The 108,799-nt window shown below is 44.8% G+C and overlaps 2 protein-coding genes across 2 annotated transcripts; one reads left to right on the top strand and one right to left on the bottom strand.

Annotated features, from left to right (window-relative positions):
* The first annotated feature begins 15,163 nt into the window (after positions 1-15,163).
* LOC310783880 (ras GTPase-activating protein 1-like) lies at positions 15,164-58,326 on the top strand. The gene is made up of 25 exons (XM_083644786.1): positions 15,164-16,326; positions 40,276-40,428; positions 42,308-42,443; positions 43,564-43,634; positions 44,648-44,765; positions 47,444-47,475; positions 48,819-48,871; positions 49,890-50,040; positions 50,183-50,261; positions 50,789-50,912; positions 51,089-51,245; positions 51,844-51,931; positions 52,027-52,107; positions 52,625-52,782; positions 52,982-53,058; positions 53,225-53,397; positions 54,311-54,470; positions 54,824-54,966; positions 55,168-55,283; positions 55,399-55,485; positions 55,695-55,762; positions 55,922-56,010; positions 56,205-56,282; positions 56,419-56,553; positions 57,171-58,326. The coding sequence occupies exons 1-25, from the start codon at positions 15,803-15,805 to the stop codon at positions 57,252-57,254; spliced, it is 3,135 nt and encodes a 1,044-aa protein (XP_083500912.1). The 5' UTR covers positions 15,164-15,802; the 3' UTR covers positions 57,255-58,326.
* An 81-nt stretch (positions 58,327-58,407) lies between these two features.
* Positions 58,408-66,874, bottom strand: ccnh (cyclin H). The gene is made up of 10 exons (XM_083644787.1): positions 66,732-66,874; positions 66,495-66,619; positions 66,158-66,280; positions 65,995-66,068; positions 64,299-64,512; positions 62,026-62,189; positions 61,635-61,705; positions 61,386-61,491; positions 58,774-58,837; positions 58,408-58,645 (listed from the first exon to the last, which is right to left on the bottom strand). The coding sequence occupies exons 2-10, from the start codon at positions 66,609-66,611 to the stop codon at positions 58,619-58,621; spliced, it is 960 nt and encodes a 319-aa protein (XP_083500913.1). The 5' UTR covers positions 66,612-66,619; positions 66,732-66,874; the 3' UTR covers positions 58,408-58,618.
* Positions 66,875-108,799: the final 41,925 nt, after the last annotated feature.

The following is a 108,799-nucleotide window of genomic DNA, read 5'->3' as shown; positions in this document are numbered from 1 at the left end:
AAGCCGCTGAATGATATGAGCTTCACAAGGAAATCACAATATAAAGATGCTTGTTGGCGACCACTGCTGAGCTGATCAAAACAAAGAAATGTTGCTGCCAGTCTCGATTGGAGATTCACTGTCTGAGTTTAGTAAAAGCAACTGTCTGTCACAGTGCATATCTTGGTGTGCAGAGGTTTCTTGATCACACGGCGCCTTCAGTGGTTAGCACTGTTGCCTCACAGCAAGAAGGTCACGGGTTCGAACCCCCGGTCCGTCCCAGCTAGGTCCTTTGTGAAGTTTGCGTCTTCTCCCTGTGTTCGTGTGGGTTTCCTCCAGGTGCTCCGGTTTCCTCCAACCATCAAAGACGTTAGGGTTAATACTCCTGCCAGTGCCTCTGACCAAGGCACTGGCAAAAGAACTGGAGTTGGTCCCCGGGCGCTGCACTGTGGTTGCCCACTGCTCCTAGATTTAGGAAGGTTTAGTAGAGGATGTGTCAAATGCAGAGGATGAATTCGCCCACGGGAACAATAAAAGATTACTTAATGTAACTTAATCATTTGCTCATGCTGCTGCTGCTTGGTGAGCAAGAGGCAAAAATCCCATAGAACAACACAGGGAAAGAGCAATTTTTCAGAAGAAACGGTTGTATTTTTCTTTCACTCCCAGACAATGATTCAGAGAAAAAACTCGATGCCAGCGTGTGACAATCTTCTAAAATGATGTTGCATCGCTATTGGAACCACCGATGCTCAACTAATTCAAAACCTCAAAGCATCCTGTTTTGGTAAATGCCTTTAGAATTGGTTTAACTGACTGTGATTTGTATGACAGACACAACTGTTCAACATGGTGCCAAATTAGCAGGAAATAATATGAAATGTCATGATAAACACTTAAATATGTCAACCTCTCTAAGCAACACATCCATAAAGAAGCAGTGTATTGTGAGAAGAAAAGGGAAGACGTCGTGCGCACGCACGCACGCACGCACACACACACACACACACACACACACACACACACAGACAGACACACACACACACACACACGCATGCACTCACTCACGTGTACATACCCAATGGGCTGGATCAGTACAGCCGCAGGGAGGCAGATCAAGTAGAATGAAACAACACAGTGTGAGTCAGTGTGGGACAGTGGGGGGTTGTGCAGGTGATTGTAAAACACAGACAGTCTAAGTGGCGGATTTGCTCAGCACAGTGCAAATCAATAGGCACATGGTGTGTTGCCAGGTTGTTACCCCCAAGAGATTTCCTATGTTGGTCTGATCAAACTGCAGCCAGTGACGTTTGCATCTCTCTCTCTCTCTCTCTCTCTCTCTCTCTCTCTCTTGCTCGCTCTCTCTCTCTCCCACACACAAGCACAAACATACACATAGGCTAAGGAAACAAACACACACACACACACACACACACACACACACATGCACACACACAAATAATGTTATGACACAGAATTTGGTTGTGCGCTCATTTGGGCTCTATGGGGAGGCCTTAAGCCAGCTGCCATTACATTCATTACCTCATATAGTGTCATTGCTGCGGCCTACAGAGAGCATGAGGGAGATGGTAAAAATAACAGCCTCATAGGGCACATATGCTGCGACCAAACCCCATTCCACGCCTGACTTCTCTTCTATCTGAACATTGAGCAGCATTGAGGCCCGATTTACATGACCGCCTTGTTTTCTCCAATTTATAGTGAGCCATAAACATGCCTGATGCCCCGCAAATTGATAACGGAGGGAATTCTGCAGAGTGAGGGATGATGAGAGCTTTACTGTCCTCCTAACCAGGACGCGACCCTGCCCTGATCCATGCCTCCTTATTGTTGTCAAATAGAGTCAATATCCGCGGGGCATGTTAGCAAGACAAAAAGGATGTGTGTTGGCTGTGTTTGAGGCGTTACATCCACAGCGTTTTTACAAGCAGATCGTCTGAAGGACTTGGCTCTAAAGGCTGCGGCCCCGTGAGAGTTAAGTGAGGGTCTTGCTTCCCTACAGCGCTGTCCTGATTTCTCATTCACAGCTATATTGATCTGTGCATCCTATTATGGGCCTTAAGGCCGGATAGCAAATGAGATATTTGGTGGGATGTTGCCTCGGACCACCTCTGCTGTGGATCCTGCCAATAAAACGACCAGAGGTGATCAATGATCCAGATTCCAGGCAGCGATGGGAGAATTACACGTGTTTAATAAATGAGCCTCAGCTTGTTTATGGCAAGTTGAGTGTTCCTAAAATAAAATGAACAAATGTATACTGTACGTTATTTATTGCATTTTTGTCATACTCGAGCAAAACCTCTGAGAAACAAAATGTGGCACATATGTATGTGTATATGTGTATGTGTATGTTCATGTGGGTAACTATGTTTTGTATTCACCATATGCATAAGAATAGCATTACGAGCATGGCATAATGTGTTGCAGAGGCAAAAAGAAACACAGACTCTTGCCCTGTCCTCTCCACAGGAGCGCATGGTGCACCGCTGTGACAGTCACAGGCTCTTGCCCTGTCCTCTCCACAGGAGCGCATGGTGCACCGCTGTGACAGTCAGCATTGAACATGTCTTTGGGGATACTCCATTATTTACACTGTGCCTTCCTGTGGCCCCGATGAGACATGACAGGAGCCGCAGGACGCTCATGAATAAAACAGAGGTTCCTAAAAGCACAAGGGGGAGGCTTCAGGGTGATGGGGAGGCCCGGGGGCCACATGCTGCCGCGGGGCCGGAGGGAGGCGAGGCAGCAGGAGGACAGGAAGAGAGAGAGAGAGTTGAGAGAGCAGCGAAAGAGGGATTCTGTTGGAGGAGATGGAGAGAGAGACAAAGCGACACACACACTCTAACAACGACATCATCAAAACACACACACACACACACACACACACACACGGCAACTTTAGCACACACCACACGATAACAACTTCAATACACACTTCCAGTCTTTCACACACACACACACACACACACACACACACACACACACACACACACACACACACACACGCGTGTGCACGCACACACGCGCACGCACACACACACACGTTCATTGATTTCATGAATTGTACCTTTTTCTTCTTTTTACAGTAATCTCATTATTACTTGATGCTTTGGCAATATTGTCTTTGTTACATTCATGGCAATAAAGCGAATTGAATTGAACTGAATTGAATTGAAGAAGAGAGAAATAGGACAAAAACAGCAACAGGAGTCTGAAATTATCAAATTTTTAACCCCTGTTTGATTGTTTTTTCTTTTCTTTTGTTTTGAAACCCAGGGCATCTCATCATAATATTGAACCTGGGGGGGGGGGTTAAGAAAATAAATTGGAAAAAGTACATGTCTATTGTCTTGCTGGTCTCTAATTAAAAAAAAAAAAAAAAAAAAAAAAAAGTAAATGTTTACAGAAAAATGTTTACAGAAAAATTATACTTTTTCAGAGTGAATCTCTTGATGCATGTAAACATAGTGTAGCAGTGAACATGACATCATGTGTTAAGCGGGCTGTTGGGGGAAGTGTGATGCCTCAGCTGTTGCTCAGAGAGGATGGGCAGTGGGGTAGCTCCGCCCCTCCGGATGGATGGGATAACCTCATTTAGGCGCTGACTCACCACCTGATGCAGCAACCAACACACAGCAGCTACTCATGATGGACTCCGTTACATGTTTTGACATTGTGCTATAGGACGAATCAGCGTGACGTCACAACCACCCAGAAATGCGGAACCCCGCAGCAGTTAACTAGTATGAGTTGTGCCAAACAAACATTAATATCTCAAAAGCTATACATCACATCGCTTATATTTTGACATTCTGAGTGAGAGCAGAATTAGCTCAAGAGTTTGATGTATAATATGCATGTTGTGTTAAAGTTGTGTGAACTGTCACAGTTTTTAAAATGTAAACAGGGTCAGCTGGCTAGAGTCAGACACTCATGCTCCATAAGGTCCCATTGCCGTTTCCACCCAGTGACGCGGTTTGTTTATCAAAATGCTGCTCGGCTGATCCCTCGTATATGCCAGTGGTTCTCAGTAAAGTGGGGTCCCATTGAGGGGGGTTCGAGGGCGTCCCCAACAAAAAGGGTAATAATTTATTTTCAATTGAATTCCAACCATAAGTAACACAATGACAGAAGAATGATTATTTTGGTCATGGGTTTCATACACTTTCTGTAATAAAACATCTAAAAGCATGATGACCCTCCCACTCTCCTGGCCCTAGCTGTCTTGCAGGAAGGAACCTGGGTCTAGGGGTTGTTAGGCTGATTGGGTGCACCTGTGCCCGGTGCACCAAATCAGAAGGCCTTCAGAACATCTCTCTTTCTGCCTGTATGTTCTTCTTCTACCAGTGTGGGACGCTTTAAATAGGGTGCTATTTGTTGTATAAGATAGTACAAAACTTGTAGGCATTGTTTTGCACCATGCTCTCTCTCTCTCTCTCTCTCCCTCTCACACACACACACACACACACACACACACACACACACACACACACACACACACACACACACACACACACTCACACTTAAACGTGTTTTATGAGGCTGATATTCGTAAGTAACATTTTACAGTTTTACAGGAAGTGCCTCTAATGACAACCTCTCTCATTGGCCCCTGGGGAGCCACTGTCCATCTCTCATGGCAACCCCAGACGGGAAAAGGAAGCGCCCAGACTGGTGGTGCCAAGGTGATATCATCTCATCAACCTCAAGCACGGGCGCCCAGCCACGCACTGCATTTTCATATAGCCTTCTCATCCCTCACTTTCCCCATTTTGGGGCTTTGTCTTCTGCGAATATCGATCTTGCAGAACAAGTGAAATTGCCTTGTCATATAAAAGGGGAAGTTGTGAGCATTATACCTCTCTGAATGGATGCCAAGTGAATTAGGCTTATTAGCTTGAATCTTTTTTTTTCTTTTCTTTTCTTTTCTTTTTTTTTTTACCTCAAGCTGAATGTAGCTTCTTCTCTTATTGATGCAGTCCATTAGTTGTAATAGTAGTCTGTCTGTGGAGTATCAGTTGTCATTCTACTTGTGCTTGAGTGCTCTTAATTCCCACCAGAGCCCATCTGGGACAAGCATCTTCTCAAACATGATGACAAAGCACTACAATGCAAAAATGTCCATGCACACATCATGTGAGCTGTTACACGTACATGATCATTTCAATTACCGCTTCATGGAAATCTACACCCCTAATTATAAGGGGTGCAGTGCAGTGAATGCTACACATTCACTGCATTTTGTGTAGCAGTGACATGCCAATGCATTCACATAAACAACTCAAATGACATACAGTATGATTGTTAGTTTATTGAGGGAGAAATATTAATTTTTTCTTGTTATATTCTTTGTGTGAATAAACAACCAAACTAAATAAATAAATAAATAAATAAATAAATAAATAAATAAATAAATAAATAAACAAACAAATAAATAAATAAATGCCTACACGATTTGGATACACGATATCCAAATTCTGCCAAATATGGCCTTGATATTTCCCAATTCAACTTCTCTCTCTCTCTCTCTCTCTCTCTCTCTCTTTCCAACTCTCATAAACATAATGAAAATAAATATGTGCACGAGGCGGCTGGCAGTGCATGGTACAAATTATTATATTGTTTTCCCTTCCAGCTCTGTAAAAATGATTCACATGGCATATTGGACGACAAATACAGTATATGCGGGGAAATCTGTCCCATGTGGTTTTGGGTGTAGAAGAAAGCCACAGAGACAGACCGAGAAAGAGACAAGCATAAGATTAACTTTGCTCTGTTCTTCTTCTGTGAAAGGACCAGGGTGTTAACTGCACACACACACAAAAAGCCTGCAAGAATACCGCCACTACATATTTCATTAGGCAAGCAATATTTTAACAACAAAGTTCTGACATGTTGTGGTATCTTTATTGATTGATTGTATAATCAGGTACCACTACACAACTAAACAAATATACAAACAGGGGACAGGAACTAATGTACAAACATTGTTTGTACCCCCACCCTTTTTGTGCTGCTGCATTGTCAATGAATATAAGAAAAAGGAAGTGAACACTGTAACAGTACCAAGGCTGATTCTCCAGTACTAAAGGTACACTTAAGTCGTGTTAATCACATCACAAATGTCAGCTTAGAGTGGATTTACCTTTTAAAGGTCATACAAAACACACAGGCTTGTTTCTCCCCTCTCATTCACAGTTGTCCTCATCTAACACACACACACACACACACACACACACACACACACACACACACACACACACACACACACACACACACACACACACTACACACACACACACACACACGCACGCACACACACACACACACACACACACACACACGGCAGCAGCAGCAGCAGCCATGTGTGTGGAGAGCTGCCCATTTTGTTCCACCATCCCTCTCTAAAGTGTGACTGAGGGGGCCATGTGCTCCCCCCAGCCCCATCATCTGACCCCCACTCTGCCCAAATGTGCCTTGGAGTGGCAGCTGCAAACTCCCCCGCTCCGCTGTGAAGAACAGCCCTCCACGCTGTGAAAGTGAGGTCACGTCATTGGGAGAGTGGATCTAGTCGGAGCGTGTCTGGCTCTCGTTGTCAATGTCAGCTAGAAAATGGGAAGGCAAAAAGCCTTTTGGTGTCCATTATCGTATAATGAAAAGATCATTTGTATGGGGCTCGCTTGGTCCTCTGCAGTCTTCAGGATCTGCAAAGATGAAAGATCACTTTTGTTTTTAATTCACACGATGTGTGAGTAGTTATTATGAAAAGGCATTATGCACATGCGCGCACACAACCTGACTACTCGCTTTTGGTAGTACCTGTTGGTTTTCCACCGCAAATAGTACCCCCTCAATGTGCCCCCCCACCAAACACACAGACACAACTGGTCGCCATAGCGACACCACCATGCTACGTAAATAGTCACAGCGATAGCCTCAGAGACTAGTCTCACTCACACCACGGGGGCCAAATGCACTGAGAGCTCCCTTTATAGCAACTCTACTTCTCCATACATGAAACAATTAAACGTCTACAGTATTTCAGCCACAGTTGTCGTCACACCACTTGGATGTGTTCTTCCTGTAAGTATCATTTCTCTCAAAAACAACTCAAAACGCTTGTCTGTTGAGGTTAGCAAGAAGACAGAGTCAGCAAGACAAAAGTCTGCTGACTCTGAGTTTTGGGAAATCAAGAGCAAAAGCTATAAGCTTGTAGCTATACCGCAATGATGACGATTCTCTCTGACCAATCAGTCCGCAGTGTTTTCACGTCACCTTTTGATATCACCTCAGCTGACTTGGAACCTCGATGGAGGTGGTACTAAAAAAGGTACTTGCCCAATGGAAAACCAAAAAAGGCGAGCAGAGTTGAGTCAAGTTGAGCCGGTACCATGTGGTGGAAAAGCTCCATTAATGTATCAATGCAGGGAGTGTGTGTGTGTGTGTGTGTGTGTGTGTGTGTGCGCGTGCGCGCGTGCCCGCGTGCCTGCGTGCGTGCATGTGTGCACCCAGCAGTCTACCCATCTGCTTGGCCCCACTGCCTGAGGGGATTGAAGGAGGTGTGGAGCAGCAGTCTGTGCCTCACACTCACACACACATTAGGAAGCAACTGAACCACGTCCTCATCAATGAGGCTCATCCAGCACCAATTATAAAATAAGAGAAGACAAGTGACAAATGTTCACAAAATACTTATCTCTGTTTCACTGTTCCTCGACTTCCTGTGGCTTTCCTGTTTCACACACACCCCAAAAGGTCACCCCCCCCCCCCCCCCAACACACACACACACACACACACACACACACACACACACATACACACACACACACACACACACACACACACACACACACACACACACACACACACACACCAGATCTGTTCAGTGGGGTGTGAGCGACAGAAGGACCTGCTGCTTCTCTAGACTAGCATGAGAGAACCATCTTGTGCGGGGGATGAACTGTATGCCAGTGGTTATAGTATGAAATAGTTTGGTGGAAATGTCAAAAGAGTCTTGAGATCTTAAATCTTTATGATGAAAAATAAACTCCCTTGGAGCAAACAATGAAAAACTCAAAGCCAACAACATCATAATGCATTGGTAACATGAAGCATGCTATGGATAAATTATATAAAGCATATTCCAACATGAGTGATAAGCAGTGCAGTGTCTTGTGTGGGGTTGTCTGAATAATTCTGTGCAGCTTTAATGCACCAAACAGATTGAAGAGCGGGCTAATGAACATGCTATATCCATGCTGGCACGAGACATATTCCCAGAAACTTGCTCGTTTGAATTATTTATGGATTATTGAATTGAACGAATTATGAATTATTAGTATTATTATTTATTATCCTTAAAATTTCATGGCCCATCTTGAATTTCACATTGGAAATTCACACATAACATTCATCTTTAAGCATATGTTTAACATTGGACATGGCATGGGAAGGTTTTATAAATCCCAGGGAAGTAATGTTGGAAAACCAAGCCCACTCCCAAGGCCCTTTCCTCATGCTATCCATCATCCATGTGTCACTCACCCCCTCTTTGAAACTTTTATGTTAATCCAGTGAATTATTCACTGCAAGTCCTGATGTGACTACAAGTATCCCCCATTCACTGCAAGTCCTGATGTGACTACAAGTATCCCCCATTCACTGCAAGTCCTGATGTGACTACAAGTATCCCCTATTCACTGCAAGTCCTGATGTGACTACAAGTATCCCCTATTCACTGCAAGTCCTGATGTGACTACAAGTATCCCATATTCACTGCAAGTCCTGATGTGACTACAAGTATCCCCCCCATTCACTACATCTCCTGATGTGACTACAAGTATCCCCCCCATTCACTACATCTCCTGATGTGACTACAAGTATCCCCCCCATTCACTACATCTCCTGATGTGACTACAAGTATCCCCCCCATTCACTACATCTCCTGATGTGACTACAAGTATCCCCCGATTCACTGCATGTCCTGATGTGACTACAAGTATCCCCCGATTTAATTTGAAGAAGAGAAGGGAACTGGTCCAGGGACTTTGATCATTATGTGTAAATGTATGTACTTCACCTCAGATGGTCGCCACTTTAGCACTTAAATCAGACATCAGCTTGACTGATGAGTCAAGGGGTTAGTGGGTTCAGACACATTACAGAGATGGTGTGTGTGCTTGCCACTGTGTGTGTGTGTGTGTGTGTGTGTGTGTGTGTGTGTGTGTGTGTGTGTGTGTGTGTGTGTGTGTGTGTGTGTGTGTGTGTGTCTTTCTGCCTGTGTGGAGGTTGACAGAAGGAGAATGAGAGAACAGAAGAGTCTATGCAGGGCCGATCCTGGCCATTTGGGTGCCCTAAGCGTAATTGTTCTGTGGTGCCCCCCCCCCCCGTAAAACTTTCAATAACTGTCAAACGAAAGACTGCAAAATCATTAATTATGAACGATACTAGTGTATCTCACATTTCATTACATGTGGGAAACAAACAATTGTTAGAATTACTGTACATGTCAGCAAACAAGTGATTGTTAAACTGTACATGCAAGCAGGGGCGGACTGGGATCATAATTCAGGCCGGGCATTAGATACCAAGCAGGCTAGGCCGATAGAGGCCGACGTGCGTGCCGGCGTCCGAAGGGCGGCGGCGAAAAATTTGGGCTGTTTGAAGCCCAATTTGGGCCGTTTGAAGCCAGATTTGGGCTGTTTGAAGCCAGATTTGGACCGTCTGAAGCCCGATTTGGGCCAGTTGAAGCCAGATTTGGGGCGGTTGAAGCCAGATTTGGGCCGCTTGAAGCCCAATTTGGGCCGTTTGAAGCCCAATTTGGGCCGAGTCCAATTTTACAATGAGATGCACCCTGAATAAAGTAATAAAACCACTAGTAAACCAGTAGGCGGCGCCTGGCCTGCTGTTCAGTGAGTGGCCTGACTGAGGGCACCAAAAAAAAAAAAAAAAAAAAATTTGTGCCCTCAGTCACGTGATGCCCTACGCAGTCTGCGTACTGTGCGTAATGGGTTGGAGCGGGCCTGAGTCTATGCACAAGTAAATCTGTCAGACTCTGTACCATGGTAGTTAACGTTATGTTTTATTTATACTATATCCAAACCACACAGGATAAAAGGAGATTAACACACTCTCAAGCCAATGCTTGTTGAAGCAATCAGCCCACGTTACAATGTCACAAACTCAAACTGCATTTCATAACACCAAACTGACATCTGAAACAATCAAGGACCAATGAATACAGCAATGATGTATTTATATTTTAGGGACATTGTTTCCCCTCACATTTCTTCTCAAAAGTAATGTTAACAAGAGGACGTGCTTTTCATTGAACAAGATGGATACTGCCTTTGAATCACAGGCAATTAAAATGTACATCATCAAGTCATCGTCTTCAAAGGCTTCAAACATCTTCCCCGTCTTTGTGGACATGAAGTGTTATTATGATAATATGACAATGAATATGGATGAGAGCCCTCAGTCTGCATCCGGTCAGGCTCCTGTGGCACTCATATCAGTGCCCATCCTCATGACAGCCAGTTATGGTGAAACAGAGCAGAACATCCAGGCTGCCCTCCTGCTCTCCTTCACATACTCTTCATCGCCTTGGCAGTCTGTCAGAGCACCCCCCCCCCCCCACCCCCCGCACATACACACACACATACACACACACACACACACACACACACACACACACACACACACACACACACACACACACACACACACACACACACACACACACACACACACACACACACACACACACACACACATACAGTACATACAGAGATAAAGATGTGCACAAAGACACAGGCACGCACACACATAGGCACGCAAAATCACAGAAAAACACACACATACAAGGGCAAATGCACAAACGCACACAGGCTGGAGTGCCTCAGGTTTGACTTTGGAGTGGATTACTCTCCTGCGGCAGGTATGAACTCTGCTGGTCCTCTCTCGAGCCCTACACACACAGACACACACACACACACACACACACACACACACACACACACACACACACACACACACACACACACACACACACACACACACACACACACACACACACACACACACACACACACACACATAAACACACAAACGCACACGCATGCCCGCTCCAGGGTGGATGGCTGAGGTTGGGCTTGGCAGTGAGCGGTTACTCGACCTCTCAGCAGGTAGGAGGTCTGCTGGTCCTCTACTCAGCCTGTGTTCCAGGGAAAGGCGATTAGCCACATCCTGCCTGCAATGTGATTACCCTGAGACTGCAGGACACAGCCACACAGGCCCCGGGACACGGGATGATCCATGCACTCCCCCAGATTACACCGCCGAAAAAGACCAAACCACCTGGAGATGGCCGGCCGGGGACTATCGCGGCAACGCAGCCTCAGATGAGACCTTCGCCACGTAAACGCAGAGAGAATGGCAGCTCAATGAAAAAAGACCAGGCAGCATTTCCTCTTCAAGAAGCCATTTACACTGCAGTGCACATGCTTAATGAGCATGCCTCCGTGTGTGACTATGGCTATCTGTGTGTGTGTGTGTGTGTGTGTGTGTGTGTGTGTGTGTGTGTGTGTGTGTGTGTGTGTGTGTGTGTGTGTGTGTGTGTGTGTGTGTGTGTGTGTGTGTGTGTGTGTGTGTGTGTGTCTGTGTGTCTGTGTGTCTGTGTGTGTGTGTGTGTGTGTGTGTGTGTGTGTGTGTGTGTGTGTGTGTGTGTGTGTGTGTGTGTGTGTGTGTGTGTGTGTGTGTTCAAGTGGAGTGGCTCTTACATGGTTATGTGTCAAGTCAATGTCAGCCATCACATTTTACAGTTCACTGGCCTTCTGTGTCACAGGACTTACAGTAAGGGAAGCTAGCGCTTTACCCAAGAACACAGGGATCCACATGGGACCGCGACGCGAGGTGCACCTCCTCCTGAGTGGTGCGCGGATTTTCACACCAGAGCCCAACCACCTCTGTCATTGCCCGTGTCAGGAGCCCATTTGCCGTGTAAGGACGACTCACGAGAGAGGGAGAGGGAGAGAGAGGGGGGGGAGTGAAAGGAAGAGAGTGATGCTGCTGCAGATAGGTTGGAAGTCACATTAGATCAGAGAACTAGTGCAAATCTACAGAGGTTTTGGATACTCAGCTCGAGAGCAGCAGCAAGCCAGCTCAGGTTTAGATCTTCTTCGTCATCCTCTCTCCTCCTCACGTCCTGAGATGTGAAACCATTTCCTGAGGAGCAATCCGAATTAAAAGCTGAACAGTGTTATTATGATTACATAAAAAAACAGGTCTGACATTTCCTCAAGCCTTGCCACATCTTATAGAGGAAAGTGAAAAGCAAATGAAAAGTACTGTGAAATTAGAGTACAAAAAGAGACAGAGGGAGAAGGGTGAGAGGAGACAGAAGGACAAGCCTTCATAAAATGAGAAAATGAGCGAGAAAGAAAGAAGCAGACCTCCAGCAAGTAGACAGAGAGAAGTGACATCCAGACAACCGTTTTTACACTCTGAGTGCCAGTTGCTGTAAGGCGGATCAGTGTGGTGGTGGAATGGTAATGGCAGCTGCCTGGAGGGCATGACAGGAGATGGTGGGTGGAGAGAGCCATGGTGGCCCGCTGTTGTAGCCACTCAATGCAGTATAAGCTCTACCAGGTCAAGGTTAGCCCTTAGCTGACTTTTACTGTAGCTTACAAATCAACTTCCCAGCCTTCAACCAGCATCTTAAAGGAACGGCTCACCCAAAAATAAGAATTCTGTCCTCATCTATACCTCATGCCAGTTGAAAACACAGGTCAAGTTTGTCCATAACACAGTCCAGGACAAGTCTTGAGAAAACCAGTTGCCATTGACTTCAGTAAGGTACAACTGAAGTCAATTGAAGCCATACTGAATGCTGTTCAATGGTCCTTCAGTTTATCCTAATGTAGTCTACTCTTTTTATTGAATTATAGGAGGCAGATGTGGACATATTTGTAGGTGTTCTTATTCAAATGTGCTGTAAAGGAAATCAGTTTCGTTGGGATATGAATAAAACCCCTATATTGCCTCTGAGTGCCTCTTGTTTTGTTGTTTTCCTTTAGTTTTATTTTCACTTCCAGCAGTTCATGTATAGGACATTACATGATTTGTTGAGATCCTCGTTTCCCCACCGCTGGTTTTGAGTTTGCCTCTGTCAATCTATACATCATAAAAACACTGGTGCACAGAAGTGAACTTGTTGAAAGAGTAACGGAAATGTGCTTGAAGATGTTGTTAGGATGGTTTGAGCTGAAATACTGAGCAGTAGGTAGTAGAATGTACACATTAAGTGTTATACACTAATCTGAATGCTAAATGCAGTTCCGTGGTCGTGTTGGCTTGTCATGAAAATAGATAAGCACATGCTTGGCTGTCTTGATTCTACACCTCTTTAATTCTGTCCACACAGACTTAAGCGATGTGCATGACCTAAACCGCATGGTAGTCAGAGATGTAGCTAATGAGTATTGATATCATGGTCATTAGTGAAATGACTCCAGGGTGACGTGTTATCAGATCAAAATGGAGAGAAATGATGACACACACATGCACACAGGCAATTTCTCACTGTTCCCATGGCTACATTACATTTATGGCGTCATTATTGCAGGGAAGACGTTATGCTGCTATATAGTCAAAGGAAATGGGGAACTGACGGGGGTAAAAAATATATATATATGGTGGAGGAACTTGATGAGTTGATGAGTTGTCCATCTAACAGGGTGTTACAGCCATGAATTAAGGTTGACCATATATTTTGTTTAGCATGTATCCCAATACACCACCAAGGCATCATTCACAGAATTGCTCACTTGTTGTCGCATAGCTGGATCTACAACTACTGTTGTGTCAAAGTGGAATGACAGTAAGAACTCTCAGTGGACCATGTGCATAAAGCATGGCATGACCTTTTCCTTCTGGAGTGATGTCATTCAGTTGTCAGAACCAAAAACGGATGATGATTATAATATGATGCATGGGCCAGGAAGACTGAGTGATGTTAATCTGACTGACAAGCTTTATGTCCATTGTCCATTAGGGAGAATCCTTGTAAGGAAGTAGACTATGGGGCATAATCAATCAAATTAAAATGGGATGCTTTGTTCAAACAATTGATTTATGTCAGCAAATGTCCACTGATAACACTCCTGATGCTTGACACTATGCTCATTTTTAACACTATTATCTTATATTTACATAAAAGATGTGCTTAATTGATGCTCTGTCCAGTCTTCACCCACAACACAATTTTGGAGACTTTCCCCCCATGCTGCACATTTTAATTTGTGTGCTCAAAAAGAGATGCTTAATGGAAAAATGGAGATGATGAGGATCCATTTCTCCTCCATGAGGATTTTCTTTTATTCCTCCCCCCCTTTTTTGGGGACATTTTCCCTTTATTACAGGACAGTATAGGCAGATGAGAAAGGTGGGGAGAGAGAGGGATAACATGCGGCAAAGGACCATGGGTCGGATTCTGAACCCAGGTCAGCCGCACAAAGGACCAGGTGAGCCACCGGGCTTTTCTACAGAATTCTGTTGTGGCATAGGCCAATCTTTTTCATGTTCTCAGTTTCTGCTCCAGACAATGATTGCTGTGCCCATAAATGATCAGACAACCCAAAAAGACGGAATGTTCTTAGAGTAGAAGGGGGGAAGGGGGGGGGGGGGGGGGGGGAGGATGAACATTAGATCATTTAGATATTAACCGGAATCAATTTGGACAGCAGAGAAATTGGCCAAAGTGTCTTCGAGCAAAGCACAGAACCCTTGCCAGCTCCAGGGTGTTGTTCTGCAGCTGACCCTGACCTCTGACCCCCTGTGGAGGGGGGCAAGTGAAAAACAAATTAGCCTTCAATCAATCTCAGCAGAAGTCTTATTATCCATAGAGAAATCAGCCCGTAGGCACATATAGGTTAGAATTTTTATAATTCAATTATGTTTAATTGAGCTAGGAAAAATTCGGATCAAAGTCCCACTCTCCAGGATACAGATGTCAGATCTCATGGATTGCACCAGTGCAGCTCGCTCGGTGTTCACTTGGCTCGGTCTGCTGGTGACTGGAGACTCGAGGAGTGGGAGAGGGAGGGGAGAGAGAGCAGCACAGCAGCGGGCAAGCCACCAGCCCCGAAACCCAGAAATAAAGGCGAACATAGCTTGGTACGCAAGAAAAGAATACTTTGCTTTATTATGGTGGTTCGCATACACCAGCGGACCGTTCCGGGGGTTTAGGTGATAAAGCTGGATCGTTTGCGGGGGGACTACCTGCGGCGGTCGGGAACTCAAAAGGAAACAAAACAACAACAGTGGAAAAAGAAGACGGGGATTACACACAGCAGTGACAATAAAACAACACTCCCCGACAAGTGGACTGGTGCTGAAGGAGAAGACCGAACTGGGAAAACGGGAAATTATCGGTGATTTGTTTCCCCATTTGGGTGTTATACATGTTCGTTTCCAAATATAATTTCTAGATTGACTTTAAACTCAGGAAACAATGAAGACATAGCGAACAAGTACTCATCAAGTGTCTCGAAGCTGCTAGCCGTCCCGCTAGCTTGGCTACCCCGCAGCTAGCGAGTGTGAGGCAGCGCCTGCTAACGTTAGTGCAGCCAAATAAGCTAAGTTAGCTTGTCGGCTAACGTTAGCTGGCTAGCTAAACGCATTTTGGAGAAACTTTTAGTGTTGTTTTCCCGTAACCCAAACAGTGAAGGAGTACTGCGAGACTAGAGGGGAAGGGCAGGTTCCCTTCTGGACTTTTCCCCCTCTACGCATTTCCCTAACATGATGGCTGCGGAGGTCAGCAGTGAGGATACGGGCTCGGTCACGACAGGGACAGGGGTGGCAGGCGGAGGAGGCCCAGAGACGGCCCCCTACTATCCCAAGTCCACCAGAGTGCGAGTCACCGATCTGGGACAAGGAACAGCGCCAACCCTCCGCCAAAATTCAAACACTTCTCCGGACTCGCCCCCCGATATGAGCATGTTGTGTCTGGGAGCAGAAATGACCGCAGCAGGGAGTGGCGGAGGAGGGGGAGGCGGTGGACAGTCAGTTTCCCAAGGAACAAGCTCAGGGACCGTGGGCGGCGTGTGCTGTTCTCCCACCTCGGAGGGTCCAGGTAGTCGGGTTTCACCCACATCGACAGGCCCGGACGGGACCACCGCAGGCTTCGCCCCACTGCCGCCTCCTCCTCCGCCCCCTCCAGGCTACGGGGGACTAGGCACCGTGGATGAAAGCGACATGCAAGATGGACCGGAATACGAGGAAGAGGAGGTGGTGTTCCCCCTCTCAGCACCGCCCACGAACCAGTGAGTACAGTACCATGGAGCATTGTGTCTTGTTCATTGACACCTGGAAACTGTACTGTCTGTGCGTTCACATCCTTCCCGCTGTCATTCACTTTACTTGTGCCTGAATTTCGGTTCAATTTGTTGTCTTCCACAGAGTAAACATGCACTATCATCAGCTATGTATCAGCAGTTAACAGGCACACACATCCCACAGTTAACCCAAGTAATGTGGACAGAGTTCATTCCATTTAAATCCTTGAAAGTTCGTGAATTTGAGGGGGGGGGGGTGATCAAGCCCTTGAAAGTTTTTTGAAACAGACATACATAGACATGGGTCATTGAAAATGCGTGGCTGCATTTATATATTTTGTGCAAGAATAGAAATGGAAGTTCTTTTGTTTTTTTCTTTGAACACATCACAGCTAAAAGGTGTTCACACATTCTCAAGCCTATCTCTCCTTTAATTGTTGTCTGTGAGCTTCTGTAAAGTCTGCTAGTTCTCATTATCAACAAATCTCAGTGTGAGTAATTAACCTTGATCCGTGTCTCAAACTATGCTGTGTTGGGCCCTTGAATTTGACAGAATTGTACATGGAATGTCCTTGAAATTGGTGTTTAAGAAGGTGTGTGAATCCTGCCTGTGTGGATTATCATAACCAATAAGGAAACAACAATTGACACCATTAGACTGGAGCCTGGCGATGAAAATAATCACCACCATCCCTTTTTCTCTGAATCATTTTGAATAAAATCTCTCTACCAGTGAAGCAGTTTCATATTGGCATCATGAACCACACAGTGAGCAATGATGCTTCTCCATGAAGGTAAGCAGAATGCTTTGTTGGCTGACTTGTTGTGACAGGTATAGTGTCACACACCATAAAAACACCTGTCAGTATGTCACTGCAAGTCTGCCACAGTATTTTTTTTTTTTTTTTTTTTTTTTACTGTTATCTTTTTCTGTTATTGAAATAGAACTGGCCTAGACATCGGGGTCAAGGCCTTGTTTGTATCCTATATTTGAAAATTACTTCTCTAAATTGTATACTAATTTGGACGTCAGCACTGTTGCCTCACAGCAAGAAGGTCTCAGGTTTGAACCCCGGTCCGTCCCAGGTCCTTTCTGTGTGGAGTTTGCATGTTCTTCCCATGTTTGTGTGGGTTCCCTCCGGGTTCATCTCCAGTTTCCTCCCACCATCAAAGACATGTGTTAGGGTTAATACTCCTGTCAGTGTGTGTGTGTGTGAGGGACTGGCAATGTTAGGGTTAACTTAATACTCCTGTCAGTCAGTACATTTACATGCACTTAAAATTATTGCGTTAGTCCGCCTAAAACCTGACTTTTGAAATGCATGTAAACATGTTAGCTCGACTGAAATCGAAGTTATAAAAGTCTGACTACACACCCAGATAATCTGATTTAGAGTCGATTTACTCCTGCATGTATACAGGCCAGTCGGAATGGAACTGGACGAGGCGATCAGTGCATGCGCTAAAGTTCCCTGCCAGGCTTTGATCCGGAAGTCGAACGCATAAAATGTAAACAGAGGGTGCATCTCAAAAGAGGGTGCATCTCAAAAGAGGGTGCATCTCAAAAGTAGAGCGTACATCATCAAAGACGATGGGATTTCAAGCAAGATTGCCTCTTCTGAATATTGTGACATTGTGGCATTTTTCAGACAGAAAGAAATTAAACTTGTTCAAGACCCGTCTCTGTCTCAGCAACACACTCTCGCGAGATTTGGCAACAGGAACTTATGTTAGCGGCCAGGGAGCGATTAACTAAAGCTAAATGTGAAGTTTGTTGATGTAGTAGCTAATCTGTGGCTAGAAAAAATATTTTGTTAATGGAATATCTTAGTTTCAACTGTATTGAGCTAACAAGGGGCAGCTTTGTGTATATGTGTGGTTTATGTGGAGTTTGGAATCTATCACGATCTCTATTTCAAGTTAGCTTGAAATGTCAAGTCAGCACTAACCCCGCCTGCTTGAAGAAGAAAACAAGCGGGGGGGGGGGGGGGGGGGGGGGGGGGGGGAACGAGACTTGGGGAGAATCGATTTCCCAGCCGTGCTTCTTGTATACAGGGACAAGGACAGTAGTCTGAGTAAATAGCCTAATCAAGCTATAACCATAGCTCGACTTAACTGTGCATGTAAACGTACTGAGTGTGTGTGAGAGGCACAGAGTTGGTCAGTGCTGGGAGGAGTTCTCACAGTCACATAGCATTGTAAAGCCTAACAATGGAGAAGTCCAGTTGGGCTCATCTGCTCTGAGAAGGACGACCACCTAATATGTATAGAGATTTTATCAATACATGCTATAGAGGCTATGTGCACACAAGCACATGTCCCAACCTGTGTGTATAGCTGTGCGTGTGTGTACTCCTCTTGTAGTACAGTAGGCTAAATAAGGCCCTCCCATTTGTTACAGTCTCATTAGAGAAGTGCTGAGCTTTGTCATTTCTGGCCCTCATACTGTGAGATATGGAAGTGGCCGGGCCTGGAGTGTGGATTCAGCTCTTATTTTAGGAGCCACCCTATATCTCCCTGTCAGATTACGGAGGAAGGGGGAAGGCCAGCAGCATTTCACCATTCTTGCCTCTACTGGTAATGAACAACCTAATGGAATTAGCCGCCTTGGAATCCGACTTCTCCTGCATATAGCACCACTTTAGACACACTAATAGTTGTTTTTCTCCAAAGGAATAGAGCTCTTAACTGGTTGCCTTTGTACTCCTGTATTTCTACTCGCAGCGTTGCCAGTTGAGGCAGTGGCACAGTTGTCACTTGTGCATGAATGGCATTGATTTCCTTTGGTCTTGCTTGTTTCACAATGAGAGACTTGTAGTCAGATGTTTATCTGGCACATGCACCATCACACATAACCTTGCACACTGCCTGGTGAGAGTCAAATGAGTCGACTCATTCTGGGACACTTTACTCAACAGAGTTGTGCAACACAACACAAGGTCTTCCTCTCTATCTATATTGGGTTTGTGGTTTTGGTGATTTGGTTCTGGTGGTGACTAGCGCACCGCAAAGCTGGACCATATTTTCTCCAAAGTTTGTTTATTGTTATCCTAAGCCTACACTGTGTGTGACAGTAGCTGTCAGAAATGGGATCTAACCTTATGGACATTCCCGTTGGAATTGGTCCACACAGCAATGAAGAATATAATCATTTAGGACAAGAGGATATTGACAGAACGGCTATATTGATTATGTGCCATTCTCTCCACCTTTAGGAATATTTGTTCAGATGCAAGGGTACCTGATTCTTTCATGTGAATCACCTGGTAGAACGCGTACCACAAAGGCTTAGTCCTTCGCGTGGCCGACCCGGGTTCGAATCCGACCCGTGGTCCTTCGCTGCATGCCATCCCCTCTCTCTCCCCACCTTTACTGTCTGCCTACTATCCTATATAATAAAGGCAAAATGCCCGAAAAATAATTGAAAACAAAAACAAAACATTGTCAGATATTTAGTACACATTAAACAACAAACCTCAGGTCACGAGGAACAAGAGATGGTCATGTTCAGCCAAATGCTTAGCATCATGCTAAGTGTGTGTGTTTGTCATGAGAACACCTGCCATTGGCAATATCAGCCAGGGCAGGCACAGGCTTTCTCAGAGCCGCACACTGGCTTCATTCATCCCCTTGTCTGGCAGTGCTATGGACGCCTCTGGAGGACAGACACGTTACAGGGACACCGCCCTTGTCTTGTAATGGTGACCCAGTTAAGACGAGGGTCCCCCGCCCCCCCCCCCCCCCCCCCCCTTCAGGATGTCCCACTGATCCACTCTCATACTCATACACAGGTCTGTTAACTGAACTGTCTGAGAGGTTCCTGTCTGAACCACTAGTGCTGTCCCTTATACCACTTTCATACGACCAACGACCATGTCAACCAGGGTTGCACCAGGTTTACTTGACCCATGTTCAAGCTTCTTTTGTCAGTTCACTCAAATACCTTTTTTACATCAAAAGTACCACTATTAAAAAATTGTTACCCAGGAAAGCAGCAGGGGGTGATGGGTTTTTTAACTTTTAGATTGCATGGTCAACCCGTTAAGTTTCTCCACGGCAGCGGGGGCTCTCTTCCCCCCTCCTCCATGAGCAGTTTACTCACATGGCTGCCCAGCGCTCAGCGTCAGCCCGGCCACAACAAAAAGGAAACTTCCGGTTAAAACTTTCAAAAATAATGCCATTTAAACATGTAAATAGCCTTACTACATGTTGGAGGAGAAAAAGGTGTGTCAACAAACGAAGCAGCAAACACTGTATCAAAAATATTTGTGATTTTAAGATTACATATGGAGTGAAACTGTGGCTGTAAAGCATTACTCAAAATTAACATTCATGTTAACATTACAATAAGGGTTTTATTTTGAAAGCACTAAAACAAGTAATTAGTTCATAAAGTTGCTAAAGCATAGTGCGAACAACAGTGCTGTTTGTGTGTTCATTGTCGTTTTCTTCTTCTTTTGTTTTGATTGGCGGTTGGCAACCAGCTTGCAGGTGTTGAGTGTGTCTTGAGATGGAAAAGGAAATGTAATGAAAATAAAGCAATCAAAATCCTGGGGGCCATTTTTACCCCTTGATCACGGTTTTTAGGGGCATTCTGAGATTTCTTGGGGGCATTTTTGCCCATGCTAATTTCCTACAGTGTTTAAAGGGCCCATATTTTGCTAATATAATGTATTATTATTTTATTGTTGGCCTCCACTAGAGTAACTTATTGCATCAGTCATAGTTTAAAAAACTCAGTTTATCTTGTACTGGCTCTCACTGCCCCCTTCAGTTCACCCTCTGTCTGAAACGCTCTGTTTTTAGGTCCTGTCCCTGAACCCCCACCCTCCGGAAAATACTCCAGGTGGGCAGCGCGAGGAGTTTTTGCGTTTGCAAACTTCTGCCCAGAGAGCTATAGCGCTGTAGAAGCGAGACTGTCTGTCTGTCTGTCTGTCTCACTATCTATCTATCTATCTATCTAGATAAGATAGATAAGATAGATAGATAGATAGTCATGCATAACAGAAACAGACAGGCGATCTCTGCTATGGCTACTAAATTTGGTAGTTGTAAAACAATTATATCAACGAGCAACGGATTGTCAAAACGAATTTGACCATCGGTGAAAAACGTGACTTGGACATAAAGCAAGCTATCAATTGATTTATCAACATCCCCCTAGCTATCTACAGCTCCGCTAGGCCCGGGCTGCACCCGGAGATTTCCTTCGGTGGCTGGCCAAGCAGGGATTCTATTACCACGGCCTGCCATAACGTTACACCCTGCCCGGGGAGCTTCACACTAGCTAATGTAGCTAGTTAGCTAACTTCCCAAATGCTTGTGACTATAGTGTGCCTCTCCTAGCAAAGGCTACACGGACCAAACCAAAATGAGGACTTGGAGAAGTCAGCAAGTTGGACTAACGTTACAAGTTCTGAAAATATGTGCCTTTCGTCATTCATCGGTTGTTCATATGTCTATAAGGCAGCTGTGCTGCTAGGCTAACATTGCTAGTGCTAACGTTACCCAGCCGGTAAGTAACGTTAGCGCTTCCTAGCAGCACATTGGACCGATGCTGGAATGAGACACATATTTTCAGAACTTACCACTTCAGTCCTACATCCTGGCTCACTTCCATGTCGTCTCCTTGTTTTTGCGGTCTGGAATCCGTTATTCCATGAGACTACGTCCCAGACAGCCAGGCTAGAGAGAGCCTGGTGAGTGGTGACGCGGGTTAGAACAGGGAAGAGAGGGGAAGGGTGGGAGCTAGCGTGCGCGCGCTGCGCGCCGGCCGGCGGCAACGCTTTGTTGCCAGGGTAACAAGTCCTTACTGACGTCACAAAAATTATGGTTCTCGCACAAAATCGCCATAAATCCATGTCATCTCGTCTACGAGAGTTCATAGGCGCGAGGGGTGGTTCATGGGGGTAACATTAAAACACTTTCACATATTTATTTGAAGCTTAGCCCATGTTTAATATGACCATCCAAGATTGTAACAACATATATATGATACAAAATTAAGAAATGCATAATATGGCCCCTTTAACAACGATATGAAAGATATCATGATACATTGTTGCGATACCAAACAAGAACGACATTGGCTCATTTAGAGTGATACAATTACAGGCAAAGTAAAGTCCCACTGATTGTCACACAATGTGTGAAATTTGTTCTCCACATTTGACCCATCCCCTGGGGGAGCGGTGAGCGGCAGCGTGAGCCGCGCTCGGGAATCATATGGTGATCTAACCCCCCAATTCCAACCCTTTGATGCTGTCAGGGAGGGAGGCAAATGGGTCCCATTTTTATAGTCTTTGGTATGACTCGGCCGGGGATCGAACTCACGACCTCCCAGTCTCAGGGCGGACACTCAGACCACGAGGCCACTGAGCTGGTTACAAGGTTACAGGCAGCCATCCTGCAAGAAAGAGAACTGCTAGTTGTGTACGAGTACAATGCAGATTCGCCGCAGTCTTGGCATCAGTGCCTACAGCTGATGTTGGCCAAGAAGGCAGTGCAGTTAACCTCATGGCCACATTTATTTTGCCATTATATCATCTCTGCACTATAGGGAATAAAAAAAAATATGTAATTTGAGCAACTTTTGCCCCGACTGTCAAAACAATTTGAGCATTTACCAAATTTTGGGGGCACTTAAAAAAATATTAATTAGTGCATAAAGTTGCTAAAGCGTAGCGTGAACAACAGTGCTGTTTGGGTGAGTGTGTTGTGTTCTTTGTCGTCGTCTTCTGGCAACCAGCTTGCAGGTGCCGAGCGTGTGTTAAGCCCCTGTTTGAGATGGAAATGGGAGTTAAATTAATTGAATGAAAATAAAGATCAAAATCTTGGGGGCCACTTTTGCCGCTCGATCATGATTTTTCCATAATCATTTTCCCCCTTGCCCCTGGCTAAATTCCTACACTGCATCTCTGTAATAATATGTCATATGTAAGCCTGGTGGATTCGCGCACATTTGTTCACTGTTCTTGTGATATCTGTATGAGATTGCTATTGGCAGCTGTCAGTGTTACATTCACAGTCGACTATCACTGAGTGATTCTGAATTTGACCCTGTCCACTCAGCTGTGTTGCTAACTGTGTTGCTAGCTGTGTTGCTAGCTGTGTTTGCCTTGTGTGATCGGGCTCTAACACTGAGCTTGTATTCCTCTGTGTGGTGTTAGCAGGGTGTTAGCACGCTGCAAAATGCCGCTTGGGAGAGTGATGGTGGAAAGCAGAGTCCTTCTGTCTGCTCCTCCACAAGTGTGACTGTCAAGACTAAACTTAGCACTTTTGCCGAATGCGATAGAGCGAAGGTTTGTGCGTGAGAGAGAGAGACGAACAGCAGTGGCATTCACACCTCTGTACAGTAGTGTCTCATTCATAAACAATGCCTGCAGCAGCACTGGGATCAGTATTTCACACTACCGATAGCTTAACGAAGAGGAGAGAGAGCAAAGACGTCAGGTGGCCCTCACAGCGTTCGTTTCCAGCGGACTTGGAAAGCAGCGGCCCAGTGCTTGAGCTTAAACAAACGGCACGCTGGGAAAACGACTCGTTGATTTTGAGTTTCCACGAAGATTAGAGAGGATTTTGAGTCGTAAATGGTTTCCCTGAGGAGGCGGCGGCAGGGGGAAGGGGAAAAAGAGGTTAAGAACTTGGATTTGAAGATCAGTGGCTGTGTGTGAATGAGTTTGCCAGACTTAGCGGTTAATTGTGGAAACATCTCTAACTGAAGTTTTAATTGAGCACCCACACTGCCTAATTGGCTTTTGTGAGCGGTGGATCATGTCACATAGCCTAACTAGGTTATTCTCTGGCACAGACTCCTCCCACTAGCCAAATGACAACGCTTTTATAACAATGCAGGGTATTATTAATGGGATTGCCTCGGTCATTACACAGATTTGATGACTGGTGAGCCCGGCAATTAGAATTAGGCCTGTAATTTCCTGACCCAAGCTTTTGAAATTGCTGCAATACCAGTTGAAAAAGCCATATAGACTACTGTATTATTATGAAAGAAACAGTGTTTTTCGCCTTGTTGTACGTACACCCAACACCCCCCACCCATAATGACAAAGGATGCACACGCTTACTAGTAAATATAATTTTCTTTGTAGGCTACATCGTTATAGAAGTACGAGATGTTGTGGTTGGTTGGTGACTAGACCCTTTGATTGGTCAGTGTGTGGTCACACTTGTATTAGTGTAGTAGGCTCTGTGCTGTGCATTGATAAGGCATAGCCTACGGTTTCCATGCATTTTCCACGTGTTACGCAATGTCCTGTCATGCCCCTCCAATACCCACACTGCCCTGCCTTTTCTCTCCTGCATCCTGTTTTCAACACTTGTGAGCCACTCATTGTGGCCTCTACAGGATCCTCAGAAGCATTTCTCTTGGCTTTGACAATACATCAAGCTTTTGGATTGGGAGGATTTTTCACATTGTTCTGGTGCATTGAATAATGGGTTTGCTACTATATCAAGTCTGTAACTGTTGAAGCAAGCCCCGCGTTAGGCTTGAGCACTACAGTACAACGAGCATCATTTCCTGCCCAACTAAGGATAATAACCACATTACTGTGTACACTGTTGTTACTGCGTTGTTACCTTGCTAAAAGAGCAGCCTTGAGTTGAGTACTTATGAGCTAAGCCTAGTTTTGCACATTTCCATTATACAGTGGAGTAGTCCGCTTATATTGATCACAGTTATAGTGATAAACCGCTTATATTGATCAAAAAGCTTGGTCCCGAATCATTCCTACTATACACATGCTGTTTAAATAATATGCTTTATAGTGATCAATACTCCGCTTACAGTGATCAATTTGGGCCTTGTCCCACCTGAGAACAATGGATTTTTTTTTTTAACTACAGTAGTTGTATTATTTTCTTTACTTACAAACTGCCAAAAATGAGCCAACGAGAGGCCTAACTTATTGTATGGATTTTTAAAGTCAATACCATTCCTTTACTTCATATGTACTGTATTCATGTGATACATATACGAATGTCAATTAGATGGTAATCTGCATGAGGAATAAAGAAAAGGGAAAAAAATCTGTTATAATGATCATCCGCTTACAGTGATCAATCTGACCCGTCCCCAAGGTGATCGTTATCTGAGGAGTGCACTGTATTGAGATATACTTGCTGTCAAGTTCAAGTTTACAGAACAGGGGCAACCCTCAGGGCCCTTTGCTCTCATTAGTCCGCTTTCAATTAGATCAGACAGGAAATGATTGCTTTAATTCTGCAGGAAGAGAATGTTCTTCTCTCAGAGTCCCTGCTTGTAGAAATCAAAAGCTCTGGGGTAATATGTATCCTATGAGGATGATAGTGAGGCCTGTTCTCAGTGATGTAACAATGTTATTTCAGGGAGTCTGATTCACAGCGGGAACGTCTAGATGTGGGCTTTGGTCCCTGTGTGTCTGGCTGGGAAATAGAATGGTGATGGCAGGGTAGCATTCAGGCGGAGGGAGGCTGAAGATGCTCGGACGGCCCTCTCCCATCTGTACGTGCCAAGCCTGTCGTGTGTGCTGTCACTATTGCCCTGACGGAGGTAACACGCTGTGACAGCCTGACGGAGGTAACACGCTGTGACAGTCTGACGGAGGTAACACGCTGTGACAGCCTGACGGAGGTAACACACTGTGACAGCCTGACGGAGGTAACACACGCTGTGACAGTCTGACGGAGGTAACACGCTGTGACAGCCTGACGGAGGTAACACGCTGTGACAGTCTGACGGAGGTAACACGCTGTGACAGTCTGACGGAGGTAACACGCTGTGACAGCCTGACGGAGGTAACACGCTGTGACAGCCTGACGGAGGTAACACACTGTGACAGCCTGACGGAGGTAACACACTGTGACAGCCTGACGGAGGTAACACGCTGTGACAGTCTGACGGAGGTAACACGCTGTGACAGCCTGACGGAGGTAACACGCTGTGACAGCCTGACGGAGGTAACACGCTGTGACAGCCTGACGGAGGTAACACGCTGTGACAGCCTGACGGAGGTAACACACTGTGACAGCCTGACGGAGGTAACACGCTGTGACAGCCTGACGGAGGTAACACGCTGTGACAGCCTGACGGAGGTAACACGCTGTGACAGCCTGACGGAGGTAACACACTGTGACAGCCTGACGGAGGTAACACACTGTGACAGCCTGACGGAGGTAACACACTGTGACAGCCTGACGGAGGTAACACACTGTGACAGCCTGACGGAGGTAACACACTGTGACAGCCTGACGGAGGTAACACGCTGTGACAGCCTGACGGAGGTAACACGCTGTGACAGTCTGACGGAGGTAACACGCTGTGACAGCCTGACGGAGGTAACACGCTGTGACAGCCTGACGGAGGTAACACGCTGTGACAGCCTGACGGAGGTAACACGCTGTGACAGCCTGACGGAGGTAACACACTGTGACAGCCTGACGGAGGTAACACGCTGTGACAGCCTGACGGAGGTAACACGCTGTGACAGCCTGACGGAGGTAACACACTGTGACAGCCTGACGGAGGTAACACGCTGTGACAGCCTGACGGAGGTAGTGACAGCCTGACGGAGGTAACACGCTGTGACAGCCTGACGGAGGTAACACACTGTGACAGCCTGACGGAGGTAACACACTGTGACAGCCTGACGGAGGTAACACGCTGTGACAGCCTGACGGAGGTAACACGCTGTGACAGCCTGACGGAGGTAACACGCTGTGACAGCCTGACGGAGGTAACACACACTGTGACAGCCTGACGGAGGTAACACACTGTGACAGCCTGACGGAGGTAACACGCTGTGACAGCCTGACGGAGGTAGTGACAGCCTGACGGAGGTAACACGCTGTGACAGTCCATCATGTGTGAAGCAAGACACAACCCTTTCACAGCTGCTGCCAGCCCTCCACACTTCTCAATCTCCACCTTTTTTTTCCCTTTCCACTGTGGAAACCTGAGCACACACATATAGCTAAATGGTTTAGAGATCACAATTTGCATAATAGACGGTTGGTTGGTTGGTTGGTTGGTTGGTGCATAAACACATAGATTGTTTACATTAGAGGCTCTGGCGTTTGTTCATTTACAAAAAAGAATGCTGGGAGGTTGGTTTGCGGGGCGGTGGGGGGGGGGGGGGGGGGTTGTGTGTGTGACCAGTATGGGATTTTTCAAAACACAGTTAAGGTCCTTACACATCAAGAGCGATGCGAATATACGGCACGAAATTGCGATGCGAGTTTTGACCCACCTGTCAATCACAGCCACAGATGTGTACACGTCGGAAGCGAATTTCTGAAAAATCGACCGTGGTTCGAAAAAATAAACACCGCAATAACGCTGAGCGAAACTTCGCCGTTGGTATGCACGGTTGCATTGACTGATATAGGTTCGGAAAATATTATTGACGTGCGAACTAATCGCATGAAAAAAACGCTCCCGATGTGTAAGCACCTTTAAGCCTTGGCCACACTGATCCGTCAGAAAATGGACAGAACTGATAGACGGATAGATTTATGTCCGTTGCATGTACAAGTATAACCTACTTGTACAGTAGGTGGCGGTAAGCACCTTGAAGGTGTCAGCGACCCGCCTATAAACCGAGAGAAGAAGAAAGCTGGTGTCAGCTAGCTGCTACGTTACTTATGTGGCAATAAAATGCCACCGAATGACCAGATTAGATGGTGAAATCAGACGGTGACACTGACTATCACGTTGTACAACAGCGGGATGGTGTACACAGCATTAATTATAGCCTCCTTCACCGCCTCGGCCGCCATCTTCTTTGAAAAGTTGAAACAAATCTCGGAACGCCTCCTCTCGAGACCTCGACTCTGATTGGCTAAACGGACAGTGACTATCCGACCATCCGATACGTCCATCCAGAAAAAGTTCATCCCTCTTCAACTTTCTGTCCATCAAAACGTATGCAAATTGTCTGGATACGTACGCTTAGCTAGTACTCCACGGACAGTCGGACAGCTGTCATTGAAAATGAGTGGAAGCGAACAGAGAAATGAACGCACACGGACAGACACCACGGATCAGTGTGGCCAAGGCCTTAGTGTGTGTTTTTGATCTCTAACCAGCCAGGTGTACTGCTCTATGGCCAATACAGCTCACACGATTGTATGTTTGTTTTTAACCATGATGTGCGTGCATGTACATAAATGTATGTATGCAAACATGCAACGACCACGTGTGTGCAGAGAGACGGCACTCCCTCCCTCCCTACCCCTCACTGTCCCACTGCTGCACAAACCAATAGGCAGCAGCACGCTCACGATGCGCGGCTTTGATAGAGCGAGTAAGAGGGAGTCAGAGAGAGAGGCAGAGTGGGAGGAGAGGCTACAGTCTGCCTTTAGCCTGCAGCGCATCATGAAAGAAAGACCAACCTGTCTCTTCCCCCCAGAGCAGCGGCGGGAGGATAACGGCACCAGACAGCTGACTGATCATCGTCCGGTTTGCCTCATATCAGTTAGAGAAACTCAACATATGTGAGGAGGATTCACCCGGCACCTCCGCTTCTTCTCCTGTGGATGTTGCTCAGTGACCCCAGCAAAAGGAGATGAGTGAGTCAGGCCGGCAGCAGCAGGGTCACAGCACCATGCCTCAGCCTCGTAAGGATTTACAGCGCAGCTCTGAGCGTTTGCCAGGCCAGCAGCAGCAGCAGCATCAGGGGAGTGGGTGCAAGCTGTGAAAGCACGGGACACACAGGAAGGACATGCAGCACAGGGCCAACTCTGCGTAAGTGGGGCATCAACTGCTCCCGCGACGGGCTGGCAGGAGATGCTGATATAGCTCCTAGTTATCACTGAATATAATATCAATTAGTTTTCTCTCTGTTACAGTTTTAATGGGATTGTTAATTTAAAAACATATTTTGCTTTTCATGGAAAAACAAAACAATAAAACAAAAATTAAGTCGGAGTATTGTGCTTTGATTTTGGAATTTGATGATTATGAATATCATGCTGGAGACAAAGTTCTTTTTGTGACTGCAATAACTTTTCACACCATTACTGTTTCAGTTCAGCAGATTATATGTTTGCTCTTATGATTTAATAGCATAATGTCTTAATGTTGTATAAATCACAGACGTGACCAGACCACTGACCGGGGGAAGTTGTCTAAACTCATATCACATGTCTAACTACACTGTCTGGTCAAAAATGTGATGACAGAACAGTCCATAGAGTATTGTCTTATTTTTCTCCCCCTTGAAGAAAAAGACGTGAAATTGTCAGGCTTTACCGAGCGATAGGCATCTCCATTCATGTGGAGAAAACATGTTTGAGTCAGTCCCCCCTGCTGACAGCCAGCGGCTCCACTGAGGCGCATGGCTAATGTCAAGTAATGTCCTTTCATGACTTGTTGACACTGATCTGGGCTGACAGCACATCTGATCTGTGGAGATGTTTGAGGACAGCACAAAGTGAAGAGGAGCAACAAAAGCAATGGAGACAGCGCTCACAGAAGAGTTTAATGAGAGAAAGACAGAGAGAGAGAGAGAGAGAATCAGTCTATAGTCACAGCAAGCTGTTCCTGCTCTATCCATATCGCCATATACTGTAGTATATAATAATAACTACTCGTCTCTTTAAACAAGTATCTTCCAGTTCCATTATTCAGCTGTTGACATATTCATTATTATTGTCTTCTCTCTGCAGTCCAGGGGGGCCGCGGGGGAGGGGGGGGGGGTCTTGGAGGTCTCAAGTCATCAAGTTCTACAGGTAGCAGCTTTAGTTTCAATCTAGTTTGGTGCTGCAGTGTTTGATGATTCTTTGGTGCACTAGTGCCCAGCGCTAGTCTGCCCTCTCAGGCATAGAGACCGGTCCCCAACTAATCAAAGTCTTTTTACTCATCCACCAGGTGAAGTTTGTCCATATAACAGACAGCAGCCAGCACAACTCTTGATAGAGTGCAGGTTCACAATCACATTGACTTCAGCACAGTACAACTGAAGACATGTGTATGATTTCGCTGTCGTCCATACTAGCGTACCTGAAACAGCATATCGCGTGACGGCGAGCTGGTGGATGTTGATTGTTTCCCTCAGGAATTGTAATGATTTTATTTGACAGCGGCTGCACGGTTCGGGGGAAAACACTATAGCCGTTACTATTTTATAAACAGATTTTCAAACAGTTCGCCTTTTTTATGTTTGAGTTTACGTATTTTCCTTTTGATGAAGTCTATTAGACTGTTATGTTTACTGTTTTAGTTTTCACTTTATGTATTGTTTTAACTGTTTGAAATAAATCGTTTCAATCAATCAATCAATCAATCAATAAACAGTTATTATAGGAAATGAATGACCATTGTCATACAAGCAGGGGTGTGTACTACTGTGTAGTGCTGCCGGAACGCAGGGGAGCGTCGTCGCTCCGCCACTTTTTTCTTCTTCAACTGAGACATCGGATTCACCCAGAATAGTTGCAGTTCAAATAATCCGGTTGAAATGCATGAGGCCTTTTTGTTTTCCAGAGGCTATGTATTTCTCAGTGTGTGGACACTGTACAGTGTGCCTCCTGTGGCATCACAGTGCTATGGGTTGTCATTCCAGATGTAAAGCTCTCAAGTGTGAGGAAATTGCTATTATGAGGGTCAACAACACCATGGGAACAGTCTGCATATCTCTCCTCCTGTCCTCTCTGCCTTCTTGTGATGCAATACTTCCAATATTGTCACACAAGACTTGTGTACAGGATCAATCAGACAGCTAGGTTAGGTGGAGTTCTAAGCTTCTGGTTCTAAGCTCTCTATCTTGTCATCTTGCCCAGGCCTACAGCTTTGGCTTGGGTTTGTTTTGATTTCAGTCGCGTGCAGTGATATTGTGCTTGACGACAGCAGCACAGACTGTAACCGCTACAGCGTGTGCAGCACTAGTATGCACGTAACCTAACCTACTTGGCTTCCTCTTCCTCTCATCTATAGAACGTGACATATGCTCATTTTCCGTTTTGATTGAAATCATCCTGTCGGTTCTGTGTCATCTGCTCTTGTCTGTCGGTTCTGTGTCACTTTGCTCTTGTCTGCGTTGTCATAACAGCCCACTTGAAATGGATGGCGGCGGCGCTGCCTTTTATGCTAACGAGTTGAAAGGGTTGCCTCTTCCTCCATGGTGAGGTGACTACCTGGGTTTCCTGTGTGAGAGTGTGAGAGTGTTTTTCAAACTGTGAGGTGGGTGGGTGGGTGGGTTGGGGGTGCTACTGTATAGGTGAAATGTCCTGCCTCAATATAAGGGTTTGCACGGTACCTACCTCAGCACTTTGAGTTGTGACTTAGGTTAGTGTAAAAAGCACAGTTATTTGCACTGCTTGTTGTGACCAGCCAACACATCATGGATTAAGACCGGTGCACAGTTAATCTATTCAGACTCAATTTGTATTAGTTAGACCACTTTAGTTGACCATCAAGTAGATGTGTATGCAGAAGTTGTAGTGTCAGTAGAGGAGAGAGCCAGGACGTCACTATGCTGCAGTCTGACTCCGTTCATGTACCGACACGACGGGGCATTCCTCAAGCTGATAAAAGCAGCTTGTCCTATCACCGGCGCTGTCATGGCTTATGTTCATAGTCCATTTATCACAGCGCCCTGCCTGCCTGCCTGCCTGCTGTACCCACTCCCAACTGACTGCCTAGCATGGCACAGTACATGAATGGAATATTACAGGTCACACTTAACATGAAGTCAGTGGTGTAATAATAGGGCCGTAATCAGGTCTGTTTAACAACTTTGTTAGCGACCTTTTTTATATACAGTATATATATATATATATATATATATATATATATATATATATATATATATATATATATATAGTCATTTGTGATGTTATTTTTATGGTTTACTTGTTCCTATTTTATAACAGAGGCCCCAGGCTATAAGTCATTTTTGTTTATGACACCACAGTTGACTCTAGCTTGATGATTTCTTGATTCCAAAAATAAATCAAATGTTTGATAAGTGACGCAGGGCTTCAGGCTTGCTGAGTAAGCAGAGAATGCTTACTCATGCTCTGCGGGGGCTGCGTAGAATATTTACAAAAGTCTGTGTTTCAAGTGGCGCTAGTGGAAAAATAATCTATTTTTTTTTTAACCATCTCTACAATTGATTAACATATCTTATTCATTTCTGGAGACGTGTTGGTCTAGCTTGTGGTGGGAAGACTCCTGTCCTGACTTCTAGTCACGGCATCCATGTCCAGGGAAAACAAACGATGTTACAGTGTTGAAGTGACAGGGTTGATGCAAAAACAACAGACAATTCACACCCATGCCTTATCATCAGTTTAGTTCCTTCCAGTCTAGTTGAGTGGACGCTCAACCATTATGTACTGTACCACTCTGACCAGAGTCACCAGACACACAGATGCTAGAGATTCAGTCCCCCATGTAATAAGCTTACTATGTTTGTTTTCTAGTAAAAAGACCATACTACTATTCTTGTACATTCCCCTGTAACTCTAAATAGCCCAGAATAGGCCAGCTGCTCCTGGACATCTGTACCCATGTACAGCCCAACCCGCAGTAGCATGGCCCAGGAAGACGCACAGCTTTGCCTCAGGGACTTTCTCCAGTGTGCTGCCTTAGCATTTCTCCCTCCATAAACCTGCACAACTTCAAGTTGGATCATAGAAGTTTGAAGTTTATTGCAGTCGTAACCGTGGACCGGCCTCCAATCTTCCTGGAGTGAGGCTATGACCTCCTAAACCCTGCCTGTGGTTTGAATGGGCTGCCTATCAGCACACCCCGGAGAGTAGTGCTTTCACTTTTCCCTGCTTGAAATGAGTTTGAAGCTCCCTAAAGTATAGAAATATGTCATGAAAAATCAGATTAATTATAATTCCTCTTTTGTGGAGGATGTCCTGTATCGCTCACTGCAGGGCTGTACAGCGCTACAGTTTTGCTAGCATATGCTATTATGTATTCTGTGCTAAGATAAATTTGTATCCACTCGGGTGCTATTAATATATTTCCTATTTATTATTGCTACATAAACGTTAATGCTGGATAGTTTAATGGATAATAATGCACCGCATTTTATTTGTTATATTTTGTGAGTAAAATCTGAAATAAAATGGTCAGATTGAATTTATGAACACACCCATTTAAAGATTTTGCAACAGTTTCTATTCTTAATTTAACAAAAAGAACCGATCAGAATACTGTTAAAGTACCATATCAATAAGCAGTATCAGTAACTAGTAATAGGCTACCGTAAAAATCTTAACAATACCCATCCCTATCTACATGACCAAATGGATTTTCACCAATAAAGTATGTGATACAAAATCTTACTCTGTGCTACTGGAATACTTTGCTTACTAGCACCAGTGCTACCACCTAATGAAGTAGGTGTACAGCTCTGTCACTGCCACAGGCACAATCACACTCACAGTCCCTCTCAGTGTCGTCGTCTGTGAGATAGCATAGGCAGAGTGATTAGAATACACCAGTTGCTATCAACAAAGTTGACACATAGCCAAAGTAAGAAAACATATTAGCGAATGACAAAGCACGGTAATGAGAGTGCATTGCTGGGATTTACACGACGCTTTCACTTGTTTTGCTTTTAAATCAATCGGGGCATAGTGACATTACTTGCAGGAGCCTGTTTTACTGCCTGCCTCAAATAAACAAAACACAATCAAGCCAAATAACACTTTGCATTTTTCACACACAAAAATGTGATGGATGCAGATATGTTGAATAAATTCAAATGGATTTCCCTGGATGATGGTGTAGTTTAAAAGTCAGTTATTGGCACTCATATCTTGCATTCAGACAGATGGCAGCTGAAAGTTTTAGGCTGACATATTCTCCGCTGCTGGTAAATAGTTGTTTACAGCAGCCTAGTTTGAGATGACAGAAGATGCTACTCAAAAACAAGTGGATACCTATTTTGGGTAGTATTCAGAAAGTGTTGTAAAGGCATTGAGTGAGTCAGCAAACCTATCCAGCTTATTTCTAGCTGCCATGACGCCTTACGTGAAATATGGGTACTTAAGTTCTTCTGGTGTAATCCTCCCAGCCCCCTCCCCCCGTTACGTTGCTGACACAGACGCAACATACTGTAGCCCGCCTGTAAACGACAGCTGCAGGCGAACGGAGCAAATCACGTCCAGGTTGGCAAAAATCTCGTCAATAAGTTCAATAAGTCCAGAGTTGTTCAAAGACCAACAGAAATAGCGGATGTGATAGATACAATTATTACATTCCCTCAAATAAGTCGTCAAACGAGTGTTATTTATTGTGAGCAACTTTTTTTCCCCAGCGTCGGAGTTTTAATGAGGAAATGCGCCAGCTGCAACAATCAGTCACATCCTAGACCGGACCTTGCACCCACAATTATTTTACAGTGGGGCATTCAAAAATAAGGTGGATATGACAGGAGAATTAGCCTGCCAGCTCTGCTATCAAGCCCCCTCCTCTACTAGTCCATACCTCAGTTACTAATAATGAGACTCAATCTGAGCCCCTTGAAAGTCATGGAACATGCTGCTGTTGGCAGAGGTGGAGGGAATCTCACTGCCATTTGTACAAACAGTCAGTCTGCATGTCATGATAGCTACTGGGCTGAATGTCTGGCTCAGCTTCAGGAACAAAACTGTCATGGGGGCGAGTGTATTGGTTTGCATGTGTTTTTCAAATGGGCATGAATGGTGATTCCGGGATTTCGATGGGCCTGTCAAATACACCCCGTCCTGTCCTGATTTGGTGCTGGTATTAGGGATGTCACGATACTAGAATTTCTACTTTGATACCGTCCGATACCCAGGAAAATATTGATACTCGATACCGTTTTCGATACCACGGGAAGAGGGGCATGACGACACATCAAGAGGCATAGAAATGAAGTCATCTAATCTAGGCCTGATATAACTTTGAATTTAGACAGCAGATTAGCCCTGCTCTACCCATCAGAACACGTTTAGCTTGTTGAAGCAACAGATACCCAATGGTAGGGAGGGAAAAATCTGTGATCTTTCATTAAAAGAAAGCACTGATGGTATCAAAACTGTTGCAAATGAGTATTGTTGTATCCATTTCAATTTCTTTGTATTGATACTTATCGATACTATCGATACCTGTTGCAAATGAGTATTGTATCCGATTCAAATGTTCAGTAATGATACTTTACTATCGATAGTTTTGACAACCCTAGGCTAGCTGGTATATGAGGGAGAGGTTTTGGGTCAAGGAGGAGTTTGTAAACAGAGCAGAGGGGAAAGCAGGACAGAGAGGAGCATGAGGGGAAAGGTCCTCATTACGTCGCAGCATCTTCCTGTCAGTCATGATCTGATTCTGTGCTGTTTGTTTGTCATGATCTGTGCTGTTTGTTTGTCATGATCTGTGCTGTTTGTTTGTGGCTTTAGATTTGTCTGCCAGTTGTGGCTTGCAGGCCTTGTTGATGTTGGCTGCTCACTGTTTGGCTGTTTGTGTTTAGGATGGCTTAGGCCGTGGCCGCACTGATCCATGGTGTCTGTCCGCCTGCGTTCATTTCTCTGTCGCTTCCATTCATTTTCAAAGACAGCTGTCCGTCTGTTCGAGGAGCACTGTCTCCAGCACATTTGCATACTTTTGATGGACAGAAATTTCAAGCGGGCTTTTACTGGATGGACGTATGGGATGGATGCATTTGTCACCGAGAGCGGAAATACCAGAAACAGAGTCGCCGCCATGATGACAGTCTCCCCGCATCTCCAAAACGGTAGTTTAGATTAGAATCAGCCACAATATTGTTCTAATATCAACCAACATATATGAAAGCTGGTGGGCTTTATGGAAAGAGCGTGACTCAAACTGGTTAAAAGTTGTTATGGGCGGCGTTTTGAGCCTAGCGAACACTTAGTTGGCAAACGTAGCTCACAGCTAACAGCTACTGTATGTTCCAGCTCTGAGCCCACGTCCTCCTGACAGCTAACAGCTCCTGACTACAGAGAGTGCCGCGCTTCCCGGCCCGGGTTATCTAAAAAACAACGCAACGGACATCAATCTATCCGTTTTATAATTCTGACGGAGCAGTGTGGCCACAGCCTTAAAGCAATAGAGAATTAGAGATCTTAACTGGCATAGGTCCAAAACACTGATGGTGCCCCATTTCACTCCTGTAGCCTTAGTTAATGAAGTCATATTAAGCTGTAATAATTACAGCCTAACTAGCTTGTGATATAGGATAGGGAGACCACTCTCCCATCTGCCACTCTTCTTTCACTCTCATCTGTCTTTCCCTCTTCACCGTTATTCCCCCCAGCTTCCTCGGTCCCTAAGCGCTGCTTGTTGGCCCCACTTCTACGTCCTCTCCATCACACACACTCACTCCTCATGTCTGTCCTCTTCAATACTCTCATCACACACACTCACTCCTCATGTCTGTCCTCTTCAATACTCTCCATCACACACACTCACTCCTCCTCATGTCTGTCCTCTTCAATACTCTCCATCACACACACTCACTCCTCCTCATGTCTGTCCTCTTCAATACTCTCCATCACACACACTCACTCCTCCTCATGTCTGTCCTCTTCAATACTCTCCATCACACACACTCACTCCTCCTCATGTCTGTCCTCTTCAATACTCTCCATCACACACACTCACTCCTCATGTCTGTCCTCTTCAATACTCTCCATCACACACACTCACTCCTCATGTCTGTCCTCTTCAATACTCTCATCACACACACTCACTCCTCATGTCTGTCCTCTTCAATACTCTCATCACACACACTCACTCCTCATGTCTGTCCTCTTCAATACTCTCCATCACACACACTCACTCCTCCTCATGTCTGTCCTCTTCAATACTCTCCATCACACACACGCACTCCTCATGTCTGTCCTCTTCAATACTCTCCATCACACACACTCACTCCTCATGTCTGTCCTCTTCAATACTCTCCATCACACACACACACTCACTCCTCATGTCTGTCCTCTTCAATACTCTCATCACACACACACACTCCTCATGTCTGTCCTCTTCAATACTCTCCATCACACACACTCACTCCTCATGTCTGTCCTCTTCAATACTCTCATCACACACACACTCACTCCTCATGTCTGTCCTCTTCAATACACTCATCACACACACTCACTCCTCATGTCTGTCCTCTTCAATACTCTCATCACACACACTCACTCCTCATGTCTGTCCTCTTCAATACTCTCGTCATCACACACACTCACTCCTCATGTCTGTCCTCTTCAATACTCTCCATCACATACACTCACTCCTCATGTCTGTCCTCTTCAATACTCTCCATCACACACACTCACTCCTCATGTCTGTCCTCTTCAATACTCTCGTCATCACACACACTCACTCCTCATGTCTGTCTTCTTCAATACTCTCCATCACACACACTCACTCCTCATGTCTGTCCTCTTCAATACTCTCCATCACACACACTCACTCCTCATGTCTGTCCTCTTCAATACTCTCATCACACACACTCACTCCTCATGTCTGTCCTCTTCAATACTCTCATCACACACACACTCACTCCTCATGTCTGTCCTCTTCAATACTCTCCATCACACACACTCACTCCTCATGTCTGTCCTCTGCAATACTCTCATCATCACACTCACTCCTCATGTCTGTCCTCTTCAATACTCTCCATCACACACACTCACTCATGTCTGTCCTCTTCAATACTCTCCATCACACACACTCACTCCTCATGTCTGTCCTCTTCAATACTCTCATCACACAAATCGTTCCGTGAGTCCCTAATCCCCATCACAGAGCCTTAACTCTCCCTCCGCTCAGCAAGTCTTCCTCCAGCTTACTTCACCATAGCAGACTTCATCACTTTTTTCTTTCACTTGACACGTGGAGGCCTCTGCTCACCTAAACCAGATGGGAGTCCTTCAAGTCTCCTGTGAAAAGAGCTACTGCAGCAAGTCATTCATCTCCTCACCGCTGGATGTTTTTCCACTCTGCTCTGAGAGGCCCCATTGGCCTAAATTTGGAAAAGCGTGTTAATTTTTTAGGCCCTGTCAAGTTCAGGCCCACCTGCTGAACTGTTAACCAGTGTTGAGCTTCTGTTTATTTCAGGACAGTGAGACTGCTGTGGTGGAAGCTCCAAAAGCAACTGGCTTTGATGCTTTTAGGTGCCTTGCACTTTCCGTTTGTTTCAGAACAAGTGACTTGCTCTCAGTCTGTTTGGCTGTTTACAGGTCGGTGGTTTAGGTTATAACTAACATCTTCACAGATGATGAAAAGACTGGGGAGTATACACACTACCCGACTGCTTCCGGAAGATTGAAAAACTGGTGGTATTACACTACACGAGTCAACACGACTGCCTCAGACGAGGGACCAGAGACTACAGGACTTGTCACAGCAACTGAGTCCATCTCAGCCCAGCAAACAATGAAAACAATGAGCTCTCGCGGCTACTAACCATACGGAAGCTAGACGATTTTACTTTCAAAATAAAAGCGCTAATTTATTAGTGCATGACTCTCTTAAAAATGGTTCAAATGGACTTTTCCAAGGCACAACATTATGTTAATTTAAAACAGGTTTCTATGCAAATGTTTTCTATATTTCCTCTTTGGTACTTGGGGTATTTCGGATCGCACAAAAAAAACACATTGCAATGGTACTTTTATTTTGAAAGTTGTAGCGGGAAGTTTCCATTTTATTCTGGCTGACTTGACAACTGAACAAACGGCTTTTAGCGTGTCGTCTGAAGTTGTAATTGAGGCTTGCACTCGTCCCTGTATTATTCACGTGTGCTTTGGTATCAGAAATATGTATTGTATGAAGACTGAAGAGTGACTAGCTAATTGACTGCTTTTGCCTCATTGCCTCATAGTTTTTCATTGGATATTGACGGGATCCATTATGCATGTTGTTGATGGTTTACCCTGTGTCCAGAATCGTCTTGAAAATTCAAACCTGTTAGATTATATAATCGTTGTGGCTCCGACTGGCATCGGGAGGCAGTATACACTTGACGATTATCTGTACCCCAGTAGACACTAACAGATTTTGGTGCCGACTGGCACACCAACTGCAGACTAGAAGAAACAAAGACAGACTGTGCCCAACTGGAAATCCTGTGTAAAATCGGGGGGAAATATCATATCGTATATAGTAACCTTTGCTGTACAAAGTATTGTGGTTTCATTATGGCTTGTTGTAAGTAGTCACCAGTCAATCTCTGCTTCAGGCATATTTGTGTGTCTGACTATGCTTGTTGCAGACAGACACATTAAAGTGCCAGACCGTTTACCATGTCTGATATTGCCAGTGCCAACTTCAGTGCAGTATCCTGTTAGTGTGTGCCTGGTGATTGTGTTGATCTGGACTTGAATTGTTCCCATAGCCTGCACAATGTGAATGGTGGGTGATTGAATGAATACACTAGAGCTTAATGTACATGAATGGTCGATTGAGAAAACCAGAGATCATCCTAGTAGCTACAAGACTTAATGTGTCATGTGACCTTGAGTGGGACAATACATTGATAGAATGACATGCCAAATCAACAAGAAATGGTGTGTGGAGTGAACGATGCAAAGCCAACAATTTATGAATGACACCACACAGTACATTGATTCATTCATTAATCAGTCAAACAAACAAACAAACAATTGAATTATTCATGCTGTGCTTATAACAAAAAGCATTGTGAAATTTGCTGCTTATTAGGGGGAATTGCTTTAGCAATACTATTACTGAGAGCAGTGTTGCTCGTTGTTTCAGGGCCTACATTTAGATGCTATTTGTGTGCCTAAGGCCCGGCGATCTAAAAGGTATTGTCTCAAAGCAGCATACTGATAGATCACATTTATAGTTGTGGGAGTAGTCTCACAAATAGTCTCACATTGCAGTAACCCTCACTCTCTCTTTTGTCCTTCTCTCTCTCCATCCCCCCCCCCCCCCCCCCCTTCCCTCACACTTCTCTCTTGTCTCAGGTGGTACCATGGCAAGCTGGACCGAACCATCGCTGAGGAGCGTCTGCGCCAGGCCCGCACCCCTGGCAGCTACCTCATCAGGGAGAGCGACCGCCGGCCCGGTTCTTTCGTCCTATCCTTCCTCAGCATGACCAGCGTGGTCAACCACTTCAGGTCGGTCAGAGCACAAACACACGGCGCACGCACACACACACCACACGTATGTCTCTCTCACACACGTCACACACACACACACACACACACACACGTATGTCTCTCTCTCTCACACACACACACACACACACACACACACACACACACACACACACCACACCACACGTATGTCTCTCTCACACACGTCACACACACACAGACACACACACACACACACACACACACACACACGTACGTTTTACTCGCCCCAGAAATTAGTTATCACACAAAACTCTCTCCTATGCATAAGTATAGACCCAAACACATACACAGCACAGCATAATTATAGAGTGCACAGCTGTGACTGTAGATTTCACACAAACGGTAACAAATGACATGGTGAGCTTACAAAACAGGTAGAAAGCAGCATAAAGTAGAAGATCAAAACAGGGGACTATAGAGGTTAGTCATCTGATCACTTTTTTTTATTTTATTTTTGGGGGGAATTTTCGCCTTTATTTAGATAGGACAGTAGGCAAACAGGAAAGGTGGAGAGAGGGGATGACATGTGGCAAAGGACCTCGGGTTGGATTCGAACCCGTGTCGAAGTACTGAGCCTCCGTGGTACGCGTGCTACCAGGCGAGCCACCAGGACGCACTAAACCAAATCATTTGAACATGTAGCCCAACATCAACTCTGGCACACATAGCTGGAACCTGTGCGTGTGATGCAGAAGATGTTTCCTCTGATAGAGGATGTGTGGGTGGACCTGAAGTGAAACTGAGAGGACATCACATTTGACTGGCAAACAATACCTCGGAGTATCCTATAACCCTACAATCAGTCAGACAACCTGTCCACCCCCTCACTGCATGTATTACAGTATATCCAGTATCATGATACATTAGCCCCATGTTTCAACAACACTGCTCACTCATAACACCTGAGAGGACTCGGGGCTCTCTCTCTCCCCACACACACACACACACTCTCTCAGCTGAGAGTTGTAGGATCGTTCGTGCCAGACTGAATGTCCGCTCTTTGTCTGTTTGTCAGACTGATGATAATAACATACTTTTAACATGGGCACATTGGACTATATCGCTCAAGTTACTCCATACCTTGCCAGTGTATCCTTCTCCGCCCACGGGCTTTGTTCATGAAGCTGTTGCTAATTAAACAACAATGACATCATCATCTCGCTGGCGCTCATCGGCCCGATGTAGACGTGATGTCATCGATGCCGGGAGGAAGGAGCCCTTTTTGTAAGGGAATTACAAGGTTAATAGCGTGGCCCTCCACCTCGATAGGTTGATGTCCTTGGATTGTGGCTGTAACAAATGAGCACCAGCGCCAGTGTGTTTATTATTAACCTGCAATCAGAGATCCACTCAACAGAGATGAGCAGAGAATTAGGATCACTGGCTCTCCACTGGGAGATGGCACAGAGCGGTACTTTTACCACGCCACTGTCATCATTCACTCGAGCAATTTCCAGGCGCTTATCTGAGCTACAAATGACATCTGAGTCATGATAGTTTAGTTCAGCAGCTTTGCTCTCTCTCTCTCTCTCTCTCTCTCTCTCTCTCTCAATTCAATTCAAAGGGGCTTTATTGGCATGATAAGGTGCATCTTACATTGCCAAAGCATACATACAGCAACACTTTGTAATTACAAAAGCAAAAAACAACAACTATCTCTTTATATATACGTATACTGTGTGTATGTAGGGGAAGGGGTCAATATTTAAAGAGGAATGTTGAAGCAGTCAAGTTCATTTTAGTTTTTTGTTAACGGATGAGTGTAGAACATTGTTTCTCTCCTTCACCCTGCAGCTATGCCCCTGTATTTAACAGTAACCTCACTCTCTTGTGTCATTGTTGTGTGTCCTCTCAACAGGATCATCGCCATGTGTGGAGACTATTACATTGGCGGGCGGCGGTTCTCCTCTCTGTCCGACCTGATTGGTTACTACAGCTATGTGTCTTGCCTGCTGAAAGGAGAAAAGCTGCTATCGCCAGTGGCGCCCCCAGAGGTGAGACTGACTAACTGGCCTGGAGTTTTGCCATCAGTTAATTTCAGTACACCAGCTTTATAGGACCAGTGTGTAGGATTTAGTGGCACTTAGTGGTGAGGTTCCAGAGTGCAACCAACTGAATACCCCTTCCCTCACCCTCCCCTTCCAACCATGTAATGGCTCATTTATACTCCATTTTCATACGAAAATAAATGCGTCCGTTTCAAACGGTGTAATCGTCACTGCCCACATACTTCCATGCGTCTTTCACGTTGGTATCATGTTAAGCAATACATCCACCAGTGTGCAGTAGAGAGTCAAATGCATGAGTGTGTGTGTGTGTGTGGTTTTGCTGCGATTCATGCGTATCCGTAAGCTTTCAGAGGACGGACAGAAAACACACGAAATGAACGCAGAGTACGGACAGAAGGCTCTGTTCGTCTCTGTCTTTAACGTAGAGTATAATTGGGCCTTAAGAGAACCTACAGTGGCCATAAAAGAAAATAAGAAATGCCCGCTCTAGAGCCAGTGTTTGGTTTGTCCGTGCTGGGCTACTGTAGAAACATGGCGGTGCAACATGGCGGCTGCCGTGGAAGAGGACCTGCTCCCTATGTAGATATAAATGGCGCATTCTAAGGTAACAAAAACACAACGATTTTTATTTTCAGGTGATTATACACAAATTAAAACAGTTATGAATATGATATTCCATTTCTGCTAAGTCTGTTCGCTAAATGCCACTAAATTCTACACACTGGACCTTTAAGCGTAAACTCTTTCTGAGGGACACACTTTTATCTTAATGCAACATTTCATGAAACTTTTTACTTACCCTGATGAAATGTCTTGAGAGCTGAAAGATGAATGGGGAAAGCAAAAATACCTTTTTTTGATTGAATTTGAAGGCAGCCCAGATTCTTTTTTTGAGCCCGCTAACTACTCGGCATACAAGACATGTCCCCCATTTTCTTACTTTTCCCCTCATCTTTTGCCTTCAGGCAATATTCGGCAAGTCTCCAACTAGAGAAGTGTAAAATACTTGATTTTGTGGGATAATGGGGGGGGGGGGGGGGTAGCATGCATGTGTGTTTGGTAGGTCAAGGCTCAGGATGAGATTGTTATTCTTGTGTTTCCACAGCCTGTAGAGGACAGGAGGAGAGTCAGGGCCATTCTTCCATACACCAAAGTGCCAGAAACCGATGAGATCAGGTGAGTCCCTGTGTATGTTAATGGGCAAGTTTCTCTGGTCTAACACTTGTAGGAAGGGATTTAATATCGAACCAGTTGCCGTTTAAAAGTAGCGTCATCGATATGACTCGATACATTTGAGCTACAAACAAGGAGTGTTGTTCTCCTGAGCTCAGAAATATTGAATGAGATTGTATTGCTCCCAAAAAGCAAACTAGTTTTTCTTAATTTGTTGACATGAAACAGGAATGTCAAGTATTCACCCCAGCCTGCGATTCCCCTCACAGCAGACTGGAAAGCCCATCATCTGACTGGCTAATGAACAAACAGTCATTTAGCAGCGGTAGGCACACTTACTGATGGTCCCTGCTATCCCCGAGTTCCCAAATCTGATAAACATCTGTCTGAAGTCAACATGGCCCTGTGTCTGCCAACCAGCCACAGACATGCAACCCTTTACCTTGTTGTGTGTCTTGAAGGAGACCCCTGCTGGTAATGCAGTGGTACTACAGTCAAAAACAAGAATCCCAGGCAAACGTTTGTCCAATTTCTTCAGTGTTGAAGTTGTCGCTACAGCATTGTAAAGATTCAAGATTCATTTTAATAGCCATAGTTAGCAATCATATTACAAATGAGGAATTTGACTTTGGGCCGTATGCATCAATAGTAGAAGACGAAGCAAACAGAAAGAAATCTCAAATCACAAATTATAATGGAATGCAGAGCCGGTTTTGCCCAGGAGGGTAGGGAGTGACAAAGTCCTGATTTGTGGAGGCTTTCAGATCAAAGATTGTCATGCATTGCAAGCAACTGTGCGGCAGAGGGAAATAGAACTAGGAAACACATCCAAAGGAAAATTTGTTGAAATGAAAAATACTACATAAGAGAAACAAATATATAACGGTAAAATGTAACATGAAATTTGTATATGCTCACATTTGTGCCTTTTTTCTTAGGGTCAATCTGTGCATTATGTGACAGATTAAATCTCCTCTTCTCTAAATCCCCTTTACTGTAACTCCATATCTCTCCAGCTTCCTGAAAGGGGACATGTTTATCGTTCACAATGAACTGGATGATGGCTGGATGTGGGTGACCAACGTTCGCACAGAGGAGCAGGGCCTCATTGTGGAGGATCTGGTGGAGGAGGTGGTGAGTACAGCACAAACAGCGAGGCCAGGACGCCTCTCGTTGTTCAGGAGTGACATCTGTATAAGTCATTGCATCTCATTAGCAGCACACCAAAGTAACATGCATCTCCAAACTATTGATCTATACAGTACAGTCAAGTCAGGGTGCGTCAAAGTACTTTTAGTGATATCTGCACCGTTCACTCAGCTGGACGCATCTCAATAATTAAAAGTTAACTGGGTGCAGTGTGCAGCCCAGTACCCAGTAGTGGCATCTGTATTCAGGGTGTCCGCGGAGGTATTGAAAAGTCTTTGAGTCAAGTTTTTGATTTGATTTGATTTGATTTATTTGACACATTTTCATAAAAAACTTTAGAAAGTAAGGTGTAATAAAAAAAACAGTCAAGGATTACATAAAAAAAGCTTCCGCTTATTTTCATTATGGTCCTTGTTGGTAAAGGGGAAAGGGAAGGAGGGAGGCACAGATGTATTCAGACAACATAAATTCAACACAATTCACTGGCAACACATAACATACATTAATCAATACAACTACCTTAAAACAGACGCTAGCCTAAAACTAATGTCCCCCACTGAGCCATTCTTTCACATTTGTCTTAAATCTGCTTAAGTTAATCACTAATTTTATCTCGGTTGGTAAGCTGTTCCAGAGCAGTGTTGGGCAAGTTACTGAAAATTGGTAATTAGTTACAGTTACTAGTTACTTCTCCCAAAAAGTAATTTAATTACTTTAAAGTTACTAGTTACTCCAAAGTAATTAGTTACTAGGGAAAGTAACTTTTGCATTACTTTTAAAAGTCCACTTCGATTGTCTTACAGTGTGGCATTGAACATTAATTTGCTTATTGGGGAGGCTTATAGCCTACCCAAGGTCATTAGCCTCTGGGTCTCTGGCTGCAGCTGCAGCTCTCTCCCCGAATGAGGTCTGAGGATCAGAAACCGGATAATCCTCTGAAGTTGTCCGTTATTTTCATGTCCTATAAAGTAACTAGTAACAAGCCCAGTTACTATTTTAGTAACTGTAACTGAGTTACCAAATTTGAAAAGTAATTAGTTAGATTACTAGTTACTGCAAAAAGTAGTTAAGTTAGAGTAACTAGTTACTTAGTAACTAGTTACTCCCAACACTGTTCCAGAGTACTGCAGCAGAGTAGACAAAAGAGTCCCTGTATATGTGCAAATTGTACTTTGCTGGTACAATGTCAGTAGGGCTCCCTCTAGTGGAGTATGTGTGTGTGTCTTTAACCATTTTAAAATAATCGCTAAAATAACTTGGGACTTCTCCATACACTGTCCTGTGTACCTGGCACAACTGTAACTGCTTCACCCTGTCTTCCACCTTGAGCCATTTGAGACTCTTGAAGTGAGAGGGCTCCAGGTGGGTGCGGATGGGGGGGGGGGGGGGGGGGTAGCTTTAATATGACTCTGACTAGCTTATTTTGTGATGTTTGCAGTTTCTTCTTCAGGGATTCTGGGACACTGTTGAACCAGGAGGTGCATGCATAATCGTACAGACACTGTATTATAGCGCCTGCAAGTGGTTTCTTGATTGAGGTATTTAGCTAGTCTGGCCATGAATCTGATCCTGCTGTTGATCTTGGCGAGGACTTTCAGCGCCATACTCTCTCCTGATAGAGTGTTGTCCAGAACATAACCTAAATAATGAACTGAGTGTTTAGCAGAGATCTGTGTGTCTCCTACTTTTACTGCAAAGCCAGGGGATCTTCCTTCCCTCAAATAAGTCATAAAACGATTTTTATTTTGTGACAGCAAACATTTTTCACCGTCAGTTTGACGAGGACATGCTCAATACTCTGCCAAGTAACATTAATGAGTCATGACGCTGTTTATTTAATAGGGTGATCTGGTTGTAAAAATAAAACAATAGGGTGATCTGGTTGTAAAAAATAAAACATTTATATCAGAAAGACGTTAAAAGCAGTCATTGATAATCAATGAAATCTAATCTTTTTCTGCAAATTGCATCATTGGGAGGTTGATTCTGGGACTCAATATTACGGGTGGGCAATATATCGATTTTATATAAATATTGTGATATGAGACTGTATATGGCAAGGGTGTCCAAGCCTGAATGGGGGCCAGATTTGATCATGTGAAAATACCTGGGGGTAGCTCTCAGAGTGCACCAGATTGATCCTCAGGGAAACACTGTTGTGTGCATGTGTGTGTGAGTGAGTGAGCGAGCAGGTTATTGTTATAAATATACTTTATATATATTTTTAAGTTTAAATAAACCTTGCCTTTGGGTTAGTCACTCAATTTATTCTCTTGAGCTTGATTCCTTCCTGGCCTATCTGAATTCTGTTGTATTGATACAGTGCATAGAAGTTATGGCAAACTAACATCGTTTAGTTTTGCAATCTCAAACTCAAAATGTATAGTAAGTGTTAGTTAAAGGTGTGTCGCTGATGTAATCGGTCACAGCTCGAAGTGGCGATGGGGTCTTGAAATTTTTTGGAAGGGTCTTGAAAAAGTCTTGAAAATGTAACCGCAGGATTGCTGCATATACCCTGGTATTGTACACCCAGATAATATACCAGCGTTTTCTCAATACAACACCCATGGTTGATAAAATGTAGAGAGATGGTTGTCCTATAGCCAGTTTTGTATCACTTTCACTACTTAACTTGACGCATTTCTGTTTCTGATGTTTTTCAGGGGCGTGAGGAGGATCCACATGAGGGCAAAGTGTAAGTTATAAGCACAGTCACAGTCTTAGTGTCCAATAACTGATCAATGAGTAAAATCCATTGCAGTATATAAGCCTATCACACCCATTTTCTCATGACTTAGTGTACGATTGTCTACGGAGCAGTGACTTCCTTGGCTTTATGTTGTGAAAGCAGCTGCTTAATCTATACTTTTAGGCAACCTAACCTATCATTAGAGGCTCATTACGTCCCTGTTGGTTGAGCCTCTCTGGTTGCCTCCATGTTTGCCATGTCCTCTAGCTATTCACCTTATTCACCACGCCCACTTTTTCTCTCTTCCGCGTTCAACGCAAACGTATTTGTTCTTCCGGTTCAGCGCTAGTTGCCTTCTGTGGCTAATATTAGCCACTAGTTAGTTATGTTATATGGCAGTAAAATGCCACTGAATGACCAAATTGATATAACTTTTAACCATTTCGAGTAACACTGTTTCCATACGGATCACCAGCGTTAGTTTGTTGTTTATAACGTGGCTATATTCATAACGTTTCTATCTCGGATGCGTTATTTCGAATCGCACATAGGTTACGCTAAAACGCACATAGGTTACGCCTCGAATCGCACGCAACCTATGTGGGTTTCAGGACGCAACAGCCTCGACTCCACTAACGTCATCTTTAGAGCACAATATTCCTGGAATGCAAGTTTAACTAAACAGTTACATGCCCTCTGCATTCTACATAAAATTAAGATATTACGGGTTGTTTTATTTTGTATGTTACATACGTATTGGCCAAGATATGTTAGTTTATGGGGGAGTAATTTTGTCACTTTAGGAGCGGAGTGTGCGCGGCCATTTTGCCTGCGGGGTTTTTGGCAAGTCAAAACGGAAATACTATTACGAAATGACGTAATGCGGAAGCGTCCATGTGTGGGCAAAGAATAAGGTGAATACAGTAAGTTAGGTTCTCACCTTCTGCTGTAGGATGCAGAGGAGCATGACAGCACAATGTATACAGTATGAGTCATTACTCAGACTGATTTAGTCAGTGACTCCAAGTCAAACAACTCACACATGCCTGTGTGACAAGAGTTCAGAAAAGTACATTATGCTTACATTTAAGCCCTTCTTTCTTTTAGCACCAACGTGACCGTGATTATTACATGTGCAAATGATATGTCTCACTAAGGAATCACTTTTGTAAACAGTGTCATTTTGTCTGATGAATGTCCCCAACCGAGATGTGCGCAGTTGAATCCTTCTGTGTTGAGAGATGGCGGTGTTGGAGTGAGCACCTCTCAACATCTGCATTTTGTTGATTGAGCTAATTCTGTTGTGTGCCTCTCCTTCTTCTAACGCTCTTCCTGGGTCTCCTGTACAGCTGGTATCACGGAAAGATCAGCAAGCAAGAGGCCTACAACCTGCTGATGACAAGTACCATTCCTCTCTTCCTTAGATTAGGCCTGAGTTATTAAACTCGAGCTGAACCCAAAAATGACTTTTCTTTTCTTTTACTTCAAATACCTGGGTATGCAGTGCACCTATTTAATAATGTATGCCAAAAAAAATCTAATTTCTTTAGTTTTTCACACTTTTTTACATCAAAAGTTCATTTTTCAAGATTTCATTCATAACAGTAATCTACAGTTTGCTGACATCACCTAGTACTATCAAATTTCTACCCCATTTCAACCAATCATATCACGACATGGCAGCTGTCAATCAAATCTTCATTTCAGGATAATTTTCTCTTCCAAATGAAAGAGAAAATGTCGCCTAGTGCCTGTCATCTGGCAGAATTCCTATCCCATAAACTAACTACTAACTTGGCCAATTGTATGTTGATATACACAATAAAGAAAACGGTAATCCCTAAGAATGCAAAGAAATGTAACTAGCTCATTAAAACTCGCATTCCAGGAATATTGTATTTACTGCAATAGCGATAATGGCGCGCGCCTGAGAGCCTGGTTGTCAGGGGTCGCCCCTCGGAGATTTCAGGCCGGCGGGCAGCACCCATGCATCGGATTGTCTGCTTGTTGCACACAGAAGTAGCTGGCTGCCTGGTACTCGGCGGATCCCACTTGCGTAGCACCACAACGCGCTGAATCCCACTCGATTTGGGGGTGGAAAACACCAGGATTGGCCAATGCCAAAGTCAGTCCCCAGAATTGTCAAATAAAATCATCGACATGCTACTCTGACCCGCCTCTCTCAACCTGTCATCTCAGACAAGTTCTGTTTTCAGTCTGAAACAGACTCCGACCCACGCGCCACTACGGGTTCAGTTCGACTTTAATCACTTGTGGTGTTATCAGACATTCCTTCTGTCAAAATTCTGAATGATGTTTTGAACATCAAAATCCATTCAGCATGATGTACCGCTGAGCACGCACTAAAGCCTTTCTCTTTCCTCTCTCCCTATTTCTCTCTCACTCCATGTGTCTCACAGTTGGCCAGGTGTGCAGTTTCTTAGTCCGGCCGTCAGACAACACGCCTGGGGACTACTCCCTCTTTTTTCGCACCAATGAAAACATCCAAAGGTTTAAGATTTGCCCTACCCCCACAAATCAGTACATGATGGGGGGGAGGTACTACAACAGGTATGTGTGGGGGTTATTATTATGTTTGTATACAACAGAATAAAAGTTGTAGGAGTCCAGAAAAAGAGAATAATGCTTGTTGCCCCACGCGACAACATAATGTAATGCAATAACTGACATGCTTCATCACTCTCTCTGACAGTGTTGATGACATCGTCGACCATTACAAGAAAGAGCAGATTGTTGAGGGCTACAACCTGAAAGAAGCTGTTTCCGTGCAGGTAGGTCCAAGTCCCTGCTAGCATTACTGTGTTAAGTTGAGGCCACCCATTGACCTGATAAGGGCTGACAGGCAGTTGAAGGTTTCAGTCACATTTAACCCAAAAAGCCTCATGTTTTGCCATCTTCACATTGCTCAAGCCCACACTGTCTTGCAAAGCATCTAAATGTTGGCATCAGCTCTTACCTGATGGAGTAGGTACTGGTCTTACCTGATGGAGTAAGTACTGGTCTTACCTGATGGGGTGCAAACTGCACAGACCTGGGAGGACTGAATGATGACCATCTTTATGGACTTGGTCCATTAGGCTTCATGCAAATTTGGGTATTGAAGAGAAAATCTCACATCAAAGGTTTCCCTTGTTGCTGTCTCCCTAATCTAGAACATTTCTCTCTGGGACAGCAAGTACTGTATGTCTCTTCATTTAAAAAAGAAAAATAACTTAATGTAAACTTGTCCTTTGAGAATAGAATTGTTCTAGGCTTTGTGGTTGTATGATGTTTTGATTTCTTTTCAAATTGACTTCAGCACCAGGAACAAGTCCTCAGCGACATAGTGGACGGGAAGGAAATTTATAACACTATCAGACGGAAAACAAAAGATGCTTTCTACAAAAACATTGTCAAGAAAGGCTACCTCCTATTCAACAAAGGTATACTTTTTCACTTAAATCACAAATGATTTAAGGTACATGTTGGATGGGATTGTTGATAAAGGCTTTCAATAGACTCTTGAAGCTTCACTTTTGTAATCTGAATAATATCAGCTGAGACCTGTTTTGGGTCTAGTCCCAATGATGAGCTTTTCTCTGTTTCCTCTCACCTCCAGGCAAAGGCAAGCGATGGAAGAACCTTTACTTCATCCTGGAGGGTAATGATGCCCAGCTCATCTACTTTGAGAGTGAAAAGAGAGCCACCAAACCCAAAGGGCTGATCGACCTAAGTGTGTGCTCCGTGTACGGTGTGCATGACAGTCTGTTTGGCAGGTGAGGCACCAAAATACTCTTGATTGGGCTAATTTGGTAAAGTTGTCAGGAAGCGGTGTCCCTCAACTCTGAATGGTCCATGAGCCAGTTGCCTTGTGATGATGCTCTTGAGAAGGATGATGTGTCATCTGGTGCAAACAGTGGCGAACCGTCAGGGCCTTCTAGGCTGAATACCCAAGAATTAAAAAAAAAAAAAAAAAATGAAAAGAAAAGAAAAGAAAAGAAAAGAAAAGAAAAGAATTTCCCCCTAATAAATTATTTGTATTTGTTATTTATTAGTTTTTATTAACTGAAATAACAGTAATATTGTCGCTAAATTGGGCCGCATAGAAGGCCCGGTTCTGATAGGCACGGTTCGCCACTGGGTGCAAATGAATGTTGCATGTTCTCTCCTGTGTGTGTTTGTGTTTCCAGATTGTGGTTAATGTTGAGTGTTGTGTGTTTCCAGGCCAAACTGTTTCCAGATTGTGGTTAATGTTGAGTGTTGTGTGTTTCCAGGCCAAACTGTTTCCAGATTGTGGTTAATGTTGAGTGTTGTGTGTTTCCAGGCCAAAATGTTTCCAGATTGTGGTTAATGTCGAGTGTTGTGTGTTTCCAGGCCAAACTGTTTCCAGATTGTGGTCCAGCACTTTAGTGAGGAACAGTATATATTCTACTTTGCGGGGGAGGTTCCTGAGCAGGCACAGGTAAGGAGGGTCTCTGTATGCTTGCTTCTGTCACTGACTGGCCATCTAATAACTGGATCTTACCAGTACTTTGTCCCGGCTCTCTGGTTTTGCAGGATTGGATGAAATGCCTTCAAACATTCTGCAGTAACCTAAGGAAACCCACCCAGCCCACCACCAACAAGAGACTTAGACAGGTACACATACCACGAGCCATGCTTGTTCATGTAAGAGGCAAAACAATAGTTAAGACAACAGTAAAACAAGATGTTCATCACATAGCTGCATGATCAGTCTTAGTAAACCGGAAAGTTGAAATTGAAATTTGACAAGAGTGAGCAGTGTAGCAGCATGGTTGCCTAGATGTAATTTAAAGGTGTCAGGTTCGATCCCCGCAACAGCTAGGTGTCTTTGTCCTTGAGCAAGACAAAGCTCCTAAGAACAATAATTAAATGCCTAAAATATAAAACTGTTTTATCAACTCTATGACTGCATTAGTGCTCTACTAAGTTTTTAAGACTTGCTTGAGGACTTGTCATCCTCAGAACCGCTGCATTCATCAGCCATTTTCTAAATAGAAATGAAAAGCAACGGGAAGCTTAGAAATGATTGTATTAATTTATTTATTGACAATGACCCTATCTACCCTGTACATGCGTTTTATCTGTCCCAAACTCCTTTAACAGAGGCCATGTTATATTTGTCTTCTCCCAGGTGAGCAGCCTGGTGCTATATGTGGAGGAGGCCCACAAGCTGCCTGTGAAACACTTCAACAACCCCTACTGTAACATCTACCTGAACAGCGTCCAGGTGGCCAAAACGCACCACAGGGAGGGCCAGAACCCCGTCTTCACTGAGGAGTTCATCTTTGAGTGAGTCTATCGCACCTTTCCCTGCTCTAATTTATCTTGCTCACTTTGCTTTTCCCGCTCTCCCGCCTCCATCTCAATTTGATCTTCCTCTTTCTTGTCACCTTCCTATCAATGTACCAACACAGCACCAATACCAATAAGCTATATTTTTGCACACTTGTTTACCGTATGATTGGAATATATCTACCTTTTCTTTCAGTGACTTGTCAAGTGAAATCAACAGATTTGAAATCAGCTTGAGCAACAAGACAAAAAAGAGCAAAGAAAGTGACATCTGTAAGTACATATTTGAATTAAAAACAAAATATATGCAAAATAATGCTACTCCACATGCGCCATGTGTGCAATAATCACCTTTGCTGTCTTTCGCTCTCCTCATAATCACTCCTCTCTCCCGTTGTCCCCGGCTCCCCCAACACCTCCACCTCCCTGTCCACCTCAGTGTTTATGCGCTGCCAGCTGAACCGGCTGCAGAAGGGCCAGATGATCGACGAGTGGTTTCCTCTCAGCTCCCACGTGCCTCTGAAGGGCATCGAGCCGGGCTCTTTGCGTGTGCGCGCCCGCTACTCTATGGAGAAGATCATGCCTGAGGAGGAGTACAACGAGTTCAAAGAGGTCTGATTCACAAAGAGCTTTGGAAAGAGATTTTTAAAGCCCCATTCAGCAGCTTTTCCAAGTTTTACTATTGGAGAAACTGCGCCCTCTGGGTGCAATAATATCAGTATCGATATCGCCGTTCAAAGTAAAAAAAAACAAACACACAGTGGCAGAAAGCTCTATTTACATGTTGTGACATCGGGTACTCACCACGCGATGAAATAATAATCCATAGTTATGTGAAATGCCATTTTCGCAGCAAATCCGCACCGAGTTACTTCCTTGTTTTCCTGAAGACAGCGCTTCCGCTGTACAGTGCATGCTGCCTCCAGGATGCAGGCACAACAATGCTTAGTCCCAGGAGAGGCCTTTGGAGGGCGGTGTGGGACCAATAGAGGCGATATTCTCCCTGTTACAAGTCACTGTACCATCTTCAATGACTAAATAGCAGCTGCTTGTTGTCCCCCGCACCAAGCTGGCAACAATGGGTGACCGAGCCTTCTCCACTCTGGGGCCACGCCTGTGGAACCAGCTCCCAGGAACTGTTCGGGCCTCTGAATCCCTCGCTGTTTTTAAAACGAACCTTAAAACCCACCTGTTCCGCTCTGCTTTTTACTAGCTCTGAGCTTTTAGGTGTTTTTAGCTTGTTTTTCTTTTTTCTTTTAGCTACTGTAAAGCACCTTGAGATTTGTTTTACATTTTAAAGTGTGCTATATAAATTAAAGCCATTATTATTATTATTATGATAAAAACCTGTTATATTATGGTGAAAAAGTTACTGATTGGGGCTTTAATGACTGCGAATGTCCACTCAAACTGACACTGATATCATTTTCTATCTTTCTGTTTGTTTGTGTGTGTGTGTGTGTGTGTGTGCGTGTGCGTGTGCGTGTGCGTGTGCGTGCGTGCGTGTGCATGTCGTCCTCCGCAGATGATCCTGCAAAAGGAGTTCCATGTGATCTATGCCCTGGCCCATGTGTGTGGGCAGGACCGCACCCTGCTGGCCAGCCTCCTGCTGCGGATCTTCAGACACGAGAATGCCGAGGCCCCCTTACTCAGGACACTCAACGACAGAGAGATTAACATGGAGGGTAAGAAACATACACAGAAACATTCTGAAAATGTATCTAACAAAAAGCATGTTTTTAAAAAGAACAATTAATGGATATACATTTATTTTCCCTACATGCATTCAAAACACTGCAAAAGAGCTGAAAATCAAGGGTTTAGCATACATCCATTTATTTATCCTTTATTTAACCAATGGGTTTTAACCCGGTTAAATAAAGGATAAATAGATGGATGTATGCTAATTTTTTTTAATGATTTTCAGCTCATTTGCAGTGTTTTGAATGCATGTAGGGAAAATAAATGTATACACACCAATGTGTGTAAAGGCACCCATAAACTGGTATGAACTGCTCTGTCCCTGCACTCTTGGCAGACGAGGCGACGACGTTGTTCAGAGCGACCACGCTGGCCAGCACACTGATGGAGCAGTACATGAAGGCCACAGCCACGCCCTTCGTCCACCACGCTCTCAAAGACTCCATCCTCAAAATCATGGAGAGCAAACAGTCCTGCGAGGTACAAACCCCTCTCTCTCTCTCTCTCTCTCTCTGTGTGTAAGCTATTTTCCCCTGCTATTGCATCAATTACTGTTGTAGTTGTATAAGGTGGAATTTATGTTTTCTCATTGTTCACCATCATACATTGTGAATCCAGATTAACTCATCCTCATCGGTCTGTCTCTCTCTCTCTCTCTCATTTCTCGCTCCCCGTCTTAAGTTGAACCCTTCCAAACTGGAGAAAAATGAGGATGTGAACCTGAACCTGGCTCATCTCCTCAACATCCTCTCCGAACTTGTGGAGAAGATCTTCATGGCTGCTGAGATCCTACCACCGTAAGAACAAGCACACTCAGACAGACGCCACGCGCAGCATCAATCAGTATCGGTTATCGGTTGCGATCAAATCACCAAATGACCCATCTGTGTCTCTCTATGCTGACCCATCCAGGACACTGAGGTTCATCTACGGCTGCCTGCAGAAGTCGGTGCAGCAGAAGTGGCCCACCAACACCACCATGAGGACCAGAGTCGTCAGGTAAACACACACACACACACACACTTTTGGCAATGCTACTTGATTGTGGTTGAAAAGGAGTCTGCATTTAACTTTGATTAGTAACATGAAAGGAACTTGTAACATGTGATTTTGTGTTATTAATGTAAGTAATAAAGCAAGCAACAAATTAACTAGTAACTAAGTTGTAAGTTCTGCAGTCTAACTTCACACATCTTTGGCTCTTCCAGTGGCTTTGTCTTCCTAAGACTCATCTGTCCTGCCATCCTCAACCCCAGATTGTTCGACATCATCCCCGGTGATCCCCCACACACACACACACACATACACACACACACACACACACACACACACACACACACACACACACACACACACACACACACACACAGTCCTCTTGTTTCTAGTGTAACTCCTCTTTGATGTGAGTGTGTTGTGTTGCACTCTTTCTCCACAGACCCTCCATCTTCAACCGCAGGCAGGACCCTCACTCTGGTGGCCAAGTCTGTCCAGAACCTGGCCAACCTGGTGGAGTTTGGTGCCAAGGTACAGATTATCTACCTGAAACTGTTTTGATCCCAGAAATGTGCAGTAAAACTTTCCTTCTTTTTTTGCTGTAGAAATCTGTCGGATATTTACTTATTAATTTTGTTTTGTCACAAGTGTCTGTTTATTTGTCATGTCTGCTGTGAGTTAGACTTGTTTATCAGATGTTGATACATGGTTCTATCGTCACACAGGAGCCCTACATGGAGGGTGTGAACCCTTTCATCAAAAACAACAAACATAGGATGATCATGTTTCTGGACGAGTTGGGGGTGAGTCACACTCTTAGCATATGGACGTCAAATTCTAGTCCATTTCTTAATCCTGCTGTCACTGTGTACACCATGACTGCTGACTTTGGGCGCACGTTGAAAAAGATCCTGAACTGTTTGACGTGGGTGTTTCCAGAACGTCCCTGACCTCCCTGAAGCCACAGAGCACTTTAGGACGGACCTGTCCCGGGACCTGGCTGCGCTGCACGAGCTCTGTGCCACACACTCAGACGAACTCCGCACCCTGAGCAACGAGAGGGGAGCGCAGCAGGTCAGAGCCTAATGACATCACAGCCATGCAAACTGGAGGGTTTATGTCCCACTCGGCTTCAAGAGATTTATCTCACTTGTATTTCTCTCTTAATGGGGTTCCAGTGACTCCCGTTTGTTTGTGGTGTTTTGTCTTTTTCCTCGGTACTGCCTCTGATGTGGCTCTTGTCTCTCTCACCATGAATATATCATGAATATATTCTTATATCTGTCTGGTTTTCATCTGAGCTCAACCTTCTTCCTCCTTCTGCCTGGAATTTAAATGATTGAATTTCAGGGTTCGTACTGGTCCTTGACAGTTTGTTAATTTGGAGGGGGGGTGGGGGGTCAAGGCCTTTGAAAATGGACATAGACATGGGTCATTGAAAGTGCTTGAATTTATTTTGTGCGAGAGATAAAATGTATATATTTATTTATGTAAACTTAAATTTATTAAATTTAAGTTCTTTTTGGATTTTTTACGACACATTCAAGCCTCTTTTTAATTGTAGTCTGTGAGCTTCTGTAAAGAATGGGGCCTGGAAGGTCCTTCAATTTGATGTTTAATAAAGTGTGGGAACCCTATCAACTGTTTCATCTAATGCTTATGCTGTGATGTTTTTCTCTCTCTCTCCATAGCATGTGTTGAAAAAGCTGCTAGCCATCACAGAGCTCCTCCAGCAGAAGCAGGTTCACTATGCCATGTCCAACAGCAACAGGTAGTACTGCACACCTCCCCTCCTCTCCTTCCATCCTCCCATCAAGTCTCCTCCTGCGGAGTGCAGCACACGGAGGGGACCTAGCATGCTCTACCCTCATCACCATGGCAACCCCTCCTCCGCCACCCTCCATTACCTCCTCCTCCAATAGTCCCGCCCATGTCCACCCACCTGCCATCTTGTCCCGTTCGCCACAAGAGAGCTATGCAACAACAGCCGACGAATACAACCACCGACGCAGTACTTACAAAAAAAAACTTGCACCAGTGACTGACAGCTGTATGCACAGGAGAAATGTACATTTTTCCCCCACTCATAAACTGTGTTCATGATTCTATGACTTGGGTACATTTCATTCCCTTCATCACGAGGGCCAAATATTACGCTTTCAAAAAAGAAGCTCCTTTGTTTGTACCCACAATGTGTTTTGACAGCACAGGTTGCCAAAGTGTCTCCCCTCTCCCTGCTCAATATGAGGAAAGATAACTGACATGAAGAAGCTAGTTCTCCCTGTCCCCTTTTCTTATAACTGGATTATGAGCGATAATGCTTTTTATACTGTAATTAGTGACTGATTTATTTTATGGTTGTGACATTATCCGTAAAGTGCTGAAACTAGCATTTCTGTCTATTTGTTCTTTTTCTTCCTTTGTTTTCTAGATTGGAAAAAAATCTTTCCAAAAGTATGGTTATTTTATATCAAGAATAAATTCTCTTGCTGGAATCATGAGTATATATAATTGAGATGAGCTGAATTTTTTTCTCCAATTGTATCAGCTATTTTTCGATTGTTTGGTTCAGTCTATCCTGAAACTTCTCAATGCCAGACAAGACACATAATCAGCGAAACCAAGTGAATGAAAGTGTTTACATCAGTAAAAAGTTAGTACAGATTGTATCAAACATGCATGCACTTATTAAACCGTTTTCTTTCTCTTTTTTAGTAGATAATGGAGTCATTCATTGTCCCTTGACAAAAGTGGAGAAATTTGTGCACAATACCATGATCTTTGTCTCATCCTTCAATATATCTACTTTACATACAGATCATGTATTAAAAGATAGAGAACTATTCTCTTCTTAAGCTGCAGAAAGACAATAAAATATGTTAAAAAAAATATCTTTATTCTTTTTACAGAAAGGGAAACCAACATGGCAAAGGTTGTTTGATCTCAATATAATGTGGAAAAGTAAATATTGGACCTTTCCTGAACACATGTAAATGGCAAAGTCTTTGACACACTCAATATTTTCTATGACGCCTCCTCTGTGTGTCATTAACCCTGACAGGTGTATATTCATTGTTATGCTGTATAATCAGCTAGCACTTTGTTTGGATTCAAAACCATATAGGTGTACAGTAAATGCTCATAGCATTTCTTCGTCAGTCCACTCCTGGAATGAAACAAAGTTCAGTTCATTGACGAGCACCAACAACTGCCATTTGCTAACAGGAGAAACATTCATACAAGATTGACATATCTTAACTTAGGACAAAATCAAATGGCAGAATATTGTCTCACCTCTTCTGTTAAACGAGGTTCCTTTGCCATATGGTCGTCATCCTCATATCCTCGTTTTCTTTTGCTGTAATAGGATCAATATATTTACTATGAGCAATTTAGCGAATCAGCAGCATTACAGTATGTAAGATGTCAAAACACAACTGCATGTTTAGATTCAAATTGGTTTTGTAACAGCTTTGAGATAGATGAATCAGAAGTTGTCTTTGCAAGCTGCAATTGATGGTGAACTCTGTTCCACATATTCTCTCCTTGCATAACCAACCCCTCCCTTCAAGTCCATTGTCAACAGTCATCTAGGTACAGTATGTGACATTTAGCTACACCTTCATGATCAACACCATAAGTAGTTGTAGTTTCATTCGCGTCATCATGTTCAATGTGTTGTAACTTCATGTAGGCTAGTTGTTCACACCAATACACATGAATAGTATTCCTATGCACATTTAAACTCAGCACGTGCCTTTTACAAACATGTCCGCTTTATCTTTCAGGACTGAGTGCACCATCATGTCACTGGCCGCTGCCATCCAGGTAATGTGAATTATACTGTGCGCCAAGCGAGATTCAAAGAGCAGTCGACCACACAGCCAGCCAGCCAAAGCCAGGCCTCATCCTGGTATGAGGCCCAGGACCCAAGACTTAAGTCAATTTGTTTTTCTGAGCATGTAGCCTAGACATCTGGCAGTTCAAACGCAATATGTCTGGGGAGGCTTTGTTCTCTTTAGGATACTACTACTGCAGATCTGAAAACCGTCCTTCAAAGCCCTTTCCCCAAATGCTTCAGACACTGACAATGTGTTGACTTGAACTATGATCAAACATCAACAAAGGACATGGTCAGATAAGAAGAGATGACTTCTATGAAGATGGACCTCAGACAGTCGATTACTTAGCGATAGGCAGCCACACAAATCTCTGAACTTGACGTTGACTTATTTTATTCGGGTGTGGCTGCCACTCGCTCAGATGTTTGATTGGTTGCCATCAGTGATTGACATGGAGCCAGGTGACTGGGGCACCCTGATCTGGAGGAACATTGGCTTGAGATTGTTGAAGCCCGTCCTCTCTCTTGTCAACAGTGGACCCCAGGAAGACTAGTCTGTCGCTTGTGCGTCGACTAATGGGGATCCACAATAAACAAAGAGTGGCACTTTGGACACGACTTACTGCGATAGTCGGAGCCAGAGGAGAGGCGATCCAAAGCATTGAAGTAGCGTTATCTGCCATCATCAGGGAATTTTAACCTAGCACCTCTCTCCAAGACAACGCAAGCCTTAACTCCCTTTCTACACACCAACCTCTAGCCTACTCTACTTGCTTTTACCACACAAGCTCTTCCTTCAAACCATCACCACTTACAACTTTCACTGTCTTTGTGTATTAACTACCACATAGCACTGGAAACACTTGTTATATAATGTTTGTTATATAATGTTTGTTTTTTTATATGCTGCTTTGCTTGTTGATATTACCCACTTAGGCTGTTATGGAAGTAAAGGTATTTGTATATGATAGCTGAACAGAGTTGAATGATAGCGAACTTTGTATCATAGTCTAACAGTTTGTAGAGGATATCTGTAACCTGTCCTGTGCATGTATTAACCCTAAACTGAAACTGCTATAGTGTGTGGGCCTACATATATGCTGCTCTAATGAAACGTCACAATGCTCCCTTTAAGCCTGGGGATGTGGACAAAAGCTTTCATGTATTTTGCAGTCTCTCTCGCTATCTACCGTCATTGGTGTTGTACTACACCTCACCTCTGCACTGACCGTGTCCATATATAGATTCATCGTGAGAAGTCATGCCATGCACAGATTTATCAAGTTCCGAGTCATATGGGCTGGCCTTGGCATAATTTTTGTCAATCTGTGCCTGTCTTGGCATCATCTTTGTGAATCTGTGCCTGTTACCAAACAGTTTACTGTAGATGCACTTAAGATACCACGGACCTCACCAACCTCACCAATAATAACTGGCGTCAAGACGGAGAGAATGATACCGTAAATAAGCCTATGTCTCCTCCTCAGCGATACCAATATCAGCTGTGCTACGTGGCATGGAGGATGTAGGCAGGAATGCGGTGTGCTGTTGTAATTCCTTTCTGTATTTCATATAGCCGATGATGTGTTCCTTTTTTATTTTTCTACCTGATACTGAACCTTTTGCATCTTAGATACAACAACCTGGCTGAAATAAAGCTGTTAGTACATTATGACAACACAACTTTGGACTTGCTCAATTGGGGGTGGGGTATACGAACTTAACCTGACATTGCCAGATGGGGGCGGTATTGTTTGTTTTCACAATACAAACTGCAGCTACAATCACAAAGCGGCAGTAATGATGCACTCCCAATATAAATTTAAATCCAGTACAATTAATGTCACATTATCAAATATAAAGTTGAAACTAAAAAGTTGCCTATTAATAAAGGTAGGCTGTTTCGTTCGTTTATGATTATATCTGATAACTGTTTTTCAGACGCACAATAAAGTCACATATTGTGACTTTAATATCACAGTATATTGTGTGAGAATACATTTACATTTACACATTACGTACTTGTAATTGGGTCCAATTTAAAAATGAGCAGGCCCCATCTTACTTTGAGCTTGTGGTAAATTCGGTGTGAATCCTCTCCAACTTCTGTTTGTAAACATTCACCTCCTCTGATTTGGGAACTTCATACTTCTTCATGAGGTTTTGCATGCCTGGATAAGTAGAGGATAACATTTTTAGGCACATTTTGCTCAGATAAGACCATTCCATTTAGTAAACCACTGCACTGAAGCTGATAGCTCAATATCACCATCTTGTGATCTTGTGATTTAAACTGTAGGTGCAGTTTACTCACGTCTCATTGATTCATACATCTTTGAGAGGGTATCCTTGTCCTCCTTTAGTCCCATGCATTCTGTCAGGTAACTAGGCACATTAAATAATAAACACAGGTGGCATTCATTCTATTATAACACTGGGGGGGGGGGCAATTGTATGTTATTCAGGTGTAAGAATATCACCCCAGGATTGTGTTCAATTCAGTCAAATTGCAAAGTCTGTCTGACATTTTCCCTTTTAGTCCAAACACCTCTACTTGAATTCATGAATGGTCAGCCAGGTCTTTACATTCTAAATGTCTAAAATTTATAATTTAAACAATTTATTTTCTAAGATGAAACATCCCCCCCCCCCCAAACTAAGCTGACACTGATCTCTGGTCCTTGTTGCTTTGTTGACCCACCCACCTCTCCATGCTGAGTCCGGCCCGTGACACGCTGTTGAGAATAGCTGTTAGGGCGATCTGAGAAGGGGGAAACAGCAGCCCTGCATCCGTCATGGTCGCCCGTGTCAGAAAGTCATCGGCACACTTCCTCAGTGACTCCGGGTTCTCCAGAAGGGGATACCTTGTCTGAGGGCAGAATATATCAGGAGTGGAGATGGGACAATATTCTTATCTCACAATATGATCTGTCACGAGATATGGGGTTCACAGTCCGATACAATCATGTAATGGGCAAACCGTCTCACTTGTGATAACTACAGTAGAATAAAATGTACCTAATATCACAATTCTAGGGCCATATGAAATCAGTTTTATTTTTTCCAAATTCAAAAATTGAAATGCAAGATGACACTTGGCCTACGTACTGTGCTTACTGTAATAATAATAATATACAGTCGATGTGTACAGCAGAAAACCTTCCAAAACACCAGACGTACCATAATTATCGTATTTGTACTATGATTGTACGATAATTTACCTCCCAACAATGATATTTTTGGCCCTCTGGTACGATAATTCAACACTGCCTAGAATGCATTTCGGCACTGAAGAAGCAGAGCCATGTTTTCTCCGAAAGGCAACTATTTCGTTTCTGTTTGTTTGGGCTCTATCTATGGTTAATATGGCACTTTATGATGTTTTAATAGTTTCAGTAGTCAAACGTAACTAAGTAGTAAATCTAGTTGACCCCCAATATGCAATCTTCAAAATAACACCTATGTGGAAATATAATTTTGGAGAGCCATGAGAGCGCACAGCGAACCAACCATCTCAGCTCGTATAACCCGGCTGCAGAATGGGCTCAGGTGGATAACTTTATCGGCGGAGACGAACGCAAGTGGCACTCACCGGAGCTAAGGAGACCAGTTTTAGCTGCACAGAGGTGGTGAGAGGAGGTCTGCCTATCGACGGACAGACAGACCGGGACAGATGCTGTGCGTATGGAGGTAATGGAGGTAATTATCCGATATTGTGTATTAAAATCATCACAGGTGTTATTGCTACATTTGCAGGTTTTTATGTGCACGTGCCAGATGCTTAACCAAAACCAGTCTAGAAGCAGCTGTGTGGGGGAAAAAAAAAGAGAATCCTAATTGCTACATAAAAGTCCCACATATTAATGCAAAGTGGTGTCTAACCTGCATCATGCTCTCTCATTGAGTGCCAGCCACTTTTGGAGAACGGACGCTCCCAGTGCCAGAGTTTTCAGAGCGTTTTCAGAGCGTTTTCAGTGATTTCTCGAGGCCCACAGAATATTGTGTGATATTACTATGTAAACACCGAACACGCACAAAGAACGAGCTGGCTCTATTGTATCATCAGCAAAAAAAAGTTTATTGATACCATTTTCCGTTCTTTAGTTATGAGCCGGAGAAGATAGGTCGTTTTGAGCAAATACAGGCGTTTCAAATTATTAGCTGAGATATTCCGCCTTTTGTGAAATGAAGCATTTCAAGCACATTCACGGACTCTGAAGATAATATTTTCTGATGTAGTGATGTGGTGTAGTTGCCCTGCATGCCCCACCCCCCTCCCCCCCTCAACTGCAAACTCCTCCCTCCCCACACTACACACAGCCACTCTATTTTCGGAGCGCTCCGTGCCTCCGTTTTTGTTCCCAGCGCACACGGAAATGCCAAACGAGACTGCAGGGAAACGTTTCGCCCTTCGGCGTCGGGTGCTGCCTTTCTGGCGGCTAATCGTGTGGATAAACTATGCAGACAGAGGCAGAGGGGCTCAGTTGTGTGCGCGGATTGACTTCTGTTCGCAGCCAACGTCAGCTCCCGACAGAGCAATCTATATGGCTCTGGCTGCAGCATGCATCGGTTTCTCTTTGATCACGGCTTTTTCCAGCTGTTTTCGGGACCTTTCTGTAATCTGGAGAGCACTGTCGCCACCTAATGAGTCCGTAAAATAGGTTATAGACCTCCAATAGCTACAATATTTGTACAGGAGATGCAGAAGGCTTTGATCGACGTCCCACCGTCAAAAAACGCATTGGACGTCGAAAGACGTCCTTGGCACTCTACGTCACTATTTAATTGGACGTCGAAAGACGTCCTTGGCACTCATCACGAATATTGTAATGTTTTGCAAATGATCTGGCAGCCCACTTGCAATACCTTCGGGCCCTGGCCCACACGCTGGGAATGGCTGATCTAGATTGTTCCTTCTGCTCTGTGAAGCTTTACGTATACAACTCTGACGTTCAAAGCACTCTGGGAGTCCACCCACCTTCAGGTCGATGAGCAGGCCCTCCATGGGTCTGTAGGGGTTGTGGACCACCAGGTGGAAGTTGAGCTGCTGGATGAGCAGGAGCTCGTACTCCAGGATCTGCTGCAGGACCCTCTCCTGCCCCGCCGGCGTCTCCTGCAGGAGGTTACCCACAAACTGGGTGCTGGAGACGTTGAACTCATCCACCTTACAGGACAAGTATGAACAGGTCAGCCTGAAACAGAGGGTGCAAAGACTGTTTGAGAGGAGATATGTGGAATGGTTGGTTACAATGCATGTACACAACTAGTGCATGTTGAATGTAGTCCATCACAAACCACAGATGAGCTGATAAAAACTGAAATCAGAGAGATAAACCATTTAATTAGTGAGATATGTTTAATTAGTGACCTAATGTAACTACTAACGGGTTTTCATAGTCCTTCAGTAGCTGATTACAACTCAGCTCACTTGTGTGCTGCTCCACTCTGGAGCACATGTGGCCCCCTCCACTCTGGAGCTCTCCATGGTGCTGAACCTGTCTTGAGTCATTTTTGCCCATTTAGTCGGCCCTAATTACCTAATTCAAAAATCTGTCTCCGTTAGGTCAACCGCAGGGGTGCTCTTTACACTTCCTGAAAGATTCAGTGAAATTGCACGTAAAATGGCATAGCTGTGGCTAGGGATGTCAAAAGAATCGATAGTATCGATAAAAGTCAATACTAAAATTTTGAAACGGATACAATACTCATTTGGAACAGGTATCGATAAGTATCAATACTAAAAATATGAAATGGATACAATACTCAATTGTAACTGTATCAATATTCAGCAGTGCTTTCTCTTAATGAAAAATCAAACATACCACTGATTTCTCCCTCCCTGTCATTGGTGGGTATCTTTTGCTTCAACAAGTTCAACTACCGGTAGTATTCTGATGACTAGAGCAGGTGTAATCTGCTGTGTTATGATAGGCTGATGACTAGAGCAGGGGTAATCTGCTGTGTTATGATAGGCTGATGACTAGAGCAGGTGTAATCTGCTGTGTTATGATAGGCTGATGACTAGAGCAGGTGTAATCTGCTGTGTAAGGTCAAGGTTTTTAATGAGTTTTATCGGGCCTCGATTATGGAGAAGCGTGCATCTGTCCGTCCTTCTGTCTTTGTTTATTTTTTATGCCTCTTGATGTGTTGTCATCCCGCTGTGTGGTATCGAAAATGGTATCAAGTACAGATATTTTCCTGGGTATCAGTATCGAAGTAGAAATTATTTTATCATGACATCCCTAGCTGTGGCCGAACACAATTCTGCTCAGTCACTCACTCAGACAGACACTTTGCATTCTTTCTTATTATAGAAAGAACATCCGACATCTACGAAATAAGAAGCAATAATGAATTCAAGTCTAGAGACTAATTTTATGTATTCTACCTCATAATCAACAACCAGGCTTACCAGAGTTAACTATTCTTTCAAGCTGTAGAAAATTATTTTTGTTTCTGTAATCTGATCAAAAGCCCCTTGTCCCATCAAACATATTTATCATATTCGTAATATAGTAATCTGAATAGTATACATTTCCCCCAAATGTATGATTATTGTATTTCTACTGGGTGTAAGAGATTACATTTAATTTAATTGTTTTAGTTTTCACTGATTCCAAATCAATACATGCGGTCCTCACGGCTCATTTTTGACCATGATCATAACTACTCACATTATAATCCTGGGGTGGTAATCCATGAGCGAGTTGTTCAGGTAGAATCTTCTGAAGTACATGATTGCTGTGCCCTGTGGAGGTAAACAGACATGGTTTCAAGGTCATGACACCACTAAAGGTCATACAGTACATAACTGTGAGTAGATGAGCAGGAGCGTACCACTACAGACTTGGGCATCACAGGCTTAAACGCATTGCAGAAGTCCAGCAGCCTGTTCTCATAGTATCTGAACAAGACGTCTTCCTCATGCTGCTGCAGGAACAGGGACTCACTAACCCCAGGCTTGGTAAAGCAGAAAGAGAGAGTTTATATTCTTATATTAATGGTTATGTACCTACTGAAAAATATTTAACAGAGGAGGAGAGAGATCAGTTTTTGTCCTAGCTAACGTTACCAGGAATGGAAAAGTTATGTTAGGGTTATTTAGTGTTGCAATAAAGTGGAGTTTACCTCATCACATCAATAAAACTTCTACAGCACTTAACATTAACGTTACCTTCCCACTTGCTATCATTTTGTTGCGGACCTTCTGGTTGGCCTCACACCTTAACCGCTCCACGCTGTCTTCAGTGTCAAAAATCCAGTGCTTTCTGTGTGAGCTGTTGTGGAACATGACTGCCTCTGCAAAATAAAACAATAGGCAAAACAACCCAACGCGTCAAACAACTAGCTCCAGACAGAGGAACGTTAGCATGCTCTTACAGTATGACTGGTGTGCGGTAAATTAACTTACTTTATTTATGAAACATACACGCTAGCCAGACCGAAACTAGAACAAGGGGGTTCGTAATGTAGTAGAGCTGTAAAAAGAAGCCTTCCTGACTGTACATTTAATTCTGTCTTAAGTTATAAAACACCAGCAGCAGCATCAACTGATGCGCGTCGCAACTCTTACGTCATCGTCCGCCGTTGATGACGAGCTTGCTCATTATTCATTCAGCTCCAGCCGGGGCCAGTACAGAGCACGCCCCTACAGAGCACGCCCCCTTAGTACAGAGCATGCCCATAGGTTGAGGCGATATCTCGTCATAGACGCTGGGTTAGCTGTGGTCCAGAGTCGTGTAGATAGAAGAGTCCCGACATCTCCATTCACTTCAATGGACCAGTTTTTTCAAGAGTACCTGGCTGCAGCCTGCAGCCCGCTGGGTGGACCTCGCGCCTCGCGATATATTTTTGGGATGATGGCGAAGGCTATGCGAGTGCATAACCCGCCCCTCTCTGCCTCTGATTGGCCTAGCTTCAAACTTCCATCCAAACACATTCGCTTGGCTATCCTGCATTACATCTCTTTCTACAGTCTGTGGTCAGGCTGTCAGACAGACAGCAGTTACGCTTGCTAGTTCCCTGTAAATAACCCTGTTTTATCACCCTTGATCAATTCTATGTCTATAGCCAGGCTACATACGTGCACAGCCAATCCCAAAAAAATATCTCGTCCTGTTCACTCTGGGTGCAGTATTGAAATGAGCCACTGTGAGGCGTTAAAGCGCTAGGTGTGTGTGGACCCAGGTGTGGACGCATGCTTGCGTCATCACTAGAGGTGTGCCCGCAGCCCACCTTCCATTGTGGCCCATTTCCACCGCTGGTGTGTTTCTGTCAGTCGAGCCTTGCAGAACGAAGTGACAACAGCGAAGCTAAATAAATAAGCTGTGAGGCTAAAGAGAAAAGAAGAGTCTTCAGAGTTATTACTCCCGGGTGGTTTTCTCCGGGTGCAACGCGGGAGAGTTGGCTGTGCATCTGCCTTCTTTAACGTCACAGGCAACTTTGATGATATTTGATCCTTTTCTCACTCACTCCTATCACCACCTGCTCTCCCTGGGCTTGAAATTAACTTTTTTGACCACCTGCCAATATGGCTGCTAGATTTTAAAGTTATCAGCCAATTAGAATTTCCACTCGCCAAAATGTTTTTCTTGAAATAAACCAGAATATGAGTGGGTTTGAGTTTTTTTTTTAAATGCTTCAATGAGCAGCTTACCTTCAAATGAATGGGTGGGCGTGTCCTATACCCTGTCCAGTTTATTTTAATAGGTAGGCTACATGGACTACCCAGGATGTTGGGGCGGCCTGATGACTCTGATGACTTCCCTCCCTCTGTTTCTCTCACGCCCCCCCCCCCCCCCCCCCTCCCAGGATGTCCTAGTAGTCACTCAGCTGATAGGGAAGGACCCACCTGTTTGATATGTGGACAGTGGTCAACCCCATGGGGCTCCTGGTGGAGGAGCTTACTCGGCAGAACGTTCCTCTTCCAGAGCCTCGACTCATCAGGTCAGTGGGGGCCACCACCGTCTGCCTCTCTACTTTGTCGGCCTCCTCAGGTATGTAGAACTCAGTGGAAGCTTGTATCCAAAGTACGATACGATACGATATACCTTATTGTCAGTTCACACTGAAATTTGTCTTGCAAGACAGCAGCAGTCCCATGCACAAACACGTGACAAAGAGTAAAAAAAAAAGTACAAAACCAAAAATACAAATATACATACAGCACACAGAGAGCACTGGTCACTGCTCCACTGACCCTCGGCCATGTTCTTGATTAAGCCTCAGGATCGACTGGTGTATAAAGGACTTTCTTAGTCTGACCTTCTTGAAAGTTGGGATTAAGTATCTCCTGCCAGAGGGCAGGAGTTCATATTCTTCATGTAGCACATGATTAGTGTTTGAGGCAATATTTCTAGCTAACCTCAATACACTGTTGACGTATGTAGACTCATATAGACTATGTAGTGGTTTACCTACAATTTTTGAACAAATATTCATCTGTCTTAGTAGTTGTGATTTTAAGGTAACAGACAGGCATCCATACCAGGTGGTACTGCAGTACTGTAAAACACTCATAATCACTGAGGTAAAAAATAATAGAAGAATCTGTTTACTAGCACCAAAAGATCTCAAAAGTACAGTGAGGTGATCTGTGGCGCTGTTGCCCTGAGTCCATAAGAGTTCCTTGAGCTATTGGGGTTTATTGCTGGAGATGCATTAACTGTTGAATACTAACCTAGATTATCTTACTTCACTATAAACCATAACACAATTCACAATTATTTGCGAGATAATGTGATGGAACCGCTGCAAAGTAGCTAGCCCAGTGGTTCTTCAACTTTTTCACGTCAAGGACCCCAAAACTGACACATAGACCAGGGACACCCCCCCTATTTGATAAGATTTTGTCCTAGGGTCCCCCATCTGATAAGATTTTAGCTTTTTTTAGTCCCCTCTCCTTCCCCTGTCTTGCAGGTGCATGGTGTTGGGGTCATGCTGATTGGGTGCACCCAGAGCCGTGTAGATAGAAGAGTCCCGACATCTCCATTCACTCCAATGGACCAGTTTTTTACTCTCCAGAGTTCCAGGAAGTAAGGTCCTTGATTAAGCAGCACTGTCGAGTTGCAGGAAAATAGACAGTTTGTGTTGTACTCTGAAAGGGTTTTTCCCCCCTTGAATCAAATTGTACATTATCAGCTTTATTTTAGCATGCAAAAGTAGCACGAGACCCATTCCTGGCTGTTCATTGGCTAATGAGTCTCGCATTTTGGTCCTCCGCTGACGCCACTCTCTCTCTAGAGGACACTAGGTGCACCCATTGTTTTCCCCCCATAGTTTTAGTTAATACATTTATTTAACTAAAACCTTTACTTTTAACTTTTACTTTAGTTTAACTTTTACTTTAGTGTATGACTCCCCTCATTTGTTACTTTCTTGAGCCAGGTTGTTGTTGTAACTTGTAACATAATTATGAGGGGAGTCATTCAAAAGTTAAAACCAGAATTTATTAGGCTAACTACTAAGGGAAAATAACTAGACAACACAAACTATGAACAGCCCAATCGAGTGCACCGGACCCAGGTGCACCCAATCAGCCTAATGGCCTCAACACCAGGCTCCTGCAAGACAGGGCCAGGAGAGAGGGAGGGTCATCACATGAAGCCCATGACCAAAATACCATGGTCATACATTTTGTCATTGTGTTACTTATGGTTGGAATTCTAGTGAAAATGAAAATGATTACCCTTTTTGCTGGGACCCCCCTGGAACCCTCAAGGACCCTTGGGTGTCCCCGGACCCACTTTGAGAACCACCGAGCTAGCCCATGTTGCCCCACCCTCCTCAGTTGGCTAATTACCAGTGCTAACAGTTACGATGTATCCATGTTGGACCAGGACCATGCTGGTCAAATGCTTATAGTCCGCTAGCGGTGTGTCATTTTGCAGTTGAGACGGAGGAACACATAACAGCAATACACTGTATGTTTTAGCCAGAGCCACCCAACCCCCACCAGCCTTTCCGTATACCCTCATTTGCATAAACATGAGTAATTTATGAATAATAAATGCCCTTGCATTCAGCGGGAGCCGTTAATTTGCATATCACCACAGCTACAGTTTTATTTCCTTAGTGCGGTGTTATCATGAAGCCCTTCAAGCCTGCATAAACCAGAATCAAAGAAGTAATGATATAACAGGTATGTGCTGGTGATGACTTGTTTTTTCTGCGGGTGGAAAATATTGTAACTTTTAGCTACGTTAGAGCTCATTCTGTGATAGGCTGCAATGCTGCTATAGGTTGTAGGAGAGGCTTATCTACAGTAGGCTATCCATTGCGCCGTCTGTTACATTGCATAAACATGAAGTGCCGATGCATTATTGATGCGACCATGCAACGTTTACTGTATGTGCGCGTGTGTGCGCTCGCCGCGCGTGTGTGCGCTCACCGCTCGTGTGTGCGCGCACTCGAGTGCATTGATAGCGCGCGTATAATGCCGTGTGTACGGTATGTAGGCCTGCCTATGTATGTAGTATGTAGGCTATGTATGTGCGTGCCTTTTAGGTTTCACATAATCTGATCTGTATTGTCTTATTTTACATGCAAAATTGGCATTTGGTGCTGAACCTTCTCTCTTTCATTTTTAAATACAGAGAGCCCTTATTCTAGAAATAATGAGAATTAACCCGTTCAGCCTTTTAAATGGCTATGCATGGCTACTCTTGTTACTCCTTAATTTTAAATGCGGCCAAAACATTTTTATCGACCATCTGATTCTGAAGATGCCATGGTGTTTGCTGTGATTCAGTAGTATAGCCTACTGTTACAGCGACAAGTTGACAACCATAACAGGTGATGTGACAGCTGTGTGTGTGTGTGTGTGTGTGTGTGTGTGTGTGTGTGTGTGTGTGTGTGTGTGTGTGTGTGTGTGTGTGTGTGTGTGTGTGTGTGTGTGTGTGCGCGTGCCTGTGTGTGAGAGTTTGAAGGTGGTTTGAGTCGAGAGAGAGAGAGATCATTTTCATAGCAGAAGTGTTTTAAGTACTGTGTATGTATCTTTGTGACGAAAGGCTGTGTCTATGTATTCTGACAGGCAGTGTTTTATGGGAAATCAAACTTGAGCAATTTTGCGGCATTACCGGATCAGCTGAACGATCTTTGTGCCTCCCTGATCAAGTTAGTCTCTTCCAGCCTAAATCAAGTCTGCGCTCTTGTCTGTTCTCTTCAGCGTGACGAAGTCAGTGCTTTCCAGCCGCATAGGAAAACCATAGGCACAGTTGGTAAATTCATGGACACAAAGTCAGCTGAAATGTGACTGTGTATTGTCTATGGATTGATGCTGCATGAAGCTGAAGCATCACCTCGTACACATCTTTGTGAACTATTCATGATGAGGAGGATAATCCCCAGCCAATGGCCATAACCCACCTACCTCCCCACCATCTCATCTAAAAAGTTTCTCTTTTGTATGAAACTAGACATCTCACGCACTACGCACGCTTGATGGCTAGTAGCTCGTCCTCGCCTGTCCCAGCAGCTGTTCTGCCCTTGGGGTCAGTAGCTCCCCTGGCCCGTGAAGTTTACTTTTTCTCAGCAGGAGTCATAGTCCTTTTCTCAGGAGTTCGAGTTGATGATTCTTCTATAAATTGTTCACAATGACATACATTTCATTGTGACATCATCAGTGACATCATTAGTGATTTACACAGGCTGTTGCCTTGAGTGATACCACTGATGATGTCAGCAGTTATGTCATAAGACTGTACAACGTCATCAGTGGGACAAAGGCTGAAACAGTTTCTTCTTCTTCTTCTTCTTCTGGCGTTTGTTCTTACTTTCAGCTCCGTTGAAGCGAGCCAGACCACTGTGTCATCGTCCAGGTCAATTAAGCCACGATCACCGTTTGGTGGCCGGTGTTTTGGGCAGCTATTCATTATGTGCTCCGCAGTCTGTGATGGGTCCCCACATTCACACTGGGCGCTGTCCGTGAGGCCCCACCTCAGCATGTCTGCCCCGAAACGCCCCGCGCCTGTCCTCAGGCGGTTGAGAGTCGACCATTGGTTTCGGGGCAGGTGCTGGCCAGGAACGTCCGTGGGGTCCTTGATGTAGCGGTGGAGCCTAGATGGTTCGGCTGACGTCCACTGGTGGGCTTAGGGATGTCGGCTGGTGTTGTGTGGACCAGATCTTGGGCGTGTATGACAAAGGGGTGTCGGGACTTAAGGCGCTTGTGTTGAGGTGTTTCTGTGACGATCTTGTGGAGGAGGTGGGTTTTATTAGTTTGTGCCTTTCGAGCAAGGGCCAACGTGGCTGCTTCGCGTCTGATCCCTGCTGGTGCGATACCAGCAAGGACAGGTAGGTGGTTTGTGGGGGTGGCTCTTAGGCACCCGGAGACAGTTCGTAAGGCGGTGTTAAGGGCAGTGTCCAGCTTGTGGACATGGGGGCTACGGCACCAGACTGGGGCGCAGTACTCGGCGGCAGAGAAAACTAAAGCTTAAACAGTTTGCTGACTCATCACTGATGACTCATCACTGATGACATCATCACTGATGCCATCACATCACTGATGACTAATGACTGATGACATCGTCACTGATGACATCACATCGAAGATGTAATGAAGGCTCCATCATTACAGATGTAACTATGACATCACTGACTGGTCTTGTCACAATGCCTCCGTGTGTGTGTGTGTGTGTGTGTGTGTGTGTGTGTGTGTGTGTGTGTGTGTGTGTGTGTGTGTGTGTGTGTGCACCCTTATGACATCACTTTTGACATCATCACTGATGACATCACATCATTAGCTAATTAGCTTAATTAAAAAATCCGGCTCTTTCAGGTCACCCGCACTGGTGCCCTTTACACCCCCTGAAAGTTTCAGCCCGATCACACTTGAAACAGCGTAGCTGTGGCCGGAGAGAATTGAAACATGCAAACAAACATAAATATCGCCCACATACTCAATTTTATATATAGATAGATAAATAACTTGGAAATAACCTTGAAAGCCATGCATGATAGCCATGATATTCACCTTTTTTGTTGTATGCCTTTGCAACAATCAATCCATTTTGGCTTCACACACCAACAAATGCAATTAAACCCCCCCAATTCAAATTCCCTATATGTGAATATTAATTATTCTGCCCACTGTCCCATATGAAAGCACCACCCCCTATTGCACTGTGGTTGCCGTGGCGACCGAGGGGGGGCAGCGTTGATGTCAGAGAGACTCCATCAAGGACACCTCTGAAGGCAGCTGGGTCAGGTGTGTTAACGCCCGAGAACAAAATGGCCATCCCTTCTATCATTTTTTTTAGTCTCTCTTTGAGATTAAGCAGGGTAGCTGTGCTTCACTGATTCCAAAGCACCTTTTGTTTTGATGATGGCAGTGATAGGGGATGATGTGGGATATGACATAGTGATTGGTGTGAGCCAAACCCATCCCACTGAGCTGAGCCGGGCAGAGATCAGGCCGCCTGTCTGCAGAATCTGGAAACGTGTGTGGCTATTTAAGCGTATTCATGACTGTGTATGGCCTTTGTGTTTGAATGTGTCTGTACATGGCTTTCCTCAGGTTGGCACAGCCCAGGCCCCCCTCCCCTCCAGACCCTCGGCGCTCCCCCACCAGCTCTCTCTCTCTCTCTCTCTCTCTCTCTAATTGAGCTTTGTGTCTACCTCCATCTCCATTCAAATCCAGCTTAATTTGCATACTGCTGCCGCCGCGCGCCGGACAGCTCCCCAGCTGTACAGTATAGGACTAAACGAGGAACACAGACCCACTTTACGTGCTGTGAATACTAAGCAGCCAGGAGAGTCCTTCTCCTCCTCTCTGCCCGAGCACACCGCTACCTGAAAGAGGAGGGAGGGGGCAGCAGAGAGGAAGGAAGATGGCACCCACAAATCAGTGTAGTCGCCTCCCGAACATCCGGGCATTACCAGTTTGAAATCAAATGATGTAGAAGTGGGGAGCTTTTTTATTATTATTAACTTTCAATGTTTACTGTTTTATAACGGAAAATGGCAAAAGGTATCATGGTCTCTAATTTGACATAAAACTAGCCAGATATGGTGTGATACAAATAAAGTTGGTGATGCAAGCTAGAATCACTGTACCTCTCTATACACACTATCCAAACATCAGGGCTATACGAGGGATCAGCCGATAAGCATTTTGCTAAACAAACGGGCGGAAACGGTAATGAGACCCTATGGAGCCAGCCGTGAGTCTCTCACTCTAGCCCGGCTATGCTATTTATATTTTATGAACTGCGACAGTTCACACAACTTTAACTAAACATGCATATATGAACAACTCTGCTCAGTCAATAGTAGACACCAGCTGATTCAATTTAAAGTTGCTCATCGTCTTCACTATTCTAAGCACAAGTTGCACAAGTTCTTCCCCTCTGTCTCACCACTGTGTGACAGGTGTCAGAGGGCACTGTGTCTCATGCCTTCTGGTTCTGCCCTTCACTGTCGGGATTCTGGGCCAAAATATTTGACTGGTACTCTAAGGCCTACAAAATTACCCTTCTGCCGGAGGCAGAACTCGCCATCTTCGGCTGCTCAGAGACCTCTCTGGACTTCCCCACAGCTGTGCAACAGTCTCTGACACTGGGGACAACTGTTGCCAAAAAACGAATTCTGAAATAATGGTAAGTCCCCCTCTTCACCTTCTTTCCAACTGTGGTTGACGGACATGATCTCTGTTATAAGGATGGAGAGGCTCAGATCCTTGAGAACCAACTCACTTAAAAAGTTTCTAACTGTTTGGGACCCGTTTCGAGCCTACCTCAACGAGGTTAGGGGCGGTGGGTGACTTGCCCGGCTGGTTTCTGTTGGACGCCTTGCGTGGGACCCCATGCGTGACATCTCTTACAAGTATATAAGCACTTTATATGGATGGTAGCACCACATTATGATAACTGTTGATATATGTTTTTTTGGTTTGTTTTCCGTTACTGTGTGTGAGCTTGTTCATTTTTGTTCATATTGTTAAAATTGAAAGAAAAACAAAGAAACATGCATATATAATACATCAGACTCTTGAGCTACTTCTGCTCTCACTTAAAATGTCAAATTATAAGCGATTTCATGTATAGTTTTTGAGATATTAACGTTTGTTTGGCACAACTCATACTAGTTAACTGCCGCGGTTCCGGGTGTTTTGCGGTGTCGTGACGTCACGCTGATTCTTCGTATATGGGACTCAAGTTTGATCTCAATCTAATTTATATATAGATCTATTCTGAAAGGTGTTAAGTACTCTTAATATTTGAATAATCTGTTATATTCGGTCAACGCGGTCTCAAACGATAATCACATTTCTCTAAAAACTTGCCAAGTTTGATTTAGTCCCAGCCGCCCCTCTGCCTCAGACTCATGTAGGCTCAGTCTTGGGTGGTCTTGCTTCAGCGGGAGGCTTTAGACAAGAGAGCTGCCCAACATGGAAGAGTGTTAGGGATGTTTGCTTGAGTGCACACATAAGTATGCTGTATTTTCCACACACTCAAAACCACATTTCACACAATGTATAAAGCACATCCTTAACCCCAAGGCCAATTTTCATTTCTAACATATTGGCAGGACTTGTGACATTTCAACTCAATTCAGCATTCAATCAGTTGTCCCAGCTCTAGGGTGAGGCATGCTCTTCATGACACATCCAGCTGTCCTTGGTTTGCTATATGCATACAACTCACGGTAGACCAGGGAGAATTGGATGAAATTTGATGACCCATTTTAAGTTACCTTGAAGACAAATGTAGAACAATGTAGATGTTCCCCGGGTTTTATATTTCCTCAGTACATTTAGACGGAAATGTTTTATTTAGAAAACAAAGTGACTCACACTCAACATGGTTGCCAGGGTTGGAATGACTTTCTGCATGTACAGTAACCTACTTATGTGTGGACTTGGTGACAGCACACGTTGTGCTCTATTCTATCATTCAGAGGACCTCTGTTTGGAGTGAAATGGAGAGAAGGATAGATAGAGAGATATGAAAGTGCAGCCATTCTGTGCATTAGTGAGAATCCAATCCTTCACAGTAAACAAACCGCAAGAAAGTCCTCCAAATCACCCTTTATATCAATGTGCAATGTCCTCACCTGTCCAAATAGCCAGGCTGTTTTGGTGAGATGGCTGCATGTACTGTACGCTGCTGGCTGACTAATGTATGGCCTGTCTTGGCACTGCTTGCTTTTTCTTAGCTAAAAGCTGGTGTGTGTCTCTGTCAATGCATGTGCTGTACATCAATTGATCAGCTAGTAGAGAATCCTTTTGTTATTAAATAGTTTCATAAAAAAAAAAAAGTGGAATGTGCAGTTGAATCTATCATACTTCTAGGCTAAGTATTCCTTGGATTGTACACATTTTTTTACACACACACACACACACACACACACACACACACAAATGTTTTGGCTCCTGTTACATCTTCTGTATGTAGATCAGTAAAGCCAAGGGACTATTATGTGTGTGAAGCGTGCATCAATGTGACTATGTTGGGGGCAGAGGATGTGCAATGCATGTTAATCTAATTACAAAATAGATGGATACAGACTAAGAACTATGAGCTTCCAGATGGGGGAGGGAAAGCCTGTTTGATCAAGTCGCGTTGCTCAGCAACCCCAAGCGTTCCTTGAAAGCCTCTAATAATCACAGCTCTCTGCATATCTGTGCAAATGCAGAGGAGGCTGGCAGGGTGCACCTGAAGGACAGCCACAATTACACTTACTGTATGAGGTGAATTGCAGTGACCTTGCTGCCACGCTGCAGACTCAAACATTGCAAAGATGTTTTTTTTTAGCATTAAATGTTTGTAAAAAATGACCGTGAATAAGATGAAGCAGGCGAGTAGGCTACATTTTCCCAAATTTCTGAATTTAGTTCATTAAACAAATAAGTGAGCCAAATTACAAATTAAATAATAAATGTTCATTTGTTCATAGTTTGCATGCATCATTTATTCCAGGAATTAGGGCTAAGGGAAAATGCCTTTCCGTTCCTTGCATGAAAATAACATAAATTACAATGTAATGATCATACACAAATATATATTAAAATTAATAATGCTTTTACTCATATTTTCTGTAAGTATAATCACGCAGGTTTATTGAATATATTAACCAGATATTTCTGCCACTCTTTGGTTTCCCTGATTGACAATGTGAAAGCTGGGTGTTGTTGGAGTGTATCTGCCATAATCAGTGGCACCCTCCCTCATTTTGTTTTGCTAATTGCTGCCATCCTCTTTGTTTAGAGAGCATTCTTCAATCCCTGCTGGAGAGCTCTGAAGGCTTCCTGTGGACTTCAACAAAAAGTCCTGTCAGGTGGATTAGCCATTGGTCACCATCTACATTCCCCCTGACAAATCTGACGTTTAAACTACACGCACAATTTCAAAGCACTCTTTGTGCCCCACAAATTGCGTGCATTTTTATCATGGAAATCTCATAAAGCGTGAGCTTTAAAGTTTTAAAGAAAAATGTTGATACAAAATGTTGATTTGAACCTGCATGGAACAATATCGTGGAACAAATAATCAATGATGATGACTATTATTATCATTATGCTGTTATTATAGCCTCAAACTCAGTATTTGAGGATCTACAACATTCAGCTCTTTTGAGTGTTTTATGAAATGTATTTGCAAAATTAGTGCATTTGAGTAATTCTGAAATGCATTAAAGTTGTAAGTATTGTAAGTTCAAAGGGGAAAAATGCAACAACAACAACAACAATATAATAATAATAATAATAATAATAATAATAATAATAATAATAATAATAAAATAATAATTATTATATAATGATAATAATAACAATTTGCCATTTCACAGCATTTCTATCAACAAAGCTAACTAAAGTTGTTATTTTAACAAACAGATTATTTTTTAAATCATTATTTGGCAACATTTCCAGTTCTCTTTGATTCTCGCCGAAGCGCATGAGGCATTCAGCTTTTAAAGAGGAATAATGAAGAATGTTGTTAGCTTTGGAAATTATTTCCTGTATAGTGTCCAATAATCCACAATGCTCTGATTAAATATTGCCCTCTTGTGGTCTTTGTATGAGGGGACTATTAAGGGGAAGCATCACTTACTTAATATTTTTAAATGCGTTACCATTTTTTAATATTTGTTTCGTTAACCTAATCTACAAATGTACTGCTTATATATATCACATTTTAATATCCTAACGGTTTGTCAGTTTTCTTGCTATAATCTCTTTCAAGAGAAGACCCAAGATTAAACCTTGTTGTGGGGTTCATTTATGAATACACACACACACGTCACACGCACACACTCACACACTGTGGTTGATATGCATTACCATTTCTTTTCACTAGATGGGGCAAGAGCATCATTTAATAGGCTTGGGAATTGAGTAAATGTATTTCCATTGCACATTTGCAAATAATGTTATGATCAAATTGTTCTCAAAGCTCTGTGAGAAAGACTTTGGATTGCATGCTGTACTACTAGTGAGGTCAAATCAAAGATGCTCTCTGTGACCTCACCTCTGCAAGTCTTACAGTAACGTAGGCAGGAATGCTCATAAGGAAGTGTTTGCATGCTTTTCTGTCTGGATGGCTTATTGGCACGACTGATGTGTGAGCAATATTGCCAAAGTGACCAAATACAGAGCGATAGATAAGATGTTGATGGATGTGCATGCACACGCATGTCCTTTTGTGTGCTTCTGTGCCCGTGTGTGTGTGTGTGTGTGTGTGTGGGTGTGTGTTGCACTACTTTGTGAGGGGTCTGGACTGCTCAATATGCAGCACTGCAGAGTTTAGGCCCACTTTGCCACTCTATCAGTTTGCATGTAGTGTTTGTATTGTATTAAGATAAAGGAAAAACAACAACTTTGGAATACACATTATTTAACATTTCGTTTCAGTATGACATTTTTTTACATGTTTTAGATTTGATATCCGTATTGATTTCAGTCTTTTTTGCTGTATTCTAACTAAATTCTTTCTCTCTCTCTCTCTCTCTCTCTCTCTCTTGCCCCCCCCCCCTCCCGCCACACACACACACACACACCTTGCTTCATACAATTATTTCGAGCAGCATATCATTAGCTCATAGTTGTGTTATGGTGGGCTGTTGTGGGTTCTGTCCCAGGCCCTCAGTGTCTCTGAATGTCGTGTTATGGCGGGCTGTTGTGGGTCCTGTCCCAGGCCCTCAGTGTCTCTGAATCTCGTGTTATGGCGGGCTGTTGTGGGTCTTGTCCCAGGCCCTCAGTGTCTCTGAATGTCGTGTTATGGCGGGCTGTTGTGGGTCTTGTCCCAGGCCCTCAGTGTCTCTGAATGTCGTGTTATGGCGGGCTGTTGTGGGTCTCTTGTCCCAGGCCCTCAGTGTCTCTGAATGTCATGTTATGGCGGGCTGTTGTGGGTCTCTTGTCCCAGGCCCTCAGTGTCTCTGAATGTTGTGTTATGGCGGGCTCTTGTCGGTCCTGTCCCAGGCCCTCAGTGTCTCTGAATGTCGTGTTATGGCGGGCTGTTGTCGGTCCTGTCCCAGGCCCTCAGTGTCTCTGAATGTCGTGTTATGGCGAGCTGTTGTCGGTCCTGTCCCAGGCCCTCAGTGTCTCTGAATGTCGTGTTATGATGAGCTGTTGTCGGTCCTGTCCCAGGCCCTCAGTCAGTGTCTCTGAATGTCGTGTTATGGCGGGCTGTTGTGGGTCTCTTGTCCCAGGCCCTCAGTGTCTCTGAATGTCATGTTATGGCGGGCTGTTGTGGGTCTCTTGTCCCAGGCCCTCAGTGTCTCTGAATGTTGTGTTATGGCGGGCTGTTGTCGGTCCTGTCCCAGGCCCTCAGTGTCTCTGAATGTCGTGTTATGGCGGGCTGTTGTCGGTCCTGTCCCAGGCCCTCAGTGTCTCTGAATGTCGTGTTATGGCGGGCTGTTGTCGGTCCTGTCCCAGGCCCTCAGTGTCTCTGAATGTCGTGTTATGGCGGGCTGTTGTGGGTCCTGTCCCAGGCCCTCAGTCAGTGTCTCTGAATGTCGTCTTATGGCGAGCTGTTGTGGGTCCTGTCCCAGGCCATCAGTGTCTCTGAATGTCCCTGGGAAGAGAAGGGGACCTACAAACAGCCAGCCGTGTGAGGCTCTGTGGAGACCACAAGTAGTGCCTTGATGAACCCATAGGCTGGCTGAACGCACCCACACTTTGTTCTGTATTGGTTTCCCTTGTCCTTTTCTGTCTGAAAGAGAGCCAATAGGGCCCAGCAGGTGAATGTAAAGAAACGCCAGAGGACTCCCCTCCTTTCAGGCGGGCACAATGGGCCGGCCCACCTCTTGTACAGCCACATTAAGAGCCTGATTAAAGCTCTTCCTGTTAGCCATTGATTGAGGGTGCAAAACTAAAACCAACAAAAACCTGCACCACTGAGGCCCCTCCTACAAAGCCCAGGCTTCAAATGATTAGTGTGCTTTTGTTGTTTTCTGTGTGTGTGTGTGTGTGTGTGTGTGTGTGTGTGTGTGTGTGTGTGTGTGTGTGTGTGTGTGTGTGTGTGTGTGTGTGTGTGTGTGTGTGTGTGTGTGTGTGCGCGCGTGTGTGTGCGCGTGCGTGTGAGAGAGGGAGAGTGAGGGAGGGGGTTGTCTACCCATACCAGGAGGTCTTCAGACAGATAGCTCTAATTAATCAAGTGGGGGGAAATTGCCTTTCTTTCTTTCTTTCTTTCTTTCTTTCTTTCTTTCTTTCCTTCCTTTCATGTCTCTTTAATGTTTCTTTCATTTTAGTCAAAAATTCTACATTTCTGCTATCAGTGTTAATTACTGTGTGTGTGTGTGTGTGTGTGTGTGTGTGTGTGTGTGTGTGTGTGTGTGTGTGTGTGTGTGTGTGTGTGTGTGTGTGTGTGCGCGCGCGCGCGTGCGTGCGTGCGTGCGTGCGTGCGTGGCTGCATGCGTGGCTGCATGCGTGGCTGCGTGCGTGGCTGTGTGCGTGCGTGCGTGTGAGGACCAGCAGGCACCATGGCACTGGGTTGTTGATGGCCTCTGCCTCAATTAACAAGCTTTTAAATATAAAGCTGTTATGTTAAATATAAAATTATTAGTTATATATGAAAATGATTGAATCTATTTATAGCTCCATATTACTATAAATATAGCTAGCCGCCAGTGAATTTTATTTTCTTCCAAATTTTGTTCCTTGATTTGTATACAATTTGAGTTCACAAAAAATAAAGAACAAGTGAACTGCAAAAGATTGCCAAGTGTATTGTAATAGGAGACTAAAGTGTAGGTACTGTTGAATTTTAGGAAACCCATATAATTTTATACACACCTATAGGTGTGTGTGTGTAAAATTCCTTTGGCTCCATTTCTTTCAGTCCTGAGCTTTGATTCAGATGGCCAGCACATCGGGATATTTTTTGAATCTACTACCATGATTAGAGTGAGATTTTTTTTTTGCCTCGCCTCCATTAGTAACAGAAAACGGATCTTCTTGAACATACGCTTGAGGTCTGCTGAAACGTTCCCATGGTTATCATAATCATGTTTTGAAGTGGGCATTTTTAAACACTCTTGTCATTGTTATGTAAACAGCCTTTTTTGCATGTTAATCCTTTTATGAGAGAACATTAGCGGGATGCATGACGACATGGGAAATGATTCATGGGTAGAGAAGACAGTGGGAAGACTTTCACAATACGAGTGTGTGTGTGTGTGTGTGTGTGTGTGTGTGTGTGTGTGTGTGTGCGTGCGTGTGTGCGTGCATGCGTGTGTGTGTGTGCGTCTGCCTGTGTGTGTGTGTGTGTGTGTGTGTGTGTGTGTGTGCCTGTGTGTGTGCTGTCTGTGTGTGTGTGTGTGTGTGTGTGTGTGTGTGTGTGTGTGTGTGTGTGTTCGCGCATGTGTGTGTGTGTGTCTAGAGAGAAAGATTCGTCAAGAATCCATAAATATTGCATTTCTTTGTTTGACGGATGTTTGACACATTTTCATGTTTCCTCAACAAATTCCACTGTCATATTTTTTCTTTTGTCAGTCATCTTCCAAACAGCAGATCCTGACAATTATCCCAGAGAAACTCCTGATCAAAACCACCTTATTCTGACTGCAGCTCAGCTCCATCACACGCTGATTCTGCATCGCTATCTCTTTATTTGATTCTAGCTCTGTATATTGCACCACTCATCAGTTCAAATGCAAAAAATTACATTTGCAAAGTGTTTGTGTCATCTATATTTCATGCATTTTTGTAATGTCTATTTTGTTTTGAAACCCCTACTAAAAAAGCGTAGCCTTGATGCATCGGTAATCAGTAACTACAGACCAATATCTAATCTCCCCTTTATAGCCAAAATAATTGAAAAGGTTGTTTACCTACAACTCAATAGATTCCTAACCTCAAATGATCTCCTAGATAAACTCCAATCAGGCTTTCGCCCCCATCACAGCACTGAAACCGCGCTTACTAAAGTCATAAATGACATCAGAATGAACACAGACTCAGGCAAAAATTCAATTCTAGTGCTACTGGATCTTAGCGCTGCATTTGACACTGTTGACCACTCAATTTTATTGGACAGACTGGAAAACTGGGTTGGGCTATCGGGTACGGTCCTCCAGTGGTTCAAGTCCTATCTTCAAGACAGGAAGTACTTCGTCTCCATTGGCAATTACACATCTGACCTAACTAGGATGACCTGTGGGGTGCCTCAAGGATCCATTATGGGGCCCGTTCTCTTCAACCTTTATATGCTCCCTCTAGGCCTAATTATGCAAAAAAACAAAGTAGCCTATCATAACTATGCAGACGACACTCAGTTGTATATAACTCTTTCCTCAGCTGACTATGCCCCCATAGAATCATTGTGCCAGTGCATTGATCAAATAAATAACTGGATGTGCCAGAATTTCCTACAGCTAAACAAAGACAAAACTGAGGTGATCGTGTTTGGCCCCAAAGAACAAAGGCTTAAAATCACTGCATGCCTTGAGTCTCGATCCCTGAAGCCTAAGGATCAAGTCAAAAATCTTGGAGTTATTATTGATTCCGATCTCAACTTTAACTCCCACATTAAGTCAATTAGAAAATCTGCTTTTTATCATCTTAAAAATATAGCAAGAATTAGGGGATACATGTCCAGACAGGATCTAGAGAAACTAATTCACGCCTTCATTTATAGTAGGTTAGACTACTGCAATAGCCTTTTTTCTGGTCTCTCCAAAAAAGAACTTAGGCAACTTCAACTCATTCAGAATGCTGCTGCTAGAGTACTAACGAAGACTAAGAAAGCTGATCATATCACTCCAGTTCTTAAGTCCTTACATTGGTTGCCAGTGTGTCAGAGAATAGATTTTAAAATACTGTTATTAGTCTATAAATCACTTAATGGCCTAGGCCCAAAATACATAGCTGAATTGCTCCCACGCTACGAACCGTCTAGAACTCTTAGGTCAACAGGGTCCAGCTTATTAACTGTCCCTAGGATCAAATCAAATCACGGGAAGGCTGCATTTACCCACTATGCTTCTGCTAGCTGGAACAAATTGCCTGAAGACCTCAGATCTGCCCCAACCTTACTTACTTTTAAAAATAGACTAAAGACTTTTATGTTTACCGTCGCTTTTAACTGCTGACAGCTACTATGCAAACCCAATGAGTCCTCTATAAGTTTTAGCTCTTTCTGCAACTGCTGCGCCTGCTGCCTATTGCACTTTTTTATACTCTTTTTTTTTTTAAGTTTTGTTGTGATGCTTTTAAATGTCCATTTTATTTCTTCTTTTCGTTTATTTTCCTGTAATACACTTTTTATACTCTTTTTTTTAAAGTTGTTGTGATGCTTTTAAATGTCCGTTTTACTCTCTTCTTTTCTTTTATTTTCCTGTCAACCATTTTATGTGAAGCACTTTGAATTGCCTCTGTGTATGAAATGTGCTATACAAATAAACTTGACTTGACTTGACTTGACTTGAATGCACGGTAGAGTTATCATAGTGTTGCTGCAATCTGATTGTTTCTGATACGGGCTCTTTCTGCACTGTAACAAAGGTGTTGTGCGTTTGGCTTAATGTGGCCCACCTATAGTGACAGGCTCGTCAGCAAAGTCATGGAAATAATGGTTTGTAATACCATAAAAGGGTTTGTAATACTTACATGATTGTTGGCTGTGTTTTCATCGCTGTGTAGCCAGCTAGGTGTGGAATTTGATGTAAAGAATTACATTTTGCCTGTAATTAAAGAAGGCAAATTATAGGGGCCATGCATTGTTGCATGATCTGAAAATTCATGTATTGAGTCATACTTAAAGTCAGTCCCATTTTCCGAAACTATTTTGTTTGGCAATTTAAGAGGTGGAATTCCCAGAAATAAGGTAGGGAAAAAACAGTTGAAAATAGCTGCCTTTCTATTCAGACAATATTGAAATGTTTGCATAGCAGGAGAGAAAGAGAGACACAAACAGGTAGAGCCAGAGGAAGTCGGCCCTCAGGCTACAGGAAGGTCCTTGGCAGAATGGCTTAGGGGCTCAAGAATCATTCTCACATCCCACACATTTGATCAGAATAGGGTTAGCATACCACTCTCTATACAGCGTCCTCACACACACACACACACACACACCCACACCCACACACACACACACACACACACACACACACACACACTTAGGCCCAGACACCCGCCTACACAGTAAGCCTTATAGGCTCTTTGACTCGGTAACTTCTCCTCTGCGCTCCTTTTCCTCCCACTCGGCTGTTATTAGCCTCAGACAATCAATCCTGACTCCACCTCCCTGCATGTATATGAGTCAGATACACTCTCAGCTTATTTCCAACAGCATAATTGTCATGTGTGTAGCGTGCCTCATATGGGAATCAGGGAAAAGGTATATGGGAGAAAGACATTAGTGAGATATTAGCAAAGCGCGTAAGACAGCGAAATCATCACATAATAATGCAGCTAGCTCATATCTTGAGTCACATCGTGAAAGAGCAGTACAATATGCTTTGGAATGTAGTTACACAGACTTTTTTTTGTAAATCCAGCCAGTCTAAGCCCCACAACACATATATATCTATAGATATAGATATATATGAATTTGTAGTACACATGATGCGTGACATTTGGATGAGAACTATCATTTATGATGAGGCTCCTGTTAATTGTCCAAAGAAAAGTGGTATAGTCTATTTCAAATATCATGAGCTTTTGACGTTGATGTTTTTTCTCTCTCTCTTTTAGAAGAAAATATCTGTCTTTGACACACTAATAAAAAATATTGATTAGATTTTTATTCATTTCCTGTTGGATATTTATTTTTGAGTTCAGATAACACACTGGTGCCGTATTTCCATGCCCAACAATAGCTGGAGAGACTGGCAGCCTTGACGAAACCCCTGTCCCCCTCGCTCCAACCCCCACCCTAGCCCTCACCCGCGTCCACCCATCCCCGACAAAACGTGGTCATCAGCAGCACGTTGTCACACACTCGACCCCCGGTGACAGCGGTGGGTCATGGAGGCCGACAATGGGCTGTGTGGACCATGAAACTATGTCAGAGTGAAGGACTGCCAGGTTGTCAGCAACCATTCTCATTCAGCCCTAAAATATCCACGACGTCTCTGTCCACCTCCACCCCCCTACACACACACACACACACACACACACACACACACACACACACACACACACACACACACACACCGGCTCAGTATCCTGATCTGTCTGACCCCGGTGGATGTGGATCAGTGCAGAGGCACTGACAACTCTGCACGGGCATGCCAACACGTCTGGTGTGGATGAAGTGATGCTCTGAATTAAAAGTGCGGTTGGCGCTAAGGAGGAGCTAACCTGATTTGACTGCCTAACGTGATTCGAGTGGGCTCAGACAGAGATAGAGGCATCAGAGTGCTACAGCGTGTGGAGAGAAATGGATCTCTGCCAGCCAGATCTGCTCATTCACTCAGTCGATAATGGACACAAATGCAGCCAAACGAACCCAAAGATTCAGCATGGGGAAAATCCCAAATATTAGCATTGATGTTATTCCAGGGTTGATCTTCATGATGATCTAATAGCCTCTGCTAATTGCTCTTGAGGATGTCAAGCATTTTAGTCTGGTGCCCATTGTGAAGCACAGCTACTGTGTGCTCACTGACTCAATATTCTTTATTTCGCGTTCACTGAACGCTAGTTTGAAAAATTTCGGTATAAGGTTGAGTTAAAAGCTTTGCGTGTAAATTGATGTTTGTTTTTTGTTTGGCGGTTTGTTTTGTTGATACCACTCATTGTCTATTATATTCATCTCTATTCCCATATTTGTTTAGCTCTGGCTGTATTCACTCTTGAAATCGTTTCTAGCCAACACTGTGGCTATAATTTGCTGCGGGAGCAGCTTTTGATGAGGGGAAACTGGGCTTCTCCTGTAGGGTGTTTTCAGTGGTGAGAGAGTGTCAGAAGTGGTGACATGCAATGTGCAGAAGCGTTGATTGGGCGTAGGTGGGTGGATCTGGAGATCTGGGGAGAAAAACACGTGACTATTAGGATGGCCATTTGTATCTATGAATATGAAGTGCCAGCCTCTATATTTCTTCTCCAAACATGTTCTCCTTGGCACCACTGTTTGTGTAGGAAAAAAACAGGGGCATTTTCTTTGTATGTAAAGAATGTGAGGTGCTGTTGCACCCCCCCGGCCCGCCGCCCAATCCTCAAAGAGCATTAATCAGTGGCTCTCTAAAACTCCAGCTCTCTGAGGAGCAGTCACTCACCCTAGGATGACGAGACGCACATGAAAGCTGGCGAGGGGGGTTTAGAGATAAGGTACTGTATATAAGAGAGCCATCCTGCAGTGCGAAGGGGGAGAGGAATTCCCCTCTCATTAAAGATCAACTGCTCAGTGCTCGCCTAACGAGCCCTGCTTCTTGAAAGCAAACAAACAAACAAGCACTCGCTTGGAGAGAGCCGCGAAACAGGAAAGGTATTCTAACAGGCAACGGCACATCGTCAACTCAGATCTCCTGTAAACTCGCAGCTGTCGCTCTTGTGGGCGTAGGTGGTTGATGGGTGCTGGGTCCGCGAGGTCATAGGTCACAGGTGGTCTCAAGGGAGCAGACAAGCAAAGCTGAGCTCATTTGGACCTTCTTCTCAGAAATGCCTCCATGGTGTCTTTGTGCTCCCGTAGACCCCACCCCTGCTGTGCCTCTAATCCTGTCTAAAAGAACCAGGAAGATGGCCTTCTCGGTTCCTCCTCTGACCTCCGGCTCCTCCAACGCCTCCCAATATGTGTGAGGGGATTAGCAAAGTGGGCCTCGAGCATCCCCACTGTCGCAGTGTGGCGCTGACCTGCCGACCCTGCTCCCTATGAGGCCAGGTGGAGCTCCGCGAGGGGTGGAGACCCAGGACTGAATTATCTCCTCTTTTCCCCTGTAAATGAGGCGTCCTGAAGGGCGCCAGGTAAGACGGGTCACGCGGGGTCGTCGAACCCCTGCCGTCCGACACAGAAAGAGCCAGAGGATCACCTGCCACTTTCCAGATCAAATGAGGGCTTAAGTAGGGGGCTCCTCTCTTGTCAAATCTCTCTCCATGAATACTCAGGAAGGCCAGAGACTACAGTATGACCTCCCCCAGTCTCGGCCTCCCATAGACCCAAGACCCTGTTGAGTGCTAACACCCCCGTACTTCAGCCTAGGTCCCCTCGCAGTCGCCATCAAGCTCTTAATTCCTACTCTCAGCCTGTCACTAAGTACTGTGATGCATAATGGACCTACAATCAACCCCTGGCCAATGGAGCCTTTTCTCTCAGTGTGTCTGCACTCATGTTGAGCTTGCATGTCGAGTTGCAATGAGATGCTAATTAGACTTCATATCTACAGGGCTAATCTGTGTGTTCACATTCAGGTGCTTTTAATCCACTCCACAGCGGAGCAGCAGCTAGCTAATTCTCAGGTAATATTACCATAGGCCTAGTGGTCAGGGGAAAAGGATAAAATTATTATATTATGAAAAATTATGATTTAAACATTTTTGAAGTGATCTAACCCAAGGCTATACTTCCTGTGAGTACAGTGTGCTCCGTGACTTTAAGGTTAATGGTCAGAAGCTCCTCTCCCTACCAAATAACCTCATCAAACTGCACCGTGTGACAGGGTAAGTGAGGGGTGTGGCAATGTAGGTGCCCAACACAATGCCCCTTGTCAGTCAGCCCCATTCCTGAGAGTGAGGAGGGGGGAGGGAGGGGGAGACGGAGGCGGCCAGTGGCCCTTGGGTCTCTGTGATTGGCCTTAATCCGCCAGCTAATAAGTTCAGAGAGGGGCCATATGCTCCGGTGCAATGTGTGGGGAGGGGAGTGTTGCCCCATGCTACTTACACCAGGCCGGCGCTTTCTCAGGTACCGCCCTCCCACGGTCTGGCCCTTTGTACCGGGGGATCAGCCCTCTCCACGCTGTGAATGCTCCGAATTGATTAAACCCCACCGTATAATTGTCAGCAAATCCCAGCGAATCATTTCCCATCCATTTGAAAAGTACAATGTGCGTTTCTCTTTTTCTCTTTTTCTCCTTGCCTCCTTTCTTCCTCACCATCCGCACCCATCCATGTCCTTCCCCTCCAAAGTTTCATGTTTGTCCCTGCACGCTGCTCTCAGTCTCCTCTGCGACCTGCACGCTTCTCTCGGTCCCCTCTGCCTCTACGACCTGCACGCTGCTCTCTGTCCCCTCTACGACCTGCACGCTGCTCTCTGTCCCCTCTACGACCTGCACGCTGCTCTCTGTCCCCTCTACGACCTGCATGCTGCTCTCTGTCTCTTCTACGACCTGCACACTGCTCTCTGTCCCCTCTACGACCTGCACGCTGCTCTCAGTCCCCTCTGCCTCTACGACCTGCACGCTGCTCTCTGTCCCCTCTACGACCTGCACGCTGCTCTCTGTCCCCTCTGCCTCTACGACCTGCACGCTGTTCTCTGTCCCCTCTACGACCTGCACGCTGCTCTGTCCCCTCTACGACCTGCACGCTTCTCTCGGTCCCCTCTGCCTCTACGACCTGCACGCTTCTCTCGGTTCCCTCTGCCTCTACGACCTGCACGCTGCTCTCGGTCCCCTCTGCCTCTACGACCTGCACGCTGCTCTCGGTCCCCTCTATGACCTGCACGCTGCTCTCGGTCCCATCTACGACCTGCACGCTGCTCTCGGTCCCCTATACGACCTGCACGCTGCTCTCGATCCCCTCTGCCTCTACGACCTGCACGCTGTTCTCGGTCCCCTCTACGACCTGCACGCTGCTCTTGGTCCCCTCTATGACCTGCACGCTGCTCTCGGTCCCGTCTACGACCTGCACGCTGCTCTCGGTCCCCTATACGACCTGCACGCTGCTCTCGATCCCCTCTGCCTCTACGACCTGCACGCTGCTCTCGGTCCCCTCTACGACCTGCACACTGCTCTCGGTCCCCTCTGCGACCTGCACGCTGCTCTCGGTCCCCTCTACGACCTGCACACTGCTCTCGGTCCCCTCTACGACCTGCACGCTGCTCTCTGTCCCCTCTATGACCTGCACGCTGCTCTCTGTCCCCTCTATGACCTGCACGCTGCTCTCTGTCCCCTCTATGACCTGCACGCTGCTCTCTGTCCCCTCTATGACCTGCACGCTGCTCTCTGTCCCCTCTATGACCTGCACGCTGCTCTCTGTCCCCTCTATGACCTGCACGCTGCTCTCTGTCCCCTCTACGACCTGCACGCTGCTCTCTGTCCCCTCTATGACCTGCACGCTGCTCTGTGTCCCCTCTATGACCTGCACGCTGCTCTCTGTCCCCTCTACGACCTGCACGCTGCTCTCTGTCCCCTCTACGACCTGCACGCTGCTCTCTGTCCCCTCTATGACCTGCACACTGCTCTCGATCCCCTCTGACTCTACGACCTGCACGCTGCTCTCGGTCCCCTCTACGACCTGCACACTGCTCTCGGTCCCCTCTACGACCTGCACGCTGCTCTCTGTCCCCTCTACGACCTGCACACTGCTCTCTGTCCCCTCTATGACCTGCACGCTGCTCTCGGTCCCCTCTACGACCTGCACGCTGCTCTCTGTCCCCTCTACGACCTGCACACTGCTCTCTGTCCCCTCTGCCTCTATGACCTGCACGCTGCTCTCTGTCCCCTCTACAACCTGCACACTGCTCTCTGTCCCCTCTACGACCTGCACACTGCTCTCTGTCTCCTCTACGACCTGCACGCTGCTCTCTGTCCCCTCTACGACCTGCACACTGCTCTCTGTCCCCTCTACGACCTGCACACTGCTCTCTGTCCCCTCTGCCTCTGTGACCTGCACGCTGCTCTCTGTCCCCTCTACGACCTGCACGCTGCTCTCTGTCCCCTCTGCCTCTATGACCTGCACGCTGCTCTCTGTCCCCTCTATGACCTGCACACTGCTCTCTGTCCCCTCTGCCTCTATGACCTGCACGCTGCTCTCTGTCCCCTCTACAACCTGCACACTGCTCTCTGTCCCCTCTACGACCTGCACGCTGCGCTCTGTCCCCTCTACGACCTGCACACTGCTCTCTGTCCCCTCTGCCTCTATGACCTGCATGCTGCTCTCTGTCCCCTCTGCCTCTATGACCTGCACGCTGCTCTCTGTCCCCTCTCCGACCTGCACGCTGCTCTCTGTCCCCTCTATGACCTGCACACTGCTCTCTGTCCCCTCTACGACCTGCACACTGCTGTCTGTCCCCTCTACGACCTGCACACTGCTCTCTGTCCCCTCTATGACCTGCACACTGCTCTCTGTCCCCTCTACGACCTGCACACTGCTGTCTGTCCCCTCTACGACCTGCACACTGCTCTCTGTCCCCTCTACGACCTGCACACTGCTGTCTGTCCCCTCTACGACCTGCACGCTGCTCTCTGTCCCCTCTAGGACCTGCACACTGCTCTCTGTCCCCTCTACGACCTGCACACTGCTCTCTGTCCCCTCTACGACCTGCACACTGCTCTCTGTCCCCTCTACGACCTGCACACTGCTCTCTGTCCCCTCTACGACCTGCACACTGCTCTCTGTCCCCTCTACGACCTGCACACTGCTCTCTGTCCCCTCTATGACCTGCACGCTGCTCTCTGTCCCCTCTACGACCTGCACACTGCTCTCTGTCCCCTCTACGACCTGCACGCTGCTCTCTGCTCTCAGAAAGTAGAGGCAGGAGGAAGAAGATAAGGAGACCGGAGTGAGAAGGAATAGGGCACGCTTGGCCGTAGATAAAAGTGGGCAACGGGAAGACGTGTTTCAATCTGTGGTCCAGGCCACAGAGTAGCCCACTGATGTGCACTGGTACCTGCCTGGGCACAGCCAGGGCCAAATCTGGCCACAGCATCAGCTCAACACCAGGCCGTCCATGTTTGAAGGATGCAGAAGAAGTGGGGAGAACAGGAAGTGCTGTATTAGGGCATGTGTCCACAGCATTTTGTTTCCCTCTTCTGAGCTCTAGCGCCCTCTCCTCATTAAAAGCAACGGGAGGCGGCCGCAAGGTGCACAAAAGGCAGCCGCTCCAGAAAAGCGCTGCAGCCAGAGTTTTTTTTCCGTCCGAGCGAAGCACTTTCAAAAGTTCAGAAATGTTAAACTTTTCAGAAAAGTGCTGGGTGACGTGAACGCCTTTTTCCAGCAAACCAATTAGCCCGTTAGTGAGCCAGCAGGGATGTTGCTAGCGACTAATTTCCCTGAGGACTACTAGTCAATCTTTTTTTATTTAGACTAGTCGACTGGTCTATAAGTAAGAAAACACTCAGGAAACAGCCAAAATTAAGAGCAATTTAATCTATAAGGTTAAAACGGAAAGAATATTGTGTGTATTTTTAAGAGCCATTTGAAACCATTAATTACGTTAATCAATAACCAAATAATGTGTGGCACTTGTGTTGTTTATTATGAACATTGCACAACAGAAAACATGACAACTCACCCCAGCACCATGTATATAGTTGAGTGGAAGTATCTTGTACAGTCATTCATTGACATATGAGCTGCGTTATCTTGTGTGGCTAACGTGTGAGCAGTGCTATCTAGCATCAGGCCCTGCTGTCTTACACTTTGCACAATTTATTTTATTTCTAAAGCGTTATACACGAATACTTTGATTCCTCAATGATAAATCACCATTTATGTAAATCTATGTACATCTTGGAAATTTTGACAAAAGCATGCAGTTAGTATGCTTTTTTTTATTTGTTTACATAATTCTATTATTTTAGATTTCATATAGAAGTAGGTTAATAAAACTGCTATCAGTAACACTGACCAAAGACCAATCAGCTCATCTGACACTTGTCCTTCCACCAATCAATCCCCTATCATGAGTACACATGTTCAACACCCTTCCATTGATCTGAGAGGTCCCTAGACAGAGGTTCAAGACTCCTTGACCTCATTTGACCTCAGTCATTTAACCCTTGACCTCAGCTACCGGCTGAAAGCATGCCCCAATCTGGGGCTTCTGTTTATTTCAATAGGCCTGTGGCTTCGAAGAGATTTATCAATATTAGGTTCTGGACCTTCTCTAGATCTAGATTCTGAAGATTGCTAACATTATTTGCTATGTTTAGTTTATTACATTTATTTGTGAGGGACCATGTGCAAAAGAACTCTACACTCCCCCCTTGAGGTCGACCTCATAGTCCTGGTGGTGTTCTCGGAGCAGAGTTGGACAAATCTTCAGGGGTGGGGGAGCGGCAGTGTTTATTATCTTGAACACCATATGGATATCTGAATACATGATTGCATTTTCTAAGTTTAACATATCGATGATGCAGTGGTGATATTGCCGTGGCTTCTTGTCAAATATTTTCAGGGCTTGTTTATGAAGAGAGTCAAGCGGCTTTATGGTTGTCTTGTTTGCCTGAGACCAACACGACATATAGTAAGAACAATGTGGGACATTTAAAAAATATCTTAGATGCCTGAGTTTAGTTTAGTTTTTTCTTTTTTTCCAGATTTCTTATCCCATTTTTATCCCCCATTAGTGCAAATTTTAATTTATTTATCCTGGTTGCTGCTCCACCCTCTGTCGATCTGGGGAGAGCCGAAACTGGCTCCATGCTTCCTCTGAGACATGGGCAGTAGCCAGCCGCTTCTTTTCACCTGACAGGGGAAGCTTCACCGGTAGGACATAGCACGTGGGAGGATCACGCTATTCCAACGCGTTCCCCTCCCTCCGAACAGGCGCCCCTAATAACCAGAGGAGGCACCACTTCAGCGACCAGGATATTGCATGTTTTGGTGTGGGGTTCCTATATGAAGGAAACCCCCAGGGGGCACGGGGAGAACATGCAAACTCCACACAGAAAGGCCCTTTTGACGACCCCACCCGGGCGGTGGGCATATAAGTGAATTTCTGATATCTAAAATTGGATAGATTATATTTCCGTGTTTGGCTTATCTTTTTTTTTATATGCTTCTTAAAACTCAGTGTGGAATCCAAAGTAACACCTAAGAGTAGAAAGGCAGAAAGAGGAGTGTGTCTTTTGAAGGATGATGAGTAAAACCAAACCCCTCTTTAGTACAGGGGTGGTACAGTTGATGAGAAAAAGAAGCAACCAAGGCACTCTTGTGGTGAAAAAATGAAAAAGGCTTTATTGTATGGCTAATGCATACCAAAGATTAAAAAATGCACCAACCCGTTGTGGCACACTGGCTTTCATCAGGGTGACTACTAACCCTGGTTAATCCCTGGGCCCAGTTGCACAAAGCACCTTAGGTTAAGATTTCCCTTAGAGTCAGAGTTAAGGTGTCCATAAAATAGAATCTGCTGCACAAAATACCCTTAAATCTTGTGCTTATGTTTTCCTTAAAATGTTTAACCTTATGGAGAAGATTTAAGCTCGGCCGCTGCACGGCCTCGCCTGTAGCTCGGCCTTGCCTGCCCTATTGGCACGTGTGTGTGTGTGTGTGTGTGTGTGTGTGTGTGTGTGTGTTTGTGTTGTTCACTAAATGTTATTGAATCAGTGATGTCACAATGCCTCCTTGTGTGTGTGCGCCCCATTATGATATCACTAATGACATCATCAGTGTGTGTGTGTGTGTGTGTGTGTGTGTGTGTGTGTGTGTGTGTGTGTGTGTGTGTGTGCCCCTATGACATCACTGATCAGTCTTGATCACAATGCCTCCTTGTGTGTGTGTGTGTGTGTGTGTGTGTGTGTGTGTGCGCATGCCCTTATGACATAACTTTTGACATCATCACTGATGCCATCACATCATTAGCTAATTAGCCTAATTAAAAAATCTGGCTCCATCAGGTGTGCCCTTTACACACCCTGAAGGTTTCAGCCCGATCGCACATAAAACGGCATAGCTGTGGCCGAACACAGAACTTGAAACAAAGTCCCCATCTTCAATTATATATATTATGGTGTCACTGTTTTGTAAGCAAGGCACTCACAAGCTCATAGATAGTTATCTTCCATAGATAATTTAGTTTTCTCGGAGTCGGTACCAATCACTTTGTAAGAGTGTTTAATTTTTCAAATTGTGGATATCTTATTTTGGCATGAAGCTCCCTCAAATGTTCCTATATTATGTCTATTTAATTAGCAGGTGATTTTAAATGTCTGAATTCAATTAAACAAGGTGCTCATGTGCTATTCTTTTAGTGGGTGATAGAGCAAATTGTCACCCATCATACCGGATTACACTGAACCTCACATTGTTCTCTAGCCAGATCACTGAGAGATCCACTTCACATATAGGGTGGGTCATGTGCATACTGTACAAGCAAGCCCTGTCACTAATCTCATAACCTGACATTGATCTTCAACTCTGATGCTTGGCTTTCATTACTGGCTGAAGGGCGTTGTTTGTGAGAGTGATCTTCATGTAAAGTGCTCATAAACGATCACAGGCCATGGAGGCAGATTTATGATCATGGGGGTTACAAGGAGACATGGGACAATGCAGCATCTCATCTATATTCTGATATAAATGGGACAGGGCATGTAGGTTTGAGGTTTGTATGTGGTCATGGTAGTGATGATGATGATGAGGAGGAGGAGGAGGATGAGGAGGATGGGAGAAGGTGGGATGACAGTGAGTGAGTAACGTTAAGCCGTTATGCAAGAGGTTGTGGTGATGATGTTTTTGTCTACATGGATGGTGACTGGAACTTGATTCGACCAATTCCCTGTTCATTCATATGAAAACCACCATGCAAATGCTCATATCGACACAAAACGCATATTAACATGCTAATCCTGGATGTAGCTTGTGGTGGTCCAGAAATGCTGCCCCTCTGGCCCCCTATTTCCATGCAGAATAGTTAACCTTGAGATCAACACTGGAAAAAGCAATCATCAAAGACTATCCCTGTAAAGACGCCATCTAGAGAGTTAATTATCGCTTCCAACTCGCAGTTCTGCATTGTTAATGACTTTCCATGCATATTTCCCCCCCTCCTCCTCTCACTAAAATGCTTTATATCATGGTAATGATGTACGCAAGTAACCGTTGTACTGGGAATAGCAACAGATCGTCATTATAAGGTCTTACTCTGCATTAAGACTCAAGGTATTTGCCTATAGCGCCACAGTATATCAAGGTCTGTCTTTTTGTAAACCATGTTGCTACTGACGATGGCCATGGGCAACTGGTAATACTGTTGTTACATAGGGATCTTGAATGCAGGCAAGAGATATGAGAGATCACCAAGAACACCTCTTAATTATTTTCTGTTAAAATGGCTAATGCATGTTTGTCAGCATATAAACTTGCCTTATTCAGACCAAAGTCTACAAAAGTTACTGTATGTATGACCAAAATAAATGTAGCAGCTCAGCAGTTATGTCTAGGGTCACGGCTCTTTCACTTGTCCAGCCTAAGTCCTTAATGATGTCCACTAACTAGCATGGGAGTCCATCAGAATGAGTCTCGTGGGAATGAGGTCGTGGCGGATGGTTCACGACCTTTGACCTCCAGCCACCACAGCGGTCTGACCCGCACATGTGCCCTTGTACAGACGAGGTCACCGGTGGAACCTTGTCAAGGGCCTAGAGCAAACAGATTAAGTCCATTGTTTATAAATAGGATGGCCAACTGCCACGCTGCCCATCACTATAATGATCTGACCCGACATGAGCCCAGAGAGCTGACGCAAGGCCCAGTTTATTGGGAGCTACAGTAGCGGCACTACTGGTAATGATCCTCACTTAAATGTAATCATTGGATAAGATGCATGTCTAATTTGGTGAATATACCTTTTTTCAGGCTATTATAACACCACTTTTAATGCGTAGCTATTAGCTTACATATTTTATTTTATCAACGAGCACAGAGGCTAAATCAGACATATTTGACCACTTTTTAAGGGCAAGTCTGAATTTTAGTATTTTACACGTATTGAGTAATTTAATATACCCCGTGGAACAACGTTAAATTAGTCTGGCCACTGTAAAAATGGCTTTCACCAAGCACACATCAGCAAAAAGAGTCAAGGTCAAGGAGTCTGGGGTTAAGTGTTGCTTAGTGTCCATCCGTCCATCATGCACTGGTTAAACACGCTATAGGTTCTGCACACACACACACACACACACACACACACACACACACACACACACTTCTCAAACCTCCCTCAATTACCCCCCCTTCCACCAACAAATTGCGCCGCTGCCATCCACCCCAACTCCTCAGAAACCACCCTCCCATTGCCCCCCCCCCCTCCCCGCCACACCCCTCTGAGACTGGCGTGGCTGACCATACCCTCATTTGACCTGCATCTCCCATATGGAGAGGGCAGTGGACTGATTCAGGAGGAACACTGCCAGGAGGTCAGAGGTTAAATGACCAGGACTGTTTACAAGGAGATGGGGATTTCAAACAGCAGACGCTTGTACAGCCTTTGTCCTCAGCCTTTGTTAATGACTCCATTAAAGACTACATTTGCAGAGTGTTGCCAAAATTATACTTAAAAGCATTAAAATAACTGTCTCAAATGATCTAAACTCAATTACTCAATATACAGTATAGTTTTCAGTTAAGAGGAGACATGTATATTAGTGTGAAATATCAAATCCTACAAATCATGTTTTTTCTTCTTCTTAATTGGCCCTAATTGTTTTGTGCCTTCATACCTCAGCCTAGTGAATAAGTGGTCACTAGCCTGCACCTATAGCTTGCACACCTCCACTTCTATACATGTGCTCACATGGGTTATGAATCTGATTAACACAGGGCTTTCTTTTGTTTGCTCAACCTGTGTTTACATAAAGAGGCCCGGTGGGACGGGCCCTGGGGGTCAGGGGGTCGGCCCTTGGTTGTCAGAGAGCCTTGTGACATTTCTTTCCCACGTTCTCCCGGCCCCCATTGTCCACGGCGAGGAGCCCCCGTTAACGTTTGGCCCTGGGAGGTAGTGTGGCGTGAGAGGGAGGCCTAGGGGCATTGGCCCCTCAGCGGGTCCCTGGGAAACGGGCGTAACCAGGCGGGGCCGCGCCGAGCGGGGACAGCATGGGGTCATTTTCCGGCTTGCTGCCCCTCTAAAGGGCTCTGGAGCCCGGTACTGGCCCCTGGAGGAGTGCTGGTGTGGAAGACGGCACAAAAGGCTTTGTCTGTGTGTGTGTGTGTGTGTGTGTGTGTGTGTGTGTGTGTGTGTGTGTGTGTGTGTGTGTGTGTGTGTGTGTGTGTGTGTGTGTGTGTGTGTGTGTGTGTGTGTGTGTGTGTGTGTGTGTGTGTGTGTGTGTGTGTGTGTGTGTGTGTGCACGACTGCACGTGCACATACAGGCCCAAACACAGGAGGATTATTTTACATGTGTGCAATGAATCTGTGTCTGTAATTTTTATATAAATATCTAACTGGGGATGGGGGAGACAGCTGCATGATGCAGTGTGAAAGCTGGCCTTATTTGAGCAGGGAAAGAGTAGCAACCAGTGTCGGGTGGTTAAAAAAATCAAATAAAATCATGATAATTCAGCAATGATGTTGACTCTACTGTTAACAAGCTGCGATCAGGTTTGGATTGTTGGAGTTACTGGTAAATGTATGCTGTGGACCATTATACTACTATAAATTGCAGAGATGGTCATTTGTTTTCCAACAAGTCGTCATCAGTTGGCTGTGCAAATATTCCGATTATAATTCATTTTTAGTTCTGCAATATTTGTTTTAGTTGCATTTATGTAAATATGCTGTATGTTTTTTGATACCAGAGCATGATATTAACAACACAAATTCCTTCTTCCTTCCTCCTTTCCCCACCAAAGTAGGTGTGCATTTACATTTTGCCTCTTGTAGTGGTAGGACGTCATTTGAAGCTAACACAGGGAGCTATTGAATAATAAATAGACATCAGCGAAATGAATAAATAAAACATCTCGTCCTGCCATTATCACCTTTTTCTCTGTCTACTGTACATGCCAGAAAAAAATATAACCCGCTTTTCCTACTTATAATAAGGTCATCCTTTTTTAATGTTAGCCCGCTCATATCTTCGGGGTCTCTGACAGGCTTTCAAGAGTCTGAGGTTCACAGCAGAATCGACGTGTACAGTAATGTGTGACTGGGGCTTTGTTGACCTGAGAGGAGAGCACACTCGCTAGCTTGGAGAGATGATGGTACAACACCCCCCCTACCTACACACACGCACACGCACACACACACACACACACACACACACACAGACACACACACACACACACACACACTATTCCTGTGGAGAGCAAGGGATAGAAGCAGCAGAGATCTTGAGGGAGAAACTGTCTCCCGTGCGTGTGCAAAGAAAGGATCTATGCCATTTCTCTGCTCTCGGTGCAGCGTGCATCTGTGGTGACGACGGCCATTTTGTTTTTATGCATTAAAGATTCTCTGGATCCCCTCGCATCTTTAAATTCTTTGAGGATGTCCCACAGGGATATCATATAGCCTAGCAATAAATGCACCATGCATTTTGCTTTGTTCTCTTTTCTCTACAGTTATTGTTATATTCCTGTTTGTTTATCATCAATTCTTATTCAGTAACTACTAACTAGGCTACATCTCATTGTGTTCATACTACGTTTGTAATCACAGATTGTTTTTCTCCTTGAAGCAAAGTGATTGTAAAGCTACTACAATCAGCTCAAGGGTTAGAGAGAGAGGAAAAAGCAGCAGGAGAGATGGGGAATTTTCTCAGTTGGGGAAAAAAAATCGAGAAACATGGTTTGTTTGTCTCCAATAGACCATGCTAGTCCCTGAGTGCTCTATATAAAAGTTTCAATGAAATGCCTATTCACCTGGGCTGAACGTATTACCAGTAGCATATCAGCCACAAGAACCGGGCCTGATACAATCTTTCCACTCTTCCAAATCGCAGTCAAAACATTGCAATCTAGTGGCTGATTGCCGCTATTTTCTTGGCTTTCTCTTCAGCAGAATTGTGCCCTGGCCGTTACGAATGGAGTTTATCAGGTTTTGAACAATGGAATAGAAATGGTTCATCAGGTGTTAAACAACAGAATAGAATATCGCGAAAAGGTCACAACTTTTCACAAAACTCAAAACCAAACTTTTGTTTCAATTTCATTGCAGGAAGAGGGCACAAAACCTTTAGATCGGAAAAAGAGAAAAAAAAAATCCTGGGTGCTTTGGATGCACCATAGCATTTCCACACATATCTTCCATTCCTCAAATAGCCCTGATGCGTGGGAGGGTGCCATTTTATTTTCAAATGTATTTATTCATAGATCTGACATTTTGAACAACCTCTGCTTTTCACCAGAGTTACAAAGCAAGCTAATTTTCTATCACATTCCATAGGTCCATAGGCTCCATCACTTAGGTTGTTAGCATTGAGGGCCATTCACACACATGTAATTAGCTGTTAGCTGAAATGTGGCGCCATCCCCTCATTTCTATAGCTGGGGCATCGACCGCCACAGCGCTCACTACAGTATTCGCTCTGTGCCACTTTGCCCTCCCAGCATGCATCTTGCTGTCTTTCTCTCCTTGCCTCCTCCGCTCCCAACGCCTGAACCTGAACTCATGAGCGCAGGCATAGATTTATATGCATGCCCCTCCTTTGATGACAGGGTAAATATTCACACAGAAAGCCAAGGTGCCCCCACCATTACCCATGTGCTGTGTGTGTTTGCCCACCAGTTACATTCTTAGGGGGATTGTTTGGTGAGATGAATGGGGCCAAAGCGCTGAAGGACATATCAAAGTTCAGCAAACCAAACCTTCTCTGATTGGCTCAGCAACAGCTCGGTCCAGTGGGCAAAGTGAGAAGGGAGGGGGGGGGGGAGAGTAGTTTTGCCTGTCAATGAAGGCTGCTGTGAATGGCTGGGAGGCAGAAGGCAGCAGGCTGTGCTTGCCATCTCTCTGGCCCCCGTTGGATGTGTGGAGATAGCTGAGCTGCCGTTCACCTCAAATAGGAAAAACCCTGTCAATATTCATCTATTTAATAACCCTGAATGCTGCTCACTGTGCCTTTTGAAGACTGTGGGGTCTGCATTTCCCTTTGATGTACTTTCATTGTCAGACTCTCTATCTGAAATCTTCGGAGATGGAATTGGTGACATTTTTTCTCCCCCATTCATTCAATCCAACCTCAAAGGTTTCCAGCAGTATTTCTCTAGTCCAAGATGCTTTGTTATACGCTGGAGGGGAGCATTCAAGTTGGCTGTAGTTCCCCTCTAGGATTTCTATCACTGGGTAATGGAACACCAGGAGATTTAGGCAAGGATGTTACGAGCAAAATATTTTTTTATGTTCTTTAGCTTGCCTATAGACCTCAATAACCAGTTTGCTCCAATTTAGTTACTTCTTCGAAGCCAGGAACACAAAGACACATTGAAGCACATTTATAGACACATGCGCGCGCACACACACACACACACACACACACACACACACACACACACACACACACACACACACACACACACACACACACACACAGACAGACAGACAGACAGACACGATTTTTTGGTCTGATTTCCCCTTTTCTGCCCAATTTTACTTACACACACACGAGTATTAATGGCTAACTTACGTTGTTGCTTGACAACATAAGTTGTCCAGCGGCTGTGGGTCACGAGGTAGAGCGTGTCATCCACCAACCAGAAGGTCAGTGGTTCGATCCCCTGCTCCTCCAGTCCGCATGTTGAAGTGTCCTTGGGCAAAACACTGAACCCCAAATTGCTCCCGACAGCTGTGGCAGCTGGCTGCCTTCGGTGTGTGAATGGGTGAATGTAGGCACATTGTAAAGCGCTTTGGATAAAAGCACTATATAAATGCAGTCCCATTTACCATTCACCATTTTAACTCCATTAGCACGCCATTGGCCATTACTACCCTGACTGTAATTGTATAGACCTACCATTAGGGTCATATACTAGCCCACCCCGTGAGATTCCACACATACAACCATGCTTGGCCAACTGTGCATGTGAACAGCAGGCACATACATATGCCCGCTATTTTTTGTTACTAGGCATCTCGTGTGCTAGGCGAGCTCGATTCCTAGGCTCGCCCGCTGCGCCGGCTCACCCGCCCTGCACCCCGCCGAGCTGGCCCTGCAGCTCGCATACGCAGCTCGGCCGCTGCACGGCCTCACCCTGGCTGCTCCTTGATGGCATACTTCAGGGATGCTGGATCACCTGTCCTGGAGCTGGCAACATACAGCTGTCCATGGCTGAAGACGGGGGTCTGAAGCCAGACTCCCACTTCTTTCAGTGTCTGCCCCTGGGACAGTGGTTGTTTTCAGCCATAACGTTAACCGTTAACTACTTCACAAAGGGGGAAGTGGGCTCTCTTATTCAGAGGAAGGGAGGATCATTACAAGGCTGTTAGATTCATGAGAGCATACTGTACCTTTGTTCGTTGGCCTTTCCCTTTTTCCGCTTTATGTAGCAAACTTCTCTCATGCGATGCTAAGAAACCTGAAAACCACAAAGTTGAGCCCTGAACCAAGGCTACCTAGTAGTAGGCCTAGCCTAGTGCAAGCACAACCCCCGCCAAATGAATAGCATGGACTTCTCCTCCACTATATAAAGCATCTTTCAAGGTCTGTCTGGAGGAGGACATAACTATAAAGCCCACACTCCAGAGCACATAGATGTAATGTGTCTAACAACTTCCTCCACTTCTCCTTCTCATATTCAGCTAATTTGAGTCTTCCCGTCTCTCTGTGGTGCTGTGTGCTCTATACATCCTCCCCCACCATTCCCTCACACTTTTGCTCTGTGCACTCTCGCTCTGCAGGACCTATACACTGGCAGATAAGAGGAAATGAAGTCTCGTCGGCACAATTTGAAGCGCTGCTTTGAAGCTGAATGTGAAATAGCAACCGGGCTCCTCCGCTCCTCTTCGGCTGGTAAAATAAGGGCCCTCTCGTAAAAAGCACTTTACCTGTGCTCTCTCCATGGATCATTGCTCTCATTAAACAGATTTGGGGTTACGCTCAAATCACAATTACCCTGAGCACTAAACTGTTAATGGGCACGCGGGTTGGAAGAGGAAGAGAAATGTTTCCGACATTTCTTTTTATATCTCTCTCTGAGCTGGAATGAGAACACATCGAAAGGTGTAAGGTGAGCCATAAACTAACCTACACCTGAATGGAGATTGATTTCCAAGACTTGCGACATTGAACCGCACCTGAAATCATAGCTGAAATTGTTTAACTTTAAGGCAGATTTTAATCTTTTGGTCTGTTGGGAACTGTTACCTTCATAATTTATATGTTGAAAATAGAGTATATCCTTTTTGTCTCCAGACTATAGTAAGTGGAGCAGATGCCTGCCCTTATCTGACCTTTCAGTAGCCTACTTACTGCGTGAATCTTTCTGTAATATGCAACACACACACGTGTGAGTGTGTGTGTGTGTGTGTGTGTGTGTGTGTGTGTGTGTGTGTGTGTGTGTGTGTGTGTGTGTGTGTGTGTGTGTGTGTGTGTGTGTGTGTGTGTGTGTGTGTGTGTGTGTGTGTGTGTGTGTGTGTATGTGCGAGGCTGCTGAGAATACCCCCCGGGTCCTACTGCACAATGCCAAGAAGAGTTCAGCCCGGATGCTTTCATCTCCTCACATAGAAATTCTGCTCTGTGTATGTTTGTGTGCGTGTGCGCACGTGCATGTGTGTGTATGGCGTATGAGTGATAAAGAATGGAGAGATGTCACCTTGAGCACCTCAACAACGAGAAGTAACATAGTATTGCAGATACAGTAAATATACTAAATTTGACACTTGGCAATTAAGATTGGATATCATTTAAATGGCTATTATCCAGCGTGAACTGTTACCCCTAATGAAAAAGGCCTGATTGACCCATAGCTTCCTCCCAGAGTGTCTGTCAGTGAGTAACCTGCTGACTACCTCTGACACTAACACTTTGCAATTAGTTCATTTATTAACGACCAACAGAAATCACACTACATCCTGTTAATCTATATATTATTCATTATTATATATTATTATATCTATCATGAGTGCATCTAAGTCATTATCACCACATTCTCTCAAAGTGTGTTGGCATGTGTGTGTGTGTGCGCGCGCGCGTGTGTTTATCTGTGGGCATGTGACAGAGAGAGAGACAAACCGTCTGCCAAACACACACCATCGATGACCCTCATCTAGCCAGCCGCTTGAATGAGTTCTCCTGCCTGCTTGGACAACACAGCCCTGGCCTGACCCCGTCCCCTGCAACACCTCTCATATGCTCAACCATGCTGCCAACCCCTGCACCCCTCCCCTCAGTCCCCCCCAAACACCTCCAGCCCACCTCCTCCCCCATTCTCCCCTCCGCCGAAACCTCTCTGCATTCAGGAGAGAGATTTTATCAGACTGTTTAAAAGGCAGAAGTCACGAAAGCCTGCCGGACCTGACTCTGTCTCTCCCTCTGCCCTAAAGCACTGTGCTGATCACCTGGCCCCAGTGTTCACCAACATCTTCAACACCCCATTGGAGACCACGTTCCAGCCTGCTTCAAGTCCTCAACTATTATCCCCCCAAAAAAGACAAAGCCTGTGGCACTAAAAGACTACAGACTTGTCGTCTTGACCGCTGTGGTCATGAAGTCCTTCGAGCGCCTTGTTCTGTCCTACCTAAAATCCATCATGGACCCACTCCTTGACCCCCTGCAGTTCACCCACAGAGCCAACAGGTCTGTAGATGATGCACTTGGACACCACAGGAACCTATGCCAGGGTCTTGTTTGTGGACTTTAGCTCACCCTTTGATACGATCATCCTGTCCCTGCTGCACGGGAAGCTCTCTCAGCCGGGCGTGACTCCATCTGCAGATGGTACACAGACTTCCTAACAAACAGGAAGCAGCACGTAAAGCTGGGAAAGCATGTCACTGACTCCCACACCATCAGCACCGGCGCTGCCCAGGGCAGCGTCCTCTCTCACTCCAGCCATCAGTCCATCAAGCTCTTGAAGTTAGCAGATGACACCACCCTCATAGGGCTCATCTCTAATGGTGACGAGTCTGCGTAGGCAGGAGATCGACCTCCTGAAGACCTGGTGCAGTCAAAACGACCTGGAGCTCAATGCTCAAAAGAAAGTGGAGATGATTGTGGACTACAGGAAGAACGCAGCCCCACCTTCCCCCATCACCCTGGGTGACTCCCCAATCAGCAGTGTGAACCCAGTCCTGGGTTCAATCATCAGCTGGGACCTGAAACGGGAGCTGAACAGCAAAGCTCTCACCAAGAAGGCACAACAGAGGATGTACTTTCTGCAGCGGCTGAGGAAGTTCAAGGTGCCAAAGGCAGCATTGGCACTTTTCTACACCTCCACCATCGAGTCCATCCTCACCTCCTCCATCACCATCTGGTATGATTCTGCTGCCCGCAAGGAGATCACCAGACTGCAGTGCATCATCTGCCACGCTGAAAAGGTGGTCGGGTGCAGTCTGCCATACCTTGAGGACCTACACACTGCCAGGATGCTAAAGCGGTCTCAGAAAATCATGGCTGACCCCACCCACCCAGGTCAAATCTTCAGGGCCCTTCCCATGTCAGAAGACTGATACCAATACCTCTCGAAACATGGACAGCTTCTTCCCAACTGCCATCCCCCTCTTCAATGAGAACCGAAAGCCCTCACATATCCAGACTTTGTCAACCCCACCCTTTTGCACTTTGCACATTATAATTTGAGATTGTTTTGCTCCATCTTCTGCGCTGCATACTTGCACTAAGTCAAATGCCACATTCACTTTGGCTATTAAGATGACTCTTGAATCTTGAGAGCGTGATACCATGTCAGTGATGCCATGTTGCAAGTGTTTGTGCGTGCGTACGTACACCGTATGCGTGCGTGTGGGCCTCTCCTGGTGACTGCCTAGGGCGATAGCACAGGATGCTAATCCCATGTACTGTACGCCTCCAGTCTCTCCGCTGCCTGCACAGATGTGGAGGAGCGTTTTAGCCCCTGCAGTGTGCCGTAGGGCACGAGCGCTCACCCTCCCGTCCCACTAACAGACAGCAGAGCCTACTGCACTTCCAACACACCGTTTCAACCTAGCTTTCACTTGTGTGTGTGTGTGTGTGTGTGTGTGTGTGTGTGTGTGTGTGTGTGTGACCGTTTCCACCATATCTCTGTGGCACTGTTCAATTTGCAGCAATGAGAGATGGCTTAAGGAGGAGGGAATCGACTTTTGACTGCTGTTATATTAAAGTATGCACACTTACACAAATTTATATCAGTGTCTGGTGGTGAAGAGCACTCTCTTCCCTGAGAATCAAATCATCTACCTAATGTATAGGCTTATCTTGATTGGCACTTGGTTGTGCAAAGTCTAAGGAATATAGTAAGTAAAACATGCATACTGAAGCCAGATGTCCTCCATTGATTGAAAAGGGAGTGAAGACATCCTTCCTTAGTGCTGGATTCAGGCTCCATGACAGGCAATCAAATTTCATTTGACAAATGAATTTGAGGAAACAGCTAGACATACATAGCTCTGTTCAGTAGGTGGACAGAAATCATATCATATAAAATACACATTAAGGGGAATTTTCCAAGCTGTTGCTCTGTTCTTAAAATAGCTTGAGCCTAGTCTGTTTCCCATGCTGATTGTCAGTACAAATCTAATACGAGAGACAGAGACGTTCATGTGATAATACTAGTGTGTATCAGTGTAGTGTGTATGTAATACTAGTGTGTATCAGTGTAGTGTGTATGTAATACTAGTGTGTATCAGTGTAGTGTGTATGTAATACTAGTGTGTATCAGCCTAAATGACAAGGTGGGACGGCAATAGAGAGCCAAAGCCACACCCCTTCCGGCAGGGCCCTATCCACCTTATTTTTGAATGCCCCACTGTAAAAAATAATTGTGCGTACAAGGTCCGGTTTAACGTGACTTATTGTTGCAGCTTGCCATTTCCTAAATGGTATTCTACTTGATTTGAAAAGATGGCCACCTACACTCAGTCTCTTGTACCCTGGCTGAATTGAACAGAACTTGGTCAATAAGTATGTAACATACAAAATAAAACAACCCGTAATATCTTAATTTTATGTAGAATGCAGAGGACATGTAACTGTTTAGTTAAACTTGCATTCCAGGAATATTGTGCTCTTACGATGACGTTAGTGGCTCGAGTCTGTTTCGTCCTAAAACCCACGTAGGTTGCGCCAGGCGTAACCTATGTGCGATTCGAAATAACGCATCCGAGATAGAAAACGTTATGAATATAGCCACGTTATAAACAACAAACTAACGCTGGTGATCCGTATGGAAACAGTGTTACTCGAAATGGTTAAAAGTTGTATCAATTTGGTCATTCAGTGGTGTTTTACTGCCATGTAACATAACTAACTAGCGGCTAATATTAGCCACAGCAGGCGATTACCCATGAATGCACTGCGCTCTTAAAGGGATATTTATCGACGAGATTTTTGCCAAGCTGGACCTGATTAGTGATTTGCTCCGTCCGCCCAGACGGGTGTCAAGCTGTCAGCAACAAGGCTGGGAGGATCACACCGGAAGAAGCACCCATCATGCAGATCAGGCAAAAATGGCCACCAAAAATAAGGTGGATAAGAACCAGCGTCGGGAAAAATATGAGTGGTGGTGAACAGCAAGAAACAAAAATGTTTTGAATTGTGCCATGAAGTACACACATGTTTGTCAATGTAAAATATAGAAGAAAGACTACACCCAACCATTTGCGTACATGTAAGTGATGTCATAATTTTCTCTCCCACCAGGCCGTGTTGGTGTGACGTATATTGTGTGACGTGAGACGAGTGATGTAGCTGATAGAGCCGTTTCATCCAAAACTAAACGTTACGTTTCCGTTTTATGACAAACTGCGACTTTCTTGACTTGCAAAGTGATCTCTTAAATTGACAAACATCACATTTGTACTTCATGGCACAATTCAAACGGGATCAAATGATTGTGTTTCGCTGTTCACCACCACTCACATTTTTTCAGATGCTGGTTCGTATGCTGAGGCAGGAAGGGGGCGTGACTTTGGCTCTCTATGGCCTCCCATCCACCCTAATTGCTAATTGTGACCCTGTAGGTTTTTAATTGGCTCAAATTAAATTGTGGTGTTGGTATGGACACTTCTCCACATACTTCTCCATCATTACATTTACATTTACAGTACATTACAGTTACATTTCTGGATGTTGAAGTTTAAGATTCGCGGCTTTAAAGAGAAATACAAAAATAGAGTGTAAAGAATGTGATAACTCAGTAGCTGAGCAAAGCTGTGGCACTCTCATTTCTTCACCTGGTTTGATTGTCTGGCAGAAGCATCTATATATATACTGTGTGCAATCCCTATTATTTAATCATCATCCGATACTGTCAATTAAAAAAAATTGAATTATCCTATTTACTCTTAATTGATAAGCACAGTCATGGCTGTCATTGGCTGTGAAACCTATTATAACCCATTTCTTCTCTGTCCTTATCCTTTGAACCCCTATCTTATTACCATGGCGTGACCTCCTGCAGCGTTTGTGGAGAGTTCTGATGAGGTTGTGGAGGCAGGCTGGAGGAGTGACAGGTGGCCATGACGATAACTATCCATCCACCCCCATGCATCTCACCATGGAGCAGGCTTCATCCACTGATCTCATCTCTGATGTCCATAGTTGCAACAGAACACAGCGGAAACACAGATCAGTAGGTGTCATAATCGATAGGTCAGAATGAAGGATGAGTGAAAGGTCGGGCACCGATCAATTCTCATATTATTGGACTGTAACCTCTCAGCTATAGCATGTTGGTCATTAAGTATGAAACCCTACAGGATACCAACACCCCCACCTGCTTTCAGCCACATCAATAATCCTAGTTATTAGCCCCGTTCTGGCTGGAGGGGGAGATAACTACATTTTCTTCATCTGTGTGTGATGTGTTATGTTACCATATCTGCCTGGCCCTCGCACCCCTGACCTGCCTCTCAGTATGACAGTTCCTTGTTAGGAGGAAGCCAGCTTCCCCCTGCTGCTGTAGCCCCTGCCATACCACCATCATTAGTGAGCGACCGTCTCAGACCAGCATTCGTGAACTCCAGGAGTAGTATGAGGTCCAGATCATGAATCTTACACAACCCAACTCACAGCAGTCCTGTTCCACTATAGAGCCAATCTGGGCACCCAGAGTCTATCAGTGTGACGACTAATAAGACTCTG

This window comes from Poromitra crassiceps (genome assembly GCF_964638095.1).
Source record: "Poromitra crassiceps genome assembly, chromosome: 10".
Classification (NCBI taxonomy): domain Eukaryota; kingdom Metazoa; phylum Chordata; class Actinopteri; order Beryciformes; family Melamphaidae; genus Poromitra; species Poromitra crassiceps.
This window is presented reverse-complemented; position numbering and strand designations above follow the sequence as displayed.

Coding starts and splice junctions, on each gene's coding strand:
- LOC310783880 (XM_083644786.1), top strand. CDS start 15,803: ATGATGGCTGCGGAGGTCAGCAGTGAGGATACGGGCTCGGTCACGACA. Junction 42,444..43,563: donor CGCCAGTGGCGCCCCCAGAG/GTGAGACTGACT, acceptor GTGTTTCCACAG/CCTGTAGAGGACAGGAGGAG. Junction 56,283..56,418: donor TGTTTCTGGACGAGTTGGGG/GTGAGTCACACT, acceptor GGGTGTTTCCAG/AACGTCCCTGACCTCCCTGA.
- ccnh (XM_083644787.1), bottom strand. CDS start 66,611: ATGTTCCACAACAGCTCACACAGAAAGCACTGGATTTTTGACACTGAA. Junction 66,281..66,494: donor AAATGATAGCAAGTGGGAAG/GTAACGTTAATG, acceptor TGCTTTACCAAG/CCTGGGGTTAGTGAGTCCCT. Junction 61,492..61,634: donor GATGTATGAATCAATGAGAC/GTGAGTAAACTG, acceptor CTACTTATCCAG/GCATGCAAAACCTCATGAAG.